Raw genomic sequence first — 144,179 nt, forward strand, 5'->3', positions numbered from 1 at the left:
GGACAAGTATTTTGAAATACTTGTATGGATGATCTCTGTAAAATATTTTCCAAGTATGCAAATCCTAGGAAGCTAAGGAAGAGTCTGAATGATACAGTGCAGTGCTGGTACTTTGTTACATGAACTAACAATAGTGATAAAAAGCAAAATAGTGATAAAAAAGTTCCTTCAGTACTCTCTTTGTGGCTTGACTAATAAAATTCTTTAAAGAAGTATAGTCAGTTCCTGCTTAGGCACAGCATACTGCTCATGTAGTTTATTCTCATATATCTTCATATACATAAATAGACTATTTGCTTTATTTAAGATGTTTTTAAGGTGTTACAGCATACTTTCTAGAAGAAAGTAGTCATGACTCATACAAATACAAATACCTATCAAATATTTAATTTAATGCATTGATTAATGAAGGAAACTGTATAATGTTACATGCAATTCAAAGAAGAATTCAAAGAACCACATACATGTGGGCAATATGGAAAGCTAAAATATATTCGCAAATGATGCAAAACTGATCTATGCATAGGGCAATAATCAATGGCATTCTGTTGTATATAACTCATTTGCATTTCTAAGGACAAGAATCATTTGCATTATCCATTTTCTATAATTTACAGAGTAATGTATGAGAATTCTTACACCAGGTACTTTAGATGGTAAAGACTCTATTATTTGAAATTTAATATAAATTATTTTTATTTATATATTTATTAATTGCTTTGGATCAACAAAAAACTTTTTTGAGTACCTATTATGTGTTAGGCATTGCATTTGATGCTGGAGATACAACAATGATCAAAAGTAGCCCTTGCAGATCTATAGTTTAATGTGGAGATAGATATTAATCAAATAAGCACAAAAATAGATATACAATTTTAACTATGAGTAAAACATAGAGTCTTAGAAGAGTCCGCAGGGCTCTGACAGGGTAGAACTTGAAGAATTTTACTTTTTTTTTTGGTATATGAAAATTTATTACTATCGTGCTTTCATCATCAAAATTTATGATCTTGGTCTTTCCTTCTTGCCTTTGTATAAAGCCAAAAGAGAGACATTGGCTACTTTGACAGCCTTAAAGTGGACTCCAGGAATGTCACCAACAGCATGACCTTTGCGACTAAATCCAGCAACCAGAACTTTATCGTTTTCCTTAATAAAATTCAGGCAACCATCATTGGGTACAAAAGCAGTGATTTTTTTGCCATTCTTGATTAGCTGAACCCTGACACACTTTCTGATGGCAGAATTTGGCTGTTTGGCTTCAACTCCTACTTTTTCCAGCACCATTCCCTTGGCATGAGAAATGCCACTAAAAGTGTTGGCCTTCAGGGCAATGCCCAAATGAGCTTTCTTGTACTGTGTATCATGCCACTTCTGGTCTTGTCGGTGGCTACGGAGCCTCCTGGCAGTAGGAAGACTGCAACACTTGCCCATCCTGCTGGCACTGTGGGCCTCAGCGAAAGAGAATTTTACTCTAAGTAACATCTATATTTCTTGATTTTTGTATTTATCAAAGGTGATGCTTTAACTTAGAAATCTATTTTAAAAAATTTTATCTTGCTGGGTTAATTATTCATGCAAACCTAGTCATTCTGCAATAAACAAATAAGTCTAGTATTTACATATTTTAGTATTATTATAAAACTACTGTGTAACATAAACTTCTGTGTTAATTTGTTAATTAGGATCATAGAAGAGAATCATAGATGGTAACAATTAGTAAAGTCAAAACTAAATCAGCTAATCTTTTGCCGGTTGCTTCTTCTGCAGTTCTTCTTCCTCCTCACACCCAACACCCCCCACCCTATTTTCCATATAGTTCAGCAATCATTCCCCTTATTCGAAACAATGACAGGCAATATATTTGGCCCCCCAAAAGAAGTCACTCTTCAGTGCTTTAGAATCCATGACATTCTATATTTGGAAAGACTCTTAAGTACCTGAGGGTTACCCAGTGCTGAAGTGTCACTGAGCACTTCTGTTGTCCATTCTACTAATTTTATTCCCTTTATCTTCAAAGATCCAATTAGAAGATTGCTTTTATGAAGATCAATTTTTGATAATACACAAGATACAGATGCATTCACTTTTTGAACAGATTGTAGATACCCACATCACAAAAGCTAAATTTATATATATTATGCTGCACCTAGCAGCAGAAATACACATTTTAGTTTTTCATTTTTCCCACAGTAATAGTGATAGCTGCGAGCTAAGTTTTTCCTTCTTTTCCAGATACTCTTTTTGATCTTATATGGGAAGCCACTGCAAATGGCCCAGCACCTTTAGCCCTTTACCTAGTGTCTTAGATCAGGCTTCCTAGAAGCAGACCATCAGGTGAGGAGTCATGTGCAAGTGATTCATTAAGAAAGTACTCCTGGGGGAAACCAAGAAGGGGATGTGGAAAGCAGGACAGGAAAGAGAAGACATACAAGCAAGGATGAATCTCAGGCCAACTCTGATAGAGAGTAGTTTCAGCCTGTGATTTGCAAGGGAATCTAAAATGTAAGTTATACCTCAGGATTGTCCTAATAGCAGAGGGTAAGGGGGCTGGTCTTTCATACTGTGGCACACATCAGTCCCCCCTGGGTGAGGTAGGGTCTGGGGAAATAAATTCCTAAGACTTTCCAGTGTTCTTAGAACATCTTCTGAAAAACAGTCCAGTGTTTGATTTTGAAAGCAGAAACACATAAAGAGGTAAAACAAGTTCTGAGGCTACTGGGGAGAAACATCGGCAGTGCTTGCAACACCCTGTCTGGGCACTCCCCCCAAATCCATTCTCCTTTTCTTCATGAGCACATAGTTAGCGGGTCTCCCTTGCCGACCATGGCCCTATAACTGTGTTCTCTTCAATGGAACAGAGTGCAAGTGTGCCACTTCTGGGCCTAGGATAGCTTCACATATACTGTCTTTCTCCTCTCTGCTGGCTGGAACTCTGGGTGACCCAGCTTATACTATAAGAATAATGACAATGACCTAAGGTTTGATGATGCAATATGATGGAAGGGCTTGGGTCACTGAATGACTTCTTGATGATCCAGAGCAGTCAGGGTAGACTGTTAGGTGAGAAACAAACCTCTTCTTCAAACCACTGAATTATTGTTGGGTCTTTATCACTGTGGGGGTTTCTCTGGTGGCTCAGTGGTAAAGAATCTCCTTGCCAATGCAGGAGTTGCGTGTTCAAACCCTGGGTTGGGAAGATCCCCTAGAAAAGGAAATGGCAACCGACTCTAGCATTCTTGCTTGGGAAGTCACACGGACAGAGGAGCCTGGCGGGCTATAGTCCATGGTGTCACGAAAGCGTCAGACACGACTTAGTGACTAAACAGCAACAACTGATCACAGCAGCCTAGCTGTTTTCTAATTAATACAAGATGCTTTATTCTTATCATAACATTATATTATAGATTTATTTAAATTGCTTATTCTTGGTTTCTTCTATTAAAAAAAATATATATATATATATATATATATATAAAGCAGGAGCTTTATCTATCTTTTTCTTGCTGGCATAAAATACTCAATAAGTATTTATTTAGTGAATAAGCAAAAGCGTAGTTACCTTGTCCTATAATTATTAAAAATTTTAAAACTACATTATGATTACAGAACTTACTATAACACTAAATTCAGAGTGATATAGAAGAAATGAAAAGAGTTTAAGGAAAAGTAATCAAAATGTTTAATGAGATAAAATAGTGATATAGAGATAAAAATACTGATATATTAAAAATGAATGGCAGATAAACCATGTAAACTAGAAAAAACAAGGCTGAAGGGAACCTTGGTAACTGTTTTTGCGTATTGGAAAGGTGATTATAAAGAGGTTGCTGACCAACTGTTTTCCATGTCTGCAGAGGAAAAACTTCAGGAAAGAGCTTAAACTGACCTGACAGTAATAGTGATTAAACATTAGAAAAGGCTCCAGAGTAATATTGTAGAATCTCTGTCCCTGGTGAATTTTAAGGACAAACCATCTGTCTTAGACATTTCAGGCAGAGCCTTGCAGGAAGAGAGAGGTCTGGATTAAATGACTCCTTGAGCTGGCTCCCTTTCAATTCCAGGAGTCTGTGCCACTATACAACGTATCAGGGGATCTGGCAGTGACATATTTCACTCCAGTGACCAGCCAGATTGATTAACTGGCATCTTATCTGTAACTTGAGAGAACTATTTCTCTGGATGAGGATGATGGTGTGGGTTGAAAGTAGAGAATAAGAAAACAAATTTCCCCTTCCCCAAAAAAGATATGAAAAAGTATAGTTTGCACTTACAACTCTAAGGTACTAAGTGTTTTCCATACTATCAATACAAACTAACTAGAAGAGTTCTAAGATTTTTATACCTTTCAAGTGCTGCTGCTGCTGCTGCTGTTGCTAAGTCGCGTTAGTCGTGTCCGACTCTGTGCCACCCCATAGGCGGAAGCCCACCATGCTCCTCTGTCCCTGAGATTCCCCAGGAAAGAACACTGGAGTGGGTTGCCATTTCCTTCTCTAATGCATGAACGTGAAAAGTGAAAGTGAAGTCACTCAGTCGTGTCCAACCCTTAGCACCCCCATGGACTGAAGCCTACCAGGCTCCTCCATCCATGGGATTTCCCAGGCAAGAGTACCGAAGTGGGGTGCCATTGCCTTCTCTTTCTAGTGCTAGATTTTATTTAGTAAGATTAACTTCTACAACGATTGAAAGATAATGGTTTACTACTATATATAAAATAGATAACTAATAAGGACCCTTATGGCAGAAAGTGAAGAGGAACTAAAAGCCTCTTGATGAAAGTGAAAGAGGAGAGCGAAAAAGTTGGCTTAAAGCTCAATATTCAGAAAACAAAGATCATGGCATCTGGTCCCATCACTTCATGGGAAAGAGATGGGGAAACAGTGCAAACAGTGTCAGACTTTATCTTTTTGGGCTCCAAAATCACTGCAGATGGTAACTGCAGCCATGAAATTAAAAGATGCTTACTCCTTGGAAGAAAAGTTATGACCAACCTAGATAGCATATTCAAAAGCAGAGACATTACTTTGCCAACAAAGGTCCATCTAGTCAAGGCTATGGTTTTTCCAGTGGGGATGTATGGATGTGAGAGTTGGACTGTGAAGAAAGCTGAGCGTTGAAGAATTGATGCTTTTGAACCGTGGTGTTGGAGAAGACTCTTGAGAGTCCCTTGGACTGCAAGGAGATCCAACCAGTCCATTCTAAAGGAGATCAGTCCTGGGTGTTCTTTGGAAGACTCGCGTCCATCGAGTCAGTGATGCCATCCAGCCATCTCCTCCTCTGTCGTCCCGTTTTCCTCCTGCCCCCAATCCCTTCCAGCATCAGAGTCGGTTCCAATGAGTCAACTCTTCGCATGAGGTGGCCAGAGTACTGGAGTTTCAGCTTCAGCATCATTCCTTCCAAAGAACACCCAGGGCTGATCTCCTTTAGAATGGACTGGTTGGATCTCCTTGCAAAGGGACTCTCAAGAGTCTTCTCCAACACCACAGTTCAGAAGCATCAATTCTTCAACGCTCAGCTTTCTTCACAGTCCAACTCTCACATCCATACATGACCACTGGAAAAACCATAGCTTTAACTAGACGGACATTAGTCGGCAAAGTAATGTCTCTGCTTTTGAATATGCTATCTAGGTTGGTCATAACTTTTCTTCCAAGGAGTAAGCATCTTTTAATTTCATGGCTGCAGTTACCATCTGCAGTGATTTTGGAGCCCCCCAAAATAAAGTCTGACACTGTTTGCACTGTTTCCCCATCTCTTTCCCATGAAGTCATGGGACCAGATGCCATGATCTTCATTTTCTGAATGTTGAGCTTTAAGCCAACTTTTTCACTCTCCTCTTTAGTGTTTGCCTATTTATTTGTTTCTCTCTATGTATTTATTCATTTATTTTAATGGTAGCTATTGCAAAGTTACAACTCAGTAGGAGTCTTTTTTTTTCATTGAAAGGAAAAAAATCTAGTCATATTTGGAAAGAAATATTGACTACTCAATGTAATGAGTTTTGAAAGTAAATGTTGCTCTTAAATACATAAAGCAATAATCCACCTCCCTCATAATTAGAAAACTACAAAATTACAATGAGAAACCATCTTTAAAAATTTAAGTATAGCTGATTTACAGTGTTATGAGATACCATTTTTATCATACACTGTGTTGGCCAGGGTTTGGGAGAAAGACATTTCTGGTGGCAATGTAACTTAGTACAACCTCCATAGAGGATAATTTGGTAATATCTATTGAAAGTATAGTTGTCTAGACCCTTTAGCCCAGCAGTTCTACTTCTACATATTCTTCCTTACAGGTGTACATGATATAGAAAGAAATGGCACATATAAACAATTATGGGCTTTTTTGTATTGCTTGTAACTGTTAAAAGATCAGAAGCAACCTAAATATTGATGATGAAGAATGCTACATTCTATTTGATCAGTTCTAATGAGGTAGATGAAGCTGGAGCCTATTATACAGAGTGAAGTAAGCCAGAAAGAAAAACATCAATACAGTATACTAACACATATATATGGAATTTAGAAAGATGGTTATGATAACCCTCTATGTGAGACAGCAAAAGAGACACAGATGTATAGAACGGACTTTTAGACTCTGTGGGAGAGGGAGAGGGTGGGATGATTTGAGAGAATGGTATTGAAACATGTATACTATCAGGTAAGAAACGAATTGCCAGTCTGTGTTCGATACAGGATATAGGATTCTTGGGGCTGGTGCACAGGGATGATCCAGAGAGATGATATGGGTTGGGAGGTGGGAGGGGGGTTCAGGATTGGGAACTCATGTACACCCGTGGCTGATTCATGTCAATGTATGGCAATACAGTATTGTAAAGCAAAATAAAGTAAAAATTAAAAAAAAAAGCTACATCCTTTTAATTGAATATAATACAGCTATTAAAAAAACTGCCATTCTTAAGATATATGCTTAATAGTGTAGAGGATGAACTAATCTTTGTGCAAAAAAAAAAGAGAGTGAGTGAAATATATCCATATATTCACAAAAGACATCTGAGAAGCTAACCAAGAACTGGCAATAGTGTTTGCTTCTAGGGAAGGGACCTGTAAGTGCTGAGAACAGGGTAGGAGAGAGATAATTTTCACCTTATGCCCTTTTGCAACTTAATTTTGTATCATATGTGTGTGCTACCCATTCAAAAAATAAACAAAATTATTTAAAAAGAAAAATATTGTGAATAATTCATTCATTCTGAGTTTGAGGGTTTGTTTACATCAACAAAATTATCTTTAATTTCAAAGTGTAGAATTATGGCAATATCAAACTTTTTTAGACTCTGCTTTTACTTTCTATGTGGGCTATATTTACAGGTTATAATTACTATTTATAATATGAAAATCCACTTCAAAACAGTTTCAATATATTGCCCTATGTAAAGACCAACATTATTCATTTCTCCTTCATCCTTTAAGTATGAGGTCCTTGAAGCCAGGGATCTTGTACTCTTTCACCTAGAAGGATAAAACAGGACAAAATTGCTTTTTAAAAAAATTATTATTTTAATTATAAAAGTAAGACATGCCATGCATATTTCAAATTTGGTGGTTATTTTAAAACTGACCTTAAGCAAGGGCTGATTCAGACGTTCACCCGCAGTGTATGAGAATACACATTACAGAACTTACCTCAGGTAGACTAATAATTTGACCTGTTTTACTCCATCACCTCAGTGCGTGCGTGCAAGCTCAGTCGCTTCAGTCTGCAACCCCATGGACCCTAGCTTGCTAGGCTCCGCTGTCCATGGAATTCTCCAGGCAAGGATGTTGGAGTGGGTTGTCATGCCCTTCTCCAATCACCTCAGAGAAATAAGGACAAATAAATAAATTTGGCAAAATAATTAAGATAGAAAATGAGAACAACTTACTGGTATAAAATAGAATTCCTAAAGGAAGCATAAGATCTCTGAAGTACTCTGAAATGAGTCATTTTGCAAAAGGTTGAGAATGAAATTTAAATAGCTTCAGTGTAGGAAAAAATAGAGTAGATAATTCTAGAGTGAATTTATCTCTAATAGAAATTGATTTCCACAACAGTAACCTACTTTTCAATAACACAAACAATATTTCTAGGATAAAACAAAGATAATTTGCTGATAATAATTTGTTATGAGGGTCAAAGTTTAATGCCGGAGAAATTAATACTGGAGGTGTTGAAAGATGGCATGTGCAAAAACAGCTGAATATAAAAACAATAATTTAAATTTGCTATGAATAGTTATAAAAAAGTAACATTCTAAAGTCTTTCATCAAGATTTGATCACCACTACCAATGTTAATCATATTGGAGCCTAAGGCAAAGGGAAAATCTGCAATATTTATTCCATTAAACTTTTTTTTTGACATTTTATTAATTACAGATTTTTTTGCATTGATCTTAACAAGTATAAAGTTTATGCTGATTACTGAGTGTTTTGACACCTCCCTATAGTTTGGATATGATGCAAATGCCTCATTCACTTCATCTAGTTCTTTTGATCACTCAAATAATAAAATAGTGTTAAAAGAAGAGAAAAAAATAATTTAAAGCCTCTCTTATGTACCATTTTCTCAATGTTCCCACTATTCTATGGAGAGATATTGAAATGAGAAAAAATAGAGTTGATGAAATGCTAAATTTTTAGAATTCTTACAAGTCAGCAAGATAAGTATATTTTCTCCATATTTTATATATGAAGAAATTGAGGCTCAAAGATGTTAGTACTTTGCTTTGAACATACAAAAAAACGTGTGGCTCAGCTAAGATTGAAACCATTTTTCTGTCATTTACCAGAGCCCAAATTCTTTCCAATACACTGGGTTCTTTCTCAGGGAATTATTGACATTTGAATTAAGCCTCAAAAGAAGAGTAGGGATTTGCTAGGAGTAGAAAAAGAGATAAGACATTTCAGGCAGTTGGGAAAATTGTGGAGAAAGCTTGGAAGTAATGTCCGGAGGCAGATTTACCAAGAAACTAAGGAGGTTGATATGTCAAGACTCCTTGGAATAAAATGTTAATGAAGCTTCTTGATAGGAACTTTAGTGATGGTGCTCTCAAAATTACATATTTTTGCTAAATTTGCCCAAGAAAGATATTTTAACTCCAACCAGTGAAGATTGCAGTGTCTTTCCTTCTGACTTTCCTCCATTCAGTTCAGTTAAGCTGCTCAGTTGTGTCCGACTCTTTGCAACTCCATGGACTGCAGCACGCCAGGCTTCCCTGTCCATCACCAACTCGCTGAGCTTGCTCAAACTCATGTCCATTGAGTCAGTGATGGCTTCCAGCCATCTCATCCTGTCATCCCCTTTTCCTCCTGCCTTCAATTCTTCCCAGCATCCAGGTCTTTTCTAATGAGTCAGCCCTTCATATCAGGTGGCCAAAGTATTGGAGCTTCAGCATCAGTCCTTCCAATGAGTATTGAGGATTGATTTCCTTTAGGATTGACTGTCTGGATCTCCTTGAAGTGCAACATACTCTCAAGAGTCTTCTCCAACACCACAGTTCAAAAGCATCAATTCTTTGGTACTTAGCATTCTTCAAGGTCCAATTCTCTCATCCATGCATAACTACTGGAAAACCAGAGCTTTGGCTAGACAGACCTTTGTCAGTAATGTAATGTCTCTGCTTTTTAATATGCTGTCTAGGTTGGTCATAACTTTTCTTCCAAGGAGCAAGCGTCTTTTAATTTCATGGCTGCAGTCACTATCTGCAGTGATTTTGGACTCTCCCCCCTGCCCCAAATAAAGTCTGTCACCGTTTCCATTGTTTCCCCATCTATTTGCCACAGAGTAATCGGACAGGATGCCACAATCTTCGTTTTTTGAATGTTGAGCTTTAAGCCAACTTTTTCACTCTCCTCTTTCACTTTCATCAAGACACTCTTTAATTTCTCTTTGTTTTCTGCCATAAGTGTGGTGTCATCTGCATATCTGAGGTTATTGATATTTCCCTCTGCTATCTTGATTCCAGCTTGTGCTTCATCCAGTCCAGCATTTCACATGATGTACTTTGTGCGTAAGTTAAATAAGCAAGGTGACAATATTCAGCCTTGACACACTTCTTTCCCAATATAGAACCAGTTCGTTGTTTCACGTCCTGTTTTAACTGTTGCTTCTTGACCTGCATACAGGTTGCTAAGGAGGCAGGTCAGGTGGTCTGGCATTCCCATCTCTTAAAGAATTTTCCACAGTTTGTTGTGATCCACATAGTCAAAGAATTTAGGGTAGTCAATGAAGCTGAAGTAGATGTTTTTCTGCAATTCTCTTGCTTTTTTTATGATCCATTGGATGTTGGCAATTTGATCTTTGGTTCCTCTGCCTTTTCTAAATCCAGCTTGAACATCTGGAACTTTACAGTTCACATACTGTTGAAGCCTGGCTTGGAGAATTTTGAGCATTACTTTGCTAACATGTGAGATGACTGCAGTTGTCTGGTACTTTGAACATTCTTTGGCATTGCCTTTCTTTGGGATAGGACTGGAATGAAAACTGACTTTTTCCCGTCCTGTGGCCACTGCTGAGTTTTCCAAGTTTGCTGGCATATTGAGAACAACACTTTAACGCATCATCTTTTAGGATTTGAAATAGCCCAATTGGAATTCCATCACCTCCACTAACTTTGTTCATGGTGATGCTTTCTAAGGCCCACGTGACTTCCCAGGATGTCTGGCCCTAGGTGAGTGATCACACCATCGTGGTTATCTGGGTCATGAAGATCTTTTTTGTATAGTTCTTCTGTGTTTTCTGTTTGTGGGATATATTTACATGTTTCACAGCCACTCCTGTGCTTATTGCTAACCATCTCAGGGTAAGAATAACCTCTCAGCATACTTGAGTTGCCCTTCCTGCCAACTCACTTGGCATGGTGATATGAAGGTGCAAGGGCCAGGGGCTTCTGCCAGAAGAATGGTACCTGGATGATGGGAATAGCTTGTTAGTGGAAGAGAAACAAGATTTGAAATGTATGGACTAGAAGACAGTTTGTGGAAAATTCTTTTAATCATCAGATGAGTAAAATTATGAATTGAAAGTCGAATTTTCATTAAGAAAGTGTCCTTTTTAGAAGCCAAAAATCAAGCATCAAAATACCAAAAAATTTCTTATTATCTTGGAATACATGCTAAAAATGCCAAAATCATAAAGAAAAGGATGGATTCATTAGAGGCAAGAAAATGTAGTGACAGGGGAAGAGATAAAGATTATGAGGATCAGGGCACTCCCAAAGAGGAAATGAAAAATCTGGAGAAACAGAAAATAATCAAGCAAAATACAATTTGTATAGTCAGCAAATGTTGGCAGCAGCTTCTTGTTTATGACTTCACTGACTTTAATAAGAACTGTGGTTTTTTTTATTATGGCCCTATTGCTAAAATGTAATAATGTCATTCAGTATTTTAATTAAAGATAATTTTTCCTTCAAAATTGTGAGTCCAATAATATAGAATCAAACAGAACATAAAATGAGCAAGAGAGATATTTCTCAAAAAGATATTTTGAAAAAAGTTTTAAAGAGTCACACCCTTATGAGATTCTGGCTAGTTTATCCCAAGGCAAAAAGAGATCATAAATATTGTTTCATTTGTAAATTATTTTCAACAAGACAGACATTACTTACACTGGATGGTTTTACAGACTAAATGAATTTATTGATAGCCCTCAAAAGCTGTGACTATTCTATGAAGCACAAGACAACTATCTTTTCTTAGATTACCCATAAATCAAAAACCAGCTGAGTAAGAACATTCCAAATTATTTTGAAGTGCTGAAACAGAAGTAGTTGAGGTTATTGCATTTTTAAGGGGACTTTCAGAGGTCATGATGAAATATAATCATTCAAATAACAGAAATTTAATGGGAATCCTAGAAATAACTATTAAATTTAATTCATCTTTGCATGAGAACTTGGAAAAATGCCCAAAATTGGGGGGGAAAAGTAACAGTTTATGAAGAATGAATAGAAGTAATGGGAAAATACATAATAGAAGGGTTAACAGATAAATAAACCAGAAACCAAATGTTACTCCATTTTTGTAGCTTCTAGGCCAGATGTGTCTGACACTGATTAGTTGGCCATTGTTGTGCTCTACTGCTGTGTTCGAAAACTATATATGGTTTTGACATTTTTCACCAACTGTAAACCAGCCTTTAGCTTTATTCAACAATGTGAAATAACTTTTGGAAATAGTAACCTGTGGTTGAAAACATTCATGGAGTGTTGTCCGTCTAGACATAGGTGAGGAAAAGGGCTCCCAGCACTCTTTAAAGATATTAATAAGTATGCAGGATGTATACCACGTGCAGTTTATTCCTTTAATCTATAAGAGAAAAAGCTGCTTCCACAGTTGTTAACCATGTTGGCATTTTACAGCAGCTATTTTCATTTCAGTTTCCTCTCATAAATGGAGTATTTTACATAAACATATCAACTTGGATTTTAAAAAAAAGTCTAAGGGTAATACAATGGGTTATCCTCTGTAAAGTTGTTCAAGCTTTGCAACATGGGTCAAGGAAATTTTATAGGCCCTAAAATATATTTTTCAAAGATTTGGAAGGAAACCCCTAACACAAAAGTAAACCAAGAAGCTTATTCAAAAAATGGACACCCAGCAAATACATCACTATAACTGTAATATAGAAAGACACTTTAAAATGTTTCTATGAGATATTTAATAAATTGCAGTCACTATATTTGAATTATATAAAGGAGACCATCTTTCTTCATCTTTAAATCTATTTATAAAAAACTGAGAAAAAATTCAGATAAAAATTAATGGAATATGAAACAAAAGTGGAAAAGGTAAGCAATTAAGACAATAGAAATTATTCTGACATCAAGAAGTATTTGTAACAACAACAAAAAAGATTTGAAATCGTCACCAAAGGCAGGAATTAACCAGTGGAAGAGATATATTTCAAATAAAACTGATGAATAGGCTCTTGTATAGTTTGATAATGCACTTAATGAGAGGAAAGAATCATATTAACACAATAGAAAAGGATTTATAACTCTTTGATTTGACACAAAATGATTACATTTCAAAAAGTAATATAAAACTCATAATATGCTATTGCAACAAAGACATCAAGAATGAGTAATAACTGTTATTGATTCAAAGACTATTTTTGATTAATTACTGCACAAAGAAACATGAAAACTCTGACATTTTATGGTGCCTAGATGAAAAAATCTAGCAATCTGGTAGCACTTTTCCCTCACTTGATAGCCATTCTTAAGATTTACTTATTAACAGAAAGCTGAAATGTTTTCCTAAACAATCAATAATGCAAACCATTTAAATCAACAAAAGACTGGATTATCTTTCTACTCTTTATAGAAAATGATATTATAAAATTATTGTCACGTGAAAAGTCAATGAAAAACTAGCAGGCTGAACTGATGCAGTCAAATTATAAGCCTACTAAAGCCCATCTTTCTGCTGATTACATCTAAAAACACTAGATGAAATGCAAAAAGCAACTCTCTGAGGACTTTGGAAGGTAAAGAAAAGCAGGTAGATTGGGGAAAGGAGTCAAAACCTGGAGAAGTGAGCTGTATGGCCATGAATTTCCCATATTTTTGCCTTTTTCTTGCTCATCGTCTTAAGTGTAGGCTCCTGGTACAGCTGGCACATCAATACTGCTAAGTCACTTCAGTCGTGTCCGACTCTGTGCGACCCCATAGATGGCAGCCCACCAGGCTCCCCCGTCCCTAGGAGTCTCCAGGCAAGAACACTGGAGTGGATTGCCGTTTCCTTCTCCAACATCAATACTACAGACAGCTAAAACTCAGAGAAATCCTATCTATCTTCTGTCCATAAGACCCGAAAAGGGGATCCCTGTGGGCCAGAGAGCATGGGGGTAACACTCTTTTCTCTCTTCTTTTACTTCCTTGTTTGTTTGTGTCTTACAGAGGGCTGACCTATAGTGGAGCTGAAGCAGTGGGTTTCCTGTCTTTCTGTCCAGAAGAGTTGAGAAAGGGGAGCTGAGGGCCAGAGAAGGTAGGGAGCATTCCCATTTTTTTAAAAACCTTTCTTCCCTCCCCCTGCCTTGCCCAGTGAGTTGCCCCAATTGTGGGAAACTGGCAGCAAAATGGACATCTAGAAATTCAAGAGAAATGCCACCTTTCTGGCTAGAAGATCAGGAAACAAGGCTTCAGAGGGCTGGAGAATGGGAGGGAAATCCTGGAAGAGGGAGACTTAGAGAAGATGATTCCCCGCAAATCTGTGATAAACCAGCATAATGCCAGCCGACATCACTGAATTGCACATGTGTGGGTGAGGTATTTTACTCACAATACATCTGACACTAAATGTGTGGGTTTTTTCCTTTAAAATGAACCAATTTTCCCACTCTCTGGACATCAACTGAGTGTCCTACAATTCAATTCAATTCTGGCACAATTATCAGAAATTAGCATCAGATGCCACAGGGTTAAGGGCTAGGTCCCGGAAGATTGGACTTCCACAATGGTTCAGCGGTAAAGAAGCTGCCTGCAGTGTAGGATCCACAGGAAATGAGGGTTCGATCACTGGGTCAGGAAGATCCCCTGGAGGAGAGCATCGCAACCCATTCCAGTATTCTTGCCTGGAGAATCCCGTAGACAGAAGAGCCTGGCAGGCTACAGTCCATAGGGTCACAAGGAGTTGAACACAAGTAAAGCAACTTAGCATGCATGCCCACCTGAATGACTGCCCTCACTTCAGATGCCAGTCACCAAACTATTGGGTCCCCAGGTTACCTATGCTTCTATCTGACAGCTACAAATCAGGGTTCCCACAACCTCCCTCCCTCAGGTTGAATAATTTGCTCAATCAACTCATAGAATGAAGGAAAATATTTCACTCACTTGTACTAGTTTATTTCTGCTTTATGGCAGAAAGCGAAGAGGAACTAAAGAGCCTCTGGATGAAAGTGAAAGAGGAGAGTGAAAAAGCTGGCTTAAAATTCAACATTCAAAAAGCAAAGTTCATGGCATCCGGTCCCATCACTTCATGGCAAATAGATGGGAAAACTGTGGAAACAGTGACAGACTTTATTTTCTTGGGCTTCAAAATCACTGCAGATGGTGACTGCAGCCATGAAATTAAAAGATGCTTGCTCCTTAGAAGAAAGGATATGACAAACCAAGACAGCATATTAAAAAGCAGAGACAACTTTGTTACTTTGCCAACAAAGTTCTGTATAGTCAAAGCTATGGTTTTCCAGTAGTCATATATGGATAGGAGAGTTGGGCCGTAAAGAAGGCCGAGTGCCAAAGAATTGATGCTTTTGAACTGTGGTGTTGGAGAAGACTCTTGAGTCTGCAAGGAGTCTCCAAGGACTCTTGGACTGCAAGGAGATCCAACCAGTCAATCCTAAAGGAGATCAATCCTGAATACTCATTGGAAGGACTGATGCTGAAGCTGAAACAATACTACTTTGGCCACCTGATATGAAGGGTTGACTCATCAGAAAAGACTCTGATGCTGGGAAGGATTGAAGGCAGGAGGAGAAGGGGACAACAGAAGATGAGATGGCTGGATGCCATCACTGACTCAACGGACATGAGTTTGAGCAATCTCCTGGAGATGGTGAAGGACAGGGAAACCTGGCGTGCTGCAGTCCACAGAGTCTCAAAAGAGTCGGACATGACTGAATGACTGAACAACAACCACCACTGGTTTATTATAAAAGGGATAGCCAAAAGAGAGAAATGCATATAAGGCAAGGTATGGGGAAAGTGGGTGGTTTGGAGCTCCCATACCCTCTCCAGGTGTGCTCTCTTCCTAGTACCTCAACATGTTTACCAATCTGGAAGATCTCTCAACTCACAGGTTAGAGATTTTTATGAAGGTTTCCTTATGTGAGCATGATTGCTTAAACCTTGGCAATTGGTGATTAACTCAATCTCCAGCCGTTATCCCTTCCCTGGAAGTCGGGAGATGGGTCTGAAAGTTCTAAGCTTCTAATCAAGGTTTGTCTTTCTTGTGATCTGCTCCCATTCTGAAATTATCTAGGAGCCCCTCAGCCGAGAATCATCTTATCAACATATCAAATGCATTCCTATCATATATGAAATTCCAAGGTTTTAGGAGTTCTATGACAAGAACCTGGAACAAAGCCCAAATATATATATTTTTTATTTTTTATTTTACCACAGTGGGACAGACCCAAGTTATATGGCTAAGTCTTTGTAAATGGATCTACAAATCTCAAATCTCAGACTAACTTTTAAGTGGTACATGAAAAAATATAAAATAGACTAGCAAATAAATTTAAAAAATCAATCATTCAATCAAAACAAAAGAACCCCCCCCAAACTAATATTGGGAGCATGACCTACAGACAGTGAAGACAGAAGAAGAGATGAAACTTTTGTTCTTAAATGTAAATATGTTGATTGCATGCTACCTAGAGTTAGTCAAACTGTGAAATTTGAGGGTTCAGGGTTCTAGACTCCTGACACCAATCTATATTCACATTCAATAATTCACTCAAAACATTCAGAACTCATTGAGGATTATTATGCTTGTGGTTACAGCTTATTATAGGATTCAAGATTTGAAAATCAATATCATTCATCATATCGACTCACTAAAGAAGAAAAACTATGTGATCATCTCAATAGATGCAGAAAAAGCATTTGACAAAATTCACCATTCAATCATACATTCAATATCTAACTATATTGTCCCATCTATAACATTTGTATATATAAATAAAATTCCATACAAAAATGCAATTACTACAAAAAATAAAGGATTGATTGGTAAACCTCTGAAATTAGACAACTGGAAATCCTAACTATATAAACATTTAACGGCATGATAAATATTTTCTGCAAACTAAGAAGGGACTTCCTTAATCCAATAAAAAAATTTACAGAATACTTGCATCTAATATACTAAAATTGAAAGACTGAATGTTTCCCCTTAAGATTCATTTCAGTTCAGTTCAGTCGTTCAGTCGTGTCTGACTCTTTGAGACCCCATGAATCGCAGCACGCCAGGCCTGCCTGTCCATCACCAACTCCCAGAGTTCACTCAGACTCACGTCCATCGAGTCGGTGATGCCATCCAGCCATCTCATCCTCTGTTGTCCCCTTTCTCCTCCTGCCCCCAATCCCTCCCAGCATCAGAGTCTTTTCCAATGAGTCAACTCTTCACATGAGGTGGCCAAAGCAGGGAACAAAGCAAGGATGTCTGCTTTCACTACTTCTATTCGATATTGTACTAGAAGTACCATATAGTACAAGAAAGCAAGAGAAACAAATGAAAAAAGCGGATTAGAAAGGAAGGGAAAAAAAAAAAAAAACTCTGTTAAAACTATGTGATTCTTCTATACAGAAAATACCAAGAAATTTATAAAAACCTCCTAGTACTAATAAACCATTTTAGAGAAGTCACAGGATAAAAGGTCAAAATATAAAAATGTTTTATTTCTACATATTGCCAACAAATATTTGGGAATCAAATTTTAAAACACAGTATCATTTAAAATAGTACCAAAGCCATAAAATACTTAGACACAAATCTAACAAAAATATGCAGGACATGTATGCTGAAAACTATAAATAATGATGAAAGAAATCAAAGAATATCCGGATAGAAAGAAATACTCTGTTTTTGCATTGGAAGACTCAGTATTGTTAATATGCCACTTTTCTTCAAGCTATTCTATGTATTCAATGAAATCCCAATAAAAATTGGAGCAAAGTTTTTCCTAGAAATTGATACATTTACTTAAAACTTCATATAGAACTAGGATAGCCAAAACAATTTTTAAAAAGAGCAAAGTTGGAGGACTCACACCACCTCATTTGTTTACTGTAAAGGTATGTGAAAAAAAAGTGAAAGTGTTAGTTGCTCAATGTGCTGGACTCTTTGGGACCCCATGGACTCTAGCCCACCAGGCTCCTCTGTCCATGGAATTCTCCAGGCAAGAATACTGGAGTGGGTAGCCATTCCCTTCTCCAGGAGATCTTCCCAATGCAGGAATCAAACCCAGGTCTCCTGAATTGCAGGCAGATTCTTTACCACTAAGCCACTGTAAAGGTATAGTAAACTCATTAATAAAAAGACAAATAATGCCATTTAAAAATTGGCAAATGTTTTGAACAGATAATTTCCTGAGTATGATCTATTTGGATAATAAAGAGAAAACTGTAGAGCTGCTGTGTCTACAAAGGTAGCAAGGGAGGTGGTTTGTGCCCTGAATACACTACACAGTAAGTTTGCCTTTATCTTGGAGAGAAATATTGGGTCTGATATCAGTACTGCCATAGCATTTGGACTTGTCTAGAACATAGGTATATGTTAAGAAAACTAGTGCTTTTGAATATATAGTCTAACACGAAGTTTCTTGTGCATTATAGCTCAAAAATATTCATAAGCTTTGAAGTTGTTCACAATTCAGCTGCATATAGAGTTGTATGGAATTTTATTTATATATACAAATGTTACAGATGGAACAATATGGTTTGAACAAGAAGTTTGATTTAGTGTCTACTGTTTGGGAAATTTAGCTCTTAACCTTTCAAGAAATGAATTGCATAGTTAGGATTTCCAGTTGTCTGTTTTCAGAGGTCTGCCAAGCAAATCAATCCCACATTTTTTTTCTCGTGTATTTGCTCATGCCTCACAGCAGCAAGTCTTTTCTTCTATTTTTGTCTTTTTTCTCCTTCCTCATTTCTTAGAACTTTGTCTTTAATTTCTCACATCTTTCATTCTTCCTTCAAGCTTTTTTTTTCAAATCCCTGGCATTTCTCAATTCTCTGTTTTTATGACTTTTTAAAAAAAAATATATCCAGTCTCCCACTGGTGATCACTTGTAAATCATCATGACTTAATATTTTTCCTGTTAGCTACCACCTACACGTGCTTTACTAAGCTCAAGGCAGAAAATTTGTCTTCCATATTTTATGCTTTGTAAAACCCCGTGTACTCTTATGACTCCTACTAAAAATAAATCTCAGTGTGAATTAGCTAAAGTGATATCTTCCTTGTTTTATGTGTAAGCTTTACATGCATACAAGAGAAGACTCAAGTTTCACCAGATCCCTGATTTGCCATGTGAACCCTCATTTTTCAGGAAGCATTAGAATGCCATCTTTTTTGGACTTACTGGACAGCAAGCCAATAATTTATTTTCTTAGTTTATATATATTTTTCAGAACAAGCAAAGTTTTTTTTTTCTTTTCAAGAAGAAAATATTCCTTTCTTTTACAATAATTAGTTTGGACTCACATGGAATTATCTACATGCCAGGATACTTTGTATTCTAATTTTAAATTATGCCTTTCAGACACAATTGGTCTCTGGAATTATGCATTACTTATGATAATAGGAATCTTCAGCATTAGACTTGATGTCAGTATTTATTTTCAGTTATTTCACAGCGATCTAGACTTTATGTCCCCTCTCTTTTATTGAGATACAGGAACCACATTTAGTGCTTGTTTGCTTCTGGAGTGCGGGCTGGACTCATCTGAATGTGATATGAGCACACAGGCTGAGGAGCTGTTGTGCTCCTTTCGTGGCACCCTAAGCGCTTGGCTTTTGGTGCTGTGCTTTCCCTGACTTGCCGTCCCTCTCCTCCGAAGTACTGTCTATCTATCAAACATAGCTTCAGAGGCAGGTGTAGATACAGGTGCATTTTTAGTCTGGATTCTAAACGGTGAAGCAGTCTCAGCTGCAGGTCTTGAGTAGTGTGACCTCTGTGGTCATCATCCTACAAGTGAAGGCTTACTTGATAAGCCACCAAGATTTCTGCTCAATAAGAAAGGTGCATATTAATTTTCTTTTGCTGCTGTAACACATTACCGCAATGTTAGCATCTTAAAATAACACTCATTTATTATCTCACAGTTCTGTAGGTCAGGAATCCAGGCATGCTGCAGCTAATGTGCAGTAACAGCATGTGGTTAGTCTGGTGCAGGGCCCAGGCATGGCAGTATCTGCCACCTGTGTCCACCAAGGATGCACAGAACAGCCTCAGGCTAGAAAGCTGATTCTAGAGGCTAGTTTTAGAGTGGAGCCTGCTCACCTCCTGGTCGGCACATGGGCCCTCCAACCCAAACACACCCTTCAAGGTGTAGTCCCTGGAGCCTGGATTCTCTGAAGCTCAGAGTTACCTCTTTTACATTTGCAGAAGTCCTTCATAGCAGTATTTAGACTATCATTTTATTGATTAATCAGGGGATGAGAATCTCTGAGGGCCATCTTTAGAATTCTACCTACTATAAAGGTATGAAACTCATGTGATGAAAATGAAAAATTTTTTTGGAAAACACATGGGCATGCCGGAACAAATGTGGAGTCATACCATAAGCCATAAAGGGGAGGCTCATGTTGAAGGATATTATTCTCTCTGAAATTAATACCTACAATTAAAGAAATATGAATAAAAACCTACAGCCACATGGATGAATCTTAAAGATTTAACTTTGGGTAAAAGAAATCAAGACATGAAAAAAAATTTATGATTCAATTTACATTGAGTTAAAAACCAGGCATGAAATATACTATTTGAGTAATTAAGCAATAAAACTATAAAGAAAAGCAAGGAAGTCAATATTTTAATAATCATGATAGTGTTTATTAACCCTAAGTACTTGGGGGTTATAAAGGAAGGGGCACTTTGGGGCCTTTTGGGGTGTTGGTAACATTCTACTTTTTGACCCAATGTGGGTTACATGAGTGTTTTGGGTTATAGTCTTTAAGTAGTATACATCTGTTTGCTCTATTTCCCATCAAAAAAAAATAATTCTAATCTCTTTCCCCCCTTACTTTCTGATTCTTCCTCTACATCTACAGGGCTTCATAGAGAAAAAGAGAAGTTACAGTGAGACTACGCAGAGAACAAACAATTCAGTCCTTACAAAACAAAATGCTTACACAGTTCTTGAGAATTTGTTGAGAGTGAAACATAGCATTCGAATCTATTTCCCTCTCAACCCTGGCCAGATTAGCTAAAAGAAACCTCTGAATTGGTAGGAGTATATGAAGCATAACACCCACAACACCTTCCCCAGGGAGGAAGGACAAGCTTTGATGGGAGTGGTAGAAAAAGAGAGCACTGGAGTAGGCTGAGCACCACTTCAGTGGACAGGGCAGGAGGCCTGGGCTAGGAGCCAGGAAAGCTGTTATAGCAGCCTGTCAGGCTGCTTGCTGCCTACATTTGCATCATTCAACAAAGGACACCAGCTTTCCTCTGAGCTGCCTGATGGAGCACGCAGGACACTTCTGTCAAGGATGGAGGGTGAAATCTTGGACTACCTGGTACTGCACCATCTTCCTTTCTCCCACCCTCCCATCCCTAGAGGGATGTGCTTTTAATAAGCACTTAGGGTAACTCTCATGCAGGTGGCCTCTGGCACTGGAGTACCACTTTCCAGAGAAACTCCCTGAGAGGAAGACTCACTGGTGGCACTTGTTAAAATTTCAAAATTTGATGCCTCATACTAGAGAACTTTTTTTTTAAATGAAGGCCCCAGGTAATTTGAAAGGAAGTTTGGCAAACAGAGTTAGAGACTTATACTTTTTGTTTTTCCACAATACTTATATTTGCATTTTGAAAAAATAAATACTTTGTGGAAAAGAACATATTATAAACCCGAACACTTTTTCTCTGGCTCAGACTTCTCAGTGCTGCAGACCCATAGATCTGTTTATGTGACATCTTTCCTTTTAAGTCATGAAAACATCTGAGACTCAGCCTGTTGAAATCAACTGAAATCACCATCTCCCCCCAAATCTGACTCTCTTTCAGTGCTCTCCACACCTCAGTGAACATTGCTTTCCATCCACTGTGCCTGCCAGATAGCCTGTCATGACTCCTTCCTCTCTTTCAATCCCCATTCGTTCCACTCTACCTCAATCCATTCCCTAGACCTATTTCACTTCCTAAATTGTTCCATTTTCCTCACTTGTCTCCATCTCCTTGTGCCCATCCCAATCCATTTGAACTACTTACTACCAACATTAGCCATGATTCATAGATCCTAACTGGTCCAAGACTGATCCTGTTCATATCTCCACACTGCAGCGGGAATAATCTTTTCCAAACATGGATCTGATCAGGTTAAATCCCTACCCCATTTTGTTCTCAGTATGGCCAAGCAAGTCCTGCTTAGTCTGGTCTCCTTGCAAACTATGCTCTAGTCACAGTGACTTCCTTTCAGACCCTTGGGCTTGCACTGTTCATTCCTGACAAAAGGCTGTACATACATTGTTCCCTCTGTTTCCTTTTCTCCTTTCTTCAGTTTCTCATCCTTCAGATCTGTGTTCCAGGTGACCTCCTCAAACATGCCTTACCTAACTTCCCTGACCAGATCAGTGACTGACTCTAAGCTCTCAGAGCACCTATCTCTTGCAACTTTCATTTAACTATCTAAATAAATGTGGCTCACTTATTTGTTGAATTAGATCTTTACAAATTCCTTTGCTTAGAACAGTTTGTTTCCTTGCTCATCATCTGCTTTTCACTTCCTTAGAATCTACTGCAGGACAATTTTTAGTATTAGTATTTACAGATAAAACACCCCTCTGGCTGTTGCTGCCTTAGCATTTTCCAATCTTTTGAACATTTGCCTCTACCACAACACTTATTTACCTTATATTGTGTTTTTGTTTGTTTGTTTTCTCAAAGGTTTCTCTCACTAGAGTCAGTGGCTTTGCTGCTGCTGCTGCTAAGTTGCTTCAGTCGTGTCTGACTCTGTGCGACCCTATAGACAGCAGCCCACCAGGCTCCCCCGTCTCTGAAATTCTCCAGGCAAGAGTACTGGAGTGGGGTGCCATTGCCTTCTCCGGTCAGTGGCTTTAGGGCAGCTATTTTACTTATCTCTGTGTTCTCAGCACTTAACACATGGTCTTGTCTTCAATAAATATTTGGAATGACTGCTGGAGCCTTAGTTCAGCCAAATAGTGCATATGCTGATCTTTCTGCTTCTAATATCTTCTCTCACTTTGCCTACAAACTCTTACCACTTGATATAGAGGAGGCAGTGATATAGAGGAGGATAGTATGATTTTCAACAATATGTGTATAATTTTTATTCAGTTCCTTTTTCTTTTCAGTTTCATTTGAAAACACATAATTACCTTAAAAGGTTATTGGGAGGGTTAAAAAAGTTAATGATCTAATTAGTACTCCTCTGTCTCCCGCTGTCAGGCCAAATTTCTCCTCTTCTATGTCAACTACCTAAGGCATTTTGTCTCAGGATTAGGTTTTTGGAATTTCTTGCACCTAGTTAGCTCTTTTGTTTTCCCCCACCTGTTTTTTTGTCCTCTTTTCAGTAAGTCTTGATGGATCAATTAAAACTAGAAAACAAATCATTAGCAAATAGAAAGTATCTCTTCCTTGTTCTCTAGGAAAAGAGATTGTCCTGAGGTGAGGAGCTGTATTTGCAAAACTGCACAGGCCTTTCATTTTATTTTAAATACATATACATACCCAAATTCTTTTCCCATTTAGGTTGTTATATAATATTGAGTAGAGTTCCCTGTGCTATACATAGGTCCTTGTTGGTTATATATTTCAAGTATAGCAGTGTGTACATGTCAGTCCCACACTGCCCTAACCGTCTCTCCCCACTACCCTTCCCCCGTGGTAACCAAAAATTCATTACGTTGCCTTTTTTTTTAAACTTTAAAATAAGAAAGGATGAAAAACAAAATGGTTAAATTTCCATACCAAAATAAGTGAAATGTTTCATTTTCTTTTTATGTAAAGTGTCTTACCCAGAGTATAAGAAGAAACTTTGGTTTCCTTCCCTTCACATTTACAAAGCTGTAACTAAACATTTTAGCAGTTACGAAACTCTACAGTGAATTATCTGGTAGCTTCCAGTATAATAAATTATTCTCACCAACTAAATACTTTGCTTTCTTTTCACAATTTACCTGTTTGGTTGTCAAAGTTTAAACATAGCATAATACAACGATTATACTCTTTAAAATACCATGGGCACTTAAAATGTGTATGTAACTGAACAAAATAGAAGTCCCATGAAAAATATTTGAACACAGGGGTAAATTGTGACAAGAGCTTTTGCTGAAGTTTCTCTATGCTTCTCCAACATTACCTTGTGTGACTCAAGTACTATTTGTTATTGAGACTTGTCACTCTCAGTTGACTAGCAAATTTAATGCACTTTAGCCAACGTTTCAAACCTAAGGCAAATAAAACCTAGGTGGTTTATTCGTGGACCTAGTACCAAGACCTGCCAAGGGAGTGTTCTTACGGGTTTTAAGATAGAAAACTCAGCTTATGTTGTTAAGCCACCGGTTTGAAAGCAACATCCTCGGGCAGTTGACGTTTATCACATAATGGTGAGGTAAGCGGCCCAGTCATCAAAGGACCCTTTTTGAAGTCCATGAGTCATAAAAGTCTCAAGCACTCCTGGAGTCCAGGCTGAATTTCTTCACTCGCTTGTTTGGGAACCCGTCTCTCCTAAGCTGTGTAGTATTAACTGGCTCCGCTGCCGGCTGGATGACAGCTGATCCCGCACTCTTCAAGGCGGGCTCTTGTCCAGGTGCACCTATTTCCACCGTCAAACCCACTCCTCTCTCTCGCGGCGGGGTAGGGCCATCAGGACCAATTTCGGGGTTTTCTTTAGTCAGTGAGACTTTGCAGAACAGGTTCCAAAAGAAAAGCAGGAGGCAGAGGAGGAGTAAGAAGTAACTATTGGTAAGAGTCAAAACAAATGACACTCCACCTGTGAGACGCGACGACAAGCACCCCGCTTGGCTGCGGAAGCCACAGGGATGCACAGACCTCCTCCCGCCAACCGCCTGCCTTTTTCCCCAACTGCCCGCCCTAGTCGCGGTCACGTGACGAGGGAGCGGCGCGCGCCGGCCGCGGCACTGATTGGCCGGCGGCGGGAGCGCGGGGTTTGATGGGAAGGAGTTGGCCGGGCCCGTGTCTCTGTCACTGGCTGGTGCTGTCCGCTCTGGAGGCGGACTGCGCGGTGGTGGCCGAAGCTGGCAGAGGTGGACGCCAGCGCCCGGCTTTGCTCGTTTCTACTTGAAGGTAAAGGGCTCAAAATGAGGGTCATTGGGAAGGTTCGGCAGAAGAGAGGCGCGCTGAGCTTTTCCCTGGGAAATACGCTCCCGATTACCTTGCTTGCCTCTCCCAGGCGCTCCGCCTCATGCCGAGTGGCCTACCAGTTCGGCGGCGGCGGCGGCTAGTCGAGCTCCTGGCCCGGCTGCGCGCTGACCCCGTCTCACCGCCTGATCCCCTTGGTTTCCCGGTGCAGGGGCTGGGATGGCTCTGGAGTGTTGGAGACCCCTTTTTGTTCCCGGAGGGGAGTTGGTTCCCCAGCCTTTTTTCAGAGATTCGAGGAGGGGGTGGTGGTGCGGTGACTGGGTTGAGCTGAGCACCGTCCCTTTGGCCCACCTCCCTGTCCGAGCGAAGGGTCAGAAGGTCCTACAGTAGGCCGTCGCTTTGCATGGGTTCTACCCTTGTCATCTTTTGCTGAGTTGTGCGGAGGCGCCGCGAGTGGGAGAAATCGGGAGGGACCGAAAACTGTCAGTGTCATACTGCTCGGCCCAGGCGTGTGGGCGTGGATTGTGTGCTGCTTAGAGAAGCCTCTCTTCTGCCGTTGTCCTTATTTGAGAGATGGTGGGGTGAAGGGGAGGGCGAGATTGCGTGGGTGCCATAGGCCTGGCAGAAGAAGAGCAAATCTAAACCGCATCAGTAGTTTTAATTCTTGAATATTGTGTAAGGGGTTTAAGAGAAAGTTGGGATTGGTGCACACAGTTTTGCTGATGGTGTGCTAAGTAAAATCTGTGACTCACTGAATTTTCCATGTTCCGTTTTTTCCCAGTAGGCTTCTGGTCTGTGGTGCCCATTGTCGACTGTTTCCTCCTTTCTCTGTGGCCTGGGTGTCACTGTTGACAAAATTGTCACCACACAAAATTCAACAGCAGTTTGTATGGTTATGAGTAAGCTTGGTTTCAGGGATATGTTCAAACTGGCAGGGAATGCTAATTTCTTGTCCTCAACAAGCCCCCGTAGTTTAGTTTTAGGAGAATCAAGTTGATTTTGAACACATTTTTAAACAAGTGATGCATTTACAATTAGAATTTCAGTTTTTCTGTCATCTACTGGGATGAGCCCAATACTGTTAAAAACTTTGGTGTTCATATATTATTAACTTGAAAGAATATAAGGAAGAAATGGCTTAGAAATCTTTCCAATCAAGATTTCTTGAGTAGTATTTAGTTTAGAATGACTATTGACTTACTGGGAAGACCAGAACTTAATCATTAAATAATAAAAGTGCTTTTAGAAGTGTACTTCTTTTCAGTAATTTTATTTTTGAGCAATAAATGTGGTGGTTTGGGATATTTCAGAATTGTCTTTTCAGTTAGGATATTTGGAAGTTAGAGTTCTAGAACAAACCCTTTTAATCTCAAGTTGAATAGTCCAGTGTATTATAGAGGTTTCTATTGATGGTGACTGAATAGTTTCTACTGAAGTTTGAAACTTGATAAAACTAAACTTCCTTTGCTATTAAAGGCCCTACAGGGTTATTTTAATGGAAGAGTTGTTAGAGTATTTTGCTTTATTTTTTATACTGGAGGAAACGAGAGCAATACAATTTCAATTTAAAATGCAAACTAATTTTGTTTTCCAATTTTAAAATTATGAAACAGTTTCTTTATAAGAAAGTGGAAAGAAATGTGTTCCATATGAGAAGTATTGCTGTACTACATGTGTTTTCTGGTAATAGTAGTAATAAGTTCTATAGTTTATTATACACTTCATTATTTGTTGAACACCGTGCCAAATAATGTATGATTTCATTTAACTCATGCAACTATTATGTGAAGTGTATTTTCATGGCTAAACAAATGCTGAACTGAGGCTTAGAGAGTTTAGTTTATCCAAGATCACATAGCTAGTGTGTGGTTGAGTCATGTTTTGAATCCAGACCTTTTTTATTCCATTATTTCAGTATGACTTGAAGCAAGCTGAAAATTTAAGAATAACATGTCCCAAGATTTTAAATTCTGACACTTAAACCTGAGTGTGAATAGCAGTTAGTAGAAAGCATTAGAATAATATTGTGGGCATTGTTCTTTATTGAAAAACACATTAGATGCACCCAGCTCTTATGGTCATGTCAGGTCCCATTATATCAAAGTGGAAGGAGACTCTTTGTACATGTTCATAGAAGAGTTCTTGGAATAGGCCAGTTGAGATTGAACCATCTGTCCACTCAAGGGCAAGCAAATCGATTTATGCTTCAGAAAAAATGCTAGTAGTTTGATTCTCATGTATTTTCCCTGTGTTGAAAGGAAGCAGAGATGGACTGGAGAAAGGCAACAGCCACAGCAGTAAAAACAACAATTTGTGTTGAGAAATTAGGATGTGCCAGACACTGTCGTAAATACTTTAGAATGCTTTTTAACATTTGAGAGGATTGTTACCTATCACTGTTTTGCAGATGAAGATAATGAGTAACTGAGAGGTTAAGTACTTTATTTGCCCAAGGTTTCATAGTAATGTTAATGTTTCATTAATACTGAAACAATTCTCAAGCAAATAATTGATGTGAAAGTTGGTATTAATTGTAGTATTATGCATATATTTCATATGACATGTATTTTAAAAGTGATATGCAGTAAACAAGTAGAAGTAGTACTTGAAGACTTCTCATACCAGTTCTGCCCCTACCTGGAGATACATGATTTTGGCACATCATTTAGCTTCTCTTCCATGTAGACTTAAGCATTCAAATTTAATCAAATAAAGGAATTGGGCTACATGATACACTGTACCAACCCTGGATCTTGTGTTTATAACTTTCCACTGCAGTAACCCCATTTACCAGATGTTTGAGAATGTCTGAGGGTGCTTTTATGTACAAATAATTCAGTCTAATCTACAGAAAGATTTTATTTCTGATTTTGAGTTATTGGAAATAACGTTTCTTTTTTTGGCCTTTTTTATTGAACTATAGCTGATTTACAATATCATATAAATTGCAGATATGTAACTTAGTGATTTACAATTTTTAAAGATTATTCTCGATTTATAGTTATAAAATGTTGGCTATATTCCCTTGCTGTACAGTATATCCTTGTAACTTACTTGTTTTATACATAGTAGTTTGTACTTCTTAATCCCCTACCCCTAACTTGTTGCTTTTAAAAAAATCAAAACTAAAATACTGTGTCTGGCTCTTCTATTAGTACTTACTGTCTTTGGGAACTTAGCAAATTATTTCACTTCTGTAGCCTCAGTTTCCTCATTTGCAAAACAGATTGATAATAGTATCTAAATGACAAAATTTATGAAAAACATTTGTTTTAGGGCTTGCTAGAAGATTGAGTACTAAGCATTTAAATATTATTGTCATTACTTTCAGATGTTAAAAAATCTAGTTTATGGTAGCTGTAAGCTTGGAGGCACATCACTGTTTCAAACCAGGATGTGTAGGTCAGTTGTGTACAAATCACTGTCCTGTACACCATGCATATGTGGGATAATGTATACTTTGAAAGTATACATGTTAAGTGGTTCATCTGAATCTTTCCTCCCCAGTCACGTGCCTTGGTGATGTTTAGCATATATGGTTTTAAGATCTATTTAATGTCTTAGCTTAGAAATTTTTACTTTTATTCATTAAAGTTCCTGGGTTTCCTACAACCACATTTTAGAAATTTGAATACTGAGTTACTATTGAAGAATTAATAATAATATTTAGATTGCAACTTAAACGTGCTTTATAGCATTGATTACATTTATAAACTGCAGAAATTTTTAGGATAGATGATAGATATTTCTGTCCATAAAAGTCACTTTGTATGTTTTATAATTAGATTTTTTGTTACTTCTGTAACCAAGAGAGTTCAAGGTAGGCATGCCTTATGCTAATTCCAACCTAAAAATAGTATTTCAGAGTGTATGTACTTACTTGGTACTGGCATTATTTTGTGATTACATTTATGGGTTTAAAAAAATGTAAGAATTAAGTCCTAACTTTTTTTTGGTGGAAATGAAGCAGTTTTATATTGGTAGTATATAACTGTAACCTTGTAAAAGTATATAAGTTTGAAAATATACTTTAACTATTTCAATTTAAAAGAATTAAAAATTATATAATTATTGACTGGTAAATTAATTTAGGTTATAGTATTGCTGATACATTTTTTAAATGTATGGTAATATTTAATATAGCTTCCCTTAGTGGCTTAGTGGTAGAAGAATCTACCAGCAATTCAGGAGACCGCCTGCAACACAGGAGATGCCAGTTTGATCCTGGGTTGGGAAGATCCTCTGGAGAAGAAAATGGCAACCTACTCTAGTATTCTTGCCTGGAGAATTGCATACATTTGAGAGTCATAGAAAAACAACCAAAAGATGGGGATAGGAGATACAACTACCTGGCATGACACTTTAACTAACTTGAGGGACTCAAATAGAGTTTCAGCTTATTTGGGTGTTGACTGGTTGTGGACAGACCAGAAGTCTGAAGATAGAGTTCCTTTGGGTAATGTTTCTTCTGAGTTATTGCACAAATCACTTGATTTCTTTCTACTTAATTTTCTTATCTGTAAAATGATAGTAATGAAGATTATCCTGTGAAAAGTGGTAATATTATTAACTTTAATGTACAGAAAAGAAAATTATGGCTCGGAAACATTAAATGATATGCTCATTGTCACAAGTAGCCTTGTAACCCTTATTTTCTTACTCAGAATCCAGTTGACTTTCTATTATTGTAAAGTGATGTTATTCTGAACATTGTAGAGCACCCCTAACTCCAAATAACTAGTTTAGTTGGGAGACAGCCAAATTATAGAAATGGCTGTATTTAAGAATGTAGAATAAAAGTAGAGCAGAACTTTTCTTGCAAGAACAACATAGAGGACCTACTTTTAAGGAACAGAAAATTGCAAAGTGGTATAAATACACACTTTTAAAATGCCTTGCTACTTAAAAAGTCCTTCCAGCGTTATTTTCACTTTTAAATATGTTCTGCCTTAGAAGAAAGATTTTTTAAAAGGTGGACTATCTGCAAGTCTATCTGAATTAAACTCTCACATAAGTGGAATCCAAGGAAATTAATATTTTATAGTATTTTATTTATTTTATAGTGTTGCAACATTTAAATTTTATAGTGAGTATGCTGTATATTTAACTTAAACTTTAAAAATAATTGCTTTATTCCTAGCTGTGAGTTCCTTTGGACAACTGATGATATTTATTATTGTGCCCAGTTTCTACAAATGAAAAATGGGTGGATTATTTTCTCGATGGAGGGTAAGTTAGTTTTCTTTACAACAGTTCCTAGTCTAATGTAAAAGTGTCCCATAAAGTTATTTGTGAAGGTCTCCTTTGTGGTGTAAACTTGAGTAGTAGTTTAATATTATCCCTAACTCTATTTAATTTTTTTTTCCTTCTTGTGAATTTGTTTTTTATTTGGACTTTAATGGTTCTACTTGCTTTATAGGTGTCTCCTGTCTCTAACAGGATTATTTCACTTTGACTTATGAATTATTTTTATTTCTATCTTTATAACTTCATGTACAAATGGTTGTCTTTTATTGTTTTCATAGCACCTAAATTTCAATCTTACTTGAAAGATAGTTGAAATTATTCTATGCAGTACTTAATGTTTTTATAGGTTGTATCCTTTTGCTTAAAGCTTATCACAAATATTTACTGAAGTGATACTAGATGTACTTTTAGGAGTTAATAGGTTAAACACAATTAAAAATAGAATTTTATTTTATTGGCTAAGTCTTTAAATTTAGGATTATAAAAAACATTGATAAATGCTCTTCTTTAACATAAGAGAAGGTAATGTAGTCTAGGAAAAACTGCTTTGCTTATTTTTTTTACTCCTTTTTACCGTAGTAAGTACTTGATACACAGTTTAGTTTTTGAACTATTGCTGGAACTGCTTTGCTTTGGATTGACGTTTTATTGATACTGTCCACCTTGCCCCCCTTTAAAATCTGATAATTGAATTTATCTGTTTTTCCTTTATTTTTCTTGTTAGGTTGAACCATATGAAATTACCAGTCTTCAACAGTTTTGACTACATAAACAACAATTTCATATGGTTTAATCTAATATTAACAATTCCTGTGGGTACTACAATGAATTGATGATTATCATTATTGAGTATATAATTAGTAATTATTTTTTCAAGTGTTATGTGAGCCATTTTGGCTGATTTTTATTCTAGGTGATATAAAAAATGTCTCTGAAAAACAAGCTCTGTTGTAATGAAGTATTCTTAGATGCCCTTTAAAAATCTGATCTTCAGAAAAGTATTTTAGGAATTCAGAATGAAGGTAGCTTATTGATTTTTGACCCCCAGCGTCCTAAGTGAACTTTTAGCAATAGTAGATCAGAACATTTTTAGTTTTGAATTTTTAAATAGAATTTATAGTAATTATAGAATTTAATGTAATTATTTAGAGTTAATAATTTATAATAATAATAGAATTCTTTTGAATAATCATATCTTAAAAATTTTTCCTTAAAGGAAAATTTAAACAAATTATCTCCCAATAATTTCTAAGTATGTTTTATTGGGGTTAAGGACAGTAAAAATTGAGCTACAGAGTTGAAAGTACTTTTGGGCCTAAAAATAAGTTAAATAGGAGCATCTTATTTCTTTAGTCTTGTGTAATTTTGTTTATAATTTTTATTTAAATCTAAATCTCATTTGTAAATAGGAATACATATTGCTTGGTAATATTGAAAAAACTTAGTTTTGGATTAAAATGTTCTTTTATGATTAAAAAAGTCAAAGTGTTTCCAAGTTAGTGATAACAAGCTTTAATGCTGTCTCCTATTTCTGTTTATATAACAGACGAAACCTTCAACTGTGGAGGTTCTGGAAAATATAGATAAGGTATGTTCTTTGGCTCTGGGGTGTTACATAAATATTATTTTAGTATATATTACTTTGGAGACTAGATCTGGTATGCGAATTTAGAGGTGACATACAGTTAAGTCTGAGAACTTTCATGTTAAAGCCCAAAGTCTTATCAGTGACTTAAGAACTCTGTGTCAAATAATAGTGTAAATCAATGTTACACCATTATAGATAAGTAGATTATAAAATAGTCTGCAACTATTTATATCAGCTTGCAAACTTCACAGCTTTTTACAGTTTCTATCATAAAAAATACTTATTCCTTGGGAATATTCAGAATGATGAATAGATCAAGGGAATCTAGTATGGATCACTGTTTCAATTTTTATTAATCCTTTTTATAGTTGCTTTTTTTTTTTGGCCTTATACAAAGAGAATTACTACTTGTTTGTTTTAACAAATACTGTTTATTGATGCCAACTTTATACCTCTGAGCTTTGCTAGTTTGATAGGTTATCAAATATTATTTTAAAATATCTTGCATAAAGTGATTTGTCAAATCATTATAGGCATTTTAATATATTTTAAACTTCATTTTTAATTGTCTTTTCATATTATGTTCTGTTTCAAATATCAAGGTATTATATTTCATTGAATTTTAAGGGTTGTTTCTCTGTAACTTCTCTATCATGTTAAGTTTTTTTTAAACAGTTTACTTTCTTTATGAATTTTTCTCTTCACAGGAAATTCAAGCATTGGAAGAATTTAGGGAAAAAAATCAGAGATTACAAAAATTATGGGTTGGAAGATTAATTCTGTACTCTTCAGTCCTCTATCTGTTTACATGCTTAATTGTATACTTATGGTATCTTCCGGATGAACTTATAGCAAGACTTGCCATGACACTTCCATTTTTTGCTTTCCCGTTAATGTAAGTAAAATATTCTTGTTGACTTTTCTTCTTTCTGACTAGATAGTTGCAATATAGTCAGTTTCTTTTTATTATGAAATATAGTACTGTTGCAGGTTGAGTAAATTTCGTTTTTTTTGCAGTTTGAAAACTATTTCTTTAAGAAAGGAGAACAGTTGTTCTAAACCTTTATTTACAGTCCAGTGTACTTGAGGAATATGACCCAGTGACATTTGTAATAATGGTTCTATATGGTAATCTTTCTGTGATTCTCTAATAGATGGTCATGCTCCCTAGGAGTATTGGGCATGGAGTGGGCATTTCTGATTGTGGGTAATGGTAAGTGAGGGAACGCTTATAAAACAAAAAGAACACTTGCCCCAGTGATTCCGAATGTATTCCATTCTCATACTGTTCCCCTCTTTTTAGTAACTGCTATAAAGTAATTGATCCTTATTATAGAAATATTTTGTAATATAGTACTTTACAGGAGGTATGTCATGATTGAAAATTTTGACAGAAAGTTGAGTGAAAAATTTGTTCAGTCAGCAAATGTTTATAGGTACCAGTTGTGTAGATGTTGGATTATTGTGGTGTATGGTACACAAAAACACTAAACCTTTGTCCATAGATCTTAGACTGCATACATTAACTTAAGTATAGTGAGTATTATGAGAGTGTCAAATGGTCTGGGAGCATTTGACAGGACCCCTAACACAGTCTGGAGTGGAGGTGAGGGTCAGAGAGGTGGAGGTGGGGGTCAGTCCTTTGTTTTCTTTACTACTGCTGCCACAAATTTAGTGATTTAAAGTAATACCCATTTATTGTATCACAGAAGTAAGTCAGAAATCCAGGTAGTTTGGACTTTTTGCTTAGGGTCTTGCAGATTTAAATCAGTTATCAGCTGGCCTGGAGTCTCTGGTGGGAAGAATCTGCTTCTAGGCCCAAATGAGGTGTTGGCTGACTTCTGCTCTCTCTCTCTGATTTCCTATTTTGCCCTTGATTGGGAGAAACTTCTGCTTTAAGGGCTTAGCTGATTATATTAGATCCACCAGGATAATCCAGGTTAATCTTCCTATCTTAAAATCAATTGAGTAATAATTATATCTGCAAAGCCCCTTCATAGCAGTACCTAGATAACTGTTTGTATAACCAGAGAATGGAAATCTTGGGGAGAGAGGGGGGGGATATCTTTAGAATTCTGCCTACCGCAGCCTTCCTGAGGAAGTGATGTTTGAGTTTGAGATCTGAAGGTTGAATATGTGTAGCAAGGGTGGTGTGATATGGTAGGTAGTGTAGTAGGCAGAAGGAACGGAATATGTGAAGACGCCAAGGGAAGATAGAGCATGTAGGTTTAAAGAACTGAAAGCTGAAGACTGGATTATGGAGAAAAATCTGGATAATTAGGCGAAGGATATTTCTTGTGGGCCTTATAGTCCATGATAAGGATTTTAGCTTTTAATCTAAGAATAGTGGGCAGCCACTGAAGACTTTTAAGAAGAAGTATGACATGATTGTATTGTTATCTTGAAAATACCACTAAGGCTACAGGGTGGAGAGTAAATTAGAGGGGAGTAAGAAGGAAGGAATAATGCTAAAGCTGAAACTCCAGTACTTTGGCCACCTCATGCGAAGAGTTGACTCATTGGAAAAGACTGTGATGCTGGGAGGGATTGGGGGCAGGAGGAGAAGGGGACAACAGAGGATGAGATGGCTGGATGGCATCACCGACTCGATGGATGTGAGTTTGAGTGAACTCCGGGAGTTGGTGATGGACAGGGAGGCCTGGTGTGCTGCGATTCATGGGGTCGCAAAGAGTTGGACACGACTGAGTGACTGAACTGAACTGAACTGAAGAATGGATCTGGAGCAGCAAGATAAAAGGTTATTGTAGCTGTCCAGGAGAGAAATAACGGTAATTTGCACTTGAATGGTGGTAGCAGCATTGAAGAGGAACAGATGGTCTGAATGAAGTGGATGGGTTGAAGAGATTTAGGAGGTAGAATTGAGGTAATATGGAGAGGTTCTTCGTGATTGGTTGGATATGGGGTGGGGAGGGGGAGAATTGCATCAAGGATAAAATTGAAGTTCATAGCTTGGGAAATTTGGTTGATGGTAGTGTCATTCATCTGAATAAGCAACAACATGAGAGGGAGCAGGTAGTTGGCCTACTGAGACTGAAATACATGTGTTCTACCCAGATAAAGCTGCCAAGTAGGATGGTTAAGTATGACTATGAAGTTCAGGAGAGAAATTTAAATGGAAGGTACAAATTTAGGATTTGGCAGTATATAAATATTAGTCAAAGCCATCATTTGTCCATTCAGTAAATATTGAGTACCTGCAATGTATTATATTTGTTTTGGAGCTGTCCCCCAGTGATAAGATCTTTGTCATCATGGAGCTTGCATTCTGTTGGGGTTGGATAGACAAAAAATGAGAGACAAGTAAACAAACAGTTAATTTAGAGAAAGATAAGTGCAATGAGGGAAATAAACAGATGATGTGATAGAGAGGAGTAGGATACTTCAGGATGGTCCAAAAGGCCTCTTTTGAGGACCTGGTATTTGAAGTGAGAACTAAAGTATGAGAGAGAACCAGTATGGAAAGGGTTGGAATATATGGAAGATTATTTATATATACAATATAGAATAGCATGTATACCCACAGAGAGATATCGGAAAGGATTATTCTGAAAATAATAATGGTAATTTTCTCTAGGCTTTGGAATTTTAAGTATTTATTTCTTTCCATTTGCTTTTTTGGTGTTATTTGAATTTTTAATATAAATATATTCTTCAAATTAAAAACAAAATTCCAAGACGATCTTTCCAAAAGAAAATGCAAAGGCTGTGAAGTATGAGAGAGTATTACATAGGCGAGGATCAAAAACATAGGTATATCTGGAATGTGTGAGGAGAGGATGAGCAATGGAGAGGAAGAGCAATACGTGGTGAGCTTGCACAATCTAGGTCATGGAGATCACAGAGAGGAGTCTGAATTTCATTTTGGGTGAAATGGTAAATGTGTAAAGGTTTTAGTAGAAAATGGCATGATGATATCTAAGTTAAGATCATATGTGCTGTCTTAGGGAGATGGAGTAAGAGGAGGACAAGAGTAGAAACCAGGAGATCAGCTCAGAGGCTGTTATAGAAGTTTAATTTAAAAATGAAGGTGGATTGGACTTCCCAGTGACAGTAGAGATGAACAAATGATTTGGAAATATTTTAGAAGTGAAACTGAGACAACTTGATGGGAAGAAATGGAAGGTAAGGGAAAAGGAGGAATCAGGGTGTAACAAGTTTTTTGCTTTGACGTTGGTGGGTACGATCTTTTTCTTTGGGACTTCTATAGTAAACATTTTTTGTTTAGTCTTTAGGAACCCCTGGAGCTGATACAGTTTTAACTTTGTGTGTAGGTTAAAGAGCCAAACATCGAGTGCATGCATATTACAAAATAATTGTTTCTGCCATTTAAAAGTTTTTTCTTCTCTTTTGAAATCTGTTGGAATGCTTCTTAACCCCACAGGTAGTCACAGATTTCATAATGCTGCGCTTCTTTCCCTGTTTCCTTCCTATTTTTTTTTTCCCTTTAAATGAAGAGAGAAAAATTTAGAAAGCGAGTAAGTGGGAATATTAATTGATTTAAGTGTCTTTACTTAAACTCCACTTGACATCCATTTCCATATAAAAATTGATTTTCTGATTATAAAAGATTTTTTATCTAGTTGTAAAAGAACGCCTGGCAGGAAACTACTGTGTTAATTCCAGTGCCTATCCACAGATTGTCATCAGCTATTTTGACTCAGAAGACTTTTTTTTTTCAAATAAGTCATACGCTGTTTTTAAAAGTAAAAAATACTCAGTTTCTTTAAAAATGTTTGTTATTTCTTCCCGTTTGATCTTTCCACTCTCTGAGTATGAACCTTTGTTGTTCTTACTGTGTCCTTTTGCTTGCTCTGCATCAGCTACCTCTAGTATTTCTTGGCATGTTACACTTCAGAGCTATTTCTCACTCTCTCACTCACATCTGTGACCTGGTTCTCTGCTGCAGTTTCTATTTCAGTGTGCTTGTCACTTTTGGAAGCATAGCCCAGTTATCCAACAAAGAATGGAATTGTCCTTCTGATTGATGACAGTCAAAAAAGCATGAAATAAAATATAGCAACCTGAGAGTGAATGTGGTAAATAGAAAGAAGAGTCATCACAGGACGTTTTCTTTTGAGTGTAATGTGAGCTATTGCCCAAGCTTACCCCTGGACTTTTTTTCTCTGGAAATGTCGTCTTTTTTTTTTTTTTAGGTTTTTTCCCTTTAGAAACTTTTTTTTTTTGAGGTCTTAACCAGGTTTTGGTTAAAGAAATGGAGGCAGAAGAAGCAATAAAATGGATTGCTTCACTCTCATCACTGTCTGCATTGATTTTAAACTTTAGACATCTACCTAATAACTACAAGAAGTGACTGCTGTCTCTGCATTCCAAGTTTCCCAAATGCTTTTACTGGCAGAGAAGTTATAGATTTAGGACTGAACATATATTGCCTAATCATAACTATTCCCAAATTATCTTTTATGATAGAATATCAGTACTCAAGATTTTATTATGTCTTCTTTTTAGGATGTAATATGGAGGAGCTTGGTGAGATTCCAGTCAATTATTTTTCTGCTTTTCAGATTTGATAATATATTTATATTTCTCTGATCTCTTTAACTGTTACTAAAACTGAAATTAAAGTGAACTGATTTCATAGGAATTATTAAGACTGTGTGCTCCATTGTGAGGGAAGGTTTGGGTTACAGTTAAATTTTTATATTTCTACATTATGCTGGCTGATAAATGCATTACCTTGGGAGCTGGCTCATTTTTTGAGTGAACAACTGTAAAGTTCATCTCTATCCTTAACTAACTCTTTGAGCAACCTTATAAACTTTTATTTCTGGATACCTTATTCTTACAAGTTATACCTTTCTAGAAATTCCATTCAAAAGATCATTTCATAGACCAGTTAGCATAAAATGTTGACTTCCCCATAGGATTTAACCATATTTTCTTTCCCTGTATGTGTGTTTTCCTCTTAAAATGAATTTATGAGGGGGAGAATTTAAGCAAAGTAACTGAGGAAGGTGGTTTTGTGCTGTTTGCTATGTTTTCTTACTTTTCTGCTTGAAAGCTGTTTGAGGATAGAGGTTTGATCTTATACTGTTACAATTTTTATGTCTCGTTCCCACTTTCTCTTCTCCCAACAGATTGTGATATATATTTCCTCAATCCCTCTAGATAGCTAAAAGACAGAACTTGTAGCCTTTTGAAGAAAGTTTGTTTCATGGACTTTAATAATAAAGTATCAAGTATAATAAAGTTCAGTCCCTCAGTCATGTCCGACTATCTGCAACCCCATGGACTGCAGTACACCAGGCCTCCCTGTCTATCACAAACTCCCAGAGCTTACTCAGACTCATGTCCATCGAGTCGGTGATGCCATCCAGCCATCTCATCCTCTGTTGTCCCCTTTTCCTCCTGCTCCAGTCCCTCCCAGCATCAGGGTCTTTTCCAATGAGTCAGTTCTTCGCATGAGGTGGCCCAAGTATTGGAGCTTCAGCTTCAGCATCTGTCCTTCCAATGAATATTTAGGACTGATTTCCGTTAGAATGGACTGGTTGGATCTCCTTGCAGTGCAAGGGACTCTCAAGTCTTCTCCAACACCACAGTTCAAAAGCATCAGTTCTTCGGGATTCAGCTTTCTTTATAGTCCAACTCTTACATCCATATATGACCACTGGAAAAACCATAGCCTTGACTAGATGGACCTTTGTTGGTAAAGTAATGTCTCTGCTTTTTAATATGCTGTCTAGGTTGGCCATAGCTTTTCTTCCAAGGAGCAAGCGTCTTTTAATTTCATGGCTGCAGTCACCATCTGCAGTGATTGGAGCCCTCACAAATAAAGTCTGTCAGTGTTTCCATCGTTGCCCCGTCTATTTGCCATGAAGTGATGGGACCAGATGCCATGATCTTAGTTTTCTGAATGTTGAGCTTTAAGCCAACTTTTTCACTCTCCTGTTTCACTTTCATCAAGAGGCTCTTTAGTTCTTTGTTTTCTGCCATAAGCATGGTGTCATCTGCATATCTGAGGTTATTGATATTTCCTCTGGCAATCTTGATTCCAGCTTGTGCTTCCTCCAGCCCAGCATTTCTCATGATGTACTCTGCATAGAAGTTAAATAAGCAGGGTGACCATATATAGCATTGATGTACTCCTTTCCCGATTTGGAACCAGTCTGTTCCATATCTGTTTCTAACTGTTGCTTCTTGACGTGCATAGAGATTTCTCAGAGGGCAGGTCAGGTGGCCCGGTATTTCCATCTCTTTAAGAATTTTCCACAGTTTGTCATGATCCACATAGTCAAAGGCTTTGGCATAGTCAATAAATAAAGTATCTCTCATCAACTATAGTTATAAAGAAGACGGTATCTGAACATCTCTTGATATTTACTTAAGGAGACTACTTAGTTTTTGTAGCTAAGAAAATAATTTTGCAAGCATCCCTTTTATAATACTGATAGCTATTAAAACATAGATATTCACTTGATATAATTTTGTATTTAAAGAATTATGTACTGAGACATAATTAAGAGACAAATCCTATTCTTGGATAGGGAGATTCAGTATTGTAATGAGATTGGTTCTCCCTAAATTAGTCTAAAAATGTGTAATCACAATAAAAATACTAGTGATACTTAAAAAATCTTGGTACACTTATTCCATAATTTTTAATGGAAAAATAAGCACATAAGAATATCTTGAAAAATTTAGAAAAGGAGCAGAGGTCTACCAGGCTTCAGATGTATTATAAAATTTCATTAAGTAAAAGTTTGGTCTAAATAGGGACGCAGACCAAAGGAAGAGAAACACAAGAATCCAGAAATAAATCTCCAAAGGAATTTTTATTGCATATGGTTTTTATACATGATAAAGATAACATTTCAACTTATTGAGGGGAAATGGTGTTGAGTTATATCTCCCTTTCCATTATAAAATTAAAAAAATAAAGCTTGTATATATATGGAATTTAGAAAGATGGTAACAATGAACCTATATATGAGACAGCAAAAGAGACACAGATATAAAGAACAGACTTTTGGACTCTGTGGGAGAAGTTGAGGGTGGGATGATTTGAGAGAATAGCATTGAAACATGTATATTACCATATGTGAAATAGATGACCAGTCAAAGTTCGATGCACGAAACAGGGCGCTCAGAGCTGTGCACTGGGACAACCCAGAGGGATGGGATGGGGAGGGAGGGAGGAGGGGGGTTCGGGAAGGGGGGACATATGTATACCCAAGGCTGATTCATATCAATGTATGGCAAAAATCACCACAATATTGTAATTAGTCTCCAATTAATTAATTAAAAAATAATTCTACTCAGCATTGTTTAATAAAAAAATTGTTTTCTTAAAAAAATAAAGCTTGTTCATTATACCAAAATAAATTATTTTTGTTTGTCTGAATGTGAAAATAACTCTTGCTAAAGCCTTTGATGATTAAATAAACTGACAAAACTGAGACCTGTATTTTTTCATTTTTAGCTTTATATATTGCTAAATCTCATCTTAAAACATTTCAATAAATTGGATGGGTTTTGTGCAGTTGTTAGAAAGAAAGCACTTAAATTTGGCAAGAAGGACCAAATAAGTAAAAACTCCTTTGTATATGATGATTGCTGAAAAATTATCAGAGATTTATGGAATGTTAATCTTTCAATAAAAATGAGGAAGGTTTATGTTGTTTGAGTTTTAGACATTCTGCTGCATTTTAACTTTTATCATTTCTAACTTTAATACAGTAAAAACACTGAATATGAAGGATTTAAAATGTTCACTGAATCTAAGGTGTAATCCTGTTTTATCGAAACTCCAATTTTTCATGTTAGAGCACCTTTATAAATTTACAGTGCAAGTCACTGATAATATTCAACAGAAAATCATGCTGACTTACTTTTCAAGTAACATCAGGTTCATTCAGAAAGGAACAACAGAAGTAATTTAATGAATATGAGTTAAGGGATTTTAGTATGCCTTAGTATTACTATCTTAGAACTGATTGTATATATGAACTTAACTGATTTTCTGTACTAATTTTGTATTCAACCATAATAATTATCTTATTGTTTCTTCTAAAAATTTTACTTTTTGACCCTTTTTATTTTGTATTAGGGTGTAGCTGACTAACAATATTATAATAGTTTCAGGTGAACAGTTTCTAATAAATGTTTCAGTTGATTCTTGGAGAGTTTATAAGTATGCAATCTTATTATTTGTAAATAGCAATAATTTTACCACCTCCTTTTAAATTTTTTTACTCTTTTCAGATTTTTTTTCCCCTCTTTCCTAATTGTGTTGGCTAATACTTGCAGGACAGTGTTAACTTGCAGAGAAAATAGTTGTCATCCTTGACTTGGTCTTTGGGAATGCTTCTAATTTCCCCAGTGGGCATTATTCTGACTTTTGGTTTGAGACGTGTATTTTATGTTAAGGAATTTTCTAGCTTTCTGTATTTTGTTTAGTTTTTTTAAAGAAAGATTATTAAATTTTGTTAAATGCTATTTCATCATCTATGGAGATAGCCAGATAATTTTTCATCTTACACCTCTTGATATGATAGATTATATTAAATATTGAATTCAAATGCTAAAATGTTGATTTCTAGGAAAATTTCTACTTTCTTAGTTGCAGTCATTTTGTAAAAAATTAGAAAGCTTTTCTTTCTTTTTAAATGGTCTGTAACAGTTTAAATAGTACTGGCAGTATTTGTCCTTTGCAGGTTTAGTAGTATTCCATTTGAAATCTTTTGGGCTTCATGTTGTTTTGATAGCAGCTAGCTCTTAACAACTTTTAAAATTCAATAGTAGTTAATTTTTTAGGCTTTCTCTGTCTTCCAAGGTTACTTTTGTTAATCATGCTACAGTTTTAAAATATATTTGCAGTGTTGTAATAGTAGTCATCACTGTCTCTGATTGATTTTTAAAATCTTCCTTGTAGCTATGATTGTTGCTTCCTTATTGTTTCTTATTTTGTATATTTGTAATTCTTTTTTGATTGGATTGTTTTTATTAGCTGTTTTATTCCAAAGAACAAGGTTAAAAAATGACTTTTCTTTATTAATTATTTTTTCACACTTAGGTTTACTTTATTCTTGTTACTCAAAATTAATGCTTTAATATATTTATTTTCATCCTTATTTCTTAACATAATACACGGTGCATATATTTGAGGCCATGGTATTTTCTGACTGTTTTAGTTTTATCCCACAGGACTTAATATGTAGTGATGTGTATTTACTTTGCTTATTTTAAGACATGATTGCATTTTTTAAAAAGTTTTAATAATTTAAGAGTTATTTCTAGATGGCAGGGTGTATTTGTATGTTTGGTTTTTTGGCTTAGTTATTATTGCTATTTTTTTTTCACAATAATAAAAGATATTTATCAGCTTTCACAATCAATAGTCAGACAGAAAAATAAAAGATAGTCACAGTTGCAAGCCATAATGGGAACATGATTAATCTAACAGTAGAACATAATTACATACAATTTGGAAGATCAGGGAGAGTGATGTAAGTGAAAGTACATACATGCACATGTTTTCATCCACCCAGCCAGTCTCTGTCTTTTGGTTGATACATTTAATCCATTTACATTTAAGGTAATTATTGATCTGTATGATCCTGTTACCATTTTCTTAATTGTTTTGGATTTATTTTCTGTAGGTCTCTTCCTTCTCTTGTGTTTCCTGCCTAGAGAAGTTCCTTTAGCATTTGTTGTAAAGCTGGTTTGGTGGTGCTGAATTCTCATAACTTTTGCTTGTCTGGAAAGCTTTGGTTTCTCCATCAAATCTAAAGGAGAGTCTTGCTGGGTGGAGTATTCTTGGTTGTAGGTTCTTCCCTTTCATTGCTTTAAATATGTTGTGCCATTCCCTTCTGGCTTGTTTCTGTTGAGAAATCAGCTGATAGCCTGACGGGAGTTCCCTTGTATGTTATTTGTTGTTTCCCCCTTGTTGCTTTTAATATTTTATCTTTGTCTTTAACTTTTGTCAGTTTGATTACTGTGTGCCTTAATGTGTTCCTCCTTGGGTTTATCCTGCCTGGACTCTGTGCTTCCTGGACTTGGTTGACTATTTCCTTTCACGTGTGAGGGACGTTTTCAGCTATTATCTCTTCAGATATTTTCTCAGGTCCTTTCTCTCTTCCTTCTTTTTCTGGGGCCCCTATAATGTGAATGTTGGTGTGTTTAATGTTGTCCACTAGGGCTTCGCTGGTCACTCAGCTGGTAAAGAATCCACCTGCAATGAGGGAGAGCTGGGTTCGATCCCTGGGTTGGGAAGATCCCCTGGAAGAAGGCAAAGGCTACCCACTCCAGTATTTTGGCCTAGAGAATTCCATGGACTGTATAGTCCATGAAGTCACAAAGAGTCAGACACAGCTGAGCGACTTTCACTTTCAGAGATCTCTTAGGCTGTCTTCATTTGTTTTCATTCTTTTTTCTATATTCTCTTCTGCAACAGTAATTTCCACCATTCTGTCCTCCAGGTCATTTATCTGTTCTTCTGCTTCAGTTATTCTTCCGTTGACTCCTTGCAACCCACTCCAGTATTCTTGCCTGGAAAATTCCATGGACGGAGGAGCCTGGCAGGCTACAGTCCGTGGGGTTGCAAAGAGTCAGACACGACTGAGCAACTTCACTTCTCTTCAATATATTATTCATCTCTGTTTGTTTGCTCTTTAGTTCTTGTAGGTCTTTGGTAAACATTTATTGCATCTTCTCCGTTGTTTTCCCAAGCTCCTGGATCATTTTCACTGTCATTATTCTGAATTCTTTTTCTGGAAGGTTGCCTATCTCTACTTCATTTAATTGTCTTTCTGGGGTTTTATCTTGTCCTTTCATCTGGGAGATAACTTTCTGCTTTTTCATCATGGTTAACTTTCCATAATATGGTTTTTGTTTTAGCTGCTGTGAAACTGCTTCTTCCTTCTGCCCTCTGATGGATGAGGCTAAGAGGTTTGTGTTAGCTTTCTGATGGGAGGGACTGGCAATGGGAAAAACTGGATCTTGCTCTGGTGGGCAGGACCTTGCTCAGTAAAGCTTTAATCAAATTATCTGCTGATGAGTGGGGTTGCACTCCCTCCCTGGTAGTTGTTTGGCCTGAGGCGACCCAGCCCTGGGGGCTAGAGAGTTTATGCCAAGAGGGACCTTCCTGGCCTGCTCCTGCCAGTGTCCCTGTGGTGAGGTCCTGCCGACCAAGGCCTCCACAGGAGACCCTTCAGCATGAGCAGGTAGTTTTGGTTCAGTCTCCTGTGGGATTACTGCCCCTTTCCTTTGGGTCTTGGTACATGCAGGATTTTGTTTGTGCTTTTCAAGACTGGAGTCTCTCTTTCTCCCAGTCCAGTAGAAGTCCTATAATCAAATCCCCCTGGCCTTCAAGGCCAGATTTCTTGGGGATTCCCAGTCCCTTTGTCAGATCCCCAGGCTGTGCAGCCTGACATGGGGTTCAGAATCTTCGCAACAGTGGGAAAGCTTCTTTGGTATTACTGTTCCCCAGTCCGTGGGTCATCCACCCAGTGGGTGTGGGGTTTGTTTCATTGATGTGCTGCTCCCACTGTCTTGCTGTGGCTTCTTCGTCTTTGGACATGGGGTATCTTTTTTTGGTGCGTTCCAGTGTCCTCCTGTCAACGGTTGTTCAACAGTTAGTTGCTAGTTTGGTGCTTTCGCAGGAGGAGATGAGCACACATACTTCTACTCCGCCATTTTGAACTGAGACCTTATTTCTAGTGTCAATGTATTTCTTTCAGAGCATGTTTAATAATATATCTACTTCTTTGATCTTATTGAGACTTTTTGGCGGCATGCTGTTTGGTTACTTGCTGTGTTTCATGAATACCTAAAGATAGTGTTTTTTCCCACTTACACAAAATTTGATATTATCATTGAAAATGACCTTGCTATATTATATAGGTCTTCTGTGTCCTAATAACAATGTACTTTTACTTCTCGCTATATTTCCTTTAGTTTTCCTTTATGAGTGTTGATGCTTTTCTATTTGATGAGTAGATATTCCTAAACTGAAAGCACATCCTTTAAAAAATACTTTTTACTTTGAAATAATCACAGATTCATACAAAATTGGAAAAAACAGATATACAAGCAGGTCCTGTCTCTCCTTCACCTAGCTTCCCCAGTGGTTACATCTTGCATGACTATAGTTAAATAACACAGCTGGATATCGTTGTTGGTTCAATTCATAGAGCCTATTCAGATTTCACTAGTTTTGCATATGCTCATTTGTGTACATGTATTTTATATTTGTTTAGTTTTATCATATGTGTAGCTTCATATAACTACCCCACAATTTAGATCCAGAATTGTGCAGAATTCCTTTCTGCTTCCCCTTTATAGTCATACCAGTTCTCTTCCACCTGTCCCATTCCTAACCCCTGCCACCCCAATCTGTTTTCCATCTCTATAATTTTATTTTAAGAATATTATAAAGTGGGATCACATACTATGTAACCTTTTGGAATTGGCTTTTTAAACTCAGCATATTCTTGAGATCCATCCAAAATGTTATATTCCTGTGATCCATTCAAAATGTTAAGTATAACAATAATTCCTTTTTATTGCTGAGTAGTATTTCATGGCATTAATGTGGCACAGTTTGTTAGTCATATTCTTGTTGAAGGACATTTGGATGTTTTCCAGTTTTTGGCTCTCACAAATGAGGTTTCCATGAATATATGTGTACAGGTTTTTGTCTGAATGTAAGTTTTCATTTCTCTGGTGTATATACCTGAGTGTAATGTCAGAGGCACATGTAAATAAATACATGTTTACTTTTATAAGAAATTGCTAAACTTTTTTTCAGAGTGTGTGTGTGTGTGTCTGTATTCAGTCGCTTAGTTGTGTCTGACTCTTTGTGACTCCATAGACTGTAGCTTGCTGGGTTCCTCTGTCCATGGAATTCTTCAGGCAAGGATACTGAAGTGAATTGCCATTCCCTTCTCCAGGGGATCTTCCCAACCCAGGGACTGAATCTGGGTCTCCTACATTGCAGGCAGATTCTTTTCCATCTGAGCCAACAGGTTTTTTTTTTTTTCAGAGTAGAGGTACCTTTTTACACTTCCACTATTATGTTTAAGTGATCTAGTTTCTCTGCATCCTTGCCAACATTTGGTATTACCACTATTTTCTAATTTGATCATTCTGATAGGTGTGTATTGATAGATCAGTGTGGTTTTAACTCACATTTCCCTGATGGCTGTGATGCTGAACATCTTTTCATGTGTTTATTTTCGATTTGTATCATCTTCTTAGTGAAATTTCTATTCATGTCTGCTGTCTGATTTTCCAATTGAATTATTAGTCTTTTTGCTGTTGAGTTTTGAAAGTTCTTTATGTATTTTAGATAGAAGTTTTTTGTTGGATATATGGTTTGTAAATATTTTTTCCCAATCTGTAGTTTGTCTTTTCATCCTTATAAAGGGTTTTTCACAGAGCCAAATTTATTATTTACAATTTTCCTTTTATGGATTATGCTTTTGTTATCAAAAACCCCTCTGTAACAGACTCACAGACTTAGGGAACGAGCTTATGTTTGACAGGGATGGGGGACAAGGATGGGGGATGGGATACCTAGGGAGTTTGGGATGGGCATGTACACATTGCTATATTTAAAATGGATAATCAACAAGGACCTACTGTATAGCACATGGAACTCCGCTCAATGCTATGTGGCAGCCTGGATGGTAAGGGTGGATTTGGGGAGAGTGGATATCTGTATGTGTATGGTGGAGTTCCTTCACAGTTCACCTGAATGTATCACAACACTGTTAATGGCTATACCTCAATGCAAAATAAAAAATTAAAAAAAAAACCAAAACTCCTCTGTAGCTGTAGGTCTTGAAGATTTTCTTCTTTATTTGCTGTGCTTTTTTCCTTCTAACATTTTACATTTAAGTTCATAATCCGTTTTGAGCCTGTTTTTAAATATAAGATGTGAGGTTCCATTGAGATCCTGTCACTTTCTTCTTTGCCTGTGGATGCCCGGTTGCTTCAGCTGTATTTGTTGGAAAGAAACTTCATCCTTTTTAATGCTATAAAATAACCTTTTTCTAGTTTGGAGCTTTGTTTGGTTGGGGGTGGGTAGTCTTGAATTTAATTTTGTGTCATATTATGATCAAACCTTATTTTGTGTGTATTTGCCTACTATAGTTTTTGTCCATTGTTTTATTTTCAACCTTCAAAAAACTTAGTTTTAGGTGTTTATATTATAGGGTTAATTTTTATTTTATGATCTAGTCTGAAAGTCTTTTTCTTTTGCTCTGGTGAGCTTAGCTCATTTACATTTATTTAAATGAAAGATGTTGGTCTAAGTTTTGAAACATAATTTTCTATTTTGATTTTGGTTTTTATAACTTACAAACAAAATCTATAGGTATGTGGTATGTTTACTTTACTTTCATCCAGTTATTTGTAAGAGGTTTATTTGAGAGTATAGAGGCAAGTCTTCCTACATTTTAGGCTATCTATAATTTTCCTTATGATCCAGGGTTTAGTATGTTAGTTTGTTCAGCTTTTATTTGTCTCTGGCTAATAAGGTTAGGCAACTGTGTATAAAATTTTTCATAATATAAATCTTCTCTGCCCTGCTGCCATAGAAACAGAATATTCTTTGTAAATAGGGCATTTATGAGTGATTTCTCTTTAAGCCCTGATTTTTCTGTTTCATTATTGGAACCAAACTGGGGAATTTCTGCCTGTAGCATGTGTATCTTGTTCTCACTGTAATAAACATGAGTTCTAACCTTTACACTTTGAGAAGTTTATCTTCCTGTCTTTGAGTGAGATAAGCAGTTTTCCTTCTATGCTTTTATTCTTTTGAGCCCCAGCATGATCTCTATTGTTTTGGGGAACTCTTTCACATATTTTGAGAGATGAGTTTTAGCTTATCTTAATTTTATCAGAAAATGAATTTGTGTTTTTGTTTCCCTTCTGTTTGAATGATTTCCAAGAAGAGAAGGGGGAAATGGAGACTATGCCACTATTCTCAAAGTATAGGAGTCTGTAGAAATATCCTTAATATCTTGACAAACATGTTATTTACTGTATTGTTATAAGTTATGTTTAATTATTGGGAGAGCAACATCTTTGTTGGGATAACTAGAACACATATTCCTGAAGTACTTTAGTTCTTTTCCTAAATTTTATGTAAAGAATTATCTATTTGAAAGAATTTCATTTAACTTCTCCTTAAAAAATAGCTAACTCTATTATAGTCTGTCTTTTTAAGTCTTGAAGACTTGACACTTAGAAATGTGTATTGTTTGACAGCCCCTTTTCTCCACCAATTGTTCTGATAAAAGCCAAAAGAAGAATTTGTTGTCCACAAAGGGATATTAGTAAGTTTTATTGTGAAGTAAGGGACTGTATTTTCATTCTTATAATTTGTACACTTTGAAAATTATGTATAATTTTACAAATATCTACCATTTAAGAAAGTGAATAGATTTCCTACAGAGTTTTAGTTTTTATCTCTGCAGTTCCTTCTCCTGTGTCCTGTTTTCTTCCCCTCTACTTTTTTTTTTCCACCCCCAAATCATCTCTCAGTTTGCCACTGTTTTAGTGGGCTTGCAGTGGGGAAATATTATGGGACTTTTCTACTTTTGTAGAATCTTTGAGGGTTGTGAGTTGTATGTTTAACCTTTTTTATTTTCATCTCCCTTCCCTTGAGAAAGAAGGCCAGTGTCTTTTTTTTTTTTAGTACTAGGATAGTTGTTCAAGTACTGTGTAGGAATCTGCTGCTGGTTATTTTGGTGTTTTCATATCATAAAAATAAATTGTCATAATACAAAATACATGTACAAGTTATCTGTTGCTATGTAACAAATTGCCCCAGAACTTTGTAGCTTAACAAATGTTTATTTTCTCTTTCAGTTCTTGAGGGGCAGAATGTTGGAGCAGCTTATTAGCTGGATGGTTCTGGCCCAGGGTCTTTTTTCATATATAAGTTGCAGTTAAGCTATTGGCTGGGGCTACAATCATTTCAAGGCTTAACTAAGGCTGGAGAATTTACTTCTAAGCTCACACATATAGTTGTTGGCAGGCCTCAGCTCCTTCCTGGCTGTTTGCCAGAGACCTCTGTTCTCATGAAATGGGCTTTTCTATAGAGTTCCCTGAAGGTCTTCATGTCATAGCAGCTGGCTTCTCTCAGAGTGAGTAATCCAAGAGAGAAAGACAGCAAGCTGAAGAGGAGGCCTGAGATGGAAACTGTGTGTTTTTATAACCTAATCTTGAAGTGGCATGCTGTTACTTCTGTCATCGGCTATTGGTCACACAGACCAACACTGGTGAGAGAGGGCTACATAAAGTTCAGAGTTGTGAACTCCAGGAGACAGAGTTCACTGGTGATGACCTTGTAGGCTGATTCCTAAGAATAGCAATGATATATTTCAGAGTGAAGAACTAGTTTTCATACTTATTTGAATTTACATTTAGATACAGTATATTTCTTTTATAAAATGATAATGTTTGTATACTTATTCTGATATGTTCTATGAAGAAAGGAATTTTGGTTTATTTACATTGAATTTAAGAGATGACCTGGACAAGTCTGTGATTAGGATCATTCTTCGATTTTCTTTTAATTCTCTTAATATCATTTGATGTCTTACTAATGTAAAGCCTAAATAATTACTCACAAAATTTATGAAAGGAGATGTTTAGCTAAATTTACTTGTCAATTATTTATTTGATTATAATATTTTATTTTTTCTCAAGATAGCTTATCTGGTAAAGTTCCCTCTAATATTCAATAACAGGGAAGGAGTATCAACTTACATTTGTATAATGCTCTGGATTTGTAAAATGTGTTTTTCCTAATGTATAGAAATAGATAAAGTTTTAGAGTTCATGCTTACCTAGTAAGAAGGAATTTTATAATTTGTTCTTAATTTTTTGGAGGATTCATAGATCCGTTTGAGAATGATAAGGGCAATGGTCTCTCCAGAGAAATGCAGTTAGGTGCACAAAGGCAATTTCACAATTTGGAGGGACCATCAGGAGGTCCATGAATTTTAGATTGAGAATTCCTCCTTTGAAAGCACAGGTAGATTTCTGGTGACTTCTGAAAGGAGTGCTTTTTTATTTTCAAAATACAAAGGGAAACATTGTCTCTAACTATAATTAGAAATGTGTATTTGTTTTCATTTAATGTGGCTTCTAATTCATGTATCCTAATTATGGTTTTTGTTTCTGATTTTTGCTTCTTCTATAGCATCTGGAGTATAAGAACGGTACTTATTTTCTTCTTTTCCAAGAGAACAGAAAGAAATAGTAAGTTTAATTTTGAAGTTTTTATAAATACTTTTTAAAAACCCATCTTATATGGTGCATTGGTTTGTAATTGAATGACAGGTTATGAAATGGTATACTGAAATGACAGTGTGGTAAATATTGAGAAGTTCTTCACTTTAAAGCATAAGAAAGTTTATGAATGATCAAACTGGTTTTACTTTTCAGTTGTATTATTTCTGTCTTGTCCATTTAGAATTTTTTTTCACTCAATACACAAAATAAGTCATTTCTTTAGATGAAGAGAAATTATACTGGTTATCTTTATAGAAAATTTATGTTATTAGGGAGTAAAATATAGTTAAACATCTTTTGATTTATTCTATTAGTTGCATCTATTCCTTTCAGTCTCACAGTAGTGTGGAATGTATTATTACCAAAACACAAAGCATTGTGCTTTTTATGCATTGACAGTATAATTATACTAAAAGAATGTACATATATATTGACTACTATGCTAACTATTCATCATGGTATTCCCAACACACAGAAAAGCAATGTCAGAAAAATTAGAACATTTAAAATGGGATATCTCATCATAGCAGAATTTCTTCATAAAAATAAAAAGTGAAAATGAAACTTCAAAGTAAGTTTTTCTGTGGCTTATTTCTGAAGTAAAGATAGCTATTTACCAGTTGTGAGTTAATTAAATTATGTAATTGCAACAGATGAAAAAAATGTATTTAGGGAAATACTTGCTTGGCTAGCAGCCTTTTTAGCAAGAACAATTGGTTGAAGAGTTAAGAACACTGGAAGCAACATAGTTCATTTAAAAACAAGACAGATGATTTCAAGTGATTGTCAGTTGGCTCTTTTTTTATTTTGGCCACACTATTTGGCTTGTGGGATCAGTTCCCTGATCAGAGATTGAACCTGGACCATTGCAGTGAAAGTGCTGAGTCCTAACCACTGGACGGCTAGGGAATTCCCTGTCATTGGTTCTTGATGAGTTGACAGATGTTACTGATACAGCTCAATTGTAGTTAGTTTACTTGAGGCGTCAGTACTGAACTTGACGTGACTAAAGAATTAGCCTCTGTAAACAGTCTGTGTAGAACATGCTGGGAGAGAATATTTTTAAAGAAGTTGAAAAAGCACTAATGTCATACAACCTGAAGTGGACTCTGCTGAAATTCATTTACAACTGTTGGTGGTAAAAATATGTGTGAAGCAGAAAAAGGCTTAGTGGATTAATTTACAAAGCTCATGAAACTGTGAGGTGTTTAAATCCTGTGGTTATTCACTGTGTTACTCAACAGCAGATATCAATACTTGCAAAGCATATTTGAACCTATCGTGGGTTATTGAACTCGAATAGTCAATGGGGAACTTCATGTGCTCTCACAGACTTAATCATCATCAGTTATGTGATCTTTTATCAGAAATAGAAGTGGGGAGACTTCCCTGGTAGCCCAGTGGTTAAGAATCTGCCTTGTAATGCAAGGGGTGCAGGTTCAATCCCTAGTTGGGAAACCAAGATCCCATTTGCCACGGAGCAATTAAGCCCATGCACTGCAGCTACTAAGCCTGCAAGCCACAGCTAGGGAGTCTGTGCCGCAAAAAAGGATCCTGCATGATTCAGTGAAGATCCTGCGTGCCACAACTAAGACCTGACACAGTCGAATAAATAAATAAAAGAAATAGAAGCAGTTGGATGTATTAGTAATAGTAGTAAAATTTTATTATGATATTTTGAACTCAGCCAGGATCGAAATGTTTCTGAGGCAGACTGCCTTTAATCACTGTGAATGAACTGGGCTTTGGAAATTAGGTCTTGCAAACTTGATAATGGTTCTTAATGAACTCAGCCTAACATTACAAGGTGAAACAGTCCTCATATGTGAAATCTATAGTGCTATAAAAGTGATTTAGAAAGCAAATAACAATTTAATGACAAAAAGTAATTTTTTAAAAAGTGCTATGAAAAGTTAAGAAGATCTCCATTCCCACACAGATTTGTAGCAGATACATTATATGAGCTCAAACTGCAGTTCCAGCAGTGTTTTTCACACCTCATGCAAGTACAAAGGAAATTTCCATATTTCAAAATCCATTTAACTGAACGTGATTAATTTGTAGTGACATAATAAAGACAAATATCAAGAGAAGAAATTAAAGAATTTTATAAATGCCTTTCACACAGTGAATATGCTCAATTAAAATGTGGTTATCAATTGATTTAAATATTTAGCAGCACCTATCTATGTGAAAAAATTTTCAAAAATAAAATGTGTGAAATCTCATTATAGATAAACTAACAGATTGACTTTTGCAATCAGTTTTGGTGGTAGGGGATACTAATTTTGAATCTCAATTAAGTGAAATGTTATCCCCCCACCTACCTCCTAAAATTTTTCTTTTCATTGGTAGACCTATGTTACGAGCAGTTGACCACAATTATTATTATATTTGAATTTTGTCATTAAAAGTTTTGTGGAAATTCATTTACTCTTTTGCTTTAAAATTACCTACTTAATTTTTCCTTTTGGCTCATAAAGCCATTTACTGTCTGGCCCTTTATATAAAAAGTTTGCTGATCTTTGCATTAGAGGCTAAATATTTGGCTTGGTCTTATCTAAGTAAAGATGATTGTTCTCTTTAAAGATGTCAGCAGTTTTTTTCCCCTTTCAGTAATAAGTCAGCTATAACATTAAAGACTACTTAATACATTTTGGAAAAAATGTGGTAAAATCATCTTTTCAGAAGTTTATATTTCTTTGAATTTTTATGTAAATAATATTATTTGAATTGATATTTAGATGTTTGCTACTCCAAAACTTCAATGAAGAGATAATTTTGTAAGTAAATGTAATGAAAAATAAAGAACAATTATTTAAATTCTATTTGATAAAATTTTTTAAAATTAATTTATTTTTTAATTGAAGGATAATTGCTTTACAGAATTTTGTTGTTTTCTGTGAAACCTCAACCTGAATCAGCCATAGCTATACATATATCCCCTCCCTTTTGAACCTCCCTCCCATCTCCCTCCCCATCCCACCCCTCTAGGTTGATACAGAACCCCTGTTTGAGTTTCCTGAGCCATACAGCAAATTCCCATTGGCTATCTATTTTACATATGGTGGTAAAATGTTTAAATCAAGTTTTAAGTCTCTTCTTTCTCGCTGGGATAGTATTCCTATTTATGCTAGTTCAGTATTCCTAGAGAAAAAGTAGAAACCTAAAATAAATTTGTAAAGCAGATACTGATGTTCATAAATTACGTAAATTTTATCCTTTGAAATGATTGTTTATGTTCTACCAATGCAACCTAACTAAGCACGCAAATCTTGGAAAAGTTTAATTTTTGAAAAGTAATTAGTATCATCTTCCTTTCCAAGTCCCTCCTCAGGTGTAATACTATAGGTTTTCAAAGGTTTTCTTTTTAGTGCTCATTTTCTTGAGATCAAATAGCTCAATAAAATGTTTTTTCCTTATAAATAAAGAGAACATTTTCATTGCCAATGTATAAAAAGAGAATCGGTGGGATGTTGAAGGAGAAATTATAAAAAGTCATGTTTCTGAAAATATTTTAAAAAAAATATTTTTTTACATTTGAGAAAAGTGTTTTATTCTATGTAAAGTCCATTTTTTCCCAGCTGAACTTGTAGTATATAATATAGGCAAACATATAAAATATATGTGGGTAAAGATGAGATAACTTCTGTCTGTACACATCAGTGAGAAATCCTAAAATGAGAACATTTTCTTGCAGTTGCTTAATGTATATCATTTGACATGATTTTTTTTCCTGTATCTTAAGCATCTTAGTATCTGATTTAGTTTTGGTTTAAAATCTTGTTTTCTAGATGAAGCATTGGATGATTTAAAATCCCAGAAGAAAAAAATAGTAAGTTAACTTTTATTTAAGTTAATTTGTATAAAGCTAATGAATTAAGGACTGAATAATTAATGTTTATATGCTGAAAGTAATGACTCTCCAAGGAACACGTATGCTTTAAAATAGCAATTTAATGGTGAAGCTAAATTATGAATATTTTTGCTAGTAAATAATGATTGACAGGAAAAAGCAGTTAGATGGACTTATGAGATTCTCAGAGTCCATATCAGTTGGAAGCTGAGAAGTTAGTAAATGAATCATTTTGAAGCACTAAATGAGGCAGAGGGGTAAAAACGTGAATATCTAGATTTATTATTAGGGCCAAAAAAGGACCAAACATTATTTCAGTTCTCAGATTTTTTTGACATGATAAGGCTGAGAGAGAGGGGAATCAAGAGGATTGGCTATAAAAGAAATTTAACAATGAAAAAAGAAAAATAACCCTAAAGAAAAGGTGGAGGTGGGGAAGAGAATATTTCTTATTTGATTTCTTCCATTGTCTGTCAGCAGTTCTAATTACATGGGCATCTATTGTGGGGCCAGTTAATGCATCCTTCAGATGGGTTGGAAAGACAAGGACCAAGAGAGAGGAAGGACTTCAGATATTTAGAAGTTGATATTTATTAGTTTTATTAAGTGAATTGAACTTGGTGTTTGACTTGAATTTACATATACTTTTTCCACATAATTATTTTTGAAATATAAAAATGATAGTTGAAAGGAGTATCATGTTATATGGAAACTTAATGATATTTAATCATATGCAAAATCAATTTAATGTAATTTAGTCTAACGTCCCAGCTGAGCTATTTAAAATTCTAAAAGCTGATGCTATTAAAGTGCTGCATTCAGTATGCCAGCAAATTTGGAAAACTCAGCAGAGGCCACAGGACCGGAAAAGGTCTGTTTTCATTCCAATCCCAAGAAGGACAGTGCCAAAGAATGTTCAAACTACCATACAGTTGCTCTTATTTCACATTCTAGCAAGATAATGCTCAAAATCCCTCAGGCTAGACTTCAGCAGTATGTGAACTGAGAACTTGCAGTTGTACAAGCTGGATTTAGAAAAGGCAGAAGAACCAATGATCAAATTGGCAGCATCCGTTGGATCATAGAGAAAGCAAAAGAATTCTAGGAAAACATCTATTTCTGCTTCATTGTCTCTGCTAAAGCCTTTGACTGTGTGGATCACAACAAACCTTGGAAAATTCTTAAAGAGATAGGAGTACCAGACCACCTTACCTGCCTCCTGAGAAACCTGTATGCAGGTCAAGAAGTGACAGTTAGAACTGACTGGTTCATAATTGGGAAAGGAGTATGACAAGGCTATATATTGTCATCCTCCTTATTTAACTTATATGCAGAGTACATCATGTGAAATGCTGGGCTGGATAAATCAGAAGCTGGAATCAAGACTGCCAGGAGAAATATCAGCAGCATCAGATATGCAGATGATACCACTCTAATGGCAGAGAAGAACTAAAGACCGTCTTGATGAGGATGAAAGAGGAGAGTAAAAAAGGTGGCTTGAAACTCAGCATTAAAAAAAGTTAAGATCATGGCATCTGGTCCCATCACTTCATGCCAAATAGAAGGGGAGAAAGAGGAAGCAGTAACAAACTTAATTTTCTTGAGCTCCAAAATCACTGCGAGTGGTGACTTCAGCCATGAAATTAAAAAATGCTTGCTCCTTGGAAGAAAAGCTGTGACAAACCTAGATAGCCTGTTAAGGAGCCAGAGACATCACTTTGCTGACAAAAGTCAGTGTAGTCAAAGCTATGGTTTCTCTAGTAGTCACGTACTGATGTGAGAGTTGGACCAAAGAGAAGGCTGAGCACTGAAGAATTGATGCTTTCAAACTGTTGCTGAAGAAGACTCTTGAGAGTCCCTTAAACTGCAAGGAGACCAAACCAGTCAATTCTAAAGGAAATAAACTTCAAATATTCATTGAAAGGACTGAGGCTGAAGCCGAAGCTCCAATACTTTGGCCGCCTGATACGAAGAACTGACTCATTGGAAAAGACCCTGATTGAAGGAAAGATTGAAGGCAAAAGGAGAAGAGAGAGGGTGTCAGAGGAGAAGATGGTTGGATGACATCACCGGCTCAATGGACATGAATTTGAGCAAACTCAGGGAGATAGTGGACGACAGAGGAGCCTGGTGTGCTGTAGTCCATGGAGTGGCAAAGAGTCAGACACTACTTAGCGACTGAACAACAACAATGTAATAAGTAACAATTATGGATGAAACTAAAAGTTATGAAGGTTAAGGTTGATGTTAAAAATTTGTGAATTGATAAGAAAAGACACTAGTCAAGGGATTTATGTACCTGAAAAATAAAGAAGCTTTAATTTTGAAAGGATTCTTTAATCTTTTTTGTTTGATGTCTCTCAGTGTTCCGTGAGGTATTTATCAAAATTGCATTGACATTTTTGATGGTCCTTAATTGAGTTGTAAACATATTCCCACTGTATCTTATTATATTTCTGGCATTTTGTGTGTTATGGAACAGCGAAGTTCAAAATGAGGAAATGCCAACGATTCTCAATAATATAGAAGTTGTGATATGATTAGTTTGGTTTGCTGATGTGGTGAAGAAGATCTGATAGTGCTGATGAAAGCCAAGCCCTACTTGTACCAAAATGGAGAAATACTGATTAACATAGAAAAGGCAAAGAGGAAGACAAAAGAAAAAAGGAAAAAAGAAAAGTTCTAAGTGATGAGAAGCTGATTCAGTGGAATTACATGACCAGAAAACAGAATCTTAGAGAACATATATGACTGGGGAAGAATTCTCAGTAGAGGAACAGAACGGACTTAGAAAATTCTATGAGAGATCTTAAATAACCCTTAATGGAATCGCAGAATAGAAAATGTGCATCTAGGTTTGCCAGTTGGGAAATTCAGTTCAAAGTTCAATTGTTTTCTATGTATAAATGGTTTATGAGGCATCAGTATTACAGAATAGTTCAGAATGGCATTTCTCTTGCAGTATGATTAGAGAAAAATAAGTTGGCTGCACTCTAAGGGAACACAGTTTATGTTGAATTAATTGCTGCAGGTTACAGTACTGTTGCTATTGGGAACTAGTCCCTTGTCTTTAATGCCCAAGCCCTCAACAGAGATGCTTTGTTTCAGAAGTACTTTATACTTTGTTTAGAACAATGGGTGTTAAAGGGTGAATTTGTAAGGAGTACAGTGTTAGCTAATGATTGTACTGGTAATGAGAGGAGAAAGAAGGGACATTGCTTTTCAGCGAAAACAAAATGTAACCAAATGTTTTACCCTACATTTATAGCTTTAAATATACTGACATGACAAATACCTATTAGTTTAAAACTACCCAACTCTTAACTCTTTCATTAAAGAAATTAATATAAATTGTATTTACTACTTGACATTTTATTGAAGATGGTTTCCTCAGGGATGCATCTCTTTAATCTGGATAGATCTGTAATGTAATTTGAAATTTGTGAAAGTGTAATTTGTAACAGTAAACATGAATTCTCAATTGATTAAAAATTACTTAGAAAGGAAAATGAGTAAGAACAGTCTTTTAAAACAATGTTTTAAATCTAAGGACTTAATCTAAGTATTTACGTACTAAAATAAAGCTAGGAATTAATCTTTGGTTACCTAAGAAGTCTCCCAAGTCTAGATGTGAACATTTTGCCACTCACATATTTTGTGGTCTTTTTTTTTTAAACTTTTAGTTTAAAAATATATCACTGTTCAACAGATAATCCATCTGTATCCATGAGCATTCCATTAAAACAGTTCAAAGTCAAAATCCAGCAAAACATGAGTCAAAATGACCTCTTTAAGTGGCTTCATGAAAATCCTGTGCTTTTTTTCTCAGTAGTACAAGAGAAAAAAGTGGTAAGTCTTTCCTGGCATTTCTCAGGCAATTTATATTTTTCCAAGTCCTGAGGAGAATTGTTGGAGAAATTGGGAACATGGGAAGAAGTATTATAATTCTCTGAGAATTAAAACTTAACAATCACTACAAATGTTACTGGTTCAAAAGAATCCACTGCCAATTGAAAGCAGGAGCAAAAACAGCTGACATGCTGAGCTGTAGGTTAATGTGGACATTTCAGGTAACAGGACAGAAGCACATAGAGGAGAAGTGGCACAATCTACTTAGTCTTGCTTTTGTGGCCATGTTATAAGTATGTTATGGGCCTTGTCTCTTATAACAGTGAGTTATTCTTATAAATAAATGTTAGTAAATTTATTTATTATTTTTTAAGGACTCCTTTTGCTTCCAAAGTTTATTTCATGGAATGTCACTCACAGTATACTGTAGTATACTCTGTACAGAATCCTGTACAAAGTGACATTCCATGAAATAAATTTTGGAAGCAAAAGAAGTCCTTAAATTGACAATTTTAGCATATGATTCTGCGTGGGGCTATTAATCTCACTAGAAGTTTCAAATATATTACCCAATGATATTTGCTGGCATTTTCCAGTGTCTGTAGCTATATGTAGTCACTGTAGGCTACATATCTTTGTAAATACTTTAACAGAAGAAATACATAGGGAGAAGTTAGTGTTCTTGTGAAATATGCCTATGTGAAATCAAAAAATAATTTAAAATCTGAATTATTAAGAAAATATTGATTTCAACAGCAAAACTAAAATCAGGGTAAGCAGACAATATTTTCTGGTTCAAAATTGGGAAAGAAGTTTGTCAAGGCTGTATATTGTCACCCTGCTTTTTCAGCTTATATGTAGAGTACATCATGTGGAATGAGGTTGGATGAAGCTCAACCTGGAATCATGATTGCCAAAAGAAATATCAATAACCTCAGATAGGCAGAGGACACCCACCCTAATGGCAGAAAGCAAAGAGGAACTGGAGAGCCTCTTGATGAAGGTGACAGAGGAGAGTGAAAAAACTGGCTTAAAGCTCAACATTCAAAAAATGAAGATCATGGCAACTGGTCTCATTACTTCATGGCAAATAGATCGGGAAACAATGGAAACAGTGAGAGACTATTTTTTTGGGCTCCAAAATCACTGCGGATGGTGACTGCAGCCATGAAATTAAAGGATGCTTGCTCCTTGAAATATAAGCTCTGATATACCTAGAAATGTATTAAAAAGCAGAGACATCAGTTTGCTGACAAAGATGCATATAGTCAAAGGTATGATTTTTCTAGTAGTCATGTATGGATGTGAGAGTTGTACCATAAAGAAGGATGAGTGTGGAAGAATTGACACTTTTGAACTGTGGTGCTAGAGAAGACTCTTTAGAGTTCCTTGGACAGCAAGGAGATCAAATCAGTCAATCCTAAAGGAAATCAACGTGGAATATTCATTGGCAGGACTGATGCTGAAGCTGAAGCTCCAATACTTTGGCCATCTGGTGAGAAGAGCCGACTCATTGGAAAGGACCCTGATGCTGGGAAAGACTGAAGGCAGGAGGAGAAGGGGATGACAGAGGATGAGATAGTTGGATGGTGTCACTGATTCAGTGGCCATTAGTTTGAGCAAACTCTGGGAGAGATGATGAAGGACAGAATCCTGGCATGCTGCAGTCCATGGAGTTGCAAAGAGTCGGACATGCCTGAGCGACTGAACAACTACAGCAAGACATTATTTTACCATTGTAAAAATATGTGTTTAAATGTGCAACGTACCCTAAAGCTGTGAATTGAAGATGCTTTTGGGCACACTCTTAATAATTTGACCAAAGTCAATGCAAAACAAAAGACGTTTTTAGAGAAAATGTTATGTATTTATATTCTGCTGCACTGAGTCTTCCTTACTGTGTGTGTGCTTTTCTCTGGTTTCAGTGAGCAGGGGCTGCTCTTTATTGTGTGTGCGCTTCGTTGCAGTAGCTTCTCTTGTTGTGTAGCATGAGCTCTTGGGCGTGCAGCCTTCAGTAGCTGTAGTGTGTGGGCTTCGGTGGCTGTGGTGCTTCAGCTTAGTTGCTCTGTAGCATGTGGGATCGTCCCAGACCAGGGATGAAACTGGTGTCCCCTGTGTTGGCAGGAGGATTCTTAACAAATGGAGCACCAGGGAAGTCCAAAATACATTTTTCTCTTTTTAAAAATTTTGTTTTTTAATATATTTTTGGCTGCGTTGGGTGTTTGTTGCTATGCGGGCTTTTCTCTCGTCATGGCAAGTGGGGGCCACTCTCTAGTTGCAGTATGCAGGCTTCTCATTGCAGTGGCTTCTCTTGTTGTGGAGCGTGGGCCGTAAGGCATGTGGGCTCAGTAGATGTGGCTTCTGGGCTCTAGAACACAGCCTCAGTAGTTGTAGTACATGGTCTTAGTTGCTCCAAGGCATGTGGGATCTTCCCGACTCAGGGATTGAGTCTGTGTCTCCTGCATTGGCAGGTGGATTCTTTACCACTGAGCCACCAGGGAAACCCCAAAAGATATTTTTCTACATGGGGAGTACTCATTATGAAACAAGGATCAAGAATATTGGATAGGGCAATTAATGCTTTGTGTGTTTTAAAACTTTATTTCAAGAATTATAATTTAAATATTGTAGAATTATCTCTCAAAGAAAAAATGACATTCATTTTGTGTTAGTGTTCCCTTCTTTTAGTGTTCTCTGATGAAATTCTGTATCAGGTAGAAATAACTTTTATATGTTCTCAAAATATATAAGCTTGCCAAAATAATGTTGATTCGTAATAAATAAGCAACCATGTGTTTATTTTTCTCTTTTTTATATTGTTTATTTAAATTTTTGGCTGTGCTGGATCTTTGTTCCTGCACAGGCCTTTTTCTGGCTGTAGCAAATGGAGGCTACTCTCTACTTGCAGTACACAGGCTTCTCATTGCTGTGGCTTCTCTTGTTGAGGAGCACAGGCTCGGGCTTTAGTATTTGTGGTACGTGGGCTCAGTAGTTGCAGCTCCTGGCTCTATAGCACAGGTTCAGTTCTTACGGTGCAAGGGCTTAGCTACCCCGTGGCATGTGGAAGCTTCCCAGACCAGGGATCAAACCTGTATCTCTTGGATTGGTAGGTGGATTCTTTACCACAGAGTATCAGGGATGGGGAAACAGTTACAGACTATTCTTTTGGGCTCCAAAATCACTGCAGATGGTGACTGCAGCCATGAAATTAAGACGCTTACTCCTTGGAAGAAAAGCTATGACCAACCTAGACAGCATATTAAAAAGCAGAAACATTACTTTGCCAACAAAGGTCAAAGCTATGGTTTTTCCAGTGGTCATGTATGAATGTGAGAGTTGGATGATAAAGAAAGCTGAGCACCAAAGAACTGATGCTTTTGAACTGTGGTGTTGGAGAAGACTCTTGAGAGTCCATTGGACAGCAAGGAGATCCAACCAGTCCATCCTAAAGGAAATCAGTCCTGAATTTCATTGGAAGACTGATGCTGAAGCTGAAATTCCAATACTTTGGCCACCTGATGTGAAGAGCTGACTCATTTGAAAAGACCCTGATGCTTGGAAAGATTGAAGGCAGGAGGAGAAGGGGACAACAGAGGATGAGATGGTTGCATGGCATCACCGACTCAATGGACATGAGTTTGAGTAAACTCCAGGAGTTGGTGATGGACAGAGAGGCCTGGCATGCTGCAATCCACAGGGTTGCAAATAGTCGAACACGACTGAGTGACTGAACTGAATTGAACCAAGGACTCCCTCTTTATATTAAATAAAAAACTCTGGAACTTTCAATATAATCAATATCACAGAAAAGCAATGCATTCTTTGTTATATCATTCATTATTATTTAAAGTATGTAAAATATTTTGAAGTATACAGAGTAATTTATAATTTTGGGTATTCTGAGAGTTCAGTTTCTCATTCCTGAGTCCTGGTATTAATATGTTGGAAGTTGAAAACATGTTTGAAAGCTTGTTTCAAATCCACTCTGAAAAATTGAGGTAATCTCTGAAGATCGTGTGTTTTGTGTTAGGTGCTATTGTAGACTCTCCTATATTATTTAAATTGCATGACAGTGTTATGAGAAAATAGTATTATTTTTTCAACTCTACAAAAGGAGAAACTGGGGCTAACAGATTTGCTTAAAGTCTTTCTACAGCTAATTAAGAATTTGAACCTAGATGTTTTCTGATGCTGTGGTTTCAAGTTTGTATTCTTCCCACTGATCAGATGTCTCTCTATATGAAACAGATTATTTGCTTAAAATGTAGTAGGAATAAATGTGTTAATTAAGCTATTACATGAAAAAAGATTTTTGATGCGAAGAGCTGACTCATTGGAAAAGATCCTGATGCTGGGAAAGATTGAGGGCAGGAGGAGAAGGGGACGACAGAGGATGAGATGGTTGGATGGCATCAATGACTCGATGGACACGGCTTTGGGTAGACTCTGGGAGTTGGTGATTGACAGGGAGGCTTGGAGTGCTGCGGTTCATGGGGTTGCAAAGAGTCAGACGTGACTGAGCGACTGAACTGACCTGAAATGCAAAACAGAATGGATTTGTATTTTTTGCTTTTTAAAATGATTTTAAGATACTTTACATGTACATAGACATAAACATGAATATTTGCTGAATGATGTATTAGGAGTGACAATCGTTTGTTAAAGTGGCATTTTAGTTTTTAGTTTCGAGTATTGTTTTAAAGATCACAGTTGTATCTAATCTTCTTTTTAAACCTAGCTGTAGTCTTACTCTAGAATTGTGTTGTCCAAATCAGCCACTAGACCCATGTAGCTTTTAAAATTTATGCAATTTGGAGTAGGATAAAGAGGCTTCCTAGGTGGTCGTAGTGGTAAAGAACCCACCTGCCAGTGCAGGAGATGCTGGAGATGCAAATTCTATCCCTGGTGAGGAAGATCCCCTGGAGGAGGAAATGGCAACCCACTCCAGTACTCTTGCTGGAGAATCCCATGGACAGAGGAGCCTGGCAGGCTGCAGTACATGGGGTCCCAAAGAATTGGACATGACTGAGTGACTGAGTACAAAGTAGAATAAAAGCCTACAGATGGGTTCCTTAGTTGTACAAGCAATATTTTAAGTGATCATTTATCACATATAGTATTGTAGCTGTGGTATTGTGTACATATAAACCACTTTCATTATTACATATAATTCAGTTGTTATAACAGTGGTCTGGACTATCAAAAATTAATTTGTAGAGGTCAGGGATTCAGTTCTTTGCTATTTCATGTAGATTATGTTCATTTGGGGATAGATCATATCTTGCCTTCTGTCCCCATTCCCAGTTTTTCCCCAACCCTAAAGAAGTAATGTTACATTTCTTTACATCAGAATTTTAGATGTGCTTGTTTTAAGACTTTATAATAATTTTGAAATTATTAGAAATATATTTTAGTTTCACTAAACCGAGATTAATAAATCATTCATCTAAGCACTTTTACTTCTTAAATATTATATTGAGTTTTTAATGAGAAATCTATTAACTACTATTGTGGCAGCATATTTTAGTTATAGTTTAACTTGGTAAATGTGCTCTGCTTTGCATTTTAAAATAAATGCCCTTTGTAATAATCATGACATTTAATGGATCTAAGTGGCTGTCAGTGGTAACTGAAAAGGAAAAGTTCCTCTTCCAAGTTTTGCAAAAGCATTTTCATTCTGTATATTAGCTGTCTGTCATAATTATGACTGTCTTATATTAAAGTAAAGCTTTTTCTGATATTGGGCTTTAACTGCTAAAATGATGCTTTACTAGTGATTACTTTTGAAATTAAACCCACATATTAAGCCATAAAATGACTTGAGTGCATTGTAAATAAAATGCTATAATAATGAAGTGCTTTAATTATAGTCACTAGTGTGAGCATAGAACTCAGTAAAATTTTTACTTAAATTCTTACTGTGTTCTGTTTTTTACCTCTAAAGTTGTTTGAATCAGAGTAAAAAAGGGAGAGCTTCACCTTTTAAAGTCATTTGAGCAAATTCCATGAGAGAGCATGGCTGTTCTCCCAGTTGCTGAGTTTTCACTGAATTTTGCAGCAAGCTAATTGCTTCTGCTAATAAATAATCTAAAATCGATGCTGACAGCAGTTAATTGGCACAGAGATTTTATTTTGTAAAGCTCTTGGCTAACGACCTTCTTTAAATTAATAGCATTAAGTGCTATGAGGAAATAAATCTGAGGAATTGCCTGTCATTTGCTTGTCATGTCTAATAACTTCCAATAATGATGGCTGATAGATTTTTGCACATTCCATTATTGAAGTTGGTGCATGTAATTATTCTCCTCATTATATGTAAACAATTAGCAATATTTGGTATTTCCTTGTAGTAAAGCTGTTAAATACAAGTAGCATATTAGAGGTTAGAAGCCATTTTAAATTCTGAATTTTATTATTTGAATGTAGGAAGTCTTTGTGCTATCTGGATATATTATGTGCTATTTATTTTAAGCCTTGTACTTGAATACTTTTTGAATAGGACTTATAAAAATATGTAGTGTATGAGTGTTTTAAAATGTGACAATTTGTGAAAATTTTTGTTTGCAGCTTGAAGAAGTCATGGAAAAAGAAACTTATAAAACAGCTAAATTAATTCTTGAAAGGTTTGATCCAGATTCAAAGAAAGCAAAGGTAAGGCTGTGATATCACCATTTTATTATAAATTGCCCATTGTAGTAGGACACTGTAATAACATTACTGTATTTGATAGGAGTTTGAGCCACCATCTGCTGGAGCAACTGTAACTCCAAGACCTGGACAAGGTAAATAAACTTTGTAGAAACTGCTGCTGCTGTTGGAAAGATCCCTGTTTACCCAAGTGAGTTCAAAAGTGTGATAGAGGTGTGAAAAAATATAAAATGCTTTTATATTAATTTGTATTTGGTTATTTGGGATATGACTTAAAGTAGATGGCAGTAAGTTTATTTCATTTTCATTAAAGATGTTATCTGTTGAGATTAAATATATAATTGGTTATGGTCTTTTGAAATTTAAATGATTTCACCAATATTTTGTAATTTCCCCCCTTTAAATAAGAGCCTCCTGGAATATCTGCTATTATGAAAATTCCTACATCTTTCTGATTTATTTTGAGGAAATTAAATGAAGATTTTTGTCAAATTTTAGTTTCTTCTAAAAAACAGTTTTAGTTAGGAAGAGGAAAATAATTTAGAAATGAGAAGAATATTGAATTACTGCTATATAATAGCGTTAACTCTTGCTTTTTGAGGTTATATTGCCAGATTACTAGTGAAACCATTACTATTATATCATGAAATATATGTAATTTAAAAAATGTTATTAAGTGATTATATAAAGAATTCCCATGACTAGTGTGTGAAAAGATATTTTTGAGGTTGCACTGGCTTCCCTTTTTGTTCTTGTCTCTAGAATATAATAATACATAGGCATACCTCAGAGATATTGCAGGTTTGGTTCCAGACCACCCCCAAGAGTAAATATCATAATAAAGTGAGTCACATGAATTTTTTGGTTTCCTGGTATATATTAAAGTTATGTTTATACCATACTGTAGTCTGTTAAGTGTGCCATAGCAATATGTCAAGAAAAAAATATATATCCCTTAATTAAAAAATACTTTGTTGCTAAAAAATGCTAATCATCATCTGATAATGCAGAGTTGCCATAAACCTTCAATTTGTATAGTTTATTTTGTAAAAAGAAAAAAAGAACTCAGTATACGTAAAGCACAATAAAGCGAAGCACCGTAGAATGAGGTATGCCTGTGGTTTGTAAGGCTTTTGTTGCAATACAGAATATATTGTATTTAATTTCTACTCTTATAAATCATCAGAATTGGAGCCTGGTTTATAAAGTTAGGGTGATATTTAGAACTTTGAGAAGTCAGTACTTTTATTAATTACCACAGTGACCAGGAGTATTAATAAGCCATAATAGTTTTAGGTATTCTAATTGGTGGAGGTATGTGGAAAGAATCTCATCTCTGCCATCTTTCATAAGTAGAATTCTGGTTAATAGAAATATTAGCCTGTTCTTCTGATGAATATAGAAGTTTATCAAAAGTTATGTTAAAATTTAAAGATGATTAAAATAAATTAATTTTAGGGAATTCCCTGGTGGTCCAGTGGTTAGGACTCTGCACTTCCACTGCAGAGGGTATGGGTTCAGTCCCTGGCTGGGGAACTAAGATCCAGCAAGCTTCATCGCATGGCCGAAGAAAAGAAAATTATTTGCAGTGTAACACCTACTTTCATAATCAGTTTAAATTTTTTTACAATTTATACTTCTTACTAGTAATTATAAAAAATATTGTGGCCTGCAGGCCAGGTTTCTATACTTTTTTATATAACTGTTACTAACTTTACAAAGATACTTTTGAAATAACCTTCATGAATATATTTTTAAAATGTGATATTTTGCAGAAAGCTGATGCTGTTACTTGAAATCTATTTTCTCTCATTGTAAAAGAACAGATGTATGACTTTCTTAAGCATTTATTAATAATTAGGCAGTGTTAATTCATTTAAGAATCTGAACTTATCTTTCCTTAGAAACTTTTGAAACTCAAACTTTTTTTCTTCTAATGTCATATTGTAACTATAGAAAAACCATCTCTGATCTCTCTGATTTGGATTCCTGAAGCACTACTTTTGGGCATTCTTTTAGGGAAAATTAACATTTAGCTATAATACAGATGAATTGTTCAGTTAAAAAGTTGTATTAAATAACTCTTATGTGTAGACACCAGGGGGAATAAAGAGATGAATATAGTATGGCTTTTGACCTTAAGAAGCTTATAATCTATTTTTTAAAGTATTTTTTCTGGGGTACACTATTCTAGTATTCATAACTTTTCCAGGTCTGTAGATATTAATTACTATTTGGAATTTTTTCCCCTATTTAAAAAAAAATTATAAACTGTATCTCAACTTTATTCCCCTTATTGAGAATTATAGTTTTCATGTTAATTTGATCTTGTTACTATTCTTTTGATAGGTGACTTAATCATACATTTTATTTATGTTTAAGTTCTGTGTTTCTGTGAGTTTAAACTTGTCTTTATTTCTTTGCTTTTAAACCATTGTTAGTCCCTTCCTCCCTTCCTCTTTTCCTCCCTTCCTCCCTCCCTCCCTGTTACTCTTTTCTCTTCCCTCCTCCTTTTTTTCACTTTTGTTTCTTTCACCTATTTCTGAGCTTATATAATAGGAAAGGGGAAAAACTACTAAAGGGTGTTTGTATGTACATTATGTGGCCCTTGAGCAGATCTGCTCTCCAAACTGAATCTAATTGGGGTGTCTTTATTTTACTACCTTTCTTTAATGTTTACTAAACCAGAACTTAGATTCATGTATAATAGGTAGCTTTCTCTCATTTTTTATTATTTAGGTGTAAATGATACATATTATGGGCTTCCCAGGAGGCGCTAGTGGTAAAGAACCTGCATGCCAGTGCAGGAGCTGTAAGAGATGTGGGTTCAGTCCTTGGGTTGGGAGAATCCCCTGGAGGAGGGCGTGGCAACTCACTGCAGTATTCTTGCCTGGAGAATCCCATGGATAGAGAAGCCTGGTGGGCTGTAGTCCATAGTGTCAAAAGAGTTGAACATGACTGAAGTGACTTAACACGATGTATCTTATACTAAGATTTACTATGAAATTTGTGAATAGTATTTTTTGATTTGTTTAGGTTTAGCACTGAAAGGAATATAGTACTTACTGATATAATACTAACCTGACTGCCAGCCTCCTACCCACCCACCTTTTTATCTCTTGTATTTATTTTTTTTAAAATTATTGAAGTATAGTTGACATACAGTATTGGTTTCAGGTGTACAACATAGTGATTCAACATTTATATGCATTAAAAAATGCTCTCCTTGGAAAGTATAGCAACCATCTGTCACCATACAAAGTTATTATACTATTATTGACTATATTCTTCATGCTTTACATTATATTATATCCTCAAAACTTATTTATTATGTGACTTATTTATTATTGTTTGTACCTTTTAATCTCTTTCACCTATTTTGACCATTTGCCAACTCCTCATTTCTCTGGCAACTACCAGTTTGTTCTCTGTATCTGAGTCTGTTTCTGTTTTGTTTGTTTGTTTTGGTTTATAGGTATGACGTATAAGTGAAATCATCTGGTTTTTACCTTTTTTTGCCTGACTTACTTCACTTACCAGAATAACCCATAGGTCCATTCATGTTGTTGCATGGCTGAGCAGTCGTCCATTGTATACATAAATGTATACCATATTTTCTTTATTTATCTATGGGTGGACACTTAGTTTGCTTCCATATCTTGCTATTTGACATAATATTGCAGTGAACATAGGTGTGCATATATCTTTTCAAATTAGTATTTTTGTTTTCTTCAAGTAGAAACCCAGGTGTGGAATTGCAGGATCTTCTGGTAGTTCTTTTTATTATTTGAGCAACCTTCATACTGTTTTCTATAGTGGCTGTACCAATTTATCCCACCAACATGTGAGGGTTCCTTTTTCTCTTTGCCAACACTTTTTTATTTGTTGTCTTTTTGGTAATAGCCATTTTGACACGTGTGAGGTGATACCTTAGCATGATTTTGATTTGCATTTCCCTGATAATTAGTGACATTAAGCAACTTTTCATGTTTCTGTTGGTCATCTGTGTGTTATCTTTGGAAAAATGTCTCTTCTGTTCCTCTGCCCATTTTTTAATCAGATTGCTTGGTTTTTTGATATTGAGTCATGTATATTATTTGTATATTTTGTATATTAGCCCTTTGTTGGATATATCACTTGCAAATATCTTTTCCCAATAAAAAGGTTGCCTTTTTGTTTTGTTGTTATTTTTCTTTTCTATGCAAAAGTTTTTAGTTTGATTAGTCCTGTTTGTTTATTCTTGCTTTTGTTCCGCTTGCCTGAGGAGATAGATACAAAAAGATATACTGTTGTCAGGATTTATTGCCTATGTTTTCTTACAGGGGTTTTATATTTTTAGTCTTTAATCCATTTTGAGTTTATTTTTGAATATGGTAAAAGAAAGTGGTCTAGTTTGATTCTTTTGTGTTTAACTGTCCAATTTTCCCAATGCTATTTATTGAAGAGACTTTCACCACTTGATATTTCTGCCTCCTTTGTCATAGATTAATTGACTATAATCATGGCTTATTCCTGAGCTTTGTTCCATTCCACTGATCTGTGTGACTGCTTTTGTGAGCACTGCACTATTTTGATTAGTATGTGTGCATGCATGCTTAGTCATTTTGTTGTGTCTGGCACTTTGTGACTCCATGGACTTCAACCTGTCAGTCTCTTCTGTCTGTAGGATTTTCCAGGCAAGAATACTAGAGTGGGTTGCCATTTCCTCCTCCAAGAGATCTTCCCAACCCAGAGACTGAACCCGTGTCTCCTGCATTGGCATGCATGCTAAGTTGCTTTAGTTGTGTCCGACTGTTTGCTACCTCATGGACTGTAGCCAACCAGGCTCCTCTGTCCATGGGATTCTGCAGGTAGGAATACTGGTGTGGGTTGCCATGCCCTCCTCCAAGGGGTCTTCCTGACCCAGGGATCAAACCCACGTCTCTTATGTCTCCTGCATTGGCAGGTGGGTTCTTTACTAGAAGTGCCATCTGGGAAGCCCTTTGATTATTATAGCCCCGTAGTATAATTTGAACTCTGGGAGTATGCTAACTCTGTCTTTGTTCTTCTTTGCCTATTTGGAGTCTTTTGTGGTTCCATATCAATTTTAGGATTATTTTTTTCTAGTTTTGTGTAAAATGCCATTGGTATTTTGATAGAGATTGCATTGAATTTGTCGATGGCTTTTTGTAGTATGGACATTTTGAGTGTTAATTCTTCCAACCCATGAACATGGTATATCTTTCCATTTATTTGTTTCATTATCAATTTTTTTCATTAGTATCTTACAGTTTTCAGATTAGTATCTTACAATATCTTACTTAAATTTATTCCTATTTATTTGATTCTTTTTGATGCAATTATAAATGTGATTGTTTTCTTAATTTTTTTCCTTTCTGATAGTACATTATTAGTGTATAGAAATGAAATAGACTTCCATATATTAAATTTGTATCCTTCAACTTTATTGAATTCATAAGTTGGTTTGAAAGTTTTTTTGTGGTTTCTTTAGGGTTTTGTATATTTAATATCATGTTCTCTGCAAATAGTGACAGTTTTATTTCTTCTCTTTCAATTTGGATTCCTTTTCTTGTCTGATGGCTGTGGCTAGGACTTGCAATACATGTTGAGTAAATGTAGTGAGAGTGGGCATTTTTGTCTCTTTCCTGATCTTAGAGGAAAAGGTTTCAGCTTTCTCTGCTGAGTCTTAGCTGTGGGTTTGTCATCAGTTCAGTCGCTCAGTCGTGTCCGACTCTTTGCGACCTCATGGGCTGCAGCATGCCAGGCCTCCCTGTCCATCACCAATTCCCAGAGTTTACTCAAACTCATGTCCATTGAGTCAGTGATGCCATCCAGCCATCTCATCCCCTGTCATTCCCTTTTCCTCCCGCCTTCAATCTTTCCCGGCATCAGGGTCTTCTTCAATGAGTCAGCTCTTCACATCAGGTGGCCAAAGTATTGGCATTTCAGCTTCAACATCAGTCCTTCCAATGAATAGCAGGACTGATTTCCTTTAGGATTGACTGGTTGTATCTCCTTGCAGTACAACGGACTCTCAAGAGTCTTCTCCAACACCACAGTTCAAAAGCATCAATTCTCCAGCACTCAGCTTTCTTTACAGTCCTACTCTCACATCCCTACATGACTACTGTAAAAATCAGAGCTTTGACTAGGTGGACCTTTGTTGGCAAAGTAATGTTTCTGCTTTTTAATATGCTGTGTAGGTTGGTCATAACTTTTCTTCCAAGGAGCAAGAGTCTTTTAATTTCATGGTTGCAGTCACTATCTGCAGTGATTTTGAAGCCCCCCCAAATTAAGTCGTCACTGTTTCCACTATTTCCCCATCTATTTGCCATGAAGTGATGGGACCAGACCATGATGTTAGTTTTCTGAATGTTGAGTTTTAAGCTAACTTTTTCACTCTCCTCTTTTACATTCATCAAGAGGCTCTTTAGTTCTCCTTCGCTTTCTGGCATAAGGATGATGTCATCTGCATATCTGAGGTTTTTGATATTTCTCCCGGCAGTCTTGATTCCAGTTTGTGCTTCATCCAGCCCAGAATTTCTCATGATGTACTACTTACTCTGCATGTAAGTTAAATAAGCAGAGTGTCATATATGGACTTTATTATATTGAGGTATATTTCCACCATACCCATTTTGTTGAGAGTTTTTATCATAAATGGATGTTGGATTTTGTCAAATGCTTTTTCTATATATATTGAGATAATCATGATTTTTATCTTTTGTCTTGTTAACATGGTGTATAACATTAATTGATTTTTGGATATTGAACCATCCTTGCATCCTTGGGATAAACCCCACTTGATTGTGGTGTGTGATCCTTTTAATGTATTGTTCAATTTGGTTTGCTAGTATTTTATTGAAGATGTTTGCATCTTTGTTTATCCAGGAGTATTGGCTTATAATATTTTTATAGTGTTTTTATCTGATTTTGGTATAAGGGTAAAGGGAGCACTGTTGGAATGAATTTGGGAGTGATCCTTCTTTTTTGGGGATAGTTTGAGGATAGGTATTTACTCTCCTTTAAATGTTTGCTAGAATTCTTCTGTGAAGCCATTTGGTCCTGGACTTCTGTTGGGGTTTTTGTTTGATTACCAATTCAGTTTCACTACTGATAACTGTAGTCTGTTCATGTTTGCTATTTCTTTATGATTCACTCTTGGGGGAGTGTATGTTTCTGGGAGTTCATCCATTTTTCCTGCTTTGTGCATTTTGTGGTGTGGTGGTGGGTTAGTTGCTAAGTTGTGTCTGACTCTTATAACCCTATGAACTGTAGTTTGCCATGCTCCTCTATTCATGGGATTTTCCAAGCAAGAATACTGGAGTGGGTTGCCATTTCCTTCTCTAGGGCATATTCCCAACCTAGGGAATGAACCCGGGTCTTCTACATTCCAGGTGGTCTCCTGCATTGCAGGTGGAATCTTTACCAACTGAGCCACCAGGGAAGCCTTTGTGCATTTTATTGGCTTATAATTATTCATAGTAATCTTTTATGATTCTTTCTGTGATATTTCGGTGTGTTGATTGTAACTTCTTTTATTTCTGATTTTATTCATTTGGGTCCTGTCTCTTTTTCTTGATGAGTCTGGCTAAAGTTTTATCAATTTTGTTTATCTTTTCAAAGAATCAGTTTTTAGTTTCACTGATCTTTATTATTTTTTAGTTTCTGTTTCATTTATTTCTACTCTGATCTTTTTTAGTTTCTTCCTTCTGCTAACTTTGGGGTTTTGTTTATTCTTTTTTCCCCTAGTTTCTTTAGATGTAATGTTAAATGGTTTACTTGAGGTTTTTCTTATTTCTTAAGTAGGCTTGTATCATTGTAAACTTAGCTGTTAGAACTGCTTTTGCTGTGCTCCATAGATTTGATATGTTGTATGTCTGTTTTTGTTTATCTCAAGGTATTTTTTAATTTCCCCTTTGGTTTCTTTGTTGACCAGTTTGTTGTTTAGTAGCATATTGCTTAGCCTCCGTGTGTTTGTATTTTTCCATTTTTTTCTTGTAATTGTTTTCTAGTCTTATGTTGTTGTGGTCAGAAAAGATGCTTGATATAATTTCAGTCTTCTTAATTTACTGGGACTTGTTTTGTGGCCAAGCATGTGATCTGTCTTGGAGAATGTTCGATGTGCAGTTGAAAAGAATGTATTCTGCTGCTTTTGGATGGAATGTTTAGTGTATTTATAAAGTCTTTCTGGTAAAATGTGTCACGTAAGGCCAGTGTTTTAAATTGATTTTTCTCTGGCTAATCTATCTATTGATATAAATGGGGCATTAAAGTTCCCTACTATTATTGTATTATTGTCTCTCCCTTTATGTCCGTTTTGTATTTGCTTTATATTTTTAGATGCTTTTATGTTGGTCACATAGATATTTACAAGTGATATGACTTGTTAGATTCATCCATTTATCCTTGTGTAATGCCCTTTGTTTCATGTTAAAATTTTTACTTTAAAGTCTGTTTTTTTCTCATGTAAGTATTGTTGCCCCAGCTTTCTTTTTGTTTCCATTTGTATGGATTATATTTTTCTATTTCTCTGCTTTCCATCTGTTCAGTTCAGTTCCGTCGCTCAGTCGTGTCCGACTCTTTGCAACCCCATGAATCGCAGCACGCCAGGCCTCCCTGTCCATCACCATCTCCCAGAGTTCACTCAGACTCTTGTCCATTGAGTCAGTGATGCCATCCAGCCATATCATCCTTGGTCATCCCCTTCTCCTCCTGCCCCCAGTCCCTCCCAGCATCAGAGTCTTTTCAATGAGTCAACTCTTCGCATGAGGTGGCCAAAGTACTGGAGCTTCAGCTTTAGCATCATTCCTTCCAAAGAAATCCCAGGGTTGATCTCCTTTAGAATGGACTGGTTGGATCTCCTTGCAGTCCAAGGGACTCTCAAGAGTCTTCTCCAATACCACAGTTCAAAAGCATCAATTCTTCGGCGCTCAGCCTTCTTCACAGTCCAGCTCTCACATCCATACATGACCACAGGAAAAACCATAGCCTTGACTAGACCGACCTTAGTCGGCAAAGTAATGTCTCTGCTTATGAATATACTATTTAGGTTGGTCATAACTTTCCTTCCAAGGAGTAAACATCTTTTAATTTCATGGCTGCAGTCATCATCCTCAGTGATTTTGGAGCCCCAAAAAATAAATCTGACACTGTTTCCCCATCTATTTCCCATGATGTGATGGGACCAGATGCCATAATCTTTGTTTTCTGAATGTTGAGCTTTAGGCCAACTTTTTCACTCTCCTCTTTCACTTTCATCAAGAGGCTTTTTAGTTCCTCTTCACTTTCTGCCATAAGGGTGGTGTCATCTGGATTTCTGAGGTTATTGATATTTCTCCTGGCAATCTTGATTCCAGCTTGTGTTTCTTCCAATTGTAATCCCTTCAGCCATCCATTGTCTTTTGATTACAGTATTTTTGTCCATTTATATATAATTATTGCCTTTTTGTTGTTTGTTTCTGGTGTTTTTGTAGTTCTTCTCTGTTTCTTTCTTCTTGAGATTTTATAGTTGTCTTTAGCATTATGTTTGGATTCTTTTTTTGTTCTATGTGTGTATTTTGTACTTTTATTTGTTTCTGTATATGTATTATATAGTGCTGTCTGTTTTAAGTGATGATCTTGTTTAAGTTCAAATGCCTTCTCAAAGCCTTTTATTTTTTACCCCCCTACATCATATTTTATGTTTTTGATGTCATATTTCATATTTTTAATTTTGTGTATCCCTTAACTACTTATTGTAGATAAGATGATTTTACTACTCTTGCCTTTCATCCTTTCTACTAGCTTTATAAGTGACTGATCCACTTCCTCCACTATATATTTACCATTACAAGTGAGACTTTTCCTTCATAATTTTCTTATTTCTAGTTTTTTTTTTTTCTTTTCCTCCTAGAGAAGTGGCTTTAACTTTTCTTGTCAGTTCAGTCACTCAGTCGTGTCTGACTCTTTGCAACTCCATGGACTGCAGCACACCAGGCTTCCCTGTCCATCACAAACTCCCAGAGCTTGCTCAAACTCATATCCATTGGGTTGGTAATGCCATCCAACTATCTCATCCTCTGTCATCCCCTTCTCTTGCTTTTGATCTTTCCCAGCTCAGGGTCTTTTCAAATGAGTTAGCTCTTTGCATCAGGTGGCCAAAGTATTGGAGTTTCAACTTCAGCATCAGTCCTTCCAGTGAATATTTAGGACTGATTTCCATTAGCATTGACTGATTGGATCTCCTTGCAGTCCAGTGGACTCTCAAGAGTCTTATCCAACACCACAGTTCAAAAGCATCAATTCTCTGGCACTCAGCTTTCTTTATTGTCCAACTCTCACATCCATACATGACCACTGGAAAAACTATATCTTTGACTGGATGGACATTTGTTGGAAAAGTAATGTCTCTGCTTTTTAATATGCTGTCTAGGTTGGTCATAGCTTTTTTTCCAAGGAGCAAGAGTCTTTTAATTTCATGGCTACAGTCACCATCTGCAGTGATTTTGGAGCCCAAGAAAATAAAGTCTTTCACTGTTTCTGTTGTTTCCCCATCTGCTTGCCATGAAGTGACAAGACCAGATGCCGTGATCTTAGTTTTCTACATGTTGAGTTTTAAGCCAACTTTTCACTCTCCTCTTTCATGTTCATCAAGAGGCTCTTTAGTTTTTTGCTTTCTACCATAAGGGTAGTGTCATCTGTGTATCTGAGGTTATTGCTATTTCTCCTGGAAATCTTGATTCCAGCTTGTGCTTCATCCAGCCTGGCATTTCTCATGATGTACTCTGCATCTAAGTTAAATAAGCAGGGTGAAAATATACAGCCTTGATGTACTCTTTCCCCTATTTGGAACCCGTCTGTTGTTCCATGTCTGGTTCTAACTGGTGCTTCTTGATCTACATACAGGTTGCTCAGGAGACAGGTAAGGTAGTCTGGTATTCCCATCTCTTTAAGAATTTTCCACAGTTTGTTGTGATCCACACAGTCAAAAGCTTTGGTGTAGTCAATAAAGCAGAAGTAGATGTTTTTCTCGAATCCTCTTGCTCTTTTAATGATCCAGCATATGTTGGGAATCTGATCTCTGGTTCCTCTGCCTTTTCTGAATCCAGCTTGAACATCTATAAGTTCATGGTTCATGTACTGTTGAATTTCTGGCTTGGAAAATTCTGATCATTACTTGGCTTAGCGTGCGAGAGCAGTGCAATTGTGCAGTAATTTGAGCATTCTTTGGCATTGCCTTTCTTTGGAATTAAAACTAGCCAAATTCCTTTCACTTCTTTGGGAATGAAAACTGACCTTTTCCAGTCCTGTGGCCACTGATGAGTTTTCCAAATTTGCTGGCATATTGAGTGCAACGCTTTCACAGCATCATCTTTTATGATTTGAAATAGCTCAACTGGAATTCCATCACCGCCACTAGCTTTGTTGATAGTGATGATTCCTAAGGCCCACTTGACTTTGCATTCCAGGATATTTGGCTCTAGGTGGATGATCACACCATTCTGGTTACCTGGGTCATGAGGATTTTTTTTTTTTTTGTATAGTTCCATCTTTGCATGAAATGTTCCCTTGATAACTCTAATTTTCTTGAAGAGATCTCTAGTCATTCCCATTCTATTGTTTTCCTCTATTTCTTTGCATTGATCATGGAGGAAGGCTTCCTTACCTTGCCTTGCTATTCTTTGGAACTCTGCCTTCAAATGTGTATATCTTTCCTTTTCTCTTTTCTTTTAGCTTCTCTTCTTTTCTCAGCTACTTTAAGGCGTCCTCAGACAACCATTTTGCCTTTTTGAGTTTCTTTTTCTTGGGGATGGTCTTGGTCTCTGCCTCCTATATAGTGTCACGAACCTCTGTCCATAGTTCTTCAGGGACTTTGTCTATCAGATCTAATCCCTTGAATCTATTTCTTACTTCCAGTGTATAGTCATAAGGGATTTGATTTAGGTCATAAGTGAATAGTCTAGTGGTTTTCCCCACTTTCTTCAGTTTCAGTCTGACTTTTGCAATACCTTCTTGATCTGATCCACAGTCAGCTCCTGGTCTCATTTTTGCTGACCAAATAGAGCTTCACCATCTTTGGTTGCAAAGAATATAATCAGTCTGATTTTGGTAATGACCATCTGGTGATGTACATGTATAGAGCCTTCTCTTGTGTTGTTGGAAGAGGGTATTTGCTAAGACCAGTGCGTTCTCTTGGCAAAACTCTGTTGCCCTTTGCCCTGCTTCATTTTGTACTGCAAAGCCAAATTTGCCCGTTACTCCAGGTATCTCTTGTCTTCTTACTTTTGCATTCCAGTCCCCTATAATGAAAAGACATCTTTTTTCGGTGTTTGTTCTAGAAGGGCTTGTAGGTCTTCATAGAACTGTTCAACTTCAGCTTCTTCAGCATTAGTGGTTGGAGCATAGACTTGGATTACTGTAATATTGAATGGTTTGCCTTGGAAATGAACAGAGATCATTTAGTAATTTTTTTTCTTTTTTTTTTTTTTAATTTTAAAATCTTTAATTCTTACATGCGTTCCCAAACATGAACCCCCCTCCTACCTCCCTCCCCATAACATCTCTCTGGGTCATCCCCATGCACCAGCCCCAAGCATGCTGTATCCTGCGTCAGACATAGACTGGCGATTCGATTCTTACATGATAGTATACATGTTAGAATGCCATTCTCCCAAATCATCCCACCCTCTCCCTCTCCCTCTGAGTCCAAAAGTCCGTTATACACATCTGTGTCTTTTTTGCTGTCTTGCATACAGGGTCGTCATTGCCATCTTTCTAAATTCCATATATATGTGTTAGTATACTGTATTGGTGTTTTACTTTCTGGCTTACTTCACTCTGTATAATCGGCTCCAGTTTCACCCATCTCATCAGAGTTGATTCAAATGAATTCTTTTTAACGGCTGAGTAATACTCCATTGTGTATATGTACCGCAGCTTTCTTATCCATTCATCTGCTGATGGACATCTAGGTTGTTTCCATGTCCTGGCTATTATTAACAGTGCTGCGATGAACATTGGGGTACATGTGTCTCTTTCAATTCTGGTTTCCTCTGTGTATGCCCAGCAGTGGGATTGCTGGGTCATAAGGTAGTTCTATTTGCAATTTTTTAAGGAATCTCTACACTGTTCTCCATAGTGGCTGTACTAGTTTGCATTCCCACCAACAGTGTAGGAGGGTTCCCTTTTCTCCACACCCTCTCCAGCATTTATTGCTTGCAAATTTTTGGATCGCAGCCATTCTGACTGGTGTGAAGTGGTACCTCATTGTGGTTTTGATTTGCATTTCTCTAATAATGAGTGATGTTGAGCATCTTTTCATGTGTTTGTTAGCCATCCGTATGTCTTCTTTGGAGAAATATCTATTTAGTTCTTTGGCCCATTTTTTGATTGGGTCATTTATTTTTCTGGAATTGAGCTGCATAAGTTGCTTGTATATTTTTGAGATTAGTTGTTTGTCAGTTGCTTCATTTGCTATTATTTTCTCCCATTCAGAAGGCTGTCTTTTCACCTTGCTTATATTTTCCTTTGTTGTGCAGAAGCTTTTAATTTTAATTAGATCCCATTTGTTTATTTTTGCTTTTATTTCCAGTATTCTGGGAGGTGGATCATAGTCATTTAGTCATTTTTGAAATTGCACCTAAGTACTGCATTTCAGACTCTTGTTGACTATGAGGCCTACTTCATTTCTTCTAAGGGATTCTTGCTCACAGTAGTAGATATAATGGTCATCTGAGTTAAATTCTCCCATTCCAGTCCGTTTTAGTTCTCTGATTCCTCAAATTTTGATGTTCACTCTTACCATCTTCTGTTGACCGCTTTCAATTTACCTTAATTCATGGACCTAACATTCCAGGTTCCTATGCAATATTGTTCTTTATAGCATTGGACTTTTTCCCATCACCAGGGACATCCACAACTGGGTGTTGTTTTCTCTTTGGCTCTGTCTCTGCATTCTTTCTGGTGTTACTCTCCACTCTTCTTCAGTAGCATATTGGGCACCTACTGATCTGGGAAGTTCATCTTTCCATGTCCTATCCTTTTCCCTTTTCATACTGCTCATGGTGTTCTCAAGGCAAGAAAACTGAAGTGGTTTGCCATTGCCTTCTTCAGTGGACCAACAAAAAGTTGGAGGAGTTCACTACCATTAAACTAACCTTACAAGAAAAGTTCATACTGTTCATGGGGTTCTTAATACTGTAGTAGTCTTGCCTTGAGAACCCCATGAACAGTATGAACTTTTCTTGTAAGGTTGGTTTAATGGTAGTGATCTCCTCCAGCTTTTTGTTGTCTGTAAAACTCTACTTCTCCTTCAATTCTGAATGATAACCTTGCTGAGTAGTTTTCTTGATTGAAGTTTCTTTTTTTCCCTCCATTACTTTGAATATATTTTGCCACTCTCTTCTGACCTGCCAAGTTTCTGCTGAAGAGTTAGCTGATAGTCTTATGGGTAACTAGTTGTTTTTCTCCTGTTGCTTTTAAGATTTTCTCTTTATCTTTTGACATTTTAAATATAATGTGTCTTGGTGTGGACTTCATTGGTTTATCTTCTTTGGAACTGTCTGTTCTTCCAGGACCTGGATGTTTGTTTCCTTCCTCACACTGGGGAAGTTTTAGGCCGTTATTTCTTCAAATAACTTCTCTAGCCTTTTGTCTGTCTCTCTTCCTCCTGGAATTCCTGTAATGTGAATGCTAGTGCGCTTACTTGATGTTGTCCCCCAGATCCCTTACCAGTGGTCCCCAGTGTTTCTGGCCCCTGGGATCGGTGCAGAAGACAATTTTTTCACGGACTGGGGAGGAGAGGTGGTTTCAGGATGATTCAAGCACATTACACTTACTGTACACTTTCTTTTATTATTACATCAACTCCACCTCACATCAGACATTAGATCCCAAAGGTTTGAGACCCCTGCCTTAAACTATTCTCATTTTTCTGAGTTGTTTATCTTTTTTTCTGTTCAGCATGGGTGGTTTCCACTTCTGTGTCTTTCAGATAACCAGTCTGTTCTTCTGTATCATCTTATCTCCCATTGATTCCTCTAGTATGTTTTCCATTTGGGTTATTGAACTTCAGCTCTGATTTTTAAGCATATTTTCTGTCTCTGAAGCTCTCATTGTGGGCATCCATTCTTATTCTGAGTTTGGTGAGCATCTTTATAATTATTACCTTCAATTCTTTATCAGATGGTTTATTTCCATTTCAGTTAGTCATTTTTCTGAGAGTATCTTGTTCTTTCATTTGGATCATTCTCATTTGGCCTAATTCTCTGTATTTGTTTCTTTGTGTTAGGTGGGCCCATTACATTTCTTGATCTTGGAGAAGTGGTCTTATGTAGGAGGTGTCCAGGTGCATGCTTTCTTCTATCCATCAGAAGATGCTTCAGCGGTGTACCCTTTGTGGACTATGTGCACCTTTCTATTGTTGCAGGACCAGCTGATATGGGTTTGCTGGTATGTGGAGCTGGTCCCTGGGCCCAGGTAACTAAGATGACCTGCTTCATGTTATTACTAGGGGTACATTGGTGGACCGTGCAGGCTCTTCACATCTGGCTCTGAGGCTTGCTGCCATGCAATTTCTGTTAGCACACTGGTAGGTAAGGTAGGCCCCTGGTGTTAATAAGCTTGAGAGGATTCCAGAATGGCACCTGCCACTTCTAGTGTCATCAAGGTAATATGACATCACAAAAGTGGCTGCTGACAACATCTCAGTACTCAGGGGGAGTCCCAGCAGAATGTTTCTTAAGATCAGCAGATAGGTCTGATCCTGGCATCTTTCACACTGCTGTCTTGTACTTAATTTAGGATTGTGTGTGTTTTTTCCTGCACCTTTAAAGAGCTATGTCTCAGTTTTCTACACCCTTCTGGCTCTCCCAAATGTGAGCCCTGTTGGTTTTCAAAGTCAGACATTTTGGGGTCTTATCATGGTACAGGACTCATGGGCCGGGGAGCCCAATGTGTGGATTGGACTTCTCAGTCCCTGGGGAGGACCTCTGTAGTTGTGATTTTCCTCCCCATTGTGGGTTGCCACACTGGGGTGGTTGGGTGGGTCCTGAATAGACTATGTCTCCGCCTCTCCTACCTGCTTTTTTGTGGCTTCTTTATATCTTAGTTATGGGAAATCTTCTCTTCTTGTCTTTTGGTCATTCTCAGAGATGGTTACTCTCTAAGTAGTTGTAATTTTGGTGTGCCTGTGGGAGGAGGTGAGCGCATGCTCATTCTGTCCTACTCTGTACTCTTGATATAGGCCCTCTTCCCCCTTTTTAGTAGGTCAAATCTTTTTGAACAGTTTTAGATTTACAGAAAATTTACAAAGCAATAGCTTGGTAAAGAGTTCCCATATACCTTTGCACTGCCTTCTCCTTATTATTAATGTCTTACATTAATGTAGTACATTTGTTAAAATTGATGGACCAGTAACAAAATTGATGAACCAATAATTCACTATTATTAACCTAAAGTCCATGGTTTATAATAATTTCCTTAGTTTTTCCCTAATGTTCTTTCTCTGTTCCAGGATCTCACCCAGGATATCACATTATATTTAGTTGTTATGTTTATTAGGTTTCATTTGGCTGTGCCAGTTTCTCGGACTTTTCTTTGGTTTTGATAATCTTAACTGTTTGACCCTGACCGTTTTTTTATAAGGAATTTTAATCAGTGAACACTTAATGTTAGAAAATCAGTATTGTCATTTGATATGAAGTTATTGAGTTGGCCAAAAACTTCCATTATATCTCGTGGAAATGAACATGTTGGCCCATCCAATATAAATGACAAAAAAATAGGTATATGTTTGTATATGTGTGTGTGCTCAGTTGCTCAGCTCTCTGTGAGCTCATTGACTGTAACCCACTAGGCTCCTCTGTCCATGAAAATTTCCAGGCAAGAATACTGGAGTGGGTTGCCATTTTCTACTCCAAGGGATCCTCTCAACCCAGGGATTGAACCCATATCTCTTGTATCTCCTGCATTGGCAGGCGGATTCTTTACAACTGTGCCACCTGGGGAGCCCATGTGTATATATACATATATGTATTAAATAGAGTGATATGGTTACTAGATGTGCAGCATTTATTTTAGTTCTATAGAAATAATGGACTGAGAAATGGAAGAATTTTATATCCTTACTGGATTAAAAAGTAATGAAGTTTGGATTTAGTGAAAAACTGAATTTGCCATAGTACGGATTCCAGAGTAGTTTCTTTAGGATAAATTAATATAGATATTTGGGGCTAGTGAAAAATTAAATTTCTTTTTAAGGTTTTAATTGGTATAGGGGAATAAATTTGACTTGTATGTGCTAATCTGATTTTTTCAAAATTTGTTTTGTTTTAAAATAAATGTTTAGTGAGTATGTACTGCCAGGCATTGTTTTAGGCCCTGAGTTCATAGTAGTGAACAAAAGATAGTAAGAAAAAAAATCACCTTTTGTGCATTTGGTGGGGGTAGACAATTTTATTTATCAATTTATTTGTATAATGTTGGAGGAGAATGATAAAAGGATAATGCATAGGTAGTGTCTTGAGTGAGAATGGGGTTTTAATGTTACATTGGGCTGTCAGGGAATGCCACATTGAGGAGGTAACATTTGATCAAAGTTATGAAAGAGGGTTTCCCTAGTGGCTCAGATGGTAAAGAATATGCCAGCAATGTGGGAGACCTGGGTTTAATCCCTGGGTCAGAAAGATGCCCTGGAGAAGGAACTGGCAAGCTAAAACTTCTGGTATTATTGCCTAGAGAATCCCATGGACAGAGAAGCCTGGCGGACTACAGAAGAGCCTGGTGGGCTGCAGTCCATGGGGTCGCAAAGAGTTGGGCACAACTGGGCAACTAACACTTAACTTACTTACTTACCATCTCAGTAAATACCTTGCCAGTTACTCAGGCCAAAATCCTGGATGTTATCTCTGACTTCTTTGTCTCTGACCCCAACCATACCCAGTCCATCAGGAGCTCTTTTGGGTTCCAACTTTAAAATATATGCAGAATCTTAAACCACTTCTATGTTACTAAAAGGTTCAGGTCTCATCAGTGCTTTCCTAAGGTAACTACAACTCCACTTCTATTTCCTTTGCAGCCCCAACACAGTCACCTTTCTTTTAAAATATAATTTAAAATCATGTCAATCCTCAGCTCAAAACAAAAGACAAAAAAAACTTTTTTAAAAACTGAAGTTCTTACAATGGTCTGCATTCTACAAGATCCCACATGATACAATCCTTTGCTGCCTCTTTTATTGCCTCTTTTACTATTCTCCCAATTGTTCAACCCAGTTCCAGCCATATTGTCCTCCACGGTATTTCTAGAGTAATCCAGGCATGCTTTGTATTCAATTTTTGCACTTAATGATCCCTCTGTCTGGAATGTAACTTCCCTCAGATATCTGCCATGACTCATCCCCTCACCTCTTTCACGTGTGTTAGCTGCTCATTCATGTCTGACTCTTTGCGACCCCATGGACTGCAGCCCATCAGGCTCTTCTGTCCATGAGATTTTCTAGGCAAGGATACTGGAGTGGGTTGCCATTTCCTTCTCCAGGGGATCTTCCTGACCCAGGGATCGAACCCAGGTCTCCTGCACTGCAGGCAGATTCTTTACCAACTGAGCTACAAGGGAAGCCCCACTGAGATGGTAGAAATTACAAAAGAAGCACTTTTTGAATGGGGGTTCAGATGAGGTGATGAAGAACAGGGTTTGATTTTGGATATGTATCTTTGAGATGCCTGTTAGACAGATGTCCAAGTGGGGATTCTAAGGAAGTAGTTGAATACAAGTCTGGCAAACAGGAATTATCTGTATTAGAGGTACAGATTTGGGTGTCATCAGTTTGTGGATTGTATTAAAACCATGAAACTAGATGAGGTTATCAAGGATGTAAATGTGGAGAAAGAAGAGAAGGGACCAAGATCACCCTTGGGTACTCTAACATTGAGATATTTGGAGTAATGAAGAAGAACCAGAAAAAGAAACTGAGAAATGTTCAATGAGATAGGAAACCCAAAAGTATGTGGTGTCCTAAACACTAATTGAAGAGTTTCAAGGTAGTGATCATTTGTGATAAATAACCACTGCCAAATAAGTTGAGGGTCTAGAATTAGCCATTGATTTTAGCAATTTTGAGGAGCTTGATGACCTTGAAAAGAATAGTTTTGGTGGAGGAATGGATTCATTAGAGTAGATTTAAGAAAGGGAGTAGAGAAGTTGTAAACAATGAGAAGAGACAATTCTTTTGAGTAAAGAGACTTGAAAAACATGGGTAGCTGGAGCATTTTGTATGTATGTATATGTATGGGTGAGCATGATGTGTGAAAGAAATGATAGCATGTTTATGTGCTACTGGGAATGGCCTAGAAGACATAGATGATTGATGATGGAGAGAGTGCGACAGTTGGAGAACCATCCATGAGGAGACAAGAAGGAATGGGATTTAGTGTACAAGTGTGGAGTTGGCTCTTGATAGGAGTGTGCTCACGTCATCTGTATTAGCAAGGCAGACAGAGAACTTAGGCAATTATAGGTAGGTGATTCGAATTGTTTTCTGATTGTGTTTATTTTCTTAATGAGAGTGAGGATGAGGAAAATGTTGTTGAGGGACCTGAAGAGAACGAATAAAATAATTTTCAGAATGTAGGAATACTAGGGGGCATTTATGTCCACTTAAAGTTAATAGTTATGTATTTAAAGCATAGTTGTCTGAATGTTTTCCAGTTGAGTTTAGCTGTATGAGTGCAGGCTTGGAGTAGGCAGAGAGTTGATTTTGAGTAGGGTTGGGGTTTAGTGGAATGGATTATCAAAGGGCAAGGAGATGAAGTTGTTTGCAAGGAGGTAATTATAGTGATGTATTATTGAATCTGAGATGATCATAAAGGAAATTATATAACAGGGGGATGATGGACAGTCAAAAGGTATTGGTAGTATTATTAATAATACAGGGATTTGCAGTCTTCAGTCTGTAAATCTGGGCGAAGGTCTGTTTTCTGTGGTGCTTGAGCTTAGAGTTACATATTTTAAAGTGTTCCAAGGGACTTCCCTGGCCATTGAGTGGTTAAGACTCCGTGCTCCCAGTGCAGGGTGTGTGGATTTAATCCCTGGTTGAGGAAAGGAACTAAGATCCCCATGCCATACACCAAAAAAAAAAAAAAAAAAAGTGTTCCAATAAAACCCCCAAAATGCAGAATTAAGAATATGCAACAGAAATACATATGTGATCTACAAAATCTTAAATATTTACTATATGATCTTTTACCAAAAAAAAGTTTGCTGACCTCTTTAATGATTAATGGATTATAGATCCCCTTATTCTGGAAGAGATGGGAACACCAGACCACCTGATCTGCTTCCTGAGAAATCTGTATGCAGGTCAGGAAGCAACAGTTAGAACAAGACATGGAACAACAGACTGATTCCAAATTGGGAAAGGAAGTATGTCAAGGCTGTATGTTGTCACCCTGCTTATTTAGCTTCTATGCAGAGTACATCATGAGAAACGCTGGGCTGGAAGAAGCACAAGCTGGAATCAAGATTGCCCGGGAGGAATATAAATAATCTCAGCTATGCAGATGACACCACCCTTATGGCAGAAAACAAAGAAGAACTAAAGAGCCTCCTGATGAAAGTGAAAAAGGAGAGTGAAAAAGTTGTCGTAAAGCTCAACATTTAGAAAACTAAGATCATGGCATCCGGTTCCATCACTTCATGGCACTTTCATGGAGAAACAGTGGAAACAATGGCTGACTTTATTTTCTTGGGCTCCAAAATCACTGCAGATTGTGACTGCACCCATAAAATTAAAAGACTCTTGCTCCTTGGAAGAAAAGTTATGACCAACCTAGACAGCATATTAAAAAGCAGAGAAATCACTGTGCCAACAAAGGTCCATCTTGTCAAGGTTCTGGTTTTTCCAGTAGTCATGTATGGATGTGAGAGTTGGACTATAAAGAAAGCTGAGCACTGAAGAATTGATGCTTTTGAACTGGTGTTTGAGAAGACTCTTGAGAGTCTGTTGGACTGCAAGGAGATCTAACCAATCAATCCTGAAAAATCAGTCCTGAATATTCACTGGAAGGACTGATGCTAAAGCTGAAACTCCAATACTTCGGCCACCTGATGCGAAGAACTGACTCATTTGAAAAGACCCTGATGCTTGGAAAGATTGAAGGTGGGAGGAGAAGGGGATGACAGAGATGGAGATGATTGTATGGCATCACAGACTCAATGATGAGTTTGAGTAAACTCCAAAAATTGGTGATGGACGGGGAAGCCTGGCGTGCTGCAGTCCATGGGGTCGAAAAGTGTCTGTCACGACTGAGCGACTGAACTGAACTGAGATCCCCTTGGAATTGAAAGAGTCATAGAGGAAGGAAGTAGGAAATGTAAGTGTGATTTGAGAGTGGGGTGCTTGAACTTGAGTGGAGTTCAGTTATCTTTAATGGCAAGGTTCTAGAACTAGGTTATGACCATAACAGTGAATGACTGAAGTAGGAAGGCTGATAAGATTTTTGGAGGATGTCATCTGATAGCTGAAAATAAACCCTTAACAGATCCTCTTATATTTGTTTTAAAAGGAAGGCACTCATACATTCTCTTTTACCTTTATATATAACCCTGCATCTCTACTAGTGAAGTTAGTAAAAGGAAGGTCAGTCAAAAGTCAAAATTGTGCCACAGCTAAGTTTGAAATCAAAAAGTTTTGAAAAAAAATTTAATGGTTCTGGCAAATGGATTACAACTTATTTAAGTAGGTTTTTATAGTTTACTCACTTGTGTTCCATGGCATATATGGAAGATTAAAGTAGAAATCATTAATCTTTTTTGCTTTTGTAAGTAAACATAATGATATTTCATATTTTGATGTTTCAGGGGATGTGCATTTGATTAAGAAAATCTGGGAAGACATAAAATAGCAAATTCACTTTTTTGGGCGTTCTTACATGTTATAGCTGTGCTTTTATTTATTGTATTACAAGCCACTCCACAACTTAGTGGCTTACACAATGGACATGGGTTTGGGTGAAATCCGGGAGTTGGCAGTGGACAGGGAGGCCTGGTGTACTGCGGTTCATAGGGTCGCAAAGAGTCGGAGATGACTGAGTGACTGAACTGAACGGAAAACAACATTCATTTGTTTTGCTCATGAATTTACAGTTTTGGCAGAGTTTGGTAGAAATATCTCATCTCTACCCAACATGGGTTTGGAACTACCTGATTGTGGATGGAGGAACTACTACCAGGATGGCCTGCTCACATGACTGACAAGTTGGTGCTGGCCATTGGTTCCTCTCCGCATGGATCTCTTTAGTGGAGCCACTTGGACTTTCCTAATATGGTGGCTGGATTCTAGGAGCAAGCTGCCCAAGAGACAGAAAAGTAGTTTTGAAAACTAGAACTTATATTCTCTTGGTCAAACAGCAGTAGTACAGATTCAAGGGAGGAGACATAGATATTCTCTTTCTTCCATTTTAATGGAGGCAACTCAAATAATTTTGGACGTTTATTTTAAAAATGCCACATATACCTTAATACAGGTAACAAAGGCATTTCTGCTGCTGCTGCTGCTAAGTCACTTCAGTTGTGTCTGACTCTGTGTGACCCCATAGTCAGCAGCCCACCAGGCTCCCCGTCCCTGGGATTCTCCAGGCAAGAACACTGGAATGGGTTGCCATTTCCTTCTCCAAAAGGCATTTCTACCCCCATTCATCTTTCAGCGTTTGTCTTAAATGCCACCATTACCACAAAACCTTTCTTCAGCCCATTCCTGAGTTTAATATCCTCCTTCCTGAACCCTCCGTAGTACCTTATTAGTTCTTTTTTTTGTGGCATTTACCTTGAGTTATTGTAATTTGTAATTTTGTGTTACCTTTGCTTGCCACTTTTATACGCAACTCTGAATCCCATTCTGAAGTGCCTTACTCATTGTGGTTGCTTAATAAATGTGTTGTTAAAGGAAATAAAAGGAAACTTTTTTTAAAAAAAACTCATAAATTTTGTTTGAATGTTATAAAAAATGTGACTAACCAAATGAGACCTTGACAAACCGCAAGGTGCAGACTGTTTAACATTGAGAGATAAGAGAGAACTAGAAATAAATTATCAAGGTGATGAAGAAAAGTAAATGTTTAGATCAATTGAAAGTATATTTTGCTTTATAGTTCTTTAAAAAGCAGAGCAACAAAAAAGTGAACTCAACTAAATGTTGACATGTCCTATGTACTATTAGAAAATAATATTTGAAAATGTTTGAAAAAGAAAGCTTTTTTGTATGGTCTCCTGAAATTAGGCTGAAATTCTCAATGTAGCAGGCAACAAATAGGACATGACTGAGCAACTTGAGAGTCCCTTGGACTGCAAGGAGATCCAACCAGTCCATTCTAAAGGAGATCAGCCCTGGGTGTTCTTTTGGAAGGAATGATGCTAAAGCTGAAACTCCAGGACTTTGGCCACCTGATACGAAGAGTTGACTCATTGGAAAAGACTCTGATGATGGGAGGGATTGGGGACAGGAGGAGAAGGGGACGACAGAGGATGAGATGGCTGGATGGGATCACAGACTTGATGGATATGAGTCTGAGTGAACTCTGGGAGTTGGTGATGGACAGGAAGGCCTGGTGTGCTGCGATTCATGGGGTCGCAAAGAGTCGGACACGACTGAGCAACTGAACTGAACTGAGCAACTAACACTTTCACTTTCACTCTGTATGTAAGTTAAATAAGCAGGGTGGCAATATACAGCCTTGACATACTCCTTTCCTGATTTTGAACCAATCCATTGTTCCATGTCCAGTTGCTTCTTGACCTGCATAGAGGTTTCTCAGGAGGCAGGTAGGGTGGTCTGGAATTCCCATCTCTTTCAGAATTTTCCAGTTTGCTGTTATCAACACAAAGGCTTTAGCATAGTTAATGAGGCAGAAGTAGATGTTTTTCTGGAATTCCCTTGCTTTCTCTATGATCTAATGAATGTTAGCAATTTGGTCTCTGGTTCTTCTGCCTTTTCTAAATCTAGCTGGTACATCTGAAAGTTCTAAGTTCATGTACTGTTGAAGTCTAGCTTGAAGGATTTTGAGTATTACCTTGCTAGCATGTGAAAGGAGTGCAGTTGTGCAGTAGCTTGAACATTCTTTGGCATTGCCCTTCTTTGGAATTGGAATAAAAACAGGTTGTACAAGCTACCGCACAATTGATGCTTTTGAATGCGGTGTTGGAGAAGACTCTTTTGAAAGTCCCTTGGACTGCAGGGAGATCAAGCCAGTCAATCCTAAAGGAAGTCAACCCTGAGTATTCATTGGAAGGACTGATACTGAAGCTGAAGCTCCAGTACTTTGGCCACCTGATGAGAAGAGCTGACTCATTGGAAAGACCCTGATGCTGGGAAAGATTGAAGGCAGGAGGAGAATGGGATGACAGAGGATGAAATGGTTGGATGGCATCACTAACTTAATGGACATGAGTTTGAGCAAACTCCAGGAGATGGTGAAGGATAGGGAAGCCTGGCATGCTGCAGTCCATGGGATCACAAAGAGTCAGACACAACTTAGGGACTGAATAACAGCAGCAACAAAGGGATAATTATGAAAGATTTTGTATGCAACATTACAGAGCTTGGGACTTTATTTTATATGCAACATGGAAAGCCACTGGAGGCTTTGTGTTTTAGAAACAACAGCCTTTTTGTTTGTTTTTGGTGTTTTGGTAACATGCATAATGAATTCCAGAATGCCAGGCTGAACACATGGAGATGAATTAGAATACCAGCTAATATAGGTGAAAGATAAGGGCCTGCACTAGATAAATTATTGCAACAATGCTGGAAGAGATGTAAGAGAGAATTCAGACTTAAGAGCAGATTGACAGGACTTGATGGTGATTAGATTTGAAAAGTATGGAGTGGAAGGAGGAGTAAAGGTTTTTGGCTTGGGCAGCTGTTTAGATGTTAGTATTTTAAGCAAGATAAGGAACATTAAGAATTGAAGTAGATTTGTGTCAAAGATAATAAATTTGCTTTTGTATCTGTTAAGTGGGAGTTAAATCCAGGTGATATAATGTATAGATAGCTAATTATTTCAAGTGGAGCTTAGAAAAAAGTTGAGTTTATAGATACAGATTAGGAGTCATTGGGAAGTATAAGTGGTATTTATTGAAACTATGTGATCAAGTGAAATTTTCTCTCCAGGGAGAGAAAATGGAGTAGGAAAACTTGCAAGAACATTAGCATTTAAGGGTAGATGGAGAAAGAGCATCCCAGGAAAAAAAAAGATCAGAATTAAAAGAACTAAATTGACATCTAGAAAGTTGAAGCATAAGTAGGAATGATACTCTCTGCCATATTCTACAAAGGGTCAAGTGGATAGAAGAGAAATGAGTCCATTGAATCTAACAGGATATATAACAGAGTGAGGGTATCTGTCATAAAACCTTGGATTTGAAGCCTGGCTCCATCTCTTATTATATTGTAAGACTTTTGGGAAGGTACTTGACTTCTGATCTTTGGTTTCTTTTGAAAATGGGATAGGAGTTATCACAAAAAGTTGGCCTGAGTACCGTATGAAATTAGTAAATGCAAATAAAATGCCTCATATAGTTCCTAGCAAATAGTAGGGATTTAATAAAATGTATATATAATAACGAAAATCCCATGGACAGAGGAGCCTGGCAGACTGTAGTCAGTGGGATCACAAGAGTTGGACACGACTTAGTGACGAAACCATTGCCACCATGTATAATAACAGTAATGATGATAAGTTGGTAACCAAAGCAATAGTACTTTGAGTGGTAGGTGATACTTTGGTAGCTAAGGAGGAGGACAGAAACCATATTGCATTGGGTTGAAGAATGAACTGTTAGGAAAGTTTTTCTTCTTTTCTTTTTTTCCTTAAAGCTTTGCCTCTATGGGAAGAAAAAGGTTATGGAGTCATTTTTGTTAATATTGAGAAAACAAATCGGATAGAAAAGCATGGCAGAAGCTGAATTTAAAGGAGCTTAGTATAAGTAGAATGTGAAGAAGATGATACAGTGAATGCAGACTTTAGATCATTTAGAAAGTAAAAGGAGGAGATATCAGATGCATGATCTTTATTATTTTATTTAAAGGAATCATATCAATTTAAACAAGAGACCTGAATTTATATAAATTCAAAAGTAGAAACTCTCCTGAAAATATATCTCTGTGTTCCACCTAACTGCATCTCATGATCACATTTATAAAGAACCAAATTCTCCTGAATTTAAGTGTCCATATCTGCATATGCTAATCATTGATAGACTTAAAGACGTTTCTGTTGGTTACTAAAATCCTAGTCATTGAAATTTCTTCGTATGATGCTTAAGACTGGACACGATAGTTCAGAAAGCCTTTAACCAGTATTAGGGAAAATATGAGGATTGTCTCTGTAGTTCTTCCAACACTCTTTTAAAGAAATTTGAAACCCAGAGTGGATAAAAGACTTTTAGTTCACATAAGGAAATGGTGGTATCAGCTAGGATGAAAATATAGGCCTCCTAACTGTTGTATGATGTTTTTGCTACTACAGCTTAATACCAAAACAAAGACAAAACCTTCTACCTGTATGTATAAGGAATCATTATTTAAAATCTGATAAATTAGGGGACAATTATTGGTGTTATAGAACATTCATCTCAAGAAGTATTTAATAGCAAGCTAGAGTAATAGATTTAAGTTTTATATAATACATTTAAACAAGTTTGCAAATAACTCTAGGAAAACATTTAATTTGCAAACTAATATCTGTATTTTGTTTTAATAATTACTTTAGAAATTCTAGATTGCTCAGCTTTAGATTTATTATACAAGCTGGAACCTTTAGATGTATACCACTTGTAATAGTTATTAAGTACTTTTCTTATGCTCTGGCTAAGCTCTTTGTGTTGATTATCTCATTTATTCTTTATAACAACCGTAAGAGGTAAGTATTCTCATTATGAGGAAACTGAACGGAGAGATTTCATCAACTTGGAAAAGCCTTCCTGCACAGCTAATAAACAGGGTGGAGCTAAAATTTAAATCCAGACAATTTGATTCCAAAATTTATGTTTTTAACAACATAAAACATATTCTGTGTCATTACTTTAAACTTTGTTTTCTTCCTTTTGTTTATCATAAAATAGTAGTTTTCAATCTCATTTTGATTCTATTTGATTTATTTTGAATTTAAAATTGGGCTTCCCAAGTGGTGCTAGTGGTAAGAACCTGCCTGCTAATGCAGGAAACATTAAGAGATGCAGGTTCAATCCCTGGTTCAGGAAGGTCCCCTGGAGGAGGGCATGGCAACCCACTCAAGTATTCTTGCCTAGAGAATCCTATGGACCATGGGGCCTAGCAGGCTACAATCCATACGGTCTCAGAGAGTCGGACATAGCTGAAGCTAATGTCCTCATACTTAGTGTGATTTTTTTTGAATTATTGATTGGTCATTGATAAGGATATCCTCTAGTCAAGAGTTAACTTTATGGGATAGTCCTTGTACCTAATGAGACCTATGTGGAGTGCTTGGTAAATGTTGTTAGGGGATGATATTTTACGTTTGAATGTGGGAAATGTTCAATATATCCAGTATGACTATTTTGTTGAGTGTGAGAAACTTTTTAAGAGATTTAATAATACAAAGCATTTGTAAATGGCACATAGCTAAAGTAGGTAAATCTTAGCTGTTTTTCATTGAGACTACCAGAATATTTTATAGTATTTTACCAAATATAGATTTGGTATTGTATTGCTAGCTGTTTTCAACCATAGTCATTGTAACTCTTTGTTACCTTCTTTTCCTTTGTAAATACTGAAACTATGTTTTCTCCCTTTCCTAACTCTTTTATGTCAGTTTTCCCTTTTGTCTGCCTAATTTTAGATTTAGAAATAATATGAAGCCAAATCTCTTTTATGGAATGCTGGATATGGTGTTCCTTTTAGTTATAGACCTTACCTTTCAGTAGCATATGAGTGACGTTAAAAGTGTGCTTTAGTTAATTTTTGCTGGGTAGATGCATGCTCAGAGGAAGCAGTCTTAAGTCTTTGTTCAAGTCTTTGTTTTAAGATAGTCTAATAAATGGTAAGCATTTATCTGGAAGAAAAATACCATTTTTGAGCTGAAAGTGAAGTGAAAGTCGCATAGGTATCCTCCTCTTTGTGATGCCATGGACTGTATCCTGCCCAGCTCCTCTGTCCATGGAATTCTCCAGGCAAGGATAGCCTCCAGGGAATTGTCCCGACCCAGCGATGGAACCTGGGTCTCTTGCATTGCAGGCAGATTCTTTGCCAACTGAGCCACTAGGGAAGCCTTTTGGAGTTAGGTTTTACCTAAAAATCTGCTAAAGAAATGATTTAAAATGTTGATGCCTTGTTTTTTAAATTAATTTCAGTAATCACATCCTTAGATGATTTCACTGAACTCAGTACCTTTTGTAGAATTTAATGGCTTTCCTAATGTGTAACCATCTTTTAAGAAGTTCCTTGTGAGTAAAAGATAATTAAGTGACCAGTTAATTTGCTGATTTAATTAGGATATAATTAATATAGGTAAAATTCAAAATTTTCCATAAACTGTAAGGAAAATAGCCAAATATAAGGACATATCCATTTATATAGTGATAACATGCTTGTAATTTATTATTGCAGTGGCTAGGTTAGAGACTAAATTAAGAACCAATGGAAAATTTGTTGGTCCCAATAATTACAGCTAAATGGTGATTTGAAAATACTTAACTGTATGAAAGCACTGTCATCTGAGATTTGTATTCAATAAATGTGATCTGTCAACTGAAAGACATTATCTTATTTAATTCTTAAAACAATTCTGAGTTAGGATATTATTATCTTAATTTTGCAAATAAATAGAGGCTTAACAAAGTTAACCCATCTGGGGTCATGGAGCTGTAGCTGGGATTCTAACCAAACCTTTTTGACCGCAGGACCCAGGTTCTTAATAGTTGACGAGGCTATAGTAAACTGAAATCTGGTGCTCAAGTTGTGATTGCAACGAGCTGTTTCTGAAAATATTTAACTCAAATGGAGTCCAAATCTAAAGTATTTTGCTTCTGAAACTGCATGTTTTACCAATCATGCCAATTAAAATTTATTAATAACTTCTTTAGTTTTGGCTTACCATTTCAAGATTTGTAATAATTTAAGGTGATATGTAGAATTACAAAGTTAGAAGTGCATCTTTATTTGAGATCGTACCGTCAACATTCAAGTAAGGTATTGGTGAGAATGGGGAATGATAGAATTGAATTTTATGTTACTGAGTACAGAGGGGGATCATGAAATTTTCTGTAGAGGAACAGATAGTAAATATAGTGAATGACTTTGAGAGCCATATGGTTTCTAGTGTGTTTACTCAAACTTTTCTAAAACAGCCATAGACAGTATGTAAAGAACTGTGTTATGGTGTTTCAGTGGAAAACTACAAAAGAGGCAGCAGCCTGGATTTGACTCATTTACCGACTTCTTGTAATTTCTGCATCAAAAGATAAAATTTGTTATTCTAATGTATTGTTTGTGCACAGTGAAAGTTTTCCTCTGTTGAATGTATTGACCAAAAAAAATTTACCCCAAAAGATAGTAGTATAAAGAAGAATAGAAATGGTACCTTTCTTCAGCATTTCTATGACTACTTAGATTAATTACTTCATAAATTACATGACAATTCCAGATATACTTATTTGCTCATTTCTTAGCATTACCATTTTTTTATCTTGAAAAAACAATTCCACAGTTTTCACTGGTGTTTTCACTGATTCTGATAAACTTTCTTTATCATAACTTGGGAGGGATTTATTATAAAAATATATAATGCATAATTGGGTGATTTTATTTTATTTTATTTGAATTTATTTTGAAAAATAGTATCAGTAGGTAGACTTAGATCAAGACTTATGTAAATATATACATGTAGTTGAATTTTAGGTTCAGAAATGGAGTACTTCGTAGTCAGTTTTCAGTGTTACATTGTACAGATTTCTTATTTATAAGCAGTTTGACCTTGTAGATGATTTCTAGTGCTGCAAAGCTTTATTGAATATGTCATTTGTGATATTGACTGATGGTGGTATGCTAAATGTTAAACCTAATATATACTTTTAATTCTTATTTTCAGAGATTCGTCAGCGAACTGCCGCTCAAAGAAACCTTTCTCCAACACCAGCAGGCTCCAGCCAGGGCCCTCCTCCGCAAATTCCAGTTTCTCCTGGACCACCAAAGGACACTTCAGCCCCTGGTGGACCCCCAGAAAGAACTGTTACTCCAGCCCTATCATCAAATGTGTTACCAAGACGTTTTGGATCCCCTGCTACTTCAGTGCCTGGAATGGGTAAACAGAGCACTTAATGTTATTTACAGTTTATATTGTTTTCTCTGGTTACCAATAAAATGGGCCATTTTCAGACAGTGTGGAAATGGCATTTCATTTGGAAATAGCAGAGCAGTTATCTGATTAAGTAGGAGTTCCATATTCAATTAGCCATAACTCTTTACAGCTGGCACCTTGTGATACTGAAACCTATTTCTTGAGCTCATTTAACTGTTATGGCTTCTTTGTTTAAATGGCAATAAAACTTTGTAGTATTCTGTAGTCAACAGTATAGCATATCTTTTTATATTCGGCTTTAGAATGGCTCCAGATTTATATAAAATGAGGATAGAAGAGAACATTTTGGGAATGTATTCATGCTTTTTGCTAAACCCTTCATATATATTTTCAAACTTGACAGATTAACATTTCAGGAAGAATATTCATGTACTGTAGTGTGTAATACTACTAATGTTAATGTGAGCTTGGTAGATTTTTCTTTTTTTAAGCCATAGAGCCTCAATATTTTCTGACAGATAATTTAACATAAAGTCTTATTGAATTAACATACTGCCTTTACTACTATTTCATCTCTTTGGATTCTCCTTTTTCAGTTTTGTAGATCTCTAGGGGAAGATCCCATTTTAGGAGTGTAATAGATTATGTTACCCTGCAACTTTCTTTTGGAGTATGATTAGGACATGAAAGTCTTCTTCTTCAGCAGATCACATTATTGTATGTAGAGTCCCATGTCAGATTCTTAAATATGATAATAAATTATTTATTTTAGGATATTTAATTTTAATTTAGATTAATTTCATATTTCATGACCAATTACATATAATTTATGACTTTGAGCCTTGTCAGAAGTTGATATTAGATATTCAGGGCATTTACATAGTCTTAATAAAATCAGTAAGCAATCTAAATGTTACTAATACAGATTTTTTTCCCCCTCCTTTTTCTTCGAAAACAGCATAAGATTTTAGAAAACTAAAAAACTATTAACTTATAAATATATTAAGAAAGTTAACTATAAATGAAATGAATACAAATCATAAATTTTAATTGTTGGTTATTGAAAAAATACTTTTAAACTTAACATATAATGATGTCACTCAGGGCAACTGTATATTTTGTGAAATTGAGTAAATTGATTGAAAATTATTCATCTTTCGGTTGTTACTGGTTGATTTGAGATACCCATGACTTGTAAAGTAAAGCTCTTAATTGTTTAATGGAAGAACTATTTTTGTGAGAATACATTTTGTATATCTAACTATTTTTAAAGAAATTAGAGTTTATCACTTATACAGAGTAATAAAAACTATATAATAGCACATGTAAGAACAGGGTTTCAATAGCCTACCATTTCATGGTCATGTAAACATAATATATTTTACTAAAGTTTTTAATTCGTTTCTGTGTAAAAGACTTTGTATTTAAGTTGTACATTGCCAAAAATGTGAGTGAACTAAGTGATTTCTTATAGAGAAGATTAATAATTCATTTTTTTATTATGCCATATTTGTGAAAGAGAATCAATTTAATGTGTATTACCACAGGGCTCCCATATGTTTGAAAATTAATAACCAGCAGGTACTTGATAATTTGCCAAGCTGTGTAAAAATGACCAATATTCCTACAATGATTGCTCTTGATGTTTGTATTAATTACTGTTACCCGTAACAGCATGAATACAAAGATGTGTTATTTTAAAAGTTATTAACATGCAAGGGAGTTAAGATATTTTTATGAAATCTGTTGTTTTATTTATCCAGATTCCTTTATGGACATTTTAATTTTAAGCATGTAGAAGTAAAATACTCCAGCAAAAGTTAAGCTGGCTTAAATGCTTTCAAAATTTAATTTGCCGTGTTTGTTTAAGTTGAAAATTTGATAATGAGGGATGACACTTAATGTCTGCATTCAAGTTTATTTTTTGATGCTAATGATTGAATGTTAAGTATGACTCTACCTAACATTAGCCAAAGAAATGCCAATAGCCAATGAAATGTGAAAAATGCACTTGATTCCTAATACTGAAAACTTATTCTAGAACCTAATTTCATTTATTAGCTATAATTCTATATCATTCCCCCCCTTTTAAGATGGTAACAGCCTTAAGATTTGTGACTATTTACAAGGCAAATCTCTTATCTTTTAGAATAGTATTATCATATTGCTGCCCTAAAGCCATTTTTTAAATGCTTTAAAGGTTTTGTAACAGTCATTTTGAAGACCTTTAATCCTTGTATTGCAGGGCTTGTTTCAGCAAAACCTCATTTTGTTTGGAAGGTCTCCATGTAAACGTCCATTGCTGCCTATCTTACTTTTATCTGGCCTTGTTTTACAAAGGCAAACATCACATCTTGTTTATTTTATTCTCTAACTTTCTTCTCAGTGCCTTCTGTGTAGTCTCTTAATTTTAGAATATCTCCTACAAACAGTTCTCTTTCAGTTTTCAGAGATTATGGAGTTACAATTCCTAATTTTGAATGTGTAACTTTATTTTTGTTACTGTTTTATATAATGTAATCATTAACTAAATTCTAAGTTATTCCTCTACTCCTGACTCTCCAGTCATCATCTCTGATACTGGCTAATTTGTAATAGGAATACAATGTATCTCTCCATTTATTTAGATACTCTCTAGTTTCTCTTAGCAATGTTTTACAGTGTTTATAGCTTTTGTACCTTTTTTGATTAAATGTACATGTGATTATTTCATGTTTTTATCCTAGTTTAAATACTTTATTAACTGTTTCCATTGTTCACTGGTAACGTACATAGAAATTGATTTTTGTATAGTGATCTTATATACTGTAATACTTCTAAAGTCACTGATTCTTATAACTTTTATATAGATTCCATAATATATCCTAAACAGGCTTCAGATTGTTGGTGACTAAATACAATTCTGCTTCTTCCTTTTAAATGTAGATTCCTTTCTTTTTCTTGCCTTATTACACTAGCTAGACTTTTCAGTGCAGTGTTAAATAGAAGTGGTGAGAGCAGACATCCTTATCTTATTGCTGATCTTAGGAGGAAAGCATTTACTTTTTTATCACTCAACTCAGTGTAAGCTATAGGTTTTTTTTTTTTTTAATAGATAGCCCCTATCAGATTGAGGAGAAGTACCCTTCCATTCCTAGTTAGCTGAAGGTTTTTATCAGTTACAGATGATGGATTTTTTCGAATCCTTTTTTTACATCTATTGAGATGCTCTTATAGGGTTTTAGTTTAGTTTAGTTTTTTTTTAATATCACTATTTCATATGGTGAAATACGTTGATTGATTTTTTTATTCCAATGTTAATATCTTTTTTTAATACAAATTTATTTAATTGGAGGTTAATTACTTTACAATATTGTATTGGTTTTGCCATACGTCAACATGAATCCACCACAGGTATACATGTGTTCCCCATCCTGAACCCCCCTCCCTCCTTCTTCCCCATACCATCCCTCTGGGTTGTCTCAGTGCACCAGCCCCAAGCATCCAGTATCATGCATCGAACCTGGACTGGCAATTCATTTAGTATATGATATTATACATATTTCAATGCCATTCTCCCAAATCATCCCACCCTTTCCCTCTCCCACAGAGTCCAAAAGACTGTTCTATACATCTGTGTCTCTTTTGCTATCTCGCATACAGGGTTATCGTTATCATCTTTCTAAATTCCATATGTATGCGTTAGTATACTGTATTGGTGTTTTTCTTTCTTGCTTACTTCACTCTGTATAATAGGCTCCAGTTTCATCCACCTCATTAACACTGACATTTTTTAGACATTAAACCACTGTGCTTTCCTGAGGTAAATTTGACTTGGTCATGTTTTAATTTTTATACATATTATTGGGTTCAGTTTGTTAAAATTTTGTTAGAAATGTGTACATCAGTTTTCCTTAAAGATACTGGTCTGTTTTGTTTTTGCTTTTTGTTTTTTTTCTTGTAATTTTGTTTTGTCGGTTTTCTTTGTTTATTTGTTTTCTTGTAATTTTTTTGTTTTTCTTGTAATTTTTTTGGTCTGGTTTTGGTATAAGAGTGTTGCTGGCCTCAGTATGAGAAAGCATTTTCTTGTCTTTAGTTTTATGGACAAGTTTGTATAGAATTGGTATTATTTCTTAGTAATACATTTAAATGTTACAGGTTGAGGTGGCTAATAGGCCTGGTGTTTTTTTTGTGGAAGGTTTTCTCTTTTTTAAAAAAAAAATTCAACTTTTTTAAAGAAAAAACTACAGACTAATATCCTTACAGATGCAAAAATTCTTAACAAAATTTTAGCAAGTTGAAGTTTCTGTTTCTTGTTGAGTAAGTTGTGGTAGTTTGGTAGTCTTTTGAGGAATTTTTTTCTCCTAATTTATTGGCAGAAAGTTATTCATAATATACCCTTATTATTCTTTGAATATCTTTATTATCTGGATTTATGTCATTTCTCTCATTGTTAATATTTTGTATCTTTCCTTTTTATCCTGATTAGTCTGACTAGAGCTTTATCAGTTTGGTCTTCTCAAAGAATTATCTTTTCTCTATTATTCTAGTATATTTTTATTAATTTCCACTCTGATCTTTATTATTTCATTTATTTTGTTTACTTTGGGTTTCATTTGCTCTTACCTTTTAGGTTCTTAAGGTAGAAACTGAATTCATGGATTTTAGATTTATTCTCGTTTGTAGGTGTTTAGCAGTATAGGTGTTTAGTGCTATAAATTTTCCTCTATGTATTGTTTTAGTTGCATATCATAAATTTGATATGTTGGTTTTTTGTTCTCATTCTGTTAAAAATACTTTCTAATTTCTTTATTTTTCTTAAAGCTTGGATTATTTATATATTATTGAGTCTTCAAATATTTGAGTATTTTCCTGATGTCTTTTTGTTGCTTATTTCTAGTTTAATTATGTTGTGGTCAGAAAACATACTTTGTATTATTGAATCTTCTTGAATGTATTGAGATTTGTTTTATGTTTCAGACTATCATTTGTCTTGGTATATGCTCTATGTTCACTTGGAAAGAATATATGTTTTGTTCCTGCTGGGTAGAATGGCTGTAAATGTTGATTGCATCAAATTGGTTAAGTGGGTAGTATTGCATATCATTAATGATTTTTTGTCTGTTTATTCTGTCAGTGCTTGAGAGAATGCTGTTGAAATCTCCAGCTATAATTGTGTATTTGTTTCTTTTTGTATTTCTTTTAGTTTTTGCATAATGTGTTTTGAAACTCTTATTATAATGCACATACATCATAGGTTTAGGATTATTATGTTCTCTTGATGAATTGACTCCTTGTCATTATGAAATTACACTTTTATCCCTGTTTATATTCTTTGCTCTAGAATCTACTTTGATTGCTATTAATACAGGTGCTCTAGGTTTCTTGTGAATAGTGTTAGCGTACTTATGTAGTTTTCCCTGTCATTTACCTTTAGTCTATTTGTGTTTTTATATTTAAAATGGATTTTTTGTAAGCAGCATCTGTTGGGTCTTGCTTTTTTATCTGTTCTGACGATCTTTGCCTTACAGTGAGGATGCTCAGGCCACTTACACTTAATGTAATGATTGGTATGTTTAAGTTTGAGTTCAGATCTTTTATTGTGCTAGTTTTCTATTTGTCCCATTTGTTCTGCTACCTTTCTTGTTTTCTGCCTCTTGTGGGTTGAGCATCTTTTATGACTGCTTTTAATCATTTATTTTTTGTTGCCTTATTAGCTATAGTGCTTTTTTGTTGTTATTTTGTGGGTACTTTAGAGTTTGCCATATGTATCATTAATTTATCATAGTTCATCTCAAATGGTATGACACCAGTTCTCATACAGATTAAGAATCAAACTATAGTATACTTAATGTTTCTTTCCCCTTGGCCTTTGTGGTATTGTTGTCATACGTTTTACTTATACATGTGTTATAAACCCCACAAGGAATTACAGATATATCCTCCACATTTTGAAAGTTCACTTTACACCACTTTGCTTTTATGAAAGACCTACATTAGTGCCTGTTTCCACTAATTGAAAGAATCAGAAGAAGGTTTTCGCTTTTACAAAAAAAGATGAAAAGCGAAAATAGCGTTCAGCATTTGTTTTGCAGCGAGCCGTTGTAGAGGCAGCGTGCATCCTGAGCAGCAAGAGTGGCACCACCAAGCTCCTTCCCTGGGAACTACACTCAGCATCTCATCATCAAGCCGCCATAGCTTTGAACTTTGTCTGTGAGCATCTGTGCTTTGTCTCAATTTATTTTGTGCATCCATTAGCAAGATGTGTCCTAAGGTAATTGCTTCTTCACTTTATGCCATTTTGGCTTGCGAAAGCTTTCATGGGAACTTTTGGATAGCAAGGGAAACCTGTATTACTTTTTCTTTAAGCCATCAATTGTTTTTTAAAGCGATATAAATAATGTTTTATATATTTACCCACATGGTAACCATTTCAGGTACTCTTTCTTTTGTGTGATCCAGCTTTCTGTCTGGTGTCATTTTCCTTCTGCATGAAGGATTTCTTTTAACATTTCTTATAGTACAGTTCTTTTAGTGATGAATTCTTTCAGTTTTGTATGTCTGAAAAAAGTCTTCATTTTGCCTTCATTTTTAAAAGATGTCTTCACTAATACAGATAATTTTACTAATTTGATAGTTTTTCTTTCAGAACTTTTAAGATACTGTTTCATAGTCTTCTCGCTTGCTTATTTTCTTATGAGTAATCTGTCATTCTTATCTTTGTTTCTCTGTACTAATGTATCTTTTTCTGACTGCTTTTAAGATTTTCTGTCACTGGTTTTAAGAAGGTTGATTATGCTGTATCTTGGTGTAAAATTATTTCTTGTACTTAGGATTTGTTGATATTCTTGGGTCTGTATGTTTTTGGTTTTCATCAGGTTTTGAAAATTTTTGTGCATTATTGTTTTGAGTCAAATTTTTTTCCTCTCCTCTTCTGAACTCCAATTATACGTATACTAGATGCTTGAGGTTGTTACACAGCTCACTGATGATTTGTTCATTTAAAAATCTTTTTAGTCTTTGTGTCTCCTTTTGCATGGCTTCTATTGCTATCTTCAGATTTACTAATTGTTTTGTAATGTCCAAACTGCTGTTCATTTCATCTGTGAATTTTTAAATCTAAGACATTGTAGATTTCATCTGTAGAGGTTCAGTTTGGATCTTTTATAAATTTTTTTCATGTCTCTGCTTAACATATTACAGTTTTCATCTAGATTCTCAAGCATATGGAATATAGTCATAATAAGTGTTTTAATATGTTTGTCTCTTAATACTATCACCTCCATCATTTCTGGGTCACTTTTGATTCTTCTCATTATGGGTTTTATTTTCTTTCCAATTTGTATGACTAATAATTTTTTATCTGATGTCAGACATTGTAAATTTTGCCATATTGGGTACAGAATATTTTAAAATTACTGTACAAGGCCTCTCTGAATATTTACCCAGTGACCTGTGAGTTACGAAGTTTTCCATCCTGGCTGGTGGGAACATGTGATATTTTTGACCCCATGTGAGCACTGGTACCTTTAGTATTTTGGGAGCAGTTCTTTCTCTGTCCTCAGGTAGTTTTTCTCATTTGCATCCTGGGCAGATCTTTGGTGTTCTGGGTCTCTGCATTCCCTCCTCTCTGGTACTGTTCCCAGTGAACTCAACCTGCCTTGGCCTCTCCAGCGTTCCAGCTTCTCTTCAACTCAGGGAGACTAATGAACTTCACCTGGATTTACTCTGCCTGAATTGCTACCTGGAAAACTCTCCAGACAATAAGTTGGGGCAGTTGTAGGGCTCATCTTATTTGCTGTATGTGTCTCAGGGATCTTTATCCTACATTACTTGATATCCAGTGTGTCTAAAACCATTGCATAATATATTTTACATGGTATTTTAGTTGTTTTAAATGGGAGATTAAATCTGACTCTGATTACTGTGTTATGGTACAAAGTGGAAGTCTCCTAGTTTATTATTACATAAACTTTTAAGAGTCTGAGCATTTAAAAAATTAATTTGTACAGAACTCAACATAGTTTTATTCCTTAATAGATTATGTTGCTGGTTCTAATATAGCACATATATAAATATATTTTTGTACTGTAGTATTTTTAATGAAAATTTGAATACAGAGATAGTATCATTTTTGTTTTGTTAAAGTCATTTAAAAAACTCTTAACAAGCATAAGTAGTTCTTGGCAACTGAATTGAAGTTTAAATGTATTTCACACATATAAATTTTGTGTATATTTATTTACTAGGTCTTCATCCTCCTGGTCCACCTTTAGCAAGACCCATTCTGCCTCGAGAACGAGGTGCTCTGGATAGAATTGTTGAGTATTTAGTTGGTGATGGTCCACAGAACAGGTAATGTTTACTAGGGTGTAGCTAAATAAAAATGAAGAAAGTTTATTGGTCAGAGTGGGAGGGGGCTGTGTGTACACACATGTGCACATGCACTAAATGTTCTCTGATTTTGTAGTTGTTTCCTGATTTTAGAACATAATGGAATATTTTATGTCCCTGCAAAAGAGTACATACTCAGTTATTTTTCAGTAGTAGATTATCTAGATAAAGTATTTGGATAAAATATTTTAAAATGTATTATATATAACAAAAAAAATATTGTAACTGCTATAACCCTGCTATAACATTATTTTTAGAGAATTGGAATCATTTTGTTGAATCTTTTGAATTTGAAGTTTGTCAATAGTGAAAAGTTGGTAGGTTATAAGAAATGGAGTTTTATAGATATGAGTACTAGATGTAGTGATAGTGATAATTTTAATAACAGTGAGGACAGCTTCCTGTATTTGACACTTAGAGTTCCAAAATGCTTCTCCAGTTATTTTAATTGATCCTTATAATAACTCTAGGATTATAAGTATGATATGAGCAGAGCAATTGTCATTGTATAGACTTTTAAATAATTCTTAGGGTATTTTAAGAATAGATATTTGACAAGGTTATTGGTTAATATTATTGTCTAAATAAAGAGATTAGAATTTAATATTAATGTGAAAAATTATATGTTCTTCAAAACAGATAGAATGTTGTTTGATAGGGCCAGGTATTTATTAAGTATTTACTCAGAGAACAGAAAGGGTATATAAATAGAAAATGTGGAAGATGTTTAAGTGTAACTGGGATAGCTAAGAAATCATGATATACAGAAATTAACCTTTGGACTGGGCTAAACAAAATTAAATTCATTTCTTTACTACAAGACTTCACAGAGGTTTTAATAATACTCATTTGTGAATCTCTAAGAGGCTTCATCTTTTCCACTCTTTATCTGACCACAGATTTGGGGTCTATCATCCCCAGGAATATGTGTTAGGAAACATTAAAATTTAAGTGTTCTGTTATCAAATACATTTCTGCTTACTAAGAAAATTTTATTTGACTGTTTCTTAGTTTATTTTTAATTTGATATATAATATTGTAAAATAATTGAAATTTTGACTGTTATCATAAAGAGTGTTGTTTATTGTTTATGAAGTAATATCTATTATGGCACATCTAGCTACATTAAATGCTATGTAATCTAACTGTGTACTTTAGCTGTGATGGCTAAAGTAGCTTCTCCTGCTTGTTTTGTCTGCATTTGTAACTAATCTGTTTATTTTCCTTTTGCTGTAGGTATGCCCTTATATGTCAGCAGTGTTTTTCTCACAATGGCATGGCTTTGAAAGAAGAATTTGAGTACATTGGTAAGAATTATTTGGCAGTTAGATTTTAAATATTTTACTCTTAAATGTTTCATTCTGTGCCAATTGCCATGTAATGCCATTTTGTTTTAGGTGTTGCTCTGTATATGTTGTTTAGGCATATTATAGAACACACAGCAAAGCAGAAAAGACAGCTCACGTTTTTTCTTCATACAATGTACAACTTCTAGGCTAGCTGTTCTTAAACTTTCACTGTGCATCAGAATTAACCTGAAGAGCTTTTAAACATTGTGATGCCCAGGTTCCACCTACAAATAATCTGCTTTAGTTGATCTGAGGTGGGGCCCAGGCATCAGCATTTTTTTTAAAGCTCTTCAGAGTATTTTCATGTGCAGCTACTATTTAAAAATATTCAACTAAATTAATCATGCTTCTCAAATATATATAACATGCAACATTTTGGGGGGCAGATGAGTAAAGTTCTGGCTTTTAAGAGACCTCATGGTGACTAGAAGTGTAATTTCTATAATACATTTAGATCATTATTATTGTTTTGCTCTTAGTTAACCTGCTATGTAACTTATTATCTTTTCTGCTTTAAATTGGTATTATAATTCTAATAATAATTTAAAAATATACTTTAAAATAAACTTTGGTTAGAACACCTGCCATAATATTATTAAAACCATGTGTAATTTCACAAGGAATAAATGGCTTTTGAAATATTCTTTGTAAAAATAACCTTGAGGGTTACTTGATTAGTCCTTAAAGTTTCTTTGGTTTATGGTATTTTTTTATTTTTTAATTCTCTACAGCTTTTCGTTGTGCCTACTGTTTTTTCTTGAATCCTGCTAGAAAAACCAGACCCCAGGCTCCAAGACTTCCAGAATTTAGTTTTGAAAAGAGGCAGGCATTGGAAGGCTCAAGTACAGTTGGTTCCTTGCCCTCAGGAAATGTACTTTCATCAGAGAACCAGATCAATGAAGGTATGAATATGTTAATTAAAAAGTTTTGTCTCTTGATAATGTTTGCTTTCAACAATAAAAGCATAATTGTTTTAGACAAGAATGGATCAGATTTTGCAGCATGTGTATATCAGGTATTGCTCTGATATTATGGCCTCCTATGCACTTGGTTTGATGTGTTTGAGCTTTAAAATATATATTGTGTTAAGCAGGATCTAGAAATAGCTTGGTAAATATTATTTATGGAGTTATCTTTTTAATTAACTTGGGAGATTTAACTAGTAATACTTTCATGGAATTGTTTTTCAATTTATATAAATGAAGCAGATTTAAGATAATTATGAAGCCACTACTCATAAGGGTCAATTTCTTATAATAATTATAGTTAACACTGATAAATATAGGTTTGTGCCTTACCATTTCTATGACTAGAAGTTACTCGAAAACAGGAAGCTCTGAAGTTGAAAAGTCAGCCTTACATTCTTTGGATGACTGTATTGACAGGACTGGTGTTCCTTTGAAACAGACAATTTATCAAGGTCCATAGAATTTAATATTGTTGATGAATGCCTTTGTTGTAAAGCAAACTTATTTTAAAGAAATGGAAGTTATTAGGATTCATTGAGTTTTAGAACTTATCTTTCAGTTCTGTTTTAGGAATTCCTAAGGAAGTTTCATGAAAAAATGGAAAAGATGAGATGGAATGTCTGACTATTAATTGCCAACTATTTCTTGTTATTAATATTGGGTGAGGAACTATTTGTTAAGCAGCTCTGAATTATGAAGATTGCTAAAGTTATGACACAGTCCCTGATATTTTGGTGCTTCACCCCGTACAGGAAAAAAAAATCCATATGGGAAGTTTTGTTCACATAGTTTAAGGTAGCAGTCAGTATTCATTCTTTTAACTTCTGGAAGTTATCATTTACATATATATGATTTCTTTATAAAATCACTGGGTAGTGGAAAAAGTGCTTTAACTGAGAAAAATATACAAGGCAGTGAATTTTCACATATCTGAAGTTTGGTATGAGACTTTGACTATGTTTGTTTTTTTTTAAACTTTGAAGAATGAACCTAAAATATGTGTGTTGACTTGGGCTTGGCTTTTGGCTTACTAACAAATATCAAAATGAATTTGAATACAGAGAGCCATGACAAGAGGCCTGTGTACTTCAACGCTGAATCGTTATATTTGTCTTCTCCATGTCTGCAACATCAACTCCAAACACAATGTCGGACTTTTTTCTTTTGCTTAAGTCATGCTCTGAGCTGCATGCTGTTACATGCAAATCGTCTGCCTTGCCATTGCAGCCTCTTGGAACTGAAAATTAAAGAATTCCAACCTGAAGATGCCTAGAGGAAAAATTGGAGTCCCTGCCATGAGTAACTTTGCTTATGAAAGCTAAAGTGAATATTTGAAAGCAATAGTTGGGACAAAAAAAGAAAAAACAGCCAACAAAATAGATATCTTGATAATGAGTCCCATGCTTTTATCTTCTGCTAAGGTCAAGATGCAAAGTTAGCAAACAACACCCAGCTATACCTTTCCTTCTCATCTAATCTAGGAGGAGCAATACCCCAGATGTCTCATTTTCTGTCAGAAACCTCCGGAATGAAGTCTAACTGGCTCAAACTCAACCCTAATAAGGTAACGTTAATAGGTGAAGACATTGAGGCAGGGTGTGATAGCTCCACAATGCTAGAAACTGAAGCAACAATTCCATTTGGTTAAAAGAGTCACTACACTAGTAACTTCATTCTTCTTTTTGGATTCATCAAAATGGCTATTATGAGCATCGTTTTACTTCTTTGGTTTGTCAGAAGACAAAATTTTTTCCAAGACTCCTGTCTCTCAACACTGTGATATATGGTTATCAATTTCAAGCTGGATTCCATTGGTAAATGGCGGGAAGTATTTCTGATGAAGAGATAAAGCTGCACTTATTTAAACACTGTGGCGTACCTTTATGATTAAATTGAACTGTGAAGTAAGGAGCATATCATCTCAATCACCTACTCCCTCTGTTGACAGCCAATGTGATGAAGGGCTTAGATTGCTGATTTCTACACATCTGTGTAGAATAATTACACAAAACTTAGGGTCTGAAAGAAAAACTTTCCTGTTTTAATTTTTATGTATTTTTAAAAGTATTGAACCAGCTTCTTGAGATTGCATTACTGAATTTACAGATGGAACCAAAAGGTAACTTTCTTTCATCTTAATGTTTTTTTCTAAGAATAGTTCATAACCGCTTATGTGAATCTAGAATTAATACAAGAAATCCTTTTCTCAATTTATGATGCAAGACTTTAAATTTTATCTTCATTCTACTGGAATATTTTGCATTTAGGATGAGGCATAAGGCTTTTGAAATTTTTGGACCACTCTTGGAACAACACATGAAACCTTGGAAAGTTTTCATCAAAGAAGGAGTGCTAGAAGAAAGACATTCCTCCTGTTAACTGCTTATTTGAATTCCTAAAATTCTTTCTAAAACTATGTACACAGATGTTTTGGTAATAAACTATTAGAGAAAACAAAAAATTAAGATTGTCACTTTATTCTAAGAGCATACTAAATATGGTATGTCAAAGTAATGAGCTGGTTTTTAGTTTTTTTTGGTTTCTTTTATTGTGAAATGAATAGTGCAGTAAATGAGTGTCTGCTAAGCCATGTTAAAGTCAATTTATCAGTTTTTCTTCTTTTTTAAATGTGCTTTTCAAAATAATTGATTCATAGCATTCTTTTTGTTAGATATGGTAATAATTAGAGTACAAGGTTACTACACTATTAATATTCCAGTATAGTGATTTGGAGTTAGCGTGTTTAAAAAACGTTAATATTGTTTTTGTTGTTCAGTTATATTTAGTTAGATCTTATGTAATTATTTTAGTAGAATATAACTTTTATTCACTGGAAATAACTTGCTAGTAATAAAACTCATGGCGTCTATTTAGTACTATCAAAAATAGCAAGTAAAATTTATATGAGGTGAAATTTATCTTGATAATCTGATTTTTGCTCTTCCCTTTCTTTTGTTTCAGCAATATACTGTTACCATTAGGTTATGTTGAACTAGGGGAAGTTCTGTTTTTAGTTTTGCTTATTAGGTGCTTTAGGAAATTGTAGTACTTGATAATGTAGATTTTATTGAATTCTATGTATCAGATCAGAAAAACTTATGTCTTTATTTTTAGCTATGTATAGCTTACTCAAGATGTAAACTTGCCTATATTATGTTTTTTTCATGCTTGATTTAGACATAGAGATCTTTTAGCCGTTGGTTTCCTTTTCTGAAACACCTTCACCTAGCAGTTTTACATTATTGCTTAATAATGACATTCTAATGACTCATCTGATGGATTTGTTCAGAAATGGTAAATAATTATACAACATTTTTATGTTTAAAATGAGCTATTTTCTCATAGGTGGTTATCATTTATTTGAATTTTATTCATTGAGCCAGTAAGTTGCATTTTGTGATGAAATTTGTGTCTTTGATCCTTGAATATAAGTTGGCTGTTTTTCTTAAGGCAGAAAAATCTTAAAAAAACTTCGAAATCTATGAGTTAAAAACAAATTGTCCATTTTAATTTAACAATTTCCTTTGGGTGAATTTTATAGTCTGTACATATAGTAGGTACTGATATGTTAGCAAGGCAAAATTTTTTTAAAGTTATTGTAAAAAGGAATAAGAAGAATCTAAATCACCAAAATATTAGGAGTTTTGGAATACATAATATAAATAGAATCACGTATTTTGCTGCAGAAATTATGTGTTTCTTTTGGACATGTATGAAATTCTTTTGTTAACTATTCTTTAATTTTATTGGAGAATTATCCTTTCAAGAGCTAGAATAAAAACCTAAAGGGACAGTGGTCTTCTTAAATGTTTTTGCATGTTTGTGGTTTATAGGTGAGGCAGTGGCAGTGTTCATTATACAGTTACATTCAGTTTTATGAGGTTGAGCTATCTAGCTGAATTGAAGCTTTACCCAAACAACCAGATGCCAGTTGTTACAATTTGGTGGGAAAAGCTTTTCTCTCAAGAATATTGGGGTAGGAGAGTAGAAGGGGAATGAGTCAGGTAAGGAACAAATCCCATGGATCATTTTTGTTTTATCACATTGTGATAGATTGTTTTCTTGGCATTACAGATGTCAAAGGTGATTTTAAAAATTTTCCTACAGATGGAATTAGGTTATTCGGGTAACCTTGTATTAATTTTATTCTTAAACTGGAGCTGCACAGGGGAGAGTAGACCTGTTTAATTAGTGTGAACATGAAATATGGTTTCTCTTTTGGTATTTTATGCCCAAATATTGACATCTACTGTAATGAATTTTATACCACCAAGCTATTATATATAAACTAACAGTTTCACAGAAAAAATATACTGTTTTTATTAGAACAGGCAAATGATACTCTCCCACAGAAATAAAGTAAGTACTTTTGGAATATATTTAATAATCTTTTTATAAAGTTCAGTGGTTTAGTTATTAAACTGGCATGTAATTAAATCTCTGTAATCTTGTGCATCTAGTTCACTTAAAGCTTGTTGGGATGACTTCTCACAAAATGACATTGACATACATATATTGAATATCTGTGTTGTTTAGACTAGCTGATATCTGCATTATAGGTATCATGACACGTACCAAATTTTTGTAGCATTAACTGCTATTAATATTACTTTTCTACAGACTAACCTGGCGGAAGAAAAGTAGTCATTAATACACTTTTTGTTCTCAAACCCTATTCATCATTTCACCATTTTTTAGTCTTCTGTATATTTTCTGAAATACAATATAGTATTGATGAGCAAGTTTTGTATATAATGCTATTTTCTAATTATGAAAATGATTGACTTTCATAGAATTCACATGGTATTTCTTATAATTCACCTCTATATACGTTAACAAAATTAAGCATTATAATTTTTCTCTTTGTATTAACTGCTTCTTTAAGATCCCAGAATTTTAAAATTTGCATTGTATTTGACTGGGGATGTGTCTGTTTAATTATATCACAAAGCTTTAATATGATAAATCATAAACTTTGATACCTCTCCTGTTTAATACTAAGTTAATCTGTCAAACAGATAACAGACTATGTGGGCCCATGTTCACTGAAGCATGCTTATTGATGAGTTGAGTCCTGAGTCCTGAGTTCTGAGCTTTTCGTTTTTTCATTTCATGTAACTTTATTGGAGGGTTTACTAAATCATCAGTTCAGTTCAATTCAGTTGCTCAGTTGTGTCCAACTCTTTGCCACCCCATGAGTCGCAGCACGCCAGGCCTCCCTGTCCATCACCAACTCTCGGAGTTCACTCAGACTCACATCCATCGAGTCAGTGATGCTATCCAGCCATCTCATCCTCAGTCATCCCCTTCTCCTCCTGCCCCCAATCCCTCCCAGCATCAGAGTCTTTTCCAATGAGTCAACTCTTCTCATGAGGTGGCCAAAGTACTGGAGTTTCAGCTTTAGCATCATTCCTTCCAAAGAAATCCCAGGGTTGGTCCCCTTCAGAATGGACTGGTTGGATCTCCTTGCAGTTCAAGGGACTCCCAAGAGTCTTCTCCAACCCCACAGTTCAAAAGCATCAATTCTTTGGCACTCAGCCTTCTTCACAGTCCAACTTTCACATCCATACATGACCATAGGAAAAACCATAGCCTTGACTAGACGGACCTTAGTCGGCAAAGTAATGTCTCTGCTTTTGAAGATACTATCTAGGTTGGTCATAACTTTTCTTCCAAGGAGTAAGCGTCTTTTAATTTCATGGCTGCAATCACCATCTGCAGTGATTTTGGAGCCCCCCAAAATAAAGTCTGACACTGTTGCCACTGTTTCCCATCTATTTCCCATGAAGTGATGGGACCGGATGCCATGATCTTCGTTTTCTGAATGTTGAGCTTTAGGCCAACTTCATTCAGTTTCTTCAAGAGGCTTTTTAGTTCCTCTTCACTTTCTGCCATAAGGGTGGTGTCATCTGCATATCTGAGGTTGTTGATATTTCTCCCGGCAATCTTGATTCCAGCTTGTGTTTCTTCCCAGTCCAGCGTTTCTCATGATGTACTCTGCATATAAGTTAAATAAGCAGGGTGACAATATACAGCCTTGATGTACTCCTTTTCCTATTTGGAACCAGTCGGTTGTTCCATGTCGAGTTCTAACTGTTGCTTCCTGACCTGCATACAGATTTCTCAAGAGGCAGGTCAGGTGGTCTGGTATTCTCATCTCTTTCAGAATTTTCCACAGTTTATTGTGATCCACACAGTCAAAGGCCTTGGCATAGTCAATAAAGCAGAAATAGATGTTTTTCTGGAACTCTCCTGCTTTTTCCATGATCCATCGGATGTTGGAAATTTGATCTCTGGTTCCTCTGTCTTTTCTAAAACCAGCTTGAACATCACGAAGTTCACGGTTCACATATTGCTGAAGCCTGGCTTGGAGGATTTTGAGCATTGCTTTACTAGCATGTGAGATGAGAGCAATTGTGCGGTAGTTTGAGCATTCTTTGGCATTGCCTTTCTTTGGGATTGGAATGAAAACTGACTTTTTCCAGTCCTGTGGCCACTGCTGAGTTTACCAAATTTGCTGGCATATTGAGTGTAGCACTTTCACAGCATCATCTTTCAGGATTTGAAACAGCTCAACTGGAATTCCATCACCTCCACTAGCTTTGTTTGTAGTGATGCTTTCCAAGGCCCACTTGACTTCACATTCCAGGATGTCTGGCTCTAGATTAGTGATCACATCATCATGATTATCTGGATTGTGAAGATCTTTTTTGTACAGTTCATCTGTGTATTCTTGCCACCTCTTCTTAATATCTTCTGCTTCTGTTAGATCCATACCATTTCTGTCCTTTATCGAGCCCATCTTTGCATGAAATGTTCCCTTGGTATCTCTAATTTTCTTGAAGAGATCTCTAGTCTTTCCCATTCTGTTCTTTTCCTCTGTTTCTTTGCACTGATCGCTGAAGAAGGCTTTCTTTTCTGTTCTTCTATTCTCTGGAACTCTGCATTCAGATGCTTATATCTTTCCTTTTCTCCTTTGCTTTTCACTTCTCTTCTTTTCACAGCTATTTGTAAGGCCTCCCCAGACAGCCATTTTGCTTTTTTGCATTTCTTTTCCATGGGGATGGTCTTGATCCCTGTCTCCTGTACAGTGTCACAAACCTCATTCCGTAGTTCATCAGGCACTCTATCTATCAGATCTAGGCCCTTAAATCTGTTTCTCACTTCCACTGTATAATCATAAAGGATTTGATTGAGGTCATACCTGAATGGTCTAGCGGTTTTCCCTACTTTCTTCAATTTGAATCTGAATTTGGTAATAAGGAGTTCATGATCTGAGCCACAGTTAGCTCCTGGACTTCTTTCTGTTGACTGTATAGAGCTTCTCCATCTTTGGCTGCAAAGAATATAATCAGTCTGATTTTGGTGTTGAGCATCTGGTGCTGTCTTTGTGTAGAGTCTTCTCTTGTCTTGTTGGAAGAAGGTGTTTGCTATGACCAGTGCTTTTTCTTGGCAAAACTCTATTAGTCTTTGCACTGCTTCATTTGGCATTCCATGCCAAATTTGCCTGTTACTCCAGCTGTTTCTTGACTTCCTACTTTTGCATTCCAGTCGCCTGTAATGAAAAGGACATCTTTTTTGGGTGTTAGTTCTAAAAGGTCTTGTAGGTCTTCATAAAACCGTTCACTTCAGCTTCTTCAGTGTTACTGGTTGGGGCATAGACTTGGATAACTGTGATAGTGAATGGTTTGCCTTGGAGACGAACAGAGATCATTCTGTCGTTTTTGAGATTACATCCAAGTACTGCATTTTGGACTCTTTTGTTGACCATGATGGCTACTCCATTTCTTCTGAGGGATTCCTGCCCACAGTAGTAGATATAATGGTCATCTGAGTTAAATTCATCCATTCCAGTCCATTTTAGTTCGCTGATTCCTAGAATGTCGATGTTCACCCTTGCCATCTCTTGTTTGACCACTTCCAATTTGCCTTGATTCATGGACCTGACATTCCAGGTTCCTATGCAATATTGCTCTTTACAGCATTGGACCTTGCTTCTATCACCAGTCACATGCACAGCTGGGTATTGTTTTTGCTTTGGCTTCATCCCTTCATTCTTTCTGAAGTTATTTCTCCACTAATCACCAGTAGTATATTGGGTACTTACTGACCTGGGGAGTTCCTCTTTCAGTATCCTATCATTTTGCCTTTTCATACTGTTCATGGGGTTCTCAAGGTAAGTATACTGAAGTGGTTTGCCATTCCCTTCTCATAACCACTTGTAAAATACTTGGCAAGTAAGTATTGCTCTATGGCCAGAGAGTTGTAGAAGACAGTGACTCTTAAAATTCTCCCTGGATAAATTCTGTAAAGGTAGATTACAAATGGTTTTTTACTTCCCTTGTGGCTCAGCTGGTAAAGAATCCACCTGCAATGCAGGAGACTTGGGTTCAATCCCTGGGTTGGGAAGATCCCCTGGAGAAGGGAAGGGCTTTCCACTCCAGTATTCTGGCCTGGAAAATTCCATGGACTGTATAGTCCACAGGGTCACAAAGAGTTGGACATGACTGACTTTCATTTATTGACTCCTGAAGTTTTCCACTGAAGAGTTTGCTTGCCCTTGTATCAGAAATGGTCTGTACATGTCCATAGAGTTTCATTTCACTTTCTGCTTTTCCTTTGACCACTGGATATAACACAACTTCGTATAACACGACTCGACCTCCTGCTTTTCAACTTTGGATTTTTGTAAGATTCCAAGTGGTGCACAGTGCCATTTTATGTTCCTTTTACAATAAAATAGCATTTTTGTGACATGTAAACATTCCTCATCTTTTTTGTGAGCATATGAAATTTTCATACAGTAAACCTCATTAACTTGGATATCCCTAGCTATGCAATTTTTGCTTTTTGTTCTATATATAAAAAGAAAGAAAGAGATTGTAATTAATTCCATAAACTAGAGTCAAAAAATCTGTTTAAAAATAAGTTAAAAATTTATTTTCAACTCCACATAGAGTATGTGATATAATTTGTATTTATTAAAAGTGATAAAACCATGAATTTATAAAACCTCCATGTCAACATGTATGCATATTTTCTTTAAAAGGTATTAATTTTGTTATCAAAATGCTGGCATTTATTATATGCTAAGTTGCTTTGGTTGTGTCCAACTCTTTGTGGCTCTATGGACTATAGCCCACCTGACTCCTCTGTCCATGGGATTCTCCAGCAAGAATACTGGAGTGGGTTACTATTCTACAAGGAACAAATCTAGAACTTTTTACTAGTGTAAACTGGCCTGTCCTCCAGATTTTTGAATCAATAGCATTTGTAATATAAGAGATCATCTGTGAGGGTATGAAAATCTCCGTATTTGCTTTGCTGATGTAGTTTAACTATATTTGTCCTAGCAGTAATATTAGTTGCTATTTATTACAGAAACAAAACAAAGAAACACCTCAAACTTAGGTGTTTATCTTTAATTTGGAAATTGAGTGGCCCAAAACTCTGCTCCTGTCACTTCCTTCCCTTTCCTATTCTTTAAACTTTGAAGAATTAAAGTTATTATTATTAAATTATTATTAAGAGATATGAGTTTAATGAAACTCAAAAGAGAGTTTGAAAGAAGTAAACTTTCAGGTTAGGAACCAATGCCCTTACTTGGCCTCTGCTAATGGAGACAGAGGCAAAAGACTCTTCCCTTTGGCTCCCTAGCGTTCAAGGTATGTAGCATATTCTGACCCAGAGGTTTAAATCCCAAGAACTTGTCTTGCACAGGGATGACGGAAGACTTGTCTTGACTTTGGAAAAGGTGGATCCAGACCCCCACAGTCATGGATAATAGAGATGTAAATCAGTGTGGGAAATCACACCACCTATACACACATATGCACCCTACAAAGGTACACATTTATACATCGGTCACAGTGTTGCCTGGATGCAAGAGAGACTAGTTCCTTCAGGAAACATAATCTGGGAGTTAGTGCATTTGCTGTTTTTGCTGGGCTGTTGTCTTATAATATATAATTCTATTGGAATTTTTATATATTCAGACATTCAGCTTTCAAATCCATCTTTAGGAAAGTTCTTAAGTATTATGAAAGTTCATTTATTTTGTGAACAATGGGACTTCAGGTAAAATTATGTTTATGGGTATGTTTCCCCCAAATTGATTTTTCCTTCATTCATATCATTTCATATATAGTATGCTATAGGGATAGGCTTCCAAAGTGGCTCAGTGTAAAGAATCTGCCTGCCAATGCAGGAGACATTGGTTTGATCCCCATGTTGGGAATATGCCCTGGAGAAGGGCTTGGCAACCCACTCCAGTATTCTTGCTTGGAAGATCCCGTGAACAGAAGAGCCTGGTGATCTACAGTGCATGGGATCACAAAAGAGTCAACATGACTTAGCGACTGAGTATGCGTGTATGAAGTACTTAAGTACATTAAAAAGATATATTTTAAGGATAATGTTAGACTATTCTTCTGTTTCTTAGTTTCTTTGCACGTGCTTATCTTATTTAGTAGTTATTAACATTGGCTATTCCTAAAGTTTTTACTCTTTATCTTTTCAGAATCTTTAGAAGAACAAGATGTTCTAGATAATAGTACAGAACAGACAGATGACAAAATACCAGATACAGAGCAGACAAACCCAGTGATTGAACAAGCATCTGGCATAGAGGAACCAGAGGAGAAACAAGAAGAGACCGAGAATGAAGAAACCTCAGTGAGTGAAGACAAGTCCACAGTTCCCAGAGCTGATGCTGTTCCTAATCCTGAACTAAGTGGAGAATCTTTGACAATGTAGTAAATGCTTCCATGTGCCTTCAACTGGATATTTGTAGTCTTGCTGATGTCAGTTATTGCTTTTTAAGGTAGTGCTTTCTTTATTTTCGCCCCCTCAAAGACATGCTTGGTATCGTTTGAATTTCAGATTGCCTAGCTATTTCAATTTGTCAAAGTTATGTCTACTGGGTTTTAAAATTAAAAGCAAATGGTGTCAGTAAAGTAAAATCCTTTTGAATGTACAGAAACCCACACTGTTTAGACAATGTTTAGGTATTTTTTTCTGTTCTAAAAGTAAACAAATGTAACAAGTTTTGTTTTCTACTTGTGGCCTGTAAATACATTTGGCATAGGAAGAACCTTGGTTAGGAATAAGTTCTAATAGCGTTTGTTTTAAGGAATGAAACTCAATTAAGATTTTTAATACTTCATTATTAAAATGGATAGAATTTTAACTCTTGTGATATTTGCCGGGGGTAAAATATCTATTTAGGCATTTACATCAAGAGGTATGAAAGTTATTACAGTAACAATATAGGCATTTGTGTGAATTCTTACAGTTGAACAGTCAAGTGCAGTGTTACTTTTGATGTCTCTTATTTTGCAGCTGGGCCAGAGGTACCTGATGTATATAATTAGCTTATGTTTACATATTAACATATAGGAAATATCTCTGCACTTGACTGTACTTGAATTTTGAACATTATTTATATTTGTAAAATAATGCTGACATTATAAATGAATTTTGTGCTCTTATGTGTATTTTGTTAAGGAAAATAAAGATGATCTGGCAGCAGTTTCTTTTTGTTAAATATCTAGACTACTTCAGACAATATCTTGGTAGATGACTTAGGTACCTGAAAAGTCTTAGTAGGAAGAGCTCACAATTCAGTAAATCTATAAATTATGCTGAGAAAGAATTATGATCCTTTATTCAAATTTGTTACCTTTTAAGTTCAGAGAATTAGTGACATTTAGAGTTTCTAATCAGAGGTTAGATTTTTCTGATTCAGGAAAACCTTAGGCCATTTGTAGTTTTTAATTTTGAGAGACATAGTTTTGTGAGAATAGGCAGTTAATTACTAGTAGTTCATTGGATTTAATATGTGTATTAAAGACTAACTGGCAATTTTTTGGACCCAGAATAATAATTCTTGTTGTTATCTTTTCTATCTTCTTTTTATCTATTACTAAGAAAAAACTATCAAGTTATGCCAAAGGAAGGAATATACAGGAATGGTGTATATGGCAAGTATTTCTAAGTTATATATGGTTTGTTAAAAATTAAATAAAATACCATTTGTTATTTAAAAATTCACCTTTATGATTTAATATCTTATATCTGATAGGTTTTTTAAAGGAACACAAATGTGTTAATAGTCTGAGAGTTTTCAAGATTACAGGATTGGGCTTGAATTCTAGCTCTGCAGTCTTGGGCAAGTCACCTGACCTCACTGAGGTCATGTTTTTTCATCTTTAAAATTGGAAGAATGCCTACTTTTTGGAGTATGAGGAAAATAAAAAGTAATTTATGTAGTGGGCCTAGCTGACTGTCTGATAGTAGATATTTATAGTCTTGATATCTTTGTGAAATGTGGAAGGGCTCTGAATTCTCCTTCTTGCAGATAAGGAAATGAAAAAAAAATATGAAATATAATTTGGCCGATCAGAATCAAGCCAAAGTTTTCTGATAGGTTTTCTTTATCATATACATGTATATAAATGCATAGATTAAGGCAATAGGAACCTGAAACTGTGGAATATAATAATACTATAGAATATAGTCTTTTTTTCTTTTTTGCTGAAGCCCATCAGTTTTTTTGGTGTGTGTGTTATTGGCCCATAATATTTGAGTAACACTTTGCTCAGTCTTCTTGTTATAAAACATTCAAATTCTGAAAAATGAGTAATCTCAGAGAAATATAATTTAGTGATAGAATTAAGTAGATATCAGAAGTATCTATGGAAGAAGGTTAAAGTAGGTAAACTAATATAATGGGTAACATGCTGTAATCATGTAGTACCTATTAAAATAAAAAAGTTTCTTCTGATATTATAATAAACAATTAATGGTTGAAGAATGGTATAATGTCCTATTTCTGATTATTAAGACTAGTATAAATGAGGAAAAGCAAACTAATCAGTGCTGTGAGCTAGAGTAACCTTCACTTCCCTACTTACTAATGCTCAGCAGGTCATCATCTAAACTTCTCACTATGCCCTTAGCATAATCTACAAACATGTCTGGCTTTTCTCTCCATCTCTCTTCTACCATTATGCTGTAGTCTTAGGGTGTCTTTTCAATCCTCTAACTAAGCTAAACCCTTTCCCACCTTAGGTCTCAGTTTAAATGTTCTTTCCTCAAGAGAGATGCCCTCCCAAGGTCCATATCTAAGGTTGGTCTCTGCCTTTTACTTGATCCTGTCACTTTTTCTGTTATTATAATCTGTGAGTATTTTATCTGTTTATTAGTTTACTGTATTTCTTCAAGACTTAAGAGTCTTTGTGTGCAAGGTTCTATCTTATTTACCTTTGTATCTCCAGAGCCTGGTACAGTGTTTGACACATTTATTATTTATTATGTGAATGAATAACTTTGTTGCTAAATTCAGCAAAAACTCAGTTCTTACCTTATTCCATTGACACTCTTGGGTGCTCCCTTTAGTTTGAAACACTTTTTCTCATTTGGCTTTTGCCTTCTCACACTATTGTTCTCTTATTCCTCTGCCCCTTTTCTCTCAGTGTCCTTTGCAGGTTTCTTTTCCTCTGCCCATCATTTACATGTTGATGTTTCACCTTTCTACCTTGTCAGCATTTCTTCACTCTGTGTATTCTCTCTTTAAAGGCTCTCATCAACCCCCATGGACTTAATTACCATCTGTCTCTCTCATTCTCACATCTTCAGCCTTGATCTCTTTCCTTCACTTGTAGAGTGATAGATACACCTGCCTACTGGAATGAATGTCTCTCCCAATCAATTTATTAAAAAGTGAACACTATTTTCTCCTTTAAAACCTTCAAAAAGTTTCTATGTTTCAGTTTAATTTCATCTTATCAAATAGTGCTACTATGCAAGCTAGAAACTAGAGTTTGTGCGCTCATTCCTTTCCCCTTTTTCCTGTACCTTAACTGTCAATTTCTGTTTCCTAAGCATCTTTCAGTTATATTCTTATTTCTCCATCCCATTAATATTACATTAATGATAGTAAACATTCGCATTCTTACTATGTACCAAGCAACATGCTAACTGTTGTATGAGTATTATTTGTTCCTTGGCAACAACCCTATGAGGATTTTTTTCCTCTGGGTTATAAATAGGAAAGCATGTTATAGAGAGTAAGCCGCTGGATAAGTGAAAAATCTGCGATTGGAATGCAGGCAAATGACTTCAGGTGGCTCCGACCATAAAGAATCTGTCTGCAATGCAGGAAACCCAGGTTCAATTCTTGGGTCAGGAAAATTCCCTTGAGAAGAGAATGGCTACCCACTCCAGTATTCTTGTCTGGAGAATTCCATGGATGGAGCAGCCTTGTGGGCTACAGTCCATGGGGTTGCAAGAGTCAGACACAACTGAGCAACTAACACATACACACACATATGACTTTAGAAGTCTTCTTATTACTGTTGTACTGCCTTCTAATTCAGGCCTCCTTCATCTCAAAACTGTTTAACAGGTTTCCTTGTTTCCAGTCTTGTCCATGGCTATCTATTCTGTCTACTTCAGCCTGAAAGAGTTTTCATAACTGGAAAACAAATGATGTCGTACCATTGCTTAAACCCTCACTGTTCTTAGGATGAGGTCCAAAGTTACCCATATGGCTTACAAAGCCCATGTAACTTTGCTCCTAGTTTCTTCTGGCATTTCTCACTGCAACTGCTGCCACTGTTCCTCTGCCCCTGTACGCGTACACTTTTAGTACAGCTATACAGTTTTCTCTGTTTGCAAATGCAGTGTTTTTTCCTAATCCCCTGGTCTCCTGGCGCTCTTCCTCTGCCTGGGATACCTTCCCACTTGCACAGACAGGAGGACAATCAGTTGTTGGATTCAAGAGAAATAGTTCCAGTCAGAATCCAAGTTTAGAAATCTTGCTAATTATTAAGCTTTGCTTTTTATTCTTGTACTTGGTCTTTCTCATTACCAGGCAAGAATACAGGAGTGGGTGGCCATTCCCTTCTCTGGGGGATCTTCCAAAACCAGGGATCAAATCTGGGTCTCCAGCATCACAGGCATATCCTTTACTGTCTGCGCCACTGGGGAAGCCCAGTGCATTGGACACACAGTCACTATTGTTTGCTGAACATAACTGAATCTGAAGAGCTATCATTTCATGTAGTGAGGGAGAGGTTCTAATTATATAATGGTTTTCATTAACCATTGTATGCTAGGTGCTGGAAATACTAAATGTCTTACATGAAGTCATGGGGAGAGTTAGTGCCTAAGCAAGTCAGAATCTCAGCTCTTAATGTAGGATGCTTTATATTAAACCACTGTTTTTATACTGCCAATCATTATTGGTATTAGAGTTTATGTATTTAAAATATGTAACATGTTTATTTCTATTTCCAGCTGACAGTAACTACTTAACTATCTTAAAACTTCTTACTTTTCCTTTATATTACCTTATAGTATTACTCTACAATAATGCCTGTTGGATTGTGCTCAAATCAGTTAGTGGAAGGGTCAAAGAAAGAGGAGAATTTGTGGAATTATAGCAGTTTTGAGACAATTATGGATACAGATCTGCTTTAGAAAATTGAAAGAAAATAATGTGGTGTCATTATCTAGTATAACATCAACTCATTGTAAGAATTATAGAAGAGATTTACATATAGTTTATGAACTCTTAGAGCTACTAAAATAATACAGGTATTTACGTGAAGACAGACCAAGATAGAGATGATTGTGAATTGATCTGCCAAATCTTACTGTTTGTAATTTGACTTGTTTTAGAATTATTAAAGACTTAAATATATTGACTCTACCAAATTAGTATATTGTCACCCTGGTTATTTAACTTATATGTAGAGTATGTCGTGAAACACTGGGCTAGATGAAGCACAGGCTGGAGTCAAGATTGCCAGGAGAAATACCAATAACCTCAAATTTGCAGATGACACCACCCTCATGGCAGAAAGCAAAGAGGAACTAAAGAGCCTCTTGATGAAAGTGAAAGAGGAGAGTGAAAAAGCTGGCTTCAAACTCAGCATTCAAAAAATAGATCATGGCGTCTGATCCTGTCACTTCACGGCAAATATAAGGGAAAAAATGGAAACTGACAGACTTCATTTTCTTGGGCTCCCAAATCCCTGCAGATGGTAACTGCAGCCATGAAATTAAAAGACGCTTGCTCCTTGGAAGAAAAGCTATGGCCAACCTAGATAGCATATTAAAAAGCAGAGACATCACTTTGGGAACAAAGGTCCATCTGGTCAAAGCTCTGGTTTTTCCAGTAGTCATGTATGGATGGGAGAGTTGGACTATAAAGAAGGAAGGCTGAGTGCCAGAGAGTTGATTTTTTTTGAACTGTGGTGGAGAAAACTTGAGAGTCCGTTGGACTGCAAGGAGATCAAACCAGTAAATTCTAAAGGAAATCATTCCTGAATATTCATTGGAAGGACTGATGGTGAAGCTGAAACTCCAATACTTTGGCCACCTGATGCAAAGAGCCGCCTCATTGGAAAAGATCCGGATGCTGAGAAAGATTGAAGGCAGGAAGAGAAGGCGATGACAGAGGATGAGATGATTGCATGGCATCACCGACTCGATGGACATGAGTTTGAGCAAGCTCTGGGAGATAATGAAAGAGAGCGGAAGCCTGGTGTGCTGTGCAGTCCATGGGTTTGCAGAAAGTTGGACACAACAGAGTGACTGAACACCACCACCAAATTAGTAAAGCAATAAAACAGAGTTTTTGTTGTTAACTGCAAACAATAAACTAGTGTCTTAGTTTTAAATAGTTCATTGCTAGAGCTTCAGTTTCTGTCTCAGTGAAACCCAGTTGAGATAATCACACAGTAACACGGTCAGAGATAAAGAAGAACAGCTGCTAGAAAAAAGACAGGAACCCTAGTCAGTCCTCCTCATGGTCACTTGGTCAGTTGACTTTATTATGCACACACAGAAAAACAGAAGCAAATGAGATTGGTTAACAAGTGTGCTGATGACCTTCTTTAAAGTGATTTATATCCACAGATTCAGGCTCTTGAGTTTAGACTGATAAATATAGAAAAGTACATTCATTAGAATATAACCATAAGAATACAAGTAAAGTGAGGAATTAAAAATTATTAGTGAGTACAGAATTTGTATCAATCCATAATTGTATCAGCCTAATTTCTTTCCTCCTTGGAAACTAATCTACATTTTCTACTTTAATACTATTTAAAAATGCCTTTAAAAATTATTTATTAAATGGTATGTGTCCCCCCCAGTTACCTTTATCAGTTAACCTTTGTATGAAACTTAGATTGCATTCAATTTCCTATTCTTTTTCCTCCAAAGCTCCTATTATATGTAGTTTAGTTTATACTACTCACGGGTTTTAGGAAAAGAAAATACTATCCACTTTCATAGCTCTATATTGATGTTTTTTAAAACCTAGATTTTCTGTTTTATGCATTTTTCTCTTTTTTAAAAAAATATTTATGCCTTCCTTTTTTTTTTTTTTTTTTGGCAGCAAAATTGATAGAATCTGGAAGCACTCTGAGAAGATTAAAAAGAGTTCTCAAAATCTCCCTCATAAATTAGTTTAAGTTCTTATTCCAGGATTATATGAGAATAGGCCAAATTTTCAGCTGCCAAAGACGTTTACCAGATCCCTGGCACTTGATTTAGGAAAACTGGGAAAAATTTATTTTTGTGAAAATAAATATTTCTATCTTAAGTCTGGTTTTGAAGGATGAAGAAAGTGGGGAATTAAATGAACATTTTTTTTTGAATACCTGTTCTTAGTCAGGCCCTGTGCCCTGGATACTTTCATATACATTCTCATATAGTCTCACACAGCCATGTGAGGGGCTGGAATCCTGTCAAGCAGGGATTTAATGAATTCCCGAAAATTACTTAATTTATGGATATTGTAAATGTAATTGAAACCTAGGATCTCTGAGTTCTGTCCTTTTCACTACCTATGAGCTTTCTTGTCCTCTGTTGGCTGAAAGAAATAGACTCAGGCTCTTGGTTTTCTCATTTTTGTGATAACTCAATTGTTACTTCTTCAGGGCGGTCTTCTCTTAACCTAACACTTGTCAGACTTTCCACTCTGACGTACCCTCCTCTTGAAATTCTTTAATAATATTGTCTTTTGCACCAGACTCTGAACTCGTTGAAGTCAAGGCCATATCTGGTTTTGCTTATTACATTCCCAGTGCCTGGTGTATAGAAGAGACAATAAATTATCTGTTGAGTAGTAGTATGCGTGAACCTACACATATGCACAATGGGAAATACTGCTATAGTCTTTAGTGCAGATTTTATAGTGTGAAGGATTTTGCAAATCTCTAATTATTTGAATTATTGAGAAGGGAAATGGCCAGAAAGTTTGTTCCTCACAACTTAGGAAAATTTCAACTGATGGTTTTGTCTTTTTTTTTCCCCCTTTTTTTAAAGTCCATTGTCCACATTGCTATGGGAGCATTCTAAAACACAAATTTCAAAAACTGCTGTCAGGCTCATTTGTGTCTGGCCACCTCCTTAGGTGGCTTGTAAGCATGCCCTTCTTTTCTGGCCTTGTCTCCTACTATTCTCCCTCACCTTCTGACCACACTTCTGAGAGGTGCCTTGCATTGATCTTCCATGATGCTACTCTTGTCAACTCTCATTTCCTGAAGAGCTAACTCTGTAATCCAAGTGACTTCCTCAACCTCGCTAAGCAGTTACTTGCTTTTTGTTCCTATTGTTCTTTATACACCATGTAGAATTTGTAATCTCCTGACCTCGTTTAGTCTGCCTCCCTCGTTTGATTGGTAACACAGAAGAAAGGCCTTGTTGCTCAGTCTTGTATTTCTCACTTTTGCACTCCTCCAGCAGAACAGCACAGATTAAAACAAAACTGAAACCTGGCATGTTGTCAGCTACCTGTCTGTTTAGAGAATGGATTCCTGTGATAGACCTGAGTTGATCAGTTGGTATGCTACTTCTATCTGAAACTCCTACAAATACAGGAATTGGGGATAGAAAGTGAGAAGGACTAGCTCAAGATATGAGAAAATGGAAACTGTGAGCACCTTGAGAGTGGGGAGGATTCATTTGTTTTGAATTCTTACTGTCTGAGATAGATGCTTAGTAACTGAAGGAACCAAGCTAAAGATGGCCTAAGAGCTGGTGTGCTGAGGGGGGACCACAGAGTCAGAGCTCTTCCTTGATTCATGTGAGTCCGTTATTTGGGCATGATTTTTAAATTCTATCTGTAATTTGGGTTCTTTAGCAAATTTCCATTCTTGAAGATCCCCACTCTCCCCACCCTCGATCCCATATTTTAATTACTTATGGAATGGTGTTTTTAAAAAATCTCATTTTTATGTTTATTTTCTTATTTCTGACCTTTTAATGTTGCAACTGACATTAAGTTAGAATTTTCTGGATTCAGCTGCTGGTTTTGGACATTGTGTCTGTTGGAGCCCAGACACAAAAACATCTTAAAGTTGAGTACTTTCCTCAAAAAATCATTAAACATGAGATATATTGTACATGGCAAATATAATTCAAACTTGCTTAGTGTGTTATAGTTTATGAATTATAGTCAGCTATTTTTTTTTCCAAAACTGAGAAAGGCTACTTGTGCCTTAATGTCTATAGCAAGAATTATAAAAGCTTTGCCTACCTGCCAAGAGTTGACATATTTTATTAAATTATAAGTAGTAGGGTTTAAAAAAAAAAACCTTTCCTAGGAATAGATGAAATCAAACTTTGAAATGAATTTGTATTCTCAATTATGAGTCTTCATACAGCCAAAGAATACATGACTTTTCAGAGTAGGATGTTGTGAATTTTATAAAATGAACTGAGTATTGACTGAAATAAAATTTATACGCTTGAAACATGTTTTGGGTGGATGTTGTAGACTCTTTTCAACATGATTTTTTTCTTTTGGTTTTTAAAGACCTGGATTCTTTTTGATGTTTGTATGATCTTTCTTCAACAGGGCAATCTCCTGTAGTTGGGCTTGATGAAAGTCAATGGTATTTTATTTGTTTAATACAGCCACAGTCCTTACTGAACAGTGGGGATTTTTCCTTTCCTGCTGCCATTTCCCCCCACCCCCGCCCTCCACCCTGCCACACCTCCTCCCCTCCCCCAACCAGCAAAGGCAGGGGTAGCAGCTGTTCAGGTTTTAGTAGATTCTGATAAGACCAGTTTATCCTAGCAAACAGTTGTTAGCAATAGTTTGAAGCAAGCATGAATGTTCAGCACTCCTTTTAGGACAGGGTGGCACAAGACTACTAAATTGTGAGTCAGGACAGTAGTGCTGTGAGCTTCGAGTGGGCAGAAGAAAAGGGGAGCAGAGGACTTGCCTTCTAATGAAGAAGCAGAATTCTGGACTGCCTTGTGCAGATGAGTAACAAGAGGTATATGGCTGACACTTCTGTTTTCTGTTTTCAACAGTGCCTCCTCCAATAGACATGTAAAGAATTCAATTTGTGCATTATAGGTTTTATTGTCTTTAAAGTGATTTATGTCCTTATATCTGCATTATTTCCCACAAGATACTGCCCTCTGTTAGGAGGGCTGTGCTATCTAATTTTTTAGACCTTTGTCTTCATTAGTACAGCAATTTTAGCTTGTGATCATTGTGCTAGCCCTCACTGATAAGCTAAGACACTGCAAGATTCATGGTACTGACATCTAACCTTGCTACTGGCTTCTTGACCCTTCTGCTTCCAAAACATGGGTTCATTTTTTTTTTTTTTACCCAAGGTAGAACTCTATCTATTTTTCACACACATTGTGGGCAGTTTAAAGGTTGGTCAGAATCAAATATTGTGCTTTCAAATTTGATAATGTATGAGTACAGAAGGATGACCTTTGATACATGGTTATACATCAACATGACATGAGCAGTAAATGCAGCAATTACCTCATTGAAATGGTACTTTAGTTTTCATCTTCAGAGCAATTACTGCAAAAACAAAACAATGCATTTAAGTTCTTATTATAACATTTACAAAATAAGTATCTTTGGAAACAGCCCTAATTTATGAACTTATTTTCAATATGAGTTTGATGTTCATAGGATGAAATAGTTAACTATCATAAGATCTTGACATGATAATGTTAGGTTTCTGTAAATCTACTTTGTGTTTTATAAATACATGATTTTTCAAAAGGATTAAATGCTGCTTCTGTACAAGAGGTTTACCATTTGTGGTTTGAAACATGTGCCCAGTGGCCATCTAAAGGAGTATTTAGTGGTGATAAGGATCTTTATGATATGATCATACACAGCTGCATGTAGCTTCTACCACTGTTTATGGGATTGTTGCCCCAGTGTGTTAATTTAAATATTCATTTCTCCATTAATGAGTGCCTCCTGTGTGTCAGGCACTGGAGATGTAGAATGAGTGTGACATGGACCCTACTCTCAGGGAGTTCATTGTCTACTCAATGGTTAATCTAATAGGTCTTAAGTTCTACCTTAAGTCTCAAGATGAAGAAGCAGTAAGTTGACTTAGTAAGTCCTAAGTGAAGTATTCATAGGACTTAAAAAGTTAGGAGGCCAGGTTTGCATTTTGGCTCAGCCAATTTCCAGTAGTATGACCTTGTGGGGAAATTAGGTAATGTCTCTAAACCTTGGTTTCCTTGACTATTGAGAAATGATATGTGATGCATAGAGCTGCTGTGAAAATTAAATAGGGAAAGTCGACTAGAATGGGAAACTTCCTTTTCTACTTCCTATCCTTTATCTCTTCCTACACCTCTCATCCAGTTTACTGTTTCTCTATAAATTTCTCTCTTTCTGGTATAGAGGTTGTTAACAAGGATCCAGGGAGTCCAAGGGCCTCTGGAAAATTTCTGCAGAATTTTATGTGTGTGTGTGCACATTTTTCTAGGAAGAGAATACATAACTTTCATCTAATTTTCAAAGGGGATCGCAAGTCAGTAGAGCAGGAATGCTGCAGCTCTCTTCTAAGAGAATAGCTAACTACCAAAGATACTAGTGAACATTAATGTTTAATAATATTAAAAAAACAACAACAGTTGAATCTCAAGATCCTTTTCTTCGGGCCTTAGAGAATCCATCAAATTATCCCCATGGCCAGAAGCTATATGTGAGGTACAAAGCAGCAGTGCCACAGCAGTGGCAAAATTAGTATAAAAATGGAACTGAAGTTCAGTGTGTGAGTCTTGCATGTTTTAAGATTGCTGATAGCTTTATCAGTGATCACTTTTAGACATGAGAATTGCTTAAAACTCATCAGGTTGGTTAGATTGCATTTTGAAAATAAGATAGGGGTATTGTAAGGAATCAAAAGGTATCTTACTGGTTTTGATGTTATAAAGTTTCACCACCCTACCCGGAACAGCTACTTGTTCCCTCTCCTCAACCCAGGAACTTCCTGTTTATGAAATGATGTCATAAAATTAGCTTTTCACCAATACTTGTCTGTCTCCCTCTCTTGGTTTTTAATATAGGAAATCTAAAGTACAATGATCAAAATTTTAAAAGCTATTTTCTCTGCATTCTATCACTGTGACACATCAACTGCTTTCTCTTCCTTAGGTTCCCTTTCACTCTTTAGACTTTTTAGCTTATGTATGTGCTTTATAAATTGATAGAAACACAGTTGCATTCTTTATTGTGTTTTGTCTGTGCTGGGTATTCACAGCCTTTTCTCTAGTTGCGGTGAGCGCGGCTTCTCACTGCAGTGGCTTCTCTTCTCGCGGAGCATTGGCTCTAGGGCGCACAGGCTCCGGTAGTTGTGGCTCCTGGGCTCCAGAGCATAGGCACAGTAATTGTGGCACACGAGCTTAGTTGCTCTGTGGCATCTGGGATCTTCCTGGATAGATAAGGGATGGAAGCTGTGTCTCCTGCATTGGCAGGTGGATTCTTTACCACTGAGCCACCCGGGAAGCACCCCCCACCCCGTCCCCACGCAGTTGTATTCTTAAACCAAACTGTGAGCAAGAGGCTCTCTGTGCTGTTCCACTTGTTTAGCTTTTCTCACATGAACTGTTACGAAAATCTTGAGTCAATTATTGACCACTCCATAGCACCTGAAGCCATGGGCATTTGGTCACTGGGAAGAGGTTTGAACCCTTAACCCTTTACAGGCCATGAACAGCTGTCAAGTGGTAATGAGTTTTTCCTTTACACTCAAGCGAAAGCAGGCCGAAGGCTTGAATGCCTGGTTTTACTCCTTTCCCTATTATCTCTGCTTACCTTAAGTTTGAGTTTGTAGATTTGCTTTGTAGGTCTAAACCTATTGCATTTTCAAGTGAGTTTCATCCCAGAATTAATTATGACAGTGAAAAAAAGTAGATGATCAAAATGTTCAGGAGTGGGCAAGTTTTTAAATAATGCATTTAAATATTTTTGAAGTATTTTTAATAATGAAAGAAAATAAGATTTGACATTAAGAGAAACATGGATATAAAGTTACAAGGTGTATATACAGTCTGGTCTCATATACAAGTATATGAAAATAAAACTATAAATATAGATCTATCTATAAATAGATACAGATGTATGAGAGGGAGGGGTTTATACAAATATAACAAATTTTAACTGATTATATTGGGTTGTAGTATGTGTTACTCTGTTTTTTCATCTTTTCCCCCAAACTTTCCCAAACTGAATATCAAGAATGTGCATTACTTTTAGAAAGTCTAATTTTTAAATTAAAAATCTAGAGTAATGAGCTCCAACAAATCACTGTTTTACAGGAAGGTTTTTAATTCAAGTTAATAGTTCTGTCATTCCCAAATTCAGAACATTTTTGTATGTGCAAATTCTGGGGAAACAGTTCATTTTCAAAAAAGGCAGAGAAAAAAGTGAGTTTATCTGGTCAGTAAAATTATAGAGACCTCTGTTAAGTTACTTTGGAATAAAGAATAGAAATGGATGTTTTATAAAAAAAAATATGGAGTTAGAAATTAGGAAAGAATCTGAGAAACTTGGATTTTTTTTTCTTTCAGCAGCTTGAATAAAGTGCTCTCCGCCTATGTAGAATGGTTTGGAAGCCCTGGTATATATCTACCTACTTTCTCCTCCTTCCTTTATTTGCACAAAGTCATACACAGCTCCGGAGAAGGCAATGGCACCCCACTCCAGTACTCTTGCCTGGAAAATCCCATGGGCGGAGGTAGGGTGCAGTCCATGGGGTCGCTAAGAGTCGGAGACGACTGAACGACTTCACTTTCACTTTTCACTTTTATGCATTGGAGAAGGAAATGGCAACCCACTCCATTGTTCTTCCTTGGAGAATCCCAGGGACAGGGGAGCCTGGTGGGCTGGTGTCTATAGGGTCGCACAGAGTCGGACACGACTGAAGTGACTTAGCAGTATACACAGCTCATTAATTCCTTTAATTAAGAGGAATGAATCAAAAGGTTTTTGTCTTCTAATAAGTAGTTGCTTTATTTTTATGTAATATGACACTATAATCTTTAATCTTCCTTTAATATATTTCTTTGGAAATCTCACAAGTTATGGAGACGGCTTCTTATGGATGGTTAAATAAGTTCCTGAAACTGGGTTCTGATAAAGATTTAGAAATAATCACAAATACAGAATACAGTGATGTATCTTAGTGCAGATTGCTCTAGAATCGTCATATGATAGCAGTTATAGCAAAATCTGTCTCAAGCTTCCCAAATTGAGAATTTGTGGCAATTTGTGAGAGAGATGAGAATGAATTTCATGTTTTAGAGAATTAGGTAAATTTATAATACATTTAGAGCTTTGTAGAAATATTTACTTTTTGGGTAGTTATTTTAAATGTCTGTTAATGTACAGCAGTGTACCTGGAGGAGGCCCCTCTGATGTGCTGGTTTTCTACTAGGGAAACCGTAATTGACTGAAAGTTGAATATATATCCAACCTGCTATAAGACATCGTATATGTGCAGTGTAATTTGATCCTTAGAAGAATTCTTTGAAATAGAAAATAATTTATCTCCATTCTTTAGATAAGGAAATTGAGGTTCCAGGAAATTCAGTAACGTATCAAAGGTCACACAGCTGATAAGTGGCAAACACAGGATTTGAGCCTAGGTTGATCCATAAATGAACCTTCCCTGGTGGCTCATAGAGTAAAGAGTCTGCCTGCAGTGTAGAAGACCTGGGTTCAATCCCTGGGTCAGGAAGGTCTCCTGGAAAAGGAAATGGCAACCCACTCCAGTATCCTTGCCTGGAAAATTCTGTGGACAGAGGAGCCTGGCAGGCTATAGTCCATGCGGTCACAAAGAGTCAGACACGACTGAGCGACTTCACTTGATCCACAAATGTTTCACTATATTGCACCACTTCCAGTCTTACCTATTTGTTCAAATTTACTTTTTACCAGCAATATTCTCTTTACTTTGTATACATTAAAGCGATTAAAATATCCTGTAAAAATGTTCCATAGTAATACTCTGAGGGAAATCTTGAAGACTTCTTTTGGTAAGATGAACACTCCTTGGGTTGTCCAGATTTTGTGAGACAGTATTGGAGATGTTACTATTATTTTAGAAGCTAAAAAAGAATATGGTACTGCTTGCTGGCTCCTCCTCTGCTTAGTTAGGGGCAGTATGCATTCTTTCCGCTTTCACTGTTAGCTCTGCCTCTTTTGTGCTACCATACAGAGTTGAGTTGATTCATGACAAAAAACAGAAAAGGTGATTACTAGTCGCTCTGTACATGAATTACCTTTCTATTCTTGGTATTATGTGAATTTCTAAAACCAACATTCAAATTCTTTGATTCTGTGCCATTTAAAAAATTGTCTTCCCATTGAGATTTTTACTGAAAGCACTGAGAAATATTAAAAAAAAGATGTCTATCAAAATCTTTTTCTGAGTACATGTCAAATGCTTATTTGATAAGGATGAATATTTCTTCCTGGATCTCACTATCACTGAGGGACTAATTGTCTCTTACATACCTTCAACTCTCACTCAGAATGGTGCTTGGCAAGCAGTATGTTCTTTATGAGTGTTCGCTGAATTGGAATTGTTTCTTAGCAGGACACTGTGCCTCTGATATAGATAATCTTCTTATCATCTCTGAAATTTAATATTTTTGAATGAAATGAAGAAACCTTGATTTTGAATTTCTTTGTGCCTCTAGGTCTTCAACTGATGCCAGGGAGGGAAGGGTATGGATTGCTGCTGTCCACAGCTCCCACACCTTGGATTTTACCTAGAGATCTAGGCGCTGATGACCAGCTGCCTTTCTCTGTTTAACCTTTGATTACATGCACTGGCCTCACGAAGGACCTCACATTAGTCAGCTGCCTTTCTAGGCTCCTTCCTCTCCCTTTCTTCTGTGATCATCCTTTGCTGACCTGCATCCCCAAGACTTTGCATGTCCTATTCTATTGAATTTGGGGTATCAGCTTTCCCCTAGTCCTTTATGGATTTTGCATGTAGTTTTCATGACTCTGATTCTTATGTGTAATTCATGCACTGTGATGTTCCTATTCACAAAGAATATGCTTTCTACAAACTTCTACTAACACATGTTGCTGTTAGACATTATCACCAGATGTTTGGGAAGGCAGGTGAGGAAGTAGTTCTGGGCTGTAAGACTCAGGCCCTCCCAGGAGAGTTAGGAGGAAGCGGGACGTCCTGTTGCTTCCAGTCACTTTAATAGGCCCGGCCTTTTGATGTTTCCCAAGAGTAATCTGAGGCCACCTCCATCAGCTTTCACAGGCTGTGACATCTCTCCTAGCAGCCTAGGGAGTGCTGGTTTTCACGCTATATTCCACAAATCCCCTAGACTCCACAGGTCCTGTCATTCCTCAAACATTTGACTTATCTTCTAATGTGGATGTGTAGTAACTTTAAAAAATGTATACACAATGTATTTAACAATTTTTAACACTGAAGGCCACTAATTTGTGTTCTCAGTGATGGAATGATTTCATAATACATAAATATTATAAATTAGAATTTATAAAATTCATTGTAACAGATATTGGCAGTCTCTGTGGGCAGCCTTTAGTCTCACTCCATGCTGTTCAGACATGAGCTCTGTACTTCTCTCAGATTGCAGCCCCTCTCATCTCTCCTCTGGGTTATTTGTAACAGGCACTCATTCACTCTACTCACAATCCATTCCTAGCAGCAACCGAAGTAAGCCTATTAGGAGGGTGTGATGACTCCTCTACTCAAAAATTTCCCATATTTTCCCATCCTTTTGTCCCAGGTGTCACTAGTGGTGAAGAACCTGCCTGCCAATGCAAGAGTTCGATCCCTGGGTTGGCAAGATCCCGTGGAGGCAGGGATGGCAACCCACTCCAGTATTCTTGCCTGGAGAATCCCATGGGCAGAGGAGCCTGGCGGGGTACATAGGGTTGAGACCGAAGCGACTTAGCATGCATATTATTGTTTTGTTTTTTAATTGAGATATAATTGACACGTAGCATTGTATAAGTTTATGATGTACAATGTGTTGATTTGATATAAACTGTAAAATGATTACCACTATACTATTAGCTACTTTTCCATCCTATCAAATGGTTACCATTTCTTTTTGTGGTGAGAAAGTTAAGATCTACTCTCTTAGCAATGTTCTAGCATATGATACAGCATCATTAGCTACAATCACCATGCCGTGCATTAGATCCCCCAAATTGTTCATTGATCTCTGGAAGTGTATAACCTTTGACCATTATCTCCTCATTTCTCCCGCCATCCCCAAACCCTGGTAACCACTCTACTCTCTGTTTCTCTGGGTTTGTCTTTTTAAGACTGTCTATTAGGTGATATCATACAGTATTTGTCTTTCTCTGGCTTATTTCACTTAGAACAGTGCCCTCAGGGTCCATTCATGTTGTAAAGGGCAGGATTTCTTCCCATTTATGGGTGGATGATATTCCATTGTGTATATAACACATCGTCTTTGTCCATTCATCTGTGACAGGCATTGAGGTGCATAGTTTAGGTCCACAGTTCTCCATATTACCTAGAGTAAAAGCCCAAGACATTGCAATGGCTTATAAAGTCGTACACTACCTGCCCTCACCCCTGCTTGATGTTCCTGTTCTAATTATCCCATCTCTCTTTGGCTTTGCTGCCTTCCTTGGTCTTCCTCCAACATGCCAGCCATACTCCTGCCTCAGAGCGTTTTTTTTCTTAATGGTCCTTCTGTCTTAAACATTTTTGCTTAGCTGGACACTCCAACCCCAGGTCTTTACTCAAATATCAACCTGCCTTCCCTAGCCTGACAGCACCTTCCTTAAAATATCCCTCCATTGCCTTTCCTGCTTTTTTTCTTCTATTAAAATTGTCTAAAACTTCTCTATTGTCATTAACATTCAATAGCAGTATTATCACCATCTAATGTATTATATATTTGGCATCTTCATTTTGCAATTCTTCCCCCTGTAGAAAGTAATCCATGTTGCCAGAAATATCTGAATGTTTTGTTCCCTGCTATATTCCCTGTAGATAGCAGTTGGTAGTTATCAATAAATATTTATGTTCTCTAGGAATAATCCACGAGCCCCAGAACATTAGTAAATAAACTAGATTTTTCTGGGAATTTGCAGGGGGAGATGGATAAGATGGTTTATGTCCAAGGGAGAGATTCTCCTTTCAATTACTCCTTTCCTGAGAGTAGAGACCAGATTGTTTTGACTTGAGAGATGCTCTTCCTGGATATCACTATAAATAGATGCTTTTTAGGTCAGTACAACATATAATCAAGCAGATTAAGTGATAATGTTTATGAGGATCTGAGAGTGAGATGTGCCATAATGTACAAGTCAACTGGATTTTGGAGGAAAAAGGATTTATGAAAATTCTTTTTAACATTATCTGAAATGCAATGATCTAGATAAGCTAAATAAGTATTTTTCCTCTATTTTTCCTAACCCCCAACTACCAACTACCTCCCTCATCTCCATCCCCATCCCCCAGCTGATGAAGTAAAGCCAAACTTATTGTCCAAATGGTGGATTACCTAAGTCATTTGCTTTTACCTCATGACTTTTCTTGGAGAAGGAAATGGCAACCCACTCCACTATTCTTGCCTAGAGAATCCTTTGGACACAGGAGTCTGGTGGGCTGCTGTCCATGGGGTCATGCAGAGTTGGATACAACTGAAGCGACCTAGCATGCATGCATGTATTGGAGAAGGAAATGGCAATCCACTCCAGTATTCTTGCCTGGAGAATCCAAGGGGCAGAGGAACCTGGTGGGCTGCTGTCTATGGGGTTGCACAGAGTCAGACACGACTGAAGCGACTTAGCAGCAGCAGTAGCAGCATGCCTTTTCTGTTTATAGGCTTTTGGCCAATTCTGTTGTTCCCCCACCTGGAATGGCAGTATGAAAACAATTAAGGTAATTAACATTATCACTTATGGTAAAAAGTTGGGTGGGGAAGAAAACAATTATTGACTAAAAGGAAATTTGAAGGGTATGCATAGATTGTCTCTCCATGTATTTTGTTAGCACATATAATTGGTAGCAATATTAAGGCATTAAAAATATTTACTTCCTGGTTTGCATTATTAGCTCATATGTATTTCATTAACACACATGAGCAAGAGTGATACGTAGCAACAAGTGAGCTTTCTTTACCAGCCATTGTGCAAAGTTAGCATGTAGCTATTTTTAAGGCTGATCTACTAGTATATGTAAATGTAAACACCTCTGTATGCTCTGGTGACATCTTTAAGTGATTGAAAGCTCGGCATGAAAGTTGTGTCCAGCCTAAAGACCACTCTCAGTTAAAAGGTTAATCCTTTTAATAGTTAAATAGGCTGCCCTCTCAGACACATCTCAGAGAAGAGAATTTGTTAGGTATAATCTCGTTGGGTATGCAAGGTAAATAACCTCATTAAAACTAAAATGTGAAGGAGATGCAGTACTATTCAAATAGGGCAAAAAGGGGCCAACAAAGTAAAACAAAAAGCAGTTATGGAAAGTCAACCACTGCTCTTGTTTTGTGTTTCATATTTTGTGCTGAATAAGCAGATTAAAAGGGTGAACTGCTTAGCATTAAGAAGAGCCTAATGGAAAAAGGCCTGGGTAAATTCTTTTGGTGAAAAAGCAACAGATTAAAGCATAGCCTGTTGGCCATGCATTAGCTGAATAATCTCAAAGAGTGGAAATGCTGGTTTCTGTGAGTGTTCTTCAAAGAGCTATAAATGAAGTGATCCTTCCTGGTTCTAAAACCCTAATAGACATTGAACACTTGTTTTCCCAAAGCATGGGTACCCCTGATGGATGACTTGACTAACTGTCTTTTTATTTGACTAAGCTCCCTTGTTGGAATTTCAAGATCATTATTTCTCTATGAAAAATTCCTCTTCCACGTAAGGTACTGAGCAACGGCCTAGAACTAGAATATCTCTCAGTTGTGTCTCTTTGCGGCCCCATGGACTGTAGCTGCCAGGTTCCTCTGCCCACGGGATTTTCCAGGCAAGAATACTGAAGAGGGGTGCCGTTTCCTACTCCAGGGCATCTTCCTGACCCAGGGATTGAAACTGAGTCTCTTGCACCTCCTGCATTGGCAGGCGGATTCTTTACCATTTGCACCACCTGGGAAACCCTTTGGTCTCCTACCTATCAGTATCTACACTTATTGTCATCTATTTCATCTGTTTTGTTACTGTTTTTAGTTGCTCAGTCATATCTGACTCTTTTACACCAGGGACTAGCCCTCCGGGCTCTGTGGGATTTCCCATGGAGAAATTTTCCATGGAGTGGTCCATGGGATTTCCCAGGCAAGAATACTGGAGTGGGTTGCCATTTCCTTCTCCAGGGGGTCTTTCTGACCCAGGGATTGAAGCCGCATCTCCTACATTGGCAGGTGGATTCTTTACTGCTGAGCCACCAGGGAAGCCCTATTGTAGTTTACCTACAGTTTTTCCAGGGGAATCTGTAGTGGTTCTAAAATAAGAATTCGCTTTTATGCAACTTGTATTTAGGACAATGAGGCCAGTATAACTCAGAAGTCATGTTGGTCATACATGATTTCCCTCAGATTATTAATGTTTTGCATCACTAAACAATAGCAGCTGAATGCAGCAAGTTAGAAGAACATAGAATATAGAAAGTAAAAGTGTTAGTTGCTCAATTGTGTCTGACTCTTTGCAACCTCGCGGACTGTAGCCTGCCAGGCTCCTCTGTCCATGGAAATCTCCAAGGCAAGTATACTGGAGTGGGGAGCCATTCCTTTCTCCAGGGGAACTTCTCGACCCAAGGATCTAACAGTGGTCTCTTGCACTGCAGACAGATTCTTTACCATCTGAACCACCAGAGAAGCCCCATAGAAATAGGACCTACGGCCAAACTATGTTGAAAAGAAGACCAACCTGTGAACAGCTTGGCTATGTGCTTTGTCCTAGAAGTGCTGAGTGTGTGGTTCTCTCTGATCCTTGGGTATTTTGCTCTTGTCTCCTCAAATAAGCAGCCTCTGTCTTTTATTTTATCCCTTCTAGCAAGCTGTCTAGTTTCTCTCTCTCTTTTATTGTGGTAAAAAATATATATCTTTTTTTAAAAAGAGGTAAAAATTCCTGTGTTTACAGTAGTCTTTTAGGAAGTTAACTAGAGCTTTAAAAAAACTGAAAATATTTTTATTAGGTTTATTATTCTTTGTGTTGGTATTTTTATTACAAAGTTGCTTAAATTTGGAGTGGTTTGCTACTCCTTTTTTCCCTATAAATCCTGTGACTGCAGAATGCAAGTATCTTTTGAAACACATATATCTCTTAGTTGCTGCTGCTGCTAAGTTGCTTCAGTCATGTCCAACTCTGTGCGACCCCATAGACGGCAGCCCACCAGTCTCCCCCATCCCTGGGACTCTCCAGGCAAGAACATGAGTGGGTTGCCATTTCCTTCTCCAATGCATGAAAGTGAAAAAGTGAAAGTGAAGTTGTTCAGTCGTGTCCAACTCTTAGCGACCCCATGGACTGCAGCCTACCAGGCTCCTCCGTCCATGGGATTTTCCAGGGAAGAGTACTGGAGTGGGGTGCCATTGCCTTCTCTACTCTTATAGCAGAAGAGCCTTTATTTCATTTTCTTAACGCATGTTGCATGGATGTCATAAGTGATCATGTTCAGAACTTGTCCTAGGAAGCTACACTAAGGTTGGAGCTGCTGCTGCTGCTGCTAAGTTGCTTAGGATCACCTATAAAGAACATAGCAGGAAGAAGTCCCAAGATCAGCCAGGAGACTTGCTGAAGTTTTTTTTTTTTTTTAATTGATTTATTTTTAAATTGAAAGCTAATTGCTTTACAGAATTGTGTTGGTTTCTGCCAAACATCAACATGAATCTTCTGAAGTTTTGTGGGTTCACAAGTGTCAAAGTTCGGAAGCCTCACAACTATCACTCTTGGTGCAATGTTCTTATTCCTCTGGCTTCTCCTACTTCCAATGAATCAGTTCAGTTCAGTTGCTCAGTTGTGTGCGACTCTTTGCAACCCCATGCACTGCAGCATGGCAGGCCTCCCTGTCATCACCAACTCCCAGAGTTTACTCAAACTCATGTCCACTGAGTTGATGATGCCATCTAACCATCTCATCCTCTGTTGTCCCCTTTTCCTCCTGCCCTCAATCTTTCCCAGCATCAAGGTCTTTTCCAATGAGTTAACTCTTCGCATGATGTGGCTACACTATTGGAATTTCAGCTTCAGCATCAGTACTTTCAATAAGTATTCAGGACTGATCTCCTTTAGGATGGACTGGTTGTATCTCCTTGCTGTCCAAGGGACTCTCAAAAGTCTTCTCCAACACCACAGTTCAAAAGCATCAATTCTTTGGCACTCAGGTTTCTTTATAGTCCAGCTCTCACATCCATACATGACTGCTGGGAAAACCAGAGCTATGACTAGACGGACCTGTGTTGGCAAAGAAATGTCTCTGCTTTTAATATGCTGTCTAGGTTGTTCATAACTTTTCTTCCAAGGAGCAAGCATCTTTTAATTTCATGGCTGCAGTCACCATCTGCAGTGATTTTGGAGCCCCCAAAGTCTGACACTGTTTCCATTGTTTCCCCATCTATTTGCTATAAAGTGATGGGACTAAATGCCATGCTCTTAGTTTTCTGAATGTCAAGTTTTAAGCCAACATTTTCACTTTCCTCTCTCACTTTCATCAAGAGGCTCTTTAGTTCTTCTTTGTTTTCTGCCATAAGGGTAGTGTCATCTGCATATCTGAGGTTATTGATATTCTCCTGGCAATCTTGATTCCAGCTTGTGCTTCATCTAGCGCAGCGTTTCTCATGATGTACTCTGCATAGAAGTTAAATAAGCAGGGTGACAATATACAGCCTTGATGTACTCCTTTCCCTATTTGGAACCAGTCTGTTGTTCCATGTCGAGTTCTAACTGTTGCTTCCTGACCTGCATACAGATTTCTCAAGAGGCAGGTCAGGTGGTCTGGTGTTCCCATCTCATGAAGAATTTTCCACAGTTTGTTGTGATCCACACAAAGGCTTTGGCATAGTCAATAAAACAGAAATAGATGTTTTTTTGGAATTCTCTTGCCTTTTCGATGATCCAGCGGATGTTGGCAATTTGATCTCTGGTTCCTCTGCGTTTTCTAAAACCAGCTTGAACATCTGGAAGTTCACGGTTCACGTATTGCTGAAGCCTGGCTTGGAGAATTTTGAGCATTACTTTGCTAGCGTGTGAGATGAGTGCTGTGAAAGTGCTGCACTCAGTATGCCAACAAATTTTGAAAACTCAGCTGTGGCCACAGGACTGGACAAGGTCATTTTTCATTCCAATCCTAAAGAAAGGCAATGCCGAAGAATGCTCAAACTACTGCACAATTGCACTCATGTCACAAAGAGTTGGACATGACTGTGTGACTGAACTGAACTGAACTGAACTGACACTTATAGGGTGACTTCTCTGAACTTTTCTGCAACCAGTAAAAATATTTTTGGTGTCAAGAATATAGTTTGCTTAACACACAATGAAGCTCTTTTCTAAACCCTTTTCAGTTACAAAATAATCCTATATTTTCCAAGTGAAGTGAAGTGAAGTAAAGTGAATTGAAGTCGCTCAGTTGTGTCCAACTCTTTGCGACCCCGTGGACTGTAGCCCACCAGGCTTCTCCGTCCATGGGATTTTCCAGGCAAGAATACTGGAGTGGGTTACCATTTCCTTCTCCAGGGGATCTTCCCAACCCAGGGATCGAACCTGGGTCTCCCGCATTGGAGGCAGACGCTTTAACCTCTTTTTTATTTCCATCTCCCTGCCCCCAGCCCTCCCCTGCACTCAGGCCTCTTGCTCTGTCCTGTGATGCTTTCACTCATTACTAACTAGGAAGGTCACATGGACATGATCTCATGGATGCTATTTCAGTTCAATAAACATATATTGAACACCTATGACATGTAGGGCATTCTGCAAAGCAGTTTCAGTTAAGTCTCCCAGATCAGAAATTGGTGTCTTAGAGACCTTCTAAAAGGTAATGCATTAACCCAAGACAGCAACCAGATGAAACAGAGCCTCAAGTATTCCTGAAACATCTCCTTAAATCTCTTCAGGGACCCACCCTGGTATTTTCCTGGATGACCTACTCGCTCTAGTGTCTGCAAACAAGCTAGGAGCCAAGAGAAGAAAAGTGGGGAGCTGATGAGCATTCATACTTCAGAAGCTATTCCTTTATTCAATAACTGGTTTCATCCTTGACATTAATTTAATGATTTGTGTGTGCTGGGCAAGTATATGTTCAATTATTCTGCAAAGGACTATGAAAACTTCAGTGTCCCAACAACTAAAATTCTCTGTGTTGCAAAGCCACCAAGCTGGCCTGGAATAATGAAATTCCCATGAAATTGAATTGATCCTCAAATTATTGCTTAAATGATGAGTCAGTAGAAGTTAAGAGAATATTAATGCTAATGAGAGTTCTTTAGCTAATGCTATGAGACCAGCTGCAAAGTGGATTAAGCATACTATGAGAAAAGCCATCATGCTCATCTTTTCGTAGATGCATGATTTGCTTTACTCTTAAAACATTTGAGGTTTAAAGTTTTTATACCATGCTCTATGAATAGAAGTGTAATGAGGTTGAAAACCAAAATTGTACTCACCACTATTAGAAAAAGAAAAAAGAAGCTCTGGTTGAATGCTGCCCATTTGAATCCCTTTTTCTAAAAATCTAAGTTTTTTATTACTTGTCTCATTAACCCCAAGATTTAGAAAATTGAATGGTGTCTGAGTAAAATGAGTGACAGTGCAAAATATTTTTAAAGGGCTAGTCTTTCTGTTGATCTTCTCTTAAACATTTTAAAATTAAAATGTTCTTACATGATACAACTATTTGGATATGTAAGTGATTTATCCCTAAGTTTGAATCTACCTGTCTTAAATGTATGCTGAGCTTTTATATATGCTTTGAAAATATAGTAGATAAGAAGCATAAGTGTTTCTGATATTATGTTTTGTCATCTCCAGCAAAGAAGATTGAAATCTTGAGAAACAATTTTCTGAAGAAATGAAATCGTATGCCCTCCTGAACCCTTGGGGGAAAATAGCCTCTCTGTTTGCTCAGAATATGAAACAGTAAAACAGTGCAAGTAAAACAGACAGCCATGCCATGCATGTCACATTTCCATTTGTATTGTTTGAAATGATGTTTAAAAAAAGATTTTCTGGGGTTTTATTTATTTATTTAAGAAGTAACTGGTACAAATAATATTTGCACAATCTCGCTGGTGTAAGAATTTCCAAATCAAATGTATTTATTTTCTGGGACCAGAAGAGATTGGTTTGTAACCCTTGTGATCTACGACTAAACAGAGAACGTGTGAAAAAGGTTTTGGAAGTGCTCTATAGTAGTAACATTTCTGAAAAGATAAAGAGAAGCTTCCAACATCCTTGTCTCCTAGACTGTTAGGGGAGTCCTTAATAGACTCGGTGACCTCGTAGGCTAGGCAGAAAGAATAACTTACAGAGGAAGGGAAGTTTTTAAAAGGCAAAAAATGAAAAAAAATTAACTGCTATGCTTCTCAAAGAGAAGATTATCACATTTAGAGGGAAGAATTTAGAGTGAAGAATCGTCTCTTCTTATCACTCAAAGTCATGAATGTCTGCCTTGGGCCTGATGACAATCTAGATAATTCAGTACAGTTGAGGCTAGAATGGAAGATTCTGTAAAAGTCTAAAGTAATATTTTTTGCTTTTTAAACAAATTGACATAATACATCCAAACACTTCTGGGGACACATCCCTTGTTATAAGATCTTGGACTTAGGGGGAGGAGATTTTTTTCTCCTTATAAATTTAAAAGATTAAAAAATTTTACTTTGCAGTTTAACTGTATTATAAAATTATAACAGTATGTAACTGAGGAAGATCACTTGTCAGAAGTGGTTTGTCAATAATTAAAGAAGAAATCTATCTCTATATTTATATTCAAATATTATTTCTGGTGCCAAGTAGTTTTTTAAGCTGGATCACTCACCTTAATCAACAGTCTCGGCTCCAGATATTTTGATCATTCCAAAACTCTAGATCTACCTCCAGTGATAAATGTTTGGTACCACTAGGAATATTTAGAGGATAGGTGGTAAGCTGTGAAGGCCATCTCCCTAATGGAGTTCCAATGCTGCGTTGAGATAGCCTCACAGACTAAGTGTGTGGTCCTAGGTTGATGGCTTTAAATGAAAAAGCACACATTTGGGCTTTAGACACTGGTTTATTTATTTAAAAATCAGTTGCTTTACTGTGGAGTCATAACTTGTGTACAATTTGACTTAGAAATGCATCTCCTCCAGGTTCTTTGAGTGCTCAGAAAGCTGCCATGGTTTAAAGCCCATAGGATCACTTATCCCTAAATTTCTGGCATCAGAGAGGGATGGTCTCAATAAGAGTAGTTGAAGTTGAACCACTTGCCAACATGAACTAAATTATCTGTTGCTGATTACTACCTTTAGAAAAGGGTCCCCACCCACACGTTTCCTAGTATTGTGTATATGTAAATAATATTTTACATAGTGACACAGTAGCCCTTGTTTGCCAGTTGTTTATAAAGGGTTTCTGAGTATTTTTATGTAAATTAATTCTTTATGCTTGTGTTAGTAAGTTTTTTTTGTGTGTGTGTGTGTGTGGAGAAGGCAATGGCAACCCACTCCAGTACTCTTGCCTGGAAAATCCCATGGACGGAGGAGCCTGGTAGGCTGCAGTCCATGAGGTCGCAAAGAGTCGGACACGACTGAATTATTTCACTTTCACTTTTTCACTTTTATGCATTTTTGGAGAAGGAAATGGCAACCCACTCCATGTTCTTGCCTGGAAAATCCCAGGGATGGGGGAGCCTGGTGGGCTGCCGTCTCTGGGGTTGCACAGAGTTAGACACGACTGAAGTGACTTAGCAGCAGCAGCAGTAAGTTTTTGATTGCAAGTGGTAGAACTCCAGCTGGTTTGAGAAAGAGGGTAATGTTTTGGAAGGTTATAGGTTTATCTTACATGACCTAAATTCAGTTGGGGAGCTATGTGGCTAGACCTTAGGGACAACAGGATCTAGACATTCAAATGCCCTCAGAGCTCCTGCTCTCTCCAACTCTCAAACGTGTTTCTGACTGTTGGTTTTGCCCTCCACTGCTGTAGAGCAATGTCTTCCATGTGGCTGAGAACACATGGCTGATGCCAAGTCTTGTATCTCATAGCTCCTGCCATTAGATTTTTCAACTGTCACTTCTCAGTTGTAGTTCAGTCAAGCCCACAGACAGGCACACCTCTAGATCCATCAGTTCAGTTCAGTTCAGTCACTCAGTCGTATCCGACTCTTTACGACCCCATGAATCACAGCACGCCAGGCCTCCCTGTCCGTCACCAACTCCCAGAGTTCACTCAGACTCATGTCCATTGATTTGGTGATGCCATCCAGCCATCTCATCCTCTGTCGTCCCCTTCTCCTCCTGCCCCCAATCCCTCCCAGCATCAGGGTCTTTTCCAATGAGTCAACTCTTCGCATGAGGTGGCCAAAGTATTGGAGTTTCAGCTTTAGCATCAGTCCTTTCAATGAACACCCAGGACTGATCTCCTTTAGGATGGACTAGTTGGATCTCCTTGCACTCCAAGGGACTCTCAAGAGTCTTCTCCAACACCACAGTTCAAAAGCATCAATTCTTCGGTGCTCAGCTTTCTTCACAGTCCAACTCTCACATCCATACATGACCAATGGAAAAACCATAGCCTTGACTAGATGGACCTTTGTTGGCAAAGTAATGTCTCTGCTTTTGAATATGCTGTCTAGGTTGGTCATAACTTTCCTTCCAAGGAGTAAGCGTCTTTTAATTTCATGGCTGCAATCACTATCTGCAGTGATTTTGGAGCCCCCAAAAATAAAGTCTGACACTGTTTCCACTGTTTCCCCATCTATTTCCCATGAAGTGATGGGACCAGATGACATGATCTTAGTTTTCTGAATGTTGCGTCAGTGGTGACCAAATGTCTCATGCAGGAACGTGGCAGTCCCCACTAGGTAGCGCTGGGGAGAGAAGTTCTCAAGACAAGGGAAGAAAATATGATAGCAGTCCATCACAATTTCCAACCAGAAATAGAAGAGCCCTAAGGACAGAGGTTTTTCCTGTGGTCATGTATGGATGTGAGAGCTGGACTGTGAAGAAGGCTGAGCGCCGAAGAATTGATGCTTTTGAACTGTGGTGTTGGAGAAGACTCCTGAGAGTCCCTTGGACTGCAAGGAGATCCAACCAGTCCATTCTGAAGGAGATCAGCCCTGGGATTTCTTTGGAAGGAATGGTGCTAAAGCTGAAACTCCAATACTTTGGCCACCTCATGCGAAGAGTTGACTCATTGGAAAAGACTGATGCTGGGAGGGATTGGGGGCAGGAGGAG

General features: G+C 36.6%; 2 protein-coding genes across 5 annotated transcripts; one reads left to right on the plus strand and one right to left on the minus strand.

Moving 5' to 3' along the window:
* Positions 1-955: 955 nt before the first annotated feature.
* LOC101107331 (small ribosomal subunit protein uS12-like) lies at positions 956-1,434 on the minus strand. Its single transcript, XM_042242738.2, has one exon. The coding sequence runs from the start codon at positions 1,432-1,434 to the stop codon at positions 1,003-1,005; it is 432 nt and encodes a 143-aa protein (XP_042098672.1). The 3' UTR covers positions 956-1,002.
* Positions 1,435-24,903: 23,469 nt separating this feature from the next.
* Positions 24,904-118,298, plus strand: LNPK (lunapark, ER junction formation factor). Of its 4 annotated transcripts, XM_012133180.5 has the most exons (14): positions 24,904-25,010; positions 30,166-30,254; positions 31,819-31,860; positions 32,568-32,755; positions 50,054-50,112; positions 53,940-53,980; positions 64,418-64,501; positions 64,581-64,632; positions 94,582-94,794; positions 103,020-103,125; positions 104,401-104,471; positions 105,245-105,415; positions 106,963-107,045; positions 116,001-118,298. In XM_012133180.5, the coding sequence occupies exons 2-14, from the start codon at positions 30,228-30,230 to the stop codon at positions 116,007-116,009; spliced, it is 1,146 nt and encodes a 381-aa protein (XP_011988570.2). In that variant the 5' UTR covers positions 24,904-25,010; positions 30,166-30,227; the 3' UTR covers positions 116,010-118,298. The 4 variants fall into 4 exon arrangements, with proteins under 4 accessions (XP_011988570.2, XP_004004616.2, XP_042099628.1 ...); XM_004004567.6 differs by lacking the exon at positions 106,963-107,045; XM_042243694.2 differs by lacking the exon at positions 116,001-118,298 and having other exon boundaries at positions 106,543-114,357.
* The last annotated feature ends 25,881 nt before the right edge of the window (positions 118,299-144,179 follow it).

Source organism: Ovis aries, chromosome 2 (genome assembly GCF_016772045.2).
Source record: "Ovis aries strain OAR_USU_Benz2616 breed Rambouillet chromosome 2, ARS-UI_Ramb_v3.0, whole genome shotgun sequence".
NCBI classification, from domain to species: Eukaryota; Metazoa; Chordata; class Mammalia; order Artiodactyla; family Bovidae; genus Ovis; species Ovis aries.

What these genes read in the sequence shown, in the direction of transcription:
- LOC101107331 (XM_042242738.2), bottom strand. Translation starts at nt 1,434, where the DNA reads ATGGGCAAGTGTTGCAGTCTTCCTACTGCCAGGAGGCTCCGTAGCCAC.
- LNPK (XM_004004567.6), top strand. Translation starts at nt 30,228, where the DNA reads ATGGGTGGATTATTTTCTCGATGGAGG. An exon ending in AATCCCAGAAGAAAAAAATA is followed by an intron (nt 53,981 to 64,417) that starts GTAAGTTAACTT and finishes TTTTGTTTGCAG; the next exon opens with CTTGAAGAAGTCATGGAAAA. An exon ending in AGAGAACCAGATCAATGAAG is followed by an intron (nt 105,416 to 116,000) that starts GTATGAATATGT and finishes TTATCTTTTCAG; the next exon opens with AATCTTTAGAAGAACAAGAT.